Genomic DNA, 125,335 nt, shown 5'->3' on the forward strand with positions numbered 1-125,335 from the left:
GCCAGCTACCTTGCTTACTAGCTGGCAATGTTTGTTTGTGGTTCTTAATTTACCCTAAACAGATAACTGTTGAATATTTTTGACACCTGTATAATGGTACATTATTTAAATAGTGAAAAAACCAACACATGTATTCATTTTATTTGTAAAGTGCAGTGTTTACTGGAGCAACCACAATCATGTCTGGTCACGTAACTTCCATTACGTAGCCAAGATGGCGATTGTTGTGTTGAGTTGAGAAATGTTCCACACTAAACTTTGACCTTTATGAGTGCACCATCTAGGTTATCTTAGTACACTGCATTTTGCCATACTTTGCATACATATAAGTACGCAATTTAAGACCGACCAAAGTTGATTTGAATCATAATTCCTTTGAGATAAACCAGATTAACAGAAAAATTGACAGAACTGAAGCCTTTCTTGCAGAAAATGTAAGGATTTATGGAGCCTCTGTGGCCTTCAGCATCCTTAAAAACACTGAATTCTGGTCAAATATTTGTCTGAGTGAGACCATTACAACATTTGGGATGGGGCACAGGATTCTATTTGGACTCCTTTCAAGGCCGTGCCTTGTGAGGAAATGAATTGGGACTCTCCATGAACGACCGACGCCTTGCAAACGATCTGAATCAGTTCTACTGCAGATTTGAAGACAAAAGCCGCGTTCACACCAAGTACTTTGCCGTACTTAGTGCCCCGGCACTTATTACCCCAGGGCACTTAGTACAGATCGCGTTCACACCGGAATAAGTTCCCTGAGGGAAGATTACGCAAATGAGCCGCTGACGTCACTTCGTCTTCTTCTGCTTTGGGTTTACTGGCAGGCCGCAAACCACTTCACGGCGTATACTGCCACCCGAAGTCCCCGGCCGGAAGTCCCCGGAGTTGGGGACTGGCTTCAGTAGAAGCTGCTGGGACTCCCAGCAGCTTCTACTGAAGCCTTCCGAGTAAATCGCCAGAACGCCGACACCTCCTCATCTCCACTGCTCCCATGTTTTATTTTGTGTTGCCATAAGTTAGTCTCTCTGCGTTTGTGCGCTGGGCGAATGCTAATGCTAATAATGCTAATGCGAGGATAATAAAATGGCGGCTCTACAAAACATTTCAGAGTTGTACGGGGCGTGGTTTGCAATTCGCCCAGCCAATCAGAACTGGGGCACTTTTTTCCCCCAGGAAAGTACCATCTCTCAGCAGGCACTAAAAATGGGGATAAAAGTTCCCGGCACTAAGTACTCTTTTTGGTGTGAACGCGACATAAGGGGTGCTAACGGAACTAAACGAGAAAAGTACGGGGAAAAGTACTCCGGTGTGAACGCGGCTATTGTCTCCCCTTCCACCCTGAAGCTCTGTGCTGATCAGCTGTCTCCTGTGTTTACTGACATCTTTAACACCTCACTGGAGACATGCCACGTCCCAGCATGCTTCAAGTTCCCAAGAAAACAAGGATCACAGGACTAAATTACTACGGACCCGTCGCCCTGACCTCTGTGGTTATGAAGTCCTTTGAGCGCCTTGTCCTGTCCCACCTGAAATCCATCACAGACCCCCTCCTGGACCCCCTGCAGTTCGCCTACAGAGCCAACAGGTCTGTGGACGATGCTGTCAACATGGCCCTTCACTTCCTCCTCCAGCACCTGGACACACCAGGAAATTACGCCAGGATCCTGTTTGTGAACTTCAGCTCCACCTTCAACACCATCATCCCGGCTCTGCTGCAGGACAAGCTCTCCCAGCTGCACGTGCCCGACTCCACCTGCAGGTGGATCACAGACTTCCTGTCTGACAGGAAGCAGCACGTGAGGCTGGGGAAACACGTCTCTGACCCCCGGACCATCAGCACTGGTTCCCCTCAAGGCTGCGTTCTTTCCCCTCTGCTCTTCTCCCTGTACACCAACAGCTGCACCTCCAGTCACCAGTCTGTCAAGCTCCTGAAGTTCAGAGACGACACCACCCTCATCGGACTCATCTCTGGTGGGGACGAGTCTGCCTACAGGTGGGAGATGGACCATCTGGTGACCTGGTGCAGGGACAACCACCTGGAGCTCAACGCCCTAAAAACAGTGGAGATGGTCGTGGACTTCAGGAAGACCGCAGCCCCACCCGCCCCCATCACTCTGTGTGACTCCCCATCACTCTGTGTGACTCCCCATCACTCTGTGTGACTCCCCATCACTCTGTGTGACTCCCCATCACTCTGTATGACTCCCCATCACTCTGTGTGACTCCCCAGTCACTGCTGTGGAGTCTTTCCGCTTCCTGGGCACCATCATCGCCCAGGACCTCAAATGGGAGCAGAACAGCAGCTCTCTCATCAAAAAAGCCCAGCAGAGGATGTTCTTCCTGAGGCAGCTGAAGAAATTCAACCTGCCAAAGACGATGATGGTGAACTTCTACACCTCCATCATGGAGTCCATCCTCACCTCCTCCATCACCATCTGGTACGCTGCAGCCACAGCCAAGGATAAGGGCAGGCTGCAGCGTGTCATCCGCTCTGCAGAGAGGGTGATCGGCTGCAATCTGCCATCCCTCCATGACCTGCATCCCTCCATGACCTGCATGCCTCCAGGACCCTGAGGCGGGCAGGGAAGATAGTGTCCGACCCCTCCCACCCCGGACACGAACTGTTCACCCCCCTCCCCTCTGGCAGGAGGCTGCACTCCATCAGGACCAAAACCTCTCGCCACCTGAACAGTTTCTTCCCCTCCGCTACCGGCCTCTTAAACAAGGCCCGGCCCCCCACTGACACTTTACCTCTGCCACATCATCATAGACTATATGCATTACATTAATGTACACAATGTTCATACTCCTAGATGCACATATTCTTATTTCACATTTCATAGTTTATATTCTAAAATGCATTCATAGCATTCTATTTCCATGTAAATGACTGCTTTATTTAATTTGTATTGCTATTTAACTGTATTTTTATTTTATTACGGTGTAAAAGATTGTGTTTTATATTAGATTTCTTGTTTTTTATATTTTATGTATGCACCATGACATCAAGTCAAATTCCTAGTATGTGCGAACCTACCTGGCAATAAACCTGTTTCTGATTCTGATTTCTGATTCTGATAAAGTTGTTTCCTCTACTAGCTATCATCTGAACTGTTTTGTTGCTCCGTTCTTTCAGTTGGTTCAAAGGTGTTGTATGCGAACAGAAAGTGGTCATAAGGACCCTGCTGAGGATCCATATTACAGTGAAAAGGAACAACCATCCCCGAACCCTCTGCCTGTATACTCACCTCAAACCCCAGTGACACAGAAACCGGTGCCAACCCCTGTCATTGTGGTAAGTACTACAAGTACTGCAGTGGTTTACCACTTGGAAGGTCAACGTGTTGAAGTGTCCTGAACCCCTAACTGCTCCCAAAGGCAATGCTCACTTCTACTGTAAAAGTGCTTTGAGTGTAAGTTATTGATATTGACTCTTTTTGGTCCTCTCTTGTCTTTGAACAGGGGGATCCACCCAAGAAGAACAAAACAGGCTTCTATAGTATAAATCCCTAAGATTCTCTCAGCCATCAAGCAGCAGGTAGACCACTTCATTTCTTATTTCTAAGTACAGTATATTGATGGCTGTCCAGGTACAGTATATGGCCATTACCTTCTGGATTTGAATGATCAGTGACTTTAGCAACTTCAATACAGACACAGTCTTCTGTCTTACTTGCGCATTGAGAAGGGTAGTGAGGGGCGAAAGCTCCAAGAGGGGTACACATTATGTCTGAAGAATTGTGTTTATAATGTGATTTTTGATGAACGTTACCATTTCAATGGTAATCTGATAGTGATAAACAGATGTCGCGAGTCACATCGTTTGCATCGTGAGGCTCCAAAGTTAGTTCTGCTGGGCGGCCAAGGCTGGGTTTCAATTACTGTTTGAACTAACCTACACGCTTTATCAAATTGTAATGTAGGGCTTAATAAATAGGGACATTCTTATATTGTACATGATCATGCAACGTGACAATATTTCATTTGACTATCATTTTACATTGTACGTTGCATGAATGGCTGTGTGCACATGTGTATGTTCCCTATAGTATATGAGATGTGTAATTGTTCATAATGTTCATAATTATGTTTGTCTTCATGAGTATGTAACTATGTTTGTCTATCTTTATAGTCCTTTGATGTTTTGACACAAAGTGTTTTTATCAGTGGTAGAAGAAAAAAAACTGGATCGGACAACATGTCTACTCTTCAGGAACTGGCCTTGACAATTCGTATAATGCCAATAATGCCTTGGCATTTCTGATATCTATCAGTTACAAATAGCAGTCAAAATTCAACTGTGTTTTTTTTATCTTAAAACAATTGCATCTACCAACATGTCGACATGTGACATGTTGCATAATGCCGTAATGCCTTGGTTTGGAGGAACCGCCTCGACCCACCTTACAGGCTTTAACTTCACTGAAAGAGTAAACACAGTAAACATGGAGATTCAGGGCAATTCTTTAACTCAAATGTAAAGCACACCGATTTCAAACCATATGTTTTTTACAGGCATGTATTATAAAAAAAGAAAAGACAACACAAAGTCAATCTATTTTCAAATGTTGACACCTAAAGTATCAAATTGGAGTGACGAAACCGGTTTGTTTTATATTGCAAGACTAGAGCTAAAGAAATACCCTCAATCTGTGTTTACTGTTCTATACTCTTTGAAGCCGAACACTCTGTTATATGGTTCGAGGAAATGTTCCTCAGAAAAGCCAAGGCATTATCGACATTATACGAAATGTCAAGGCAAGTTCCTGAAGAGTTGACATGTTGGTCGATGCAAGCATTTTTATCTATAGCTGAATTATGTATTATTATGTAAATAATATCGCTGAAGTTTGACTGCTGTTTGTAACTGATAGATATCTAATGCCGTGTTGTAAAGCTGCCTCTGACCTCGCCCACTCTCTCAACAGAAGATCTTAATCAGGGCTTACTCATTACAACATTTGTTTGACGCACACTCCAAAGATCTGATGAACTATACAAGGAGGCTGGGCTTTATGTGTATTTTAAACAAAGGCATGCTTTTCTATAAATCCTACTGTACTAACAGAGGATATAAAGCGTAAAGTCAACAAACAACAGGACACAATGTCACCAAGACTCACCTGGCTTAGGAAACACAGGGAGCAGTTATGTCTCATTGAGAGGAGAAAGTTCTTTGTGATATACTTTTGTTCAAGTCATGGTGTGGCTGCTTGAATCATGGTTTAGTTCAGGTATATACAATATGTATTTAATAAAGCTATTTAGTACTGTAATATGTATGAATACTCTCTGTCCACTTTGTGTGTACCGGTGACTTTAATGTAACCAAATGTCCTTCTAAATGATAAATGAAACGGCGCCCTTTTCCTTTGGTATGACCATAGTTCTACTCCAAGAGGTCATTTGAAAGCCTCAACACTTACGCAGTGTCCATCGCTCAAATTATTGCATTTTTATTAACCGGTAATAGTTATGGCAAAACTGGTAAAAAATGTAGTCAAGTGACATTGTAGTGACAAACACATTTCGATGTTGCTGTACAGAGCTTTTTAAATCATTAGAAGGATTGCATTGAAAAGGCAGATTCATATTTTGGATTTATGTTTCATTTTGATTGGATGGTTACAGAGGAGGATTAAGGCCAAATGTGATCATATTTTTGAGATCTGACCCAAAGACATTTTTTTATTTCTGAGATAAAAGTCAGAATTCTGAGATTATAGTCAGTATTTCCTAAGAAGTCTGACTTTTATCTCTGAATTAAAAAAAATTCCGTTGTGTCAGGTCTCAAGAAATGTTCACATTTGGCCCTAATTCTCTTCCATAAAAGGGGGCTGAGTTTACCAGCTTCACACATTTTTCTTTTTCAGGTGACTTTAAAATGAATGTCAAGTTGTTTAGCAGCTTTAAACACACAAAGTTCATTTTAAAACAGCTTAGTTTTTTTTGTGCTATTCATGTGCTATTTGGACAGTAGACAACACACACTGCTCAGCCCGGTTGATCCCCCCACCTAACCCCCCCCCCTGTGCTCTCCTTCACAGGCTGCAGGGAGCCCAGGCATGCTGACCAAACACAACCTCCTTCCACGGTGAAGAACAGCAGGGATTAACAACTATCAAATATGTTATTTATTTCAGTTGGTTTTTTTGTGCCATATTTCAGCTCACATTTCGAAGTTTAATATATATAAATATTGTATATACTGATATAAATAATGGCAACATTACAAACAAACACAGCTTTGAGTGATAGCTGTATATGTATATAATGCAATGCATGATTTTATTAAGTAATTGTTACTTAGGTAACACAATCAATTCATAGGAACTGAATATGTATGCTTTGATTGTAACCATATTTCTTTGAAATATTTGTGATATGTTAATTATTGAAAACAATTAAATCTGTCTCATAATGATTTAAACAAGATGCTGGTGTTTTTGCATGATTGACCCTTTGTATTTCTTCCTTCTAGTTTTACAATTTACTTCAATTCATTTTCCTCTGAACACAGCAACCTATAGCCAGAGATAAGAAAAGCATGCACTCACAAAGACAGATCGCTAAATAGAAAGGAAACAAGTTTCCCATTCAAAGATTTGAATCGATGTGTGGGCTTATTTATTCCAAGGTGTTAAGTAGCCATGTTTAGCCGAAGGATAACTGGAGTCTGGTCTGTTGAGCACTGGCTTTAATTGAGAGGAGAAGTTATCAACTGTGGCAGCTTTTGCAGGTCTTCTTAGAGATGGAATAATATATTTCTTCTTGTTGCATTGCATTTAAATGTTGGACATTTTCCTATGCAAACAATTGATGATCCATTTTCAATGTATTACCACCTTCCTGTCTGGCCTTAAAGAAATATCTCAAGTGCCAATGACTAAGGTTACATGCATTAAATAGCCTGACACTCCTTAACCTGTTAAGCCCTGAGCCTGTTCTTCAGGTCTCAGGCTCGAAAATGACATTCCCAGAACAAATGACCATATCTTCCCTTCTAAAAGGATGCAACATTGGTGAAGGCAGGGAAGAATAAAAGGAGGAAGGCCTAATGGTGGACAGTTAGCCAATTATTGTGAGCCCGATAATTCCACCAGCATCCACAGAACTGATGCAAGCCTATGGGCATAGATATGTCTCATAATTATTTGTGTGAACAGAAAAATAATTTGTGTGTAAATATGTGATTTGTAAATGTAAAACACCATCCACAAATGCATTTAAAAGATTTGCAAACTCACAAATAAATTTGCAAATGTAAAACGGATCTGCAAATAGGCTAAATATTTTCACAAATAAAAAAAATATCTGTGAATATCTCTTTAACATTGACAACTTTCGATCAGGCATTTGTGAATCCATGTTGTATTTGTCAACCAAAAATGCGCTTGCAGATCTCAAATCTCTACTTGTGGATCTCAAATCTCTGCTCGTGGATCTCAAATCTCTGCTTGTGGATCTCAAATCTCTACTTGTGGATCTCAAATTTCTGCTTGTGGATCTCAAATCTCTGCTTGTGGATCTCAAATCTCTGCTTGTGGATCTCAAAGCTCTACTTGCGGATCTCAAATCTCTACTTGTGGATCTCAAATCTCTGCTTGTGGATCTCAAAGCTCTACTTGTGGATCTCAAAGCTCTACTTGCGGATCTCAAATCTCTACTTGTGGATCTCAAATCTCTGTTTGTGGATCGTCTTTTTACACACACGGAATTTTGAGACATACTTTCCGCCGGTCTCGTCAAAAAATCTACTCGTGTCACTCGGTTATTTTCGGAAACCACGTGATGGCCTGCTGATGATGACGACATTTCCGCATGATTTCAAAGTAAGAGCATGATGGTTTGTTTAATACTCTGTTTTTGTATTATAATGAACAGCGGAACGTTAGATGCATTCTTCATCACCATCATCATCATGTTATAGTGATACAGTTAGTTTGTGTTAGTTTATTGGTTCAATACAGCATATATCGAGCACATTCGTATGCATTGATGTTGATCAACATCAATGCGTACTTAAGTACAGGCTATGCCACTTTCGGGTCCCGGGGGAGCAGCTGGCAGCGAAGCAGCCCAGAGGAAACTCTTTCTTCATTGTTTTTTGTGTATTCAGTCAAGTGGGTCAAAGTTACAAAGCACTTCACATCTTATTAATCGGCCTAGTTTTACCTTACCAGTGCAGATAAGGTAATCTGTAAAAAAGCACCGTATTTAGGTTAGCCTTCATACTGTAGTATAGCTACATTACATGTTATAATATTCATTGTGTCCTTTCTACTGTATATGCATATATTCCTGTCTATTGCTTTCATTTGTATTTCATGTTATTATGTTTATACTTGTTTCCACACATTTCACAATTTGGGATGAATGAAGTAGCCTATCTATCTATCTATATGTCTGTCTGTCTGTCTGTCTGTCTGTCTGTCTGTCTGTCTGTCTGTCCGTATGTGAAATTCGTAATTTGAAAAATGATTGATTCGAAAATGATATGCTGCTACAGTACAGTACAAGTAGCCTACTTCTGGGTGTTTCATTCAAGCTCGGCTCCGTGTGTGTCTGTGTGGCACGAGTGAGCGAGCCGCACAGTATGAAAAAGTACATCTGTTTACAGTTCTGTTTCGTCATATACGAAACAGAACTGTAAACAGATGTACTTTTTCTTTATGGATATTTTACTAATCACTCCCCTTTTTAAACTGTATTCTTGTTTTACTGTCATATAGTAGGCTATTTCATACATGTTTTTCATTTATTCTCTTATTGTTTTATAGCCTACCTATAATGATCATATGAAGTGTGCCTCGGAAATACTTGTTTACATAAATGGTAATCAAACTGTTTTGAGACCCACTGAGATAACTTAGACTAAAGTTAACTATCTAAACACTGAGACTCCTTTACCTCACTGAGCTGACGTTATCTGACAGGAGAGGACTTTCCTTTCACTTAGTTGTAGAAGCTTCTAATATCGGTTAGCGCAGCAACAACAATCTCTCTCTCTCTCTCTCTCTCTCGCTCGCTCACTCGTGCCACACAGACACACACGGAGCCGAGCTTGAATGAAACACCCAGAAGTAGGCTACTTGTACTGTACTGTAGCAGCATATCATTTTCGAATCAATCATTTTTCAAATTACGAATTTCACATATATAAAAAAAACGGACAGACAGACAGACATATAGACAGATAGATAGGATACTTCATTCATCCCAAATTGTGAAATGTGTGGAAACAAGTATAAACATAATAACATGAAATACAAATGAAAGCAATAGACAGGAATATATGCATATACAGTAGAAAGGACACAATGAATATTATAACATTTAATGTAGCTATACTACAGTATGAAGGCTAACCTAAATACGGTGCTTTTCTACAGATTACCTTATCTGCACTGGTAAGGTAAAACTAGGCCGATTAATAAAATGTGAAGTGCTTTGTAACTTTGACCCGCTTGACTGAATACACAAAAAACAATGAAGAAAGAGTTTCCTCTGGGCTGTGTTAGAAATTAAAATCAATGTTAAACAGCATAATTCAGTCTAAAACATATCGTCAGTTTAAAGCTGTTTTATTGTGGAAAAGCCCGGAAGTTCTCAGGAAATCAATGCCAAGCTTTTATTTTGAAAAATCCTTTATCCGGTTAGCTTGTGACTAATGTTGCGTTTTCTGAATGTAAAGTGAAAATGACTTGGAGTGTTACACACAAACGTACGGACTTTAACACTACATCGATAGACGTTAAGATATTATTACTGCTGAATATTAAATGAAGGTCTAGTTGATCGTAGTGTTTACAGATACGTGAGAAGCTATGACGTCAGAGGGAATTTCCGTAAAATAAGAACTGTGCCGGAGCGGAACCACTAGGACTTCTAAACTAAGTATTACAGCTGTTTATAAGGTATTAAATAGAAAGTCATGACAGAGATAATGAGGAGAAAATGCTTAAGGAAGTAGGCAGAGAATATCAATGTCGAAATCATCTGTGCTCTCGCGATATCGAACCAGCAAATGAGTAGGGGGCCACCCACTATTTGCACAGCGGGGGACAACGAGACGTGGATAAAAAGGCAGGACGAAAGATAACTCAGGCTCTTCCCTTCGCTGCAGCCTCCCTCAAGACAACACCGGCTTTGTCTCTCCATTCACCAGGCTTGTTCTTTAACCACGTTACTTAATTAAACTACCCATTTGAACCTTTTCAGAGACTCCATTAGTCTCGTTATTTTAAGTTTCTTTCCTGGGAGCGAGAAGATCACAAATTATCAACAGCTGCTTCGCTGCCAGCTGCTCCCCCGGGACCCGAAAGTGGCATAGCCTGTACTTCAACATCAATGCATACGAATGTGCTCGATATATGCTGTATTGAACCAATAAACTAACACAAACTAACTGTATCACTATAACATGATGATGGTGATGAAGAATGCATCTAACGTTCCGCTGTTCATTATAATACAAAAACAGAGTATTAAACAAACCATCATGCTCTTACTTTGAAATCATGCGGAAATGTCGTCATCAGCAGGCCATCACGTGGTTTCCGAAAATAACCGAGTGACACGAGTGGATTTTTTGCCGAGACCGGCGGAAAGTATGTCTCAAAATTCCGTGTGTGTAAAAAGACGATCCACAAGTAGAGATTTGAGATCCACAAGCAGAGATTTGAGATCCACAAGTAGAGATTTGAGATCTGCAAGCGCATTTTTGGTTGACAAATACAACATGGATTCACAAATGCCTGATCGAAAGTTGTCAATGTTAAAGAGATATTCACAGATCTTTTTTTTATTTGTGAAAATATTTAGCCTATTTGCAGATCCGTTTTACATTTGCAAATTTATTTTTGAGTTTGCAAATCTTTTAAATGCATTTGTGGATGGTGTTTTACATTTACAAATCACATATTTACACACAAATTATTTTTCTGTTCACACAAATAATTATGAGACATATCTACGCCCATACAAGCCACACATCACAGAACAAGGAATCATCCAGGATGAATAAAATCAATGGCCAAAGGTAATTGAGGCCGAGGCATGGCACAGGTTGGAGGCGGATCTGACAGTTAGGAGACATTACAGTGATCCAACAAGGAACCTCCAACGAGGAACACCAGGGTTCACTATCATGCCCCCCAAGATCAGAAAAATCAGAGGTGTTGTGGAAGGCGCTATAGGTGCGTTCACACCGGAGTACTTTGGTGTACTTTTCCCACAATAGTTCATCAGAACTACGATATATTTGCGTTCACACCAAAAAGCCCCAGGAACTAAAGTAGCTCAACTTAGTTCTTCAGACCCGCTTTTCAGGCCCTGCTAGGGAGCAGGGCCTGTTGTGGGAGAACGTAGTTCGTACGTCTGATTGGCTGTGCGGAATGCAAACCACGCCCGTTTGACTCAGATTTTTTTGTTGTAAGCGGCCATTGTATTTCCTCGCTTCGCAGCACACCCGAAGAGATTCCTTTTGTGAAAGCAGTTATTATAGCAACACTAAATAAATCAATTGGAGCGGTGGAGCGGTGGAGTGATGAGGATGTGTCTGCGCTTCTGGCGATTTACTCGGAGGACGCGAAGCGCCACATTCAGAAGCTTCTACTGAATGCAGTTTCTGTGGCTCTGCAAAGTTAGCAGACCTGGCAAAGTCATGTCGGGACGACTACCAAGGTAAAATAAAATACATGCACTGCACTGTTTTAATCTGCACAATACTGGTCTTAGATGTACTTTTATTTGCTCAGTAGATCGAGCTAGCCATGCTAGAACTAGCTAACGTTAGGTCCAAGCTGGCTAATAACATCTAGCTAGCTAGCTATTCTCATCCATGCCCGCTATGAACACGTTTTGACTTGTGAATAAGTGTGCAATGTTCTGTAATTTGCTTCACTAACTCATGGCACTAATCGTGTGTTTCAGGCGAGGTGTTTCTCTCAGGATTAGAAACTAGTTTTCCCCTCCGGGATAAAACGATAATATAACGTTAGCAATTAGCATGCTAGCTGGACATAATGCTACCTCTGTGGCTAATGCATAGAGGTAAACAATAGATTGTAGTTGCTATAATTTCAAGTAATTTGCAACATTCATTCTACATGTTAATGGTAAAAGCTTAAACAGTTGATTACCTGCATGCCACAAAGACTGATGTTCTAATATTTTTGCACATTGAAGTAGAAATGTAATTGAAATTCTATTTACTGCCTAAACATTGTTCCTTGTATTATCCTAAATAGTTTGACCTTGTTTCCTCAGAAGGCTTCTCAGACTACATGGAGGATCCCTCAGAGAAACACAGTTTCCACGTTCAGTTCCCCCCCGCTGAGAGTAGGCAGCTCCACACCCTGTGCCCGGTCAGCGGACACCATCAGGACTACTATCTGATCACAGAGGATCCCATCCTGACCGCTGCTGCCATACTGCAGCAAACAGGAGGGAACGGAGGTGAAAACACACTTTATACATTTAGATATGTGGAGCACAAAGAAAAGCATTGCTAAAAAACATTTAGCAGCTAAACTGTGGATAACAAGTAAACCACATTGGTTTGTTATTCAATATTCAAAAGCTTTTTGAATCATTACATGTCACTTGTTAGACGCTTTTATCCAAAGCTTACATACTCAATACTGTGGGCAATCCCCACAGGAGCACTTTGGGGTGAAGTGTCTCAGGGACACAACGACATGCTGACTGCAGAGGGGTTTGAACCTGTGCTCCCCTGATCCGAACACCAATGCACTTACCCACTGCGCCACACGCCTCCCTATCATGTCCTGAGAGCCCTCCATCCCCCAATTGCTAGTGCCTTCACCATTTAAAATGTTAATAGTCAAATCAAAGGTGTTCCCCGTGTTCCTCCTGTTGTGTGCCTGCAGAGACAGATTTGGACAATGTTGTCTCGTTGTTGCGATTAAACTGATCTTGCATATTTCACCTTAGGAAAGTGGGCACGCGATGACAGCTTCCTTGACACCATCATGGCGATGGACCGCCGTGCCATGGTCAGCAAGGAGAATGAGGACCTGCGTGCCAAGGAGATGCACGACGAACGGCTGCTGCATTCACACAAGGCCCAGGAATCGAGGTGGAGCAACAAAATACCTTTCTGGCTGGGCTTCTGGCAGTGCTAAGCGAGCTGATTAAATCCAACAGGCCTTCAATACAAAAATTAAGAAAAACTTGTCGTTGATAAACTGTACAATGACTTGTGGTGCAGTGGTCTGGTGCGTTGGTGTTCGGATCAGGGGAGCACAGGTTCAAACCCCATTGCAGTCAGGATGTCGTTGTGTCCCTGGGCAAGACACTTCACCCCAAATTGCCTACACCTGGGACAGTTAATTTTGTATTATTGTGATTATATATATATGCCACTGTTATTAATAATGACACCTAACTTTGCACTAAGGTGTGTCTGCTGCTGAGCCTACCTATTGTTATTATATATATATATATATATTGCCACTGTTATTATATTGTTTTGATACTACTGACACTTATTGATCTGCTGCTGATAAATAAAAGAGAACCTACATGCACGGCACTAGCATCATGACTGTCTTTGTTTAAACCAGCAGCAGTGCAGCGGTACACAGACTAACCTGTGTGTGTGTAACGTAGTTCTTCAGGTGTGCATGCTTAACATGTATGTTAACATGTATGTATACAAAAGTTTTTAAAGAGCTTTCAACCTCATCCCATTGTCTTTAACACACATTTAACATAATATACTCATTAATATACAAATATACAGTATGAGTACTGTTTTGATACTGACATTTAATCTTTGCACTAAGGTGTGTCTGCACTATTGTAATTGTGTCTGTTGACTGGTAAATAAAAGAGAACCAAATGCACTGTACAAAATATCAGCTTTATTGTCAATTTACAATTTCCATGCTGTTCAGATGCCTCTCCACAACGTTGCTTCCAGGCGAATACAGAGGAGTTGAAAAGAGCCCTTGGACATTCGGAAATCTTCGATCCACTGCACACGTTGGCACCACCTCCCACCAGGCCGACGTTCTATTGTTCACCCAGAGTTCCGTAGTATTCGCATATCTGGAACACATACAAAGACACAAATTAGCCCTACATTAGATAGTATTAATGTGATTTAATGAACGTACCATTGCTGTTCTTTGGGCGTGATAACGGCCATCATCCTCGGCTGTACAACGGCGAAACATGTCCATCGCGTGTGATTTCGTCGTCTAATCCTTTTGTTAAGGCTTCTTAACCGCCTTCGCCTCCGACTCAGCATTTCTATTGCATTTGAATGGTCGATCTGTATTTGTATTTGTGGCTGAGTTATTGGCTTAAATAACTCCGTTACGAAGCTGTATAACACGAGCACCAAAACGTCAACTCCATACCGTGTCTGAGGTCGGAAGGTAAACAGAAGCATACAGCGGAAGCGGAAGTTTTTTTTCTTCTTCTCTCGGTTTTTTGGCGAATTGCAACTTTAAGGTGCATACCGCCACCTACTGTACTCGCCGTGAAGTTGTTTGCGGCCTGCCAGGAAAACCAAAGCAGAAGAAGAAGAAGTGACGTCAGCGGCTCATTTGCCTAATCCACCCCCAGGAACTAATTTTGGTGTGAACGCGATCTGCTTTAGTTCGTCAGAACTAAAAGAACTCTCATGAACTAAAGTTCTCATGAACTACTGTGGGAAAAGTACTTGGTGTGAACGCGCCTATCGTCCTCATCAGCACCAGGCCTCAAAGTACCCTAGAAGCTCTGGAACTCCCCAAAGCTGCTACGGTACCTCATGAGAACTGCCTGGAAAAAGCAACAAGTTCTTGCTAAGTGGCAAAGACCAGTAGTAGTCCTCATGCCCAAGAACGTACTTGGGGATGAATACTCCAAGAAACAATGGACAATTCAGGAGCAGCACCTGCCAAATGTAGAATAATCTTCTCAGTGCTGGCCATAACGCAGCGTCCACACGGCGGAGTGCATTGATGCTTGCCGGCGGGCGTGTCTGAAACTCGACCAACAACCAATCACATGAATCTCCCACCCCAGACACACAAGCAAGCGGTTTGATTGGCTAGAGCTTGTACTGGCATATGATTTGATTGGCTGACGCTTCCGCCGAAGCTTCAAAAGTTGAACATTGCTCAACTTTTGAAGCGAGCAACGCTCCCACAATGCAGTTCGGCAAAGCGTGACGTCACCCCATTCAAAGTGAATGGGCAGAAGCGTTGAAGCTTCAACGCACGCGGCCGTGTGGACGGGCCGTAACAATGACCAACTACCTGCAGACAATGAATATATTGACACCAACTGCCAGAAGGCTGGAATTCCGGGCCTCCCAGGGTGTCTGGAGGCCTCTGCAATGATTTTGGAACAGATCGGAAGGTAGAAAGATCTGCATGTCATCTAGCTACACCTCGCCAGTTCTTTAGGATCAGTCCAAACCAACCGATCCGCTACTCCCTTGAGTTCTTGGAGCTTGGTAGCAAATTACTTTGGACAATGGAGTGTTGTAAATTAATTAAGTCCGACCTGCTTCAATTGAACTACCACATTATATAGGAGATACACGTATCTTACTTCAGCAAAGACCAACTGAAAAGAAAGAAAGATGAATCAAGAACACATAAAGATGTAACTGAAGGGAGCGTGTGTGCTGTGGTGTGTGTGGTTTTGATACATTCATGTGGCCACAGTCACATTGTATTTGGTTACACCCTACATTGTGTTCCCTTTGCACAGTGCCATTGTGTTCTTCTGTTCTGCTGACAATGCGGCGGCTATTAATCTTTCTATTAACAGCTCTGAGTAAATGTTGCTTCGCAAACAAGTACGAAAGAGTGGAGCTATTCATGGAAACTGTATACACAACTCTTGATATTTTATCATTGTGATTCATGCACAGATTAGCGACTGCACTGTCAAAAGAAAAGGTGTCACTACTGTGACCTGCCCAGAAGTGTGTTACCACAGTGCCATTCAAACAATTGTTGCAATTAGACAATCATTTCCTATCAGGTCTTTGTTTGTGTGCTAACGTCACAGCCCTGTATAACCCTGTGAAATGCATCACCATTAAATATTTACATTCTTCCAAGCAGTATGCACTTTTTCACTACACCACTGATTTTTTTCAATGGATATAGTGGAGAGTGATAAATAACCAGGTTCAGTGTAGAAACTCCCTCTGGAGGGAACACAGGGATGTTAGCCTTTGCAGACCTTTGAGGCTTCAGTAGAAGCTGCTGGGAGTCCCAGCAGCTTCTACTGAAGCCAGTCCCCAACTCCGGGGACTTCCGGCCGGGGACTTCGGGTGGCAGTATACACCGTGAAGTGGTTTGCGGCCTGCCAGTAAACCCAAAGCAGAAGAAGACGAAGTGACGTCAGCGGCTCATTTGCGTAATCTTCCCTCAAGGAAAAGTACTCCGGTGTGAACGCGATTGGTACTTAGTGCCCTGGGGTAATAAGTGCCGGGGCACTAAGTGCCGGCACTAAGTACGGCAAAGTACTTGGTGTGAAAGCGGCTATTTAAGCACTGAAGGTTAACATTTTTAAATCGAACCCTTAAATGCGTTCAGTATCCCGGGGAATACACATTTGACAGGCTGTGTCCATGTAAAAATATGGGTGTAATACTGTGTAAAAAGGGTGTAATAACGTTGTATTATAAGTGTAATTATTGGTGTTATATGGGTCATATATGGGTCTATTAATGCGTAGAATAGGTGTAATAACAGTGAAACAAGCGTGTAATGAAGAACATAGCAATCAAATAATTATCCAAACTATTGATATGTGCTTGCCCATTTAAGGGTTAAAGAAAGCCTTTTAGAAACAAAATGCATATGTTTGTGGGTTATGTATTTGTAAATACATGTTCATTACACTTCTTTGTAAGAGTCCTCTTGATAAGCATATGACCGTTATCATTTATTTTTTCTGTGTGTGTTTACAGAGCTCCTAAAGGGACATGGAAAAAAAAAAAAAAAAAAAGAGAGAAAAAAGAAAGTCAGGATAACGGGTTAGTTTCTCGTGCGCGAGAAACTAACCCGTTATCCTGACTTTTTTTTTTTTTTTGTGGTGCGCCAAGGAGGAAGTGGAGTGCACAGGAGACAACCATTTCATTGCAGACTGTTATGTTTACGTGGGGAAATGACAGTGCATACATTATTTGAGATATATTTCGTACTCGGACTTCATTTTAAGGACATTTCGGCCAGGGGTGTTTGGTCACTCCAGGAGGCAGCGGGACGTGTAACTCAGAAAAGAGCAGCACCAGCGCTCAAAGAGCTTTTACGCACCGCATACACTGTGTTTACCTTAATTCAAACAGCTATAAAGAGTGACCGCAGGCTGTTACATTTTAACCACAGACACCTCTACACCAGCGACGTGCAGTCAGTGGAGGCAGGGGAGGCAGAGCCTCACCTGTCATACTCCAATGTAACGGAAAAACAATTAAAGAAAAACTAAATAATAATAATAATAAAATGTCTCCACTGATCTTGTGTAAATGTGATTTCTGTATGATTCCAATCGCATTTTATAGTCAAAATCAGCAAATTTGCCGAGCTCCGCTACGGGAGCGATAAGAAGTGAGGCAAGCACGAGCACTGCCTCACGTAAGCCCACAGTAACTTGCTGGAGCGCGGGCACTAATTTAGCGGGGCCACTTATTTTGTGAGCGCGCTCAAGCCATTTACTGTGGGGTGACGCATTCTGAGGGGAGGCACAGATGAGCTCTGCCTCAATTCAGAATGTGTCACCCCACAGAAACTGGCTGGAAAGCGGGCCCTAAGCGCATGCCTGTTCCCATCTCACTGTAGGTCACCAATGTGATGTTTGTAGATCCCTTTATTACATTTATCCTCGCCATCCATAGTCTCTAAATAACTTATTTCACGTATATATCATATTTAGGCTCGCTGGTCTTATCATACAACGGCAATGAAACAATTACATGGGGAGGCAGCCATAACCTCTGCCGCACTGAAGGGGGCGCACGTGAGCCCACAGGTTCTTGTTGCTACTGTTATTCTACCGCAAACAACAAACAAAACTTTTGAAACTACAGGAAGATACGGAGGACTTTTACAAAAGCATAATAGAGTGGCGAAGTCCCTCCCCTTCCGGTTGAGCCCCATGGGACCTTATTTCGGAAAAGTTATGCATTGAAGTCAATGGAGAGAGAAAGATTATCTTTCGATCCCGTTTGAATTGTGCCACGAATTACACATATGATGTTTGTCAATTTAAAAGATAATTTTGCAAGTCAAAAAAATTAAAATGTGTCGTAAAACTGTGAAGTAACACATTTGTTTGTGTGAAAGGCTCAATGAACTACATCTCTGGTCAACCACACACGTCACCAAGATGGCCGTTACTACTGTCTTGTCAACAAACGATTGACTATCACCACAATGAAACACGTCCTGAAGAATGTCATGCAAAGCTGCCTGCCTGCCTTCCTTTGATTCTCTCTGAACTGCCTGGTCGTTTTAATGTTTAATGTCAACCATTTGTGCAGATAGCATGAAGTAGAAAAGATCGCCGATGCTAACGTTAGCGTTAGCATTTCTCCCCGGAATTAAATGGTGTATTATAGAATGATCACACCGGTGACAGTACTATTCAAAGGGTTCACGAAATATGACTACTACTCTTACTGTTTAACATTTTGGGTTACTTAATGTTACTTCATGTTAAGGCTAATAAAAATGACAAGGCTGTAATGCTAACTAACGTGCTAGCTACTAGCTAGGTAGGTAGCTAACTTGATCAAGCCACTCCTGGTCGTTTCATCAGACGGGAAGCAAAAGAACGAGCAAGACCCATTGCTGGTATAATAACAACCTGGTACTAAGCACACAGGCATCTTGTTAAAGTTATCTTATCTTAGCCAGCGCCATATAGATAGATTATATCTATATTGCGCTGATCTTAGGTATCTGAATGGTGGAGGTAAACAATTGTGACATCACTTACGCGACTCTGGGATTTGTAGTCTTTCTAGTTACGTATTTTTCACAGTCTTATATTTCAACAGTTTTACGACAAACTGTGACTTTTTTGACATGGAAATGATTTTTTAAGATTGACAAACATCATATGTGTAATTCATGGCACAATTCAAACGGGATCGAAAGATAAGTTTTCTCTCCCCATTGACTTCAATGCATAACTTTTCCGGAATAAGGTCCCATACCCCGGAAGTAAGTGGGAGGGACTTCGCCACTCTATAGAGATTGTTGTCCAGAAGGATAGCATGGACTTCATCTTCAAGTCAAGGTAAGACCACAACTGTAATTAAAATGGGATCTTACTTAGAAAGAACAATCCAATATTTAGATTTTGGGTATCCTTTTGTTGATCGGTCTGTTTAAAATTAATCATAGCATCAGACTAAAAAAGCTTTTGAAAATAACAGAATATTTCGATTAAGGTCAAAATAGGCTATAATATTTGTAAATCTGACTGAAAGAGTCAGTGCCTCACCAGCCATGAACCTCACCGCACGTCACTGCTCTACACACATCGGACTGCCCGATTACTCCTGTTGATAAATCGTGATCTTCTCGCTCCCAGGAAAGAAACTTAAAATAATGAGACTAATGGAGTCTCTGAAAAGGTTCAAATGGGTAGTTTAATTAAGTAACGTGGTTAAAGAACAAGCATAGGTAAGGAAGAGACAAAGCCGGTGATGTCTTCAGGTGGCTGCAGCGAAGAAAAGAGAGTGAGTTGTCCTCTGTCATCCCTTTTTATCCTCGTCTCGTTCTCCCCCGCTGTGCAGATAGTGGGACCTCCCTTCTCATCTGCTGGTTCGATATCGCGAGAGAACAGATGATTTCGACATTGGTATTCTCTGCCTACTTCCTTAAGCCTTTTATCCTCCTTATCTCTGTGATGACTTTCTATTTAATACCTTATAAACAGCTGTAATACTTAGTTTAGAAGTTCTAGCAACACCTCTACGGCACAGTTCTCATTTACGGTAACTCCCTCTGACGTCATAGCTACTCACATAATGTGTAAACACTCTATGATCAACTGTACCTTCATTTAATATTCAGCAGTAATAATATCTCAACGTCTATAGATGTAATGTTAAAGTCCGTACGTTTTGGTGTATAACACTCCATGTCATTTTCACTTTACATTCAGAAAACGTAATATTAGCCACATGCTAACTGCTAACCGGATATGAAGGATTTTCAGAATAAAAGCTTGGCATTGATTTCCTGAGAACTTCCGGGTTTTTCCACAATAAAACAGCTTTAAACTGACGATATGTTTTAGACTCAATTATGCTGTTTAACATTGATTTTAATTTCTAACACTCCCCCTTTTATTAGTTTTATGAAGGAGATGTCCGGTCACCAAGGCGCATGATGGGCGGACAGGGACTAAAAATCAGCTCGGGAATCTCACCCAGCCCAGCCCACGTAAACTGTCAACGGGGGGGGGGGCTAGTGAACTGTCAACGGGGGGGGGAGCCTCACTGCGGGGAAACGGTGGACCTAGTGGCCCGATCGGAGTGGGCCGGTACCGAAGTGGCCCGACCGGCCCACTTCGGTACCGGCCCATCGGGATTCGTCCCGATGGCCAGTCCGCCACTGGCTGTGTATGTGTTCTGAGTGTTTGTTTCCCTTTAAAACAGCTGCGGGCAGCAGGTACTCTGAGAGTCACGGACATTAATTCATAGATCAAAGCAGACTGGTTTACAGACTCTCCTGTTTGCCAATCCGGTTCTTAAACAAATAGCTCTACATCCCTGGCCGAAATGTCCATAAAATGAAGTCTGAGTTCGAAATATATCTCAAATAATATATGCACTGTAATTTCCCCACATAAACATAACAGTCTGCAATGAAATGGTTGTCTCCTGTGTGCTCCACCTCCTCCTTGGCACACCGGTAACTTTCTAAAAAAAAAAATAAAAATAAAGTCAGGATAACGGGTTAGCATAAGCTGATACAACCACGGGGGGGCCTGAGCTGACTCTGGCAGACACAGGCCCCTCAGCCGGTTTCTAAGTCTGCACAAAAGGGGCTCGATAGCAATACTGTATAATAGGCCTGAGATAGGGTAGGCCTGAGATAGGGCAGCCCTGCCTGATCCCCCTTTTAACTGGTACAGGTCTGCTCAGCCCTCCCCCCACCTTCACAACACAACATGCATCACTGTACAAACACTTCACCCAGGACAAAAAATGCTCCCCAACACCAAAAGCCTGCAAAGTGGCAGCCAGAAAAGTGTGATCCACACGATCAAACGCCTTCTCCTGGTCAATAGAAATAATGCCAACATTTATGTTATACAGTACAAATTGTCCACAATTGATCTGCCAGGGATGCAATATATCTGATCAGTACCAATAAGAAAGTCAATAAAACACTTCAGTCTGTTAGCTAAAACCTTTGACAGTATATTATAGTCCGTACATAAGAGAGCCACAGGTCTCCAATTCTTCAGCAAGGTTAAATCTCCTTTCTTAGGCAACAGTGAAATCACTGCACGCCTACAGGAAGCCAGCAGAGTCTCCATCAACACGTCCAACAAGTCATGTCCTAGAATACTCCAGAAATGTTTAAAAAAGTCTGCAGGTAAACCGTCTATGCCCGGAGCCTTGCCGGAGGCCATCTGTGTCACCGCAGAGGTCAGTTCCTCCAGAGTAATGTCAGAGCCCAGAAGAAGAAGAAGAAGAAGAAGAAGATACAGTATAGATAGATTTTTGGAAAATCATTCATGCGTCTGAACACTTTCGCCCTCTGGTGACTGATTTCATTCTCCCAACTTTCAAGATAACAGGTCTAAAAATAAAAGAACAAACAATGAATGAACAATAGAGAGTAGAGTTGCTGTCGTCATACTCTTGTATCAATGAATTCTGTAATAGCATCAAGGCCAGTTTGAATGTGCATGAACACACTAAAAAGGTTAAAGGTTAGACAACAACATTTTATTTCAACAGTCAATTATGGCAAGAGCAGTTTGAGATATTTGAAAGGCAAAACAAAGTGCAAGCTTACATATTGAATCGGCCTTCACTGTAACTAACACGCAGTGTGCACAGAGTATCAGTGGAGTGAACATTTCCTCTCCCCCCTCGCTAGCTCAGAATCCTTCTCTGGTTTTATGTCTCTAGATTTGTTCTACTCTCTACTTATTTTAGTGACGATATTATTTGAAGAATAAATGACTAGTAACACTGATCAACATCAGAACCACAACACACTGTAGTGCACTGAACACACTGAAACGTTGACTTTAATTAAATAAATTACGTCAACAGATATTCACATAACTGTATTAGGTTAGTTGAAACCCATAACATTCCATTTGAATCAAAAAGATTAGGTTCAACTTAATATGAATGCTTTCATCTAACCTAATACATTAATGTGAAATATGTTGACATAATACATTTAGTTAAAGTCAACGTTTCAGTTTGTTCAGTTTGTAGGTGTAGCAGTGCTAATACTGAGTGTGTATTCATGTCATGGCAGGAGTGAAAGGGCAGGATGGAAACCTTGGACACCGTGTTGGGACCCCCACATTTAATTTTGACCAATTCTTCTGATGTTTATTACCGTGCACTGCTGTCATCAGCATTTGCTCTCACTTTGATTCATGAGTCATCAATCCTAATCAGAATGTAAACAGTTCTTATTGTTCCGGTCGCCAAGAGGCTGACATCCATATTTACACTCTGACTGACATGACACCACAGGGAGGGAGGGAGGTGTGTGTGTGTGTGTGTGTGTGTGTGTGTGTGTGTGTGTGTGTGTGTGTGTGTGTGTGTGTGTGTGTGTGTGTGTGTGTGTGTGTGTGTGTGTGTGTGTGTGTGTGTGTGTGTGTGTGTGTGTGTGTGTGTGTGTGTGTGTGTGTGTGTGTGTGTGTGTGTGTGTGTGTTGAGTTCAGGGCTCTGAGGTCACATCTTCGATGGGCTCCACCTGGGGTTCAGTGGGGGGGGTGGAGATCTCCTCCACCTGATCTGAATCGGCCTCAGTTACAATGACAGCCACCTGTCGACACAGAAAGCAGATCAAACAGGAACATGAAGTTAATAAGTTAACTGAGGTTTGGGAGCAGGACCCCTCCTCAAGCTCACCTCTCATCACCTGCTAAGTTATTCCAGTAAACACATCTGGCCTTGTTTGTCTTCATCACTCCCCCCCACACCCCCTGGACCATTCATCCCCTCTTTCGGCCTCCCTTTATCTCTTTCTATTTAATCTGGCACATATGTTTGTCTCATTCTGGGTAACGTTTGAGGGGCTTGAATTGATCAGGCAGAAACATGCCAGAGACCCCCCATCCTGAGTGTCCCTCTGCCTGACTGACAGAAGACATCCCTCATCCTTCTCTATCACTCCCCTCACATTCAATACCTCCTGTAAATAAAACCTTTGAACCAACATTGTGTTGTGGTGCTTACTACTGAACAACTTGTTAAACACAGATTGAAGGGACTATACAGGACTCTTATTTCTCCACCATCAGGGTCATGCAAACACTTCCAGAAACCAAACGTATTCATCATTTGGTGATGTACTCTGCCAAAACATTTACACTAATCAGGGACTTGCCTTATTAATCAAATACAAGTACCACCAATAAAAGCACCATGTTGACACAGGTCCTCAGATAGCTTGACGATGAATTGCACAAGAATCTAAGACCATAAACTAACCGTAAAGGAAATGTCCAGTGCAAAGGATAAAATGTATGTCACGCCATGATGGACTGTCTGCTAAATTCTAGGAGAGATTTAAAAATATCTTACAAATATAGTCTTGATAAAACTATTACAGTATAATGGGGTGATGCGCAAACATAGTCTGACTCCTGTGAAGTTACACATGTCTAGAAAATGAATCCATATATAAGATACAGTACAAGTGCAAAAATACGTTTTTATGGAGGAGGATTAAAGCCACAACTTTTGAGATCTGACCAAAAATGAATTTTCTGAATCCTGAGATTAAAGTCAGCATTTTAAAGTATTTTTTCTCAGAATTAAAAGAAAACTGTATTGTACCTATTTAACATTTCTAGCTTACAAAACACAAGTCAATAAACATATTGGTTATTGAACAAATAATATGTCAGTATCAAAGACTGTGTGCTACCTGAGAAGTCTCGTCCACAGCTGGAAACACCTGCACAGCTGGAACAGGGGGGGGGGCGGGTCTGTGGGTAAACAGGCTTCTGTCTGGGAGCCTGCACACACACACACACACACACACACACACACACACACACACACACACACACACACACACACACACACACACACACACACACACACACACACACACACACACACACACCACACACACACACACACACACACACACACACACACACACACACACACACACACACACACACACACACACACACACACACACACACACGTTTTAACTATGTACCCAATATATCAGAATAAGTACTCAGTAATAAGGTCGTGACCTCTGCTGCTCTTACCAGAGGACACGTTTTTAATATTAAATATCTTGGTTTCTTCTTCTTTTTTAAACTGTAGTATGTGCTCATGTGTTTCAGTGTTGGTGTATAGGCTGCTGCCTGAATATGCTTCATGAAAAGTAACTTTTCCTATCAATCAAATCATTTCTGATCCTAAATATCTTGGTTTCTTCTTTTTTAAGGACACATTACATAATCCACATCTTATTGATATTTCTTTCCTCTTTTATTTATTTGCATTGCATTTGATATTGAGGTAATCTACAGTAAGAGAAAGTCATCAGGTTTTTAAAGTCACCCTCTCAACCCTGACACAACTACTCCCCCATATTACTTATTCTAGTTAAGCATGTATCTACGTTTCTTAATGGTACTTCCAGGGGTTCAATTGGGATTTGATATGTGGGGGGGGGGGGCTATACTGTGTGAGGCCCTAAGTAACTGCTCCATTATCTGTATCATATCGGAGCAGAGACACACGTTCACTAAGCCGAAAAACTATATCCGGTCACAGAGATCTGCTATTTTAAAATAAAGTCAACACATATCGACCTTAAATATATCTATTAAGAACGAGAAAAGTTTTAACATATCGTTTTTTGTAAACATATGACAAATGTGCGAGGGTGATGACGTCAGAGCATCATCCTATGTGCCGGGGCTGAGCCCCGGACAGCCCTGGCCCAATTTAACCCCTGGGTACTTCCATCTGAGTCAACTCAACATGCTGCAGTATCAATAGGAGCATACCTGTGCCCCCCCCGCAGCCAGCACACTGAGCCCGAAGAGCATGGCAGTGATGCAGATCAGCAGCTCCAGCACCAGGAAGATCACCAGGGTCACCAGGATCCCGTCGATCAGCAGCTGCAGAGAGAAGCCCCAGAGCAGAGGGGGGGGGGGGGGGGGGGGGGGGGGGTCAGGGGGAGCTGAGTGTCTCTGACCGTGACACTGACTTCAACACAAGTGTTTCATTTCTGTCTTCTCCATGCACTCTACTAAGTACGAGTTATAACAGTAGTCAGTCACTTACTTTACACTTTTGCTCGATCAGCCCGGTGCATTTCCTGAAACAATGTTGCTGCAGTGGACGTAAAGACAGAGAAACATGGAGTCTGCTTTTTCACAACATGTAATGTCAACTATGAAACCATGTGATCCTAAGGGTCAGTGAGGCTCTGTAGCCTGCTCTACGGCATGACAATTTCCATCAAGACTTGATTCATTACGGTTAGTTTGAAACATGTTCACATCTACCTACACACCTATAATGTAGGTTAGCTCTCCTCCTTACAGTTCTTTTTTTTCAAATAACACATATTTTGAAACTTTAACTTAACATTTTAACATTTAATGTATTTCCTCTTTGTGTCTTCTCTGGTTTGACTTCCTGTCTTCTAGTTTTCCTGCCTGTGTGTCTGATTGTGTTCACCTGCTGTCCTGTGTTTCTGCCTCCCTTCTCCAGCTGTGTTTTGTCTACACAAATGTTATGTATTGTGTAATCTTGTGTGTGTGTGTATAGTCCCTACTCCCCTTGGTTCGTCTTCTCTGGTCCTGTCGGTCCTACATGTGTGGTGTATTTCGTCCCTGCCGGTTTCCAAGTGTTCCTTCTCGTTTCTCTGCCACTTGTTTCCCACAGCCAATCTATCCTTGTTCAGTTTTTTGATTTGGTATTTTTGCATGGTTCCCCTTGTTTTTTGTGTGAAATCAGCTTTTTCTTAATTAAAGCTTGATTGTGGTTACGTAAACCTGCCCCCCTCTCTAACTGCGTTTGGGTCCAACCTTAATCCGTGACAAACAGCTGGCAATAAGGGTTTGGCATTTTGATCACCGGTGTTTTGTGTCCCTGACCAATAATTAACATTGTCCAGTGTGACTGCACAGGTGTTGCCTATAAGTCACTGTTGTAACTATGGAAACACCTTCTGAGTTTCATCAAAACAAAGTATGAGAGTATAATCTGAGAGGGATTCTTTTGTTTCTGTCCTGCAGACATTGTTTCAGTCTTGCACCAGGCAAGACTCACATCTCCCAAAGACAGACACACTGAGGCTAGTTTGTATCAATGATCCAAGTTAATGTTGGAGATGTAGTTCAGTCATGTGGATTTAAGTCCTGAGGCTGTAACATAACTTTGTTGTTACATTAGTAGCTATATTCTCTTAGCACAGATTGTTTGATCATCATTAACACCTTCAATCTACATGTAAGTGCTCAGGTTGCAGGTTTGGCGGACATTACCACGGCGTGCAGCTCCAGCCGGTGGCAGTGCTCACAGTGGTACGAGTCCTGGCGGTACGGCAGGTGTTTGGACATCAGACCCAGGGCGGCGGTGGAGAACGCAGCACTGATGAGGTGCAGCACTAGCACAACCTTCACCTGCAGATCAGAAAGTGTCATGTTCAATAATGTCACAAAACACAGTGCTCTCCGATGCTGCATCTGTCTACAGGCAGCACTCTGCAGCAGGCTTCACATTTGGCCTCTATAAGAGCCATCTTTCCACCTTTAAGCTCTGCTCTTTGGTTTTAGCGCCTGGTCGACGCGCTCACACATCACTCAGAGATATATTGTTCGTTTTTGGTACATTTATTTCCATGTTCGTTTTGTTCTTCAAACACAAATGAAGGTATCTTACCAGACGATATTGAAACAGTTTTCTTCACTTAAATAAACAAATCATATCTTCTCTGCAGTGCAATGCAGCGGTCAAAAAACCGTGTGGCTTCACAACCAAAATAGCACCCAGAGTGTAATCAGCAGGACTCTTTTAACCAGCTGAGGCAATCGCAGCACCAATCAGCCGCTCCGCCCAACCGTGGCTGCGGATCCCAATCAAATGACACCAAACAATTATACTCCATTACATACATTAAATGATTAAATAATAGAAATAATAAATCAACGTTTTGGCTCCTACAGCCTCCATTGGCCAGTAATAATGAGAACGCTGTATTTCATTTACTTTGCAATAAAAGACAATGATCCTAGAAAAGGCAAACCTTTGGAGAAAATGAATGAAACAGATAAGGGAACAGGGCTGGTTTTCCATTTGAACATCTTTCATCTTACACCACTATGAAAATCATATTCACAGACAAACACATAATACAGTAACGCATTGTTTAAAACAATGTTTCAATTATGAAATGTTCTATGTTCAAAAGATAACAGATTGTAGAGTTATACAGGAATGTGTACGGAAATGGGTTAACATTTTAGCAGTTCCCACATATCGTGTAAATGTTCTTCCAAAGTGTTTTTGAAATGCCTCAAATAAGGTCTGTAGTTAACAAGCTGAAGAGATTTGCATGTTTTGTACTAAACATAAAATACATCAGTAAATACCCTGCTGGTGAATGTCTGAAGCTTCTGTTTGTCTTAAAAACAGTAGTTGCCAACAAGTGGCTAAAGGGGACCACTAAACATCATCATCCAAAACATTAGCCGCCTTTAGCTTAGCGGTTGTGATGTGCAGCCATGTGACCGTGACTAGCTCTTTGAAAGCCTAACATTAGCTTTTTACTATTGACGATTACGTTTACCTTTCAATAATCATAAAGTGGTGCTAATATGTGGAGATTATCCTGCTGAACAAAATGTCTAATGCTGCGTTCCCACCGGACGCGATGCGATGTTTGGGGGCGGCGCGATTACATGTAAAGTCAATGTAGAGACGCGGACAGACGCAAATTCGCTCGCGCACATGAAGCGGTTGATGCGAATTCCACTACGCGATTGAGGCGATTGAAGGGGGCCGCGACAAACGCTCGAGTTCAATTTTTTCAACTCGAGCGTGAAATTCGCGTGACGCAATCTCGCGGTAGCCAATCAGCGGTGAGGATCTCAGCCTGTGGTTCACTGACGTTGAACCACAACATCAGCTGTTAGCACTCAGAGGACACAGCTCCTCATATCTGTTCAGAAACTAGACAAAAGTTAAACAAGTACAAACCACAGACTGTCTGTGTCATGGAGAATGCAGTCGCTGCTATATTTATGTCTGTAGGCCGTTGTTGTGAGTGTGGACGGACGGAGCATATACTGCGTTAGCTTAGCCTGATCAATCCGATCTTCATTCAGAAAACACACACACACACACACACACACACACACACACACACACACACACACACACACACACACACACACACACACACACACACACACACACCACACACACACACACACACACACACACACACACACACACACACACACACACACACACACACACACACACACACACACACACACACACACACACACACACACACACACACACACACACACACAAACACACACACACACACACACACACACACACACACACACACACACACACACACACACACACACACACACACACACACACACACACACACACACACACACACACAGGGTTGTGTGTTGTACAGTGTGTCGTGTTGTCACTCACCCAGAACAGAGTGGGTCTCCTCCCACTGTGGACCAGCACTGAACCAGACAGGGTCACCTGGGGGGTCACAGTGCACGGCATTTAGAAGAAACATGAGTTTAATAATAATACATGGGATTTTTATAGCGCTTTTCCTAATGCTCAAAGACGCTTTAAATCAAATCAGAACCGAAACAATACAAAGAAAACCAATAAAACATAAACAGTAGTCCTAATCCAAGTACGGAGTAAAAGGGGGGGGGGAGGCAACATCCTCTTGAGAAGGATTCAAGAGTGTTGGCCTTTCGAATGTGACTGGGTAGGGAGTTCCAGAGGGAGGGGGGGCTGCAGCGTGCATATTAATGACATGTTCATGTTCCTAAATTAAATCTAGACGAGAAAGCATGGCAGCATGATGTACCGCTCACTCACCTGTATGACAACCACCAGGAAGAGGGCCACGTCTCCTGTGAAGTGCACCTCGTGGACTTGGAGCACAGAGGCACTCAGACAGAGGATCAGAACCCCGATAACGATCTGGATCGCCTACAGGGGGGGTGATCAGCACTTTGAGTCCAACAGGTGCATTCAGATTATGGCAAAACATCTGAAATGCAGAGCCTTCTATGGAGGAAGTTGCACTGGAGTAGACTTTTAAGTCAGAATCCAAGACCAAGCCATCTCTCATTTCCCTGTGTGAGGTTATCATTTCAGTCTGCTGGTACTTTGTACAGGATGCATGCAGGATTGGGTTACATTCAAAAAGTATCCTGTTACCATTACTAGGTACCTGTACACAATTGTTAATCAGTAAACTAATCTGAAAACAAAATATAAAGGGATGTAACCTGATTACTTTCTGTTACCTCAATATAAAATGCAATGGATACAATAAAATAAAAAAAGTAAATATCAATACGTTTTTTTTTAACTTAAGTGTATTATGTAAGACAACAGAACAATGTGACCTTAGGAAAGAAGAAACCATGATATTTAGGATCAGAAATGATCTTATTGATAGGAAGACCTTCCTTTCACTCAGCAGATTCAGACAGCAGCCTATACACCAACAATGAAACACATGAGCCATCCTACAGTTTACAAAAGCAGAAATAAAACCTGAGCTGACAGAAAATGCTCCGTCTTAGTTTAATACACACAGTTAAGCTCACACACACTATTTTATGAACATATAGGTTCACCTGCTGAATTAAAAACAGAAGAAATGAAGCAAAGAAAGTGAAAACCATAAAGCAGATTCAGGCAGTAGAAGTATTCCCACTTGAAGTATTATCCTACAGAACAGTACAGCTCTAAGAGCAGAGAGAACATCTGATCCTTTACAACAAACACTATGATCTTTTTAGGTTTTGCTAACACTGTAATCCTGATAGTTATCAACTATTTTTAGAAATGTAACAGTAATCTGATTTCATATTTTTCCATATAACTGTAAGGGAATACAGTTACTTGTTCTGTATCCTGACCAAGTAATCCCTTTACAAGTAATCTGTTACTCCCAGCCTGGATGCATGTTGTGTGTTCTGGTGTACAGGACTCACCCCCAGGGTCTTGGGCTCCATCTTGAGGAGGGACTGCAGTTGTCCCGGGGAGAGGGACGCCACTGCAGGCATGGGGTCTTTGTCATTGACAGACATCGTGCTGCTGGTGGACAGAGGACAGAAGAGGGTTCAGTCAGAGACGGAATACAGCTGATCTATAGAGAGGAGCGTTAAAGGTTTGGGAAAATAAAGACAAAAGGATATGGACAGAGACAATGATGTCCCTGTGTTTGACTTAATTCAACTGATATGTTGGTAAAGGCAAGGCAGCTGTGGTGGAAAGGAACTAAATACATTAACTTTTTTGTCATATTGGTACTTTACTTGAGTATTTCCACATATTTCTACTCCGTTACATCTCAGAGGCAAATATTGAACTTTTTTCCACTACATTTATTTTAACACAGTTACTGTGAACAGTTGTTCATATATAAACACTCGATAAGCTGATATGGTGTAATGCAGTACTGTCATACTAAGGGTTAGGCTGCACAGTATTTCTAGTATCTACATTCTGACCATTTTAACAAATACAATACTGAAATGCACCTACAAGTATAAAAACAGGATTAAATAATGACACAAAAATAATATTCATTCTGCATGATGAGTACTTGCTGTTATTACATGAAGTACACTAAAGCTGATAATTCCTCTGTACTTTATATTATTCTGAAATAGGCCCTTGTGAGAATGAGTATGAGATTTCTTATTTAAGTTACATTTTGAAATCAGGACTTTTACTTGAAGTGTAGTTTTTTAAGACCATAGCATTTGTACTTTTACTTAAAGTGGACCTATCATGCTATATTTGAATAATATAGTGTAGGACCATACCTATATAAGGCATATTTATACTTTTTTTTTTTCAAAATACCAAACAGATCATGCATTTTAGCCATGCCTCATTTTGCTCAATTTGCACTTTTTTAGCTCTGTTTTTGCAAGGGCAGATTCAGTGAGAACAGCACCATCTACTGGCCTGGCATATGTACTACATCGTCTCCAGTGCTTTCGAACGGCAATGGCCGTGGCTGTCTCCTCCTGATTGGTGGAGTTGGCCCAATAGCCGTAGCGCCACTGTCCTGACGTCAGGACAGTGTTCAAATCTGGATCAGTTTTTATCAGATCCGTTGCAGACCCTTTTTTAGAGATTTGGTTATGGAGGAAAATAGAGAGGGTTGTGTTTTCTGACACTTGGTGAGTTCCCTGCAACACCGGGGACACATATTCATGTATAAAAGACATATAAAAGTGCATTTTGCATGATAGGTCCCCTTTAAGTATAGGATCTGAGTACTTCTCCTAACACTGGAAGGCAGAAATGTAAAGGAGGATCAACCTGCCAGCTGTGTGTGTGTGTGTGTGTGTGTGTGTGTGTGTGTGTGTGTGTGTGTGTGTGTGTGTGTGTGTGTGTGTGTGTGTGTGTGCCAGGTTTAGAAGACTCTATGCTGACATCCACTGGTGTTAGACAGGAAGTGGAGGGATGATGGTGTTATTTTTACTCAACAACGAAGGGTGGATTTGATTTTGTGCATCTTTGATTTTAGATATCATGGGACTCCACTTCTTAATCCACAGAGGATTTCAAACATGTAAGAAAATATCAGAGAGCATGGGGCTACAACACATTTAATCTTATTTCCATTGTAATCCATAGCATATAGATCCACCTCTTTTTTAGTAATTCCATTTTTCAAGATTCAAGATTCAAAGGTTTATTGTCATAACATATACACAACTACTGTGTAATTAATGTAATGTATGAAAAACTTAGATCGCAGGTTCTTCAACAGTTCTTCTACAAGACATAACGAGGGGTTACGTATGGTAACCCTTGTTATATAAACACAGGCGGAGCCCTCTACTGGACTCTATGGGTACTACCTTATCATGCAAGCATTCACCTACTGAGATTTCTATAGACGTAGCCGGCCCCGGGGCGGGCCTACCTGAATGCGTGCGCATCTCACTTCCGTATAAAAGGCGGCCCCGCCTCCTGACCGTCATCCTACACCTCTCTTCAGCGAGCGGTATAGGACAGACAGTGCCCCGAGTAGAGGGCTCTGCCTGTGTTTATATAACAAGGTTTACCATACGTAACCCCTCGTTATATCTCTCACAGGCTCCGCCCTCTACTGGACTCTATGGGTACAGTGGGCGGAGCCCCGATGTATACACGCACTGTTGTCCAACAACACCGTTCCACCTCACTGTCCCTGACCGGCTTTAGCAGCCGCTGCGCCTCACTCACCTCTCCCTCGGTTGTAACTGTGGAGAAGTCCGGGCTGCGGCCGATAGAGCACACCCTGACGCGCTTACCTCGCAAAAAGTGTGCTCGGAAAACAGTGCTGAGGGCTCCCCCCCGTCCGACCATCGGTCCCCACTGACCCACAGCCCCCCCCCCCCCCCCCCCCCCCCCTCCTCACCAGTCCTGTGTTGCCCCAACCACAGCCCGTGTGGAGTGTGCACAGACCCCTGCGTGGCAGGCTCTCCCTGCCTGTCCGTAGGCATGTGCAATGCACTCGCAGAGCCAGCCTGCCAGGCGTTTCTTGGACAGGGCTTTCCCGGTCACCCCGCCCCCGAAGCACACGAACAGCTGTTCAGTGCGTCTAAGGGCAGCCGTGCGCTCCAAATAACATGCTAGTGCGTGCACTAGCATGTTATTTGGACAGAGGACAGAGGGGCAGAGGAGGGGCAGTTTAGCTTCCCTGGCCCCACTATGAGGTGGAAGACTAAAGCCCCCCAACTGAATAGCCCTCGACCTGAACGCACTCCTTAGGCTCTTGGGCACAAAGGAGGGGTTCGGTCTGAGTGTCGCCCCACTCTGGTCACCCCGGATCAACAAGCAACACGGGTGCACCGACAGAGCGGTTAACTCGGACACTCTCTTGGCTGACGTTAAGGCAAGTAGCAACGCTGTCTTCCACGACAGTGCTTTCAGGGAGGAGAGCTCCAGAGGCTCAAATGGTTCTGTGACCAGAGCCTCGAGCACCAGCGGCAGGTCCCACTGCGGGGCGGAGACGTGCACTACCGGGCGCAGCCTCCTGACCCCCTGTAAAAACCGCAACAGCTGAGAAAAGGCTGACCTGCCGTCGAATCCCTCATGGCAGGACGAGATGGCTGCTGCATACACTTTCACTGTAGAATGAGCAAGCCCTCTGTCCACCAATAACTGTAAGTAGGATCAAATAGAGCCCAACTCAAAAGATAGGGGCTCTATTCCCCGCTCCTCACACCATCGCAGGAATCTCAGCCACTTTGGCCTGTAACAGGCTGTGGTGGATCCCGCTCTAGCTGCCTGGATAGACTGAATAACACTGTCAGACAATCCACCCTGTCTCAGCCTGTCCCTCTCAGGAGCCAAGCCTGGAGAGGTTGGCCGAGCGTGGGTAACGCCCCGATTGCACCTGCCTCTTGAGACATCGCCCCCCAGAACTGGGGGATCGCCCAGGGCTGGCCCACCTTCATCTGTGTCATCTCTGAGTACCACGGTGCCCCGACGCGATCCGGAGCCACTAGGATGACTGCCAGACGTTCTCGCCTCACTCTCCCCAGGAGAGAGAGAATGAGACGCAGCGGTGGAAAGCCGTATAGCAGCTTCCTTGGCCATGGCTCGTGTGCAAACGCGTCCACCCCCAAGGGCGGGTCGTCGAGCAGAGCCATGGAGAACCACAGGGCACAGTGGCTGTTGTGCCGGCTGGCAAACAGATCCACCTCTGCTCTCCCTAACTGGGCCCAGACCTGCTTCACCACCTCCGGGTGAAGCGCCCACTCGCCTGGCAGGGGGCCGCCCCTCGACATGAGGTCGGCCCCTCTGTTCTCCAGACCCAGAATGTGGAAGGCTCTCAGAGATAACACCACCTCTGAAGCCCATAACCACAGTTTCTCCGCTGTGGTCAACAAGGCGGCGGAGCGGACTCCGCCTTGCCTGTTGATGTATGCCACTATGGTGCTGTTGTCGCTCATGACCATTACATGTCTCCCTTGAATTAGGGGCATGAAATGCTGGAGGACCAACACTACTACCCGTAGCTCTAGGAGGTTGCTGTGTCGTGTTTCTGTTATGGGGCATTTCCACCATGGCGCGGAGCGTGGTTTAAGCGTTCCGTGTCGTGCCGGGCCCGTTTTTGGTTGCGCTTCCACTAGGCCTAGTTCCGGCCCGGGGGTACTTTTTCACCTCTTTTCTGGCCCGACAAAATCGTGGTTCTATCGGGGCCAACAAACAGGGCTGAGTATGCTAAACTAGAGAGAGAATCGCTGGCAAGGGGGCTACAACTACAACAAGATGAACATATTTGACCGTGATTTAATTGTAATACACGTTTCAAAATGATGCCGAAGTAACAACATACTGATACCGGTTAGTAAAAACCATGAATTAATGCTTTGACAAGTCTGCAGACAGACGGCAGGCGAAAAACCTTTTAAAATGCGTGTTTTCTAAATGGAGATTGGCTAAGCTAACTCAATATATGCTCTAACGGCCTATACAGACATAAATAAACCAGCGACTGTATTCGCCATGACACAAACAGTCTGTGGTTTGTACTTGTTTAACTTTTGTCTAGTTTCTGAACATATATGGAGGAGCTGTGAGCTCTGAGTGCTAACAGCTAACGGCTGTGTTGTTTTTCTGGGGTTCTCATTGAAGATGACGTCACGGCTCCGCCTACACTGCGTTACTATAGATACTACCCCAGTTCCTAAACTGTAATGGAAGCGCAGCATGAAGTGAGCCGGCCCTAACAAGGCCCAACGCGGCCTAGCAGTACCGAGCGAGGCCGAGGCCGACCGTGTGGTGGGAATGCGCCATTAGAGACCAGCACCCACCTATAGCTCTCTTCAGGCAGGTCCCTCCCCATCCTGTTCTGGACGCGTCCGTGAACACTGTGATGTAGGAGGACACCCGTCCCAGTGGAGACCCCCTCCGGAGGTGATCCGGGGACCCCCAGAACCGGAGGTTGCCCTCCACTGAGGGGGGGATGGTCACCAGACGTCGTTTGTGCCTCTTGGGATCTAAACGCAGGCTGGAGAACCACCTCTGCAGGCGGCGCAGTAACCCGAGCGGGACCACAACGTGAGCAGCCGCCATGAGACCCAGAGTCTGCATGACAGTTAAAGCTGTCACTGTTGCCCCCTGTCGCAGCCTGTGCACCGCCCTGAGAAGGGACGCACGTCTGCTCTCTGACAGGGTGGCACGCAGCGCGCCTGCATCGAGCACCACTCCCAAATACAACGCCTGTTGGTGAGGTATGGGGGTGCTCTTTTTCCAATTGATCAAAGCCCAACTTGGTTAGGTGTAGGATCAATTGCGCTGTGGAAAGCATTGCCTGTTCCCTGCACCTGGCCATGACTATGAGGTCGTCTAGGTTGCACTAACCCCATTAACTGTTTTATAGTTAACATGCGGAATTTTCTGCAGGCAATGTGCGGATTCAGGCCCCGGAGATCTAGAATGGGTCTGAATTCCCCTGTCTTTTTGAGAACCAGGAAATACATGGAATAAAGACCCTTTTTCTCTGTGCTGAGGGTGCACAACAGACACCGCCTGAATCTCTGCTGAGAGGAAACCCATCTCCTCCTGGGATGATAGTTTTACCTCTCGCATGCCTTTGAATGGAGGTGGGATGCTGCGAAACTGGAGTGAATAGCCCCGTTTCAGCGTCCTGTCCATCCACTTTGTTAACACACAGCTGAGTTTCCATTCGCCATAACATTGTGTTAGGGGACAAGCCCTCAGCTGTGGGGCTCCAGCTATGAAGCTGTGATACATTACATTACATTACATTACATTTCATTTCGCTGACGCTTTTATCCAAAGCGACTTACAATGACCAATTACAGGGACATTCTCCCTGGAGTAACTAAGGGCTAAGTGCCTTACTCAAGGGCACACTAGTGGTGGTGTTCCAGGCGGGATTTGAACTCACAACCTTCCGATCTTCAGCCCACCTCACTATCCATTAGACCACCACTACTCCCTGGTGACCCGTTCCGCCGCAAAACTCCCCGTGAAGGGAAGTTCTCCTCATGGAGGGTCGACACAGAAAGGGCCGATTTCTTACTGAGGTCCCTGAACGCACCGCTGCGCGCTCTTGTGTGAGCTCCACCATAATGTCCCCTTTACCACTACGGTAAAGTGCATTAATCTGAGTCTTTACTCTAGGCGTAGTGTGTTCAGTGTGTGACAGTAATACGCCGGCCATAATGCCCCTGTGCCCGCATAGCGCTCTGATAGCACTTCCTGCAGTTTATCACTCTCATCTGCGCATGCCCACTAGCTACCTCCTTTACAGGAGCTACAGCTGGGGCAGCGAGTGGGGAATTTGTACGGTCAACATTGTGTGTGAGTGTAGAATTGTGGAAAAAAATGACACTCAGACTTGGATACAGATCACCCTCATGTTTATTGGATAACGTAGGGATCTGTGCATTATACAGGGAAGAGGCAGGATTCGCCCTGGCGTCCCGGGTGGAGAGATTTTCTCCCCCCGTCGAGACGCTTCCTCCCCCCGCCAGTCAGCTCCGCGAAGACGGAGCACCCCACCCGGCCGTTCTCTGCTGCTGCGGAGCCTGCCGAGGTCGGGCAGCCCGCCCCTGTGAGTGCCGGTACGCCGGTTCCACGGGGTGGGCCGAAGAGGTGGAGGGCGCCGCAGGCACGGGAGCTCCGTGCCGGCGCCTCTCCCTTCGTCTCACCGTCGCGCTGCGCTCCCTCGCCTGCAGGGAAGCCCGTGGAGGAGTGCGCTGCGGCGCCTGAGGAAGAGCCAGCGGTAGCATGCGGCTAAGCTGCACCCTCTCCTCCTCTAGGCGGCTGAAGCACTGGGTGACTGAGGATATCGATCCGAAGAGCCCTTCCGTGGACACGGGGGCTCCAAGGAGATCCTCTCGGTCCTTCTTGGATAGGGCGGTGAGTCCTAGCCACACGTGACACGACGCCACTGTGGCCAAGGACATCATCCGCCCCGCTGAGGCGGCCACTCCATGGATCAGATTATTCATCTGACCAACGCAGCGGTCCGGATAATCGCTCCCGTCCTGAGGCGGGAGGGCGGGGTGTCCGTCTGAGGGGTAAACAGGGAGACACCCAACACACCGAGATTATTCGCCGCAGCCGCCATCTGTGCCCCGAGCCTGAACATTTTATCCAAATATTCTAAGGTGTCTCGGTCCTGCGGCAGCAGGGTCAGAGGTTTCTTTCCCTCCGCCCAACCAGCTGCCTGCGGAAGCAGATGGGCCGCCAGACTCTCGTCGAGGGGGGGCACACCGGGACACGCCGTGTCCGAGCGGCCCTGCACCCTGATGATACCTGCCATGGCTGCTATCGGGGGCTTCGTCCTCAATGGCTGCCGCCACGTCGCCTCCACACACTGCCAGATATCAGGCACTGAGGGCGAGACGAAGGCCGGCTGTGCCGGATGCACCGGGCCGTAAAACCCCTGTCGAAGGCGGTTTAATGGCCTCGGTGGCAGCGGTGGGGGGAGTGGTAAGCCCACACGCTCCGCCGCCAGCGATCAGGCCAGGGCATGTCGGGCAGGGAGTGGTGAGTCCATGCTTTTCTTCTCTTTCTCTATTCACGTCTTTGCTCAGTGTTCACTCCCGCTCGCTGAAGAGAAAGGGATGACGGTCAGGAGGCGAGGCCTCCTTTTATACGGTGAGATGCGCGCGCATTCAGGTAGGCCCGCCCTGGGGCCAGCTACGTCTATAGAAGTCTCAGTAGGTGAATGCTTGCATGATAAGGTAGTACCCATAGAGTCCAGTAGAGGGCGGAGCCTGTGAGAGATATAACCATTTTTATAAAAGAACTATATGGACTTTTCTGGAGATGTCCCGCGACTAATGTCCAGGTACATATTAGTGTTAATATAATGATGCTACAACATTCTCCTCCTAATGTTCCCTGCCACCATGGTGTATAACTAGCTCACTTAGTAATAATAATGTTTTTTAATTAGTCTGAGTTTATGAGACTGTCACATTGATCCTTAAACATTATTTACTGTTTCTGTTCCAGCATTGATCTGAGAGTGAATATAATGTTGGCTGACACAGGATCTGCAGCGGCCTGACACATTTCCTTTAGGGGTAACGTGCTCCAGCTTCAGAATTGATACATATTTAAAAGCACAAAGTCGTAAATACAAACGAAAAAAACATCTACACCAACTTGACAACACATCTGCAGAATATAGAAAAGGTGCTGCAAACACCCTTTCAACAATGTGAAAGCGTGATTCAGAGAATATATCAGATTATTGCAATTTTCCTTGTTGGACGTTACTGTCTCAACTTCATAACTCTTAAAGAGGACATATTCTACAAATGTTCAGATTCAAATGAGTATTTAGTGTCTCTACTGGGACATGTCTCCAGGCTTTCATGTTCAAAAAGCTCTTTATTCTTCTCATACTGCCTGTGCTGCAGCACCTCTTTTCACCCTCTGTCTGAAACCAGAGCCCAGTCTGTTCTGATTGGTTACCTGGCCAGCTCTGTTGTGATTGGTCAACCGCTTAGAGATGTCCCGCCCCTTAGCCTATCAGGTACAATGTGTTGGAGCGCTAGCCAACAGAAGTGTGAGTGTTAGGAGGTGATGTCACGGATGTAAACAGTCCAATGGATTACAGATTACATTACAGATGGCGCCTATTAGATTTATTTCCTTTTTGGTGCATATTATTCATACTGTAAATGCCTTTATCTTTGTAAATAGAATTTCAACAAAGATAAAGGCATTGAAGAAGATTACTCAGCTTTATGTTGTGTGTATTATGTCAGATTAGTTTATTTGACAGGCTAATAATAAGCAAAAGGCGAACATATATGCAATATAATAGGAAATTAAATGAGCCAAAAAACGTAATACTCCTCCCGAACAACACTGACAGATGTCTGACATCAATAACGTCATAATCCACAAACAACAGCCTCTCCCAGCAGAGAGCATCACATGGCGTCCATGCAGGAAGTTGAGGGGTTGAATTCCTCACACAGCCTACTGTACGATGCAGAGCTGTTTCTAGAAGCTGTGCATGTGACGTCAAAGTGATTATTTTGGGTGTCATCAAGCTGCTAAATGTTTTCTTATTGCCTGCCCTGTGTTGTCAAGTTAGTGCAGAGGTTATTTATTTTCCTTTGTGGAAAGTTACTCAGTACATTTACTCAGGTACTCATTTTTGAGGTACTTTACTTGAGTATTTTCATTTTATGCTACTATATACTTCTACTCTAATCAATCTTGGCAGCAAATATTGTACTTTGTTCACTACAATTATTCACAACACAAGTTACACGATACTTTTGCAGTTTTATTATATCAATACAATAATAAAATCAACTAATACTGCATAATTAAAATGATAGACAATAATGCATTACCATTTCAACTCCAGTGATATTATATTATTCCAAAAATGGTAACTTTGGATCAGGAGTAGGCCTACTTTCTGATTTGATATTTTTGGTATTTTTACATAGGAACATTTTGCATGCAGGTTGTAACTGAGTATTTCTACACCGCGGTATTAGTACTTTTACTTAATTATAAGATCTGAGTATTCTTCCCACCTGTGTTCTGAGGCTGCAGCTGATGGAGATGGGTCGGGCCGTGATGCGCGTGCACCTTGTCTAGAATAAAGGTGCTGATCACGGGATGTCCGCAGCGGAGCCTAGCAGCGCTGAGTCAGCAGAACTCAGGACGTCTGATACATGAGGAGAGGGCAGAGAGACACAAACACAGAAACACACCGGAGCATTCTCCCGTTAACCCCAGACAGCAGACTATCCTTAGTTTGTCACGATAACTCAGACAGGATGCTGCTGGGACGCAGTGACACAGATCCAGGAGGATGTTTTGGACAGTGTCCCCACACCTAGGCTATGTCCACACACACTAGTGATGCTGCAGGACAGCAGACTGCAGACTGTTTCGTCCTCCGCGCTGTGTTCAATGACACTTGTCCCTGCCCGGTTATCTGCCGGTCCTCCTGCGGGACAGAGCGCGCTGTGGAGGGGGGTCTTACCTCAGCTGGGGGTCTCCGTGTGCTCCGGCCCTGTACAGTCCGTGTTGTGGGGCTGCTGGTCCGGATGATCGGGTCTGCAGGGTGTGTTCAGGATCTCTGCGGCACTCTGTGTGTGTGTGTGTGTGTGTGTGTGTGTGTGTGTGTGTGTGTTCAGGATCTCTGCAGCAGTGTGTGATGCTGCCAATAGTATGAAGCTGCAGCGTCGGAGACTGCAGTCTGATGCAGTTCACATGCACGCTCACAGCTCCTATTACGTAGACTGCTCCTTCATAAAAAGTACAGCAACACTGAATATGATTTGTTGAGTCTCAGTTGAATTCCTCACGACACATCAGGACAAATGTTCCCTGATGTGTCATGAGGAATTCATAAACGTGCCATTAACAGTGGTGGAATGTAATAAAGTAAATGTAAGTGGTAGATGTAAATGGTTAAAATCCTTCAGAGGGAGTCTCCCCCCACCCCCTCTGAAATGCCATTCAACTCCTTTGTTTACTTCCAGAACATGGTGACATCACTATGTATCGCTTGCGCTTCTATTGGCCAGCACTCCGACACATTGTACTACAGGCTAAGGGGCGGGACATCTCTAAGCGGTTGACCAATCACAACAGAGCCAACTAACCAATCTTTTTTTACACCTGCATTAATGTTAATGCAGGATTTGACACACACACACACACACACACACACACACACACACACACACACACACACACACACACACACACACACACACACACACACACACACACACACACACACACACACACACACACACACACACACACACACACACACACACACACACACACACACACACACACACACACACACACACACACACACACACACACACACACACACACACACACACACACACACACACACACACACACACACACACACACACACACACACACAATTTGCAGCCCTAGGCGAGATTTTAGCTGGCAGCGCCCCCCCCCCAGCCAGAGAATCGTACAATAGAAAAGCTAAAGATCAATAGAGTATCCAAGGAATACGCAATAATGGGGGATGGACGTCACATCCTCTAGGGGGGTCCGGGGGTATGTTCCCCCGGGAAGAAATGTTTGAACATTTTAAAGGAGACATGTCATGCTTTTCTGGTTATGACCCGTCCCCTTGTGTGTTATGAAGGTTTTTATGCATGTAAACGGTGTGCAGAGTCACAAACCCTCAAAGTACACCCTGTAGCGAGTAAAACTCTAACACAGAAAATACCTCCCCAAAACGCCTCGTTGGAGATACGTCATTGTCCATTTGATTCTTCCGGGTACGGCATGATGTCAAGCCGTACCCGGAACAAAATGGACCAATCCGTGGAGCCGTTACGTTACGTCCGCGGAGCCGTTACGTTAAGCCCCCGCTGATTGGTCCAAATTGACCGATCCACGGACTTCCTCACACACACATCTGTGTGCAGGGAGCAGGCAGCTCAGCTGATTTCTCCTCCCTGGCTGCAGGCTGATAACAATTCTCTCTGCAGACCCATTCTCACAGCGTTTATCAACCTTTTTCTTACTCAATATCAAGCCACACTTATTGTTTTTACTTCGGCTGTGACTTTGTGTGTGCTCAGGATGAGTTTGGCTGTGTTTGGCTGTGTATGCTAAACAAGGAAACAACACCTCCACGGAGCTCAGCGCGATTCACAACGTCTCGACCAATCAGAGCACACTGTGCTCACAGGGAGGGTGGGGGCTGGAGCTATTGGAGCTACAACGAGCCGTTAAAGGCAGAGTGAAATTCAGTGAATACACGTAGTTTACAGAGATGCTGTATGAGAAACCAATGTGAGTTTGGAAAAATGCACAATATAAATCTATTCTAGTAGACCTCAACAATGGAATTATGATCAGTGGAAATGGCCATGACATGGGACCTTTAAAGTAAAATGCTTCAATCTGGTGCACTTTGAGCAGAATTACTAGAGACTAGATCTAGGGGGTACAACTCTAAACACCCATATGAAAAAGATCAGTTTACATTTTAATAATCAAATAAGTATGTGAACATAACCAATAACCTACCATAGCCAATAACAAATAAATATAACGTATTTTATTTTTGTTGTTCATTCATATCTTATTTTACCTAGTTAACATTTATTTATGCATTTTTGGTTATCTCTCCAGTTTTAAACGATGTTTTTGGTTTACTGTCCTATAGTATACATTGGAATGATTTCAAACCTGTTTATCCCAATAATTATAAAGGAGTGCCTTGGAAATATGTGTTTACATAAATGGTGACCAAACCGTTTGAGACCCACTGAGATAACTTAGACTAAAGTGAACTATCTGAACACTCAGAGTCCTTTACCTCACTGAGCTGTAGTTATCAGCCTCTCAGTCCAACAGGAGAGCTCTCTCCACCCTGGTTGTAGAAACATCTACTTCTTATATCCGTTAGAGCAGCTAGCACCAAATTCTAATAACAACAGCGCCGGTACCGGTGCGCCCTCTCTCTCTCTCCCTCGCTCACTCGCATTTTGGCTGTGAGCTGCGGGCGCCTGATAAGCCAACATCCCCCACTTTCATCACTTACAGTGCCCATCGTACAGGGCAAATGAAACGTGTAACCGGGGTGAAAAGGGTGTTACCTTTACTTAATTATGAATGTTGTTACATCAAGGCCAAAAATTAGGATGAGCGCCAACGGTCAAAAAAGTTTTTTCCCTCCCAGAGCTACCAGCGCAGCGCCCCCCAGATCTGGCGCCCTAGGCGAACATCTATAACGCCAGTGTTACGGCCACACACACACACACACACACACACACACACACACACACACACACACACACACACACACACACACACACACACACACACACACACACACACACACACACACACACACACACACACACACACACACACACACACCACACACACACACACACACACACACACACACACACACACACACACACACACACACACACACACACACACACACACACACACACACACACACACACACACACACACACACACACACACACACAGAGGGAGAGAGGGAGAGAGGGAGAGAGGGAGAGAGGGAGAAGAGGGAGAAGAGGGAGAAGAGGACAGGCTACATCTGGAAATAGCCAGACCTTAAATAATGAATAGACAATAAAGCCACAGTGAATGGAATTTAGAGTGAGGGGGAGGAACAAGAAAATATTTGAGACCAATGTGACATTACCCCAAAACATGCATACAGTATAATAATAATACAGAATTATGAATACAATTATCCCTAAGAAATTCAAATATATGGAATGATATCTTAAAAATAACCATACAGATTTATATGCCGCTGAGTTTCAGCCTTTAGCATCTCATTCGAAGCAAGGTATTTTAATCAAGCATGCTGAAAATATATGAAATGTATATGCAAAACTCTTTGGAAATGTCTCCCTTTACTTTTAAGTGAAGTGCCTACAGATGCTGAGGGATAAAGACAAAAGTCAAATCTATGAAAACATACAGGAGCTATTAAACGTATATGCTGTGGAACTCTTCTGAGTCCTTCTGAGTTAAAGCTGCAGAGAGAAATGTATCTAAAACAGCATCTCAAACTGTGACCTCACATAGAACACATTACCAGAGGTGTAAAGTAACTAAGTACATTTACTCCAGTACTGTACTTTAGTACAATTTAGAGTACTCCCATTTTTGTGCTACTGTGTACTTCTACTCCTCTACAGTTCAGAGGTAAATGGTGTACTTTTCCTCCACTACATGTATTTAATACCTTTAGTTACTTTACAGATGTGGATGAATGATGTGAAATATAATCAAGTGTTAAATCAGACTTTAGTTCCACCTGGAGTAAATTCACAAGCTACCCTGTAGTATACAAAGTCATTCAAACTAGCTGCACCTTTACCAGCTTTGAGAACACTTTCATGATCAATCATTATAAAACATATCATATATATTATTCTGAAATGGACCAATCTGCTCAATGACTACTTTTACTGTCGCTACTTTAACTATATTTTGATGATGATACTTTTCTACTTTTACTTGAGGAACATTTGCAATGACTTTTACTAGAAAGTAGTATTCCTACACTCTGGTACTTCTACTTTTACTCAAGTACAAGACCTGAGTACTTCTACTTTTACTGAAGTACAAGACCTGAGTACTTCTACTTTTACTGAAGTACAAGACATGAGTACTTCTACTTTTACTGAAGTACAAGACCTGAGTACTTCTCCCACCTCTGCAGATTACCAACGTGACAATACCCCAAAACATTCTTCCCAGAATCTTCCAATGGTAAGATGTGAGGGTGCTGTATTACATACCCCAGCTGTCAGTCTCAGGTAAAGACCAGACAAGTATTCAAGATGACATCACGAGTCCATGAGGTGGCGCCAAAACACCGGCAGGTTTTCTGTGGTTAAACTGCAGGGAGTGTGTAGAGACAGAACAACTTCTCACACTCTGACCTCACATATAACATGTAAACCTTAACACATCCATACTCTCATCTTGAAAAGGGAAACATTTGAACTTCACAACTAAGAACAACTCTACAGGATTTAAGCTCTTTCATTTATTTTACTTTATTAATTCCATCTAGGTGGTTAGTTTCCTAAACACAATTCTAACTAGAAAATGCATTTCCTGCAGAAAATGCGTGTGAATGCTGTAAACTGAACATTTGTGGCTGAATTGAGCTGAAAATGCAGAAAAAGCTGAATATGTTATTAGCTGAATGGTAGCTGCTTTTAGCTACAGAGACCAAGTCAGTGTGTTGCTGAACTTAGCAGAGAAATGCAGAAAAGTGAAATGATTTGAATCAAATTGTTACAGCTCAAATGCATTGCAATGACTTCCATGTTAAAAAAAAGACTTTAAAAAGCTGAATATTTTAAAAAGTATAACATATTTGGAAACATTTGAAAGTTTCCCATCATGTGTTGAAAAGGCTGAATAATTTGATATTTGAATGGTTCCTGCAGCTGGAATTAGGCTGAAGGAGTTAAATAAAGATATTACATGCAAGTCTGTCTGTCTGTCTGTGGGCATGTCTGCTCTGATTAGATGCTGCTTGTAGCTACAAAAACCAAGAATGTGTGTTGCTGAACTTAGCGGAGAAATGCAGAAAAGTGAAATGATTTGAATCAAATTGTTACAGCTCAAATGCATTGCAATGACTTTGTTGAAAACTTGAAAGTGAAATGTTAAACTGGAAGAGTAGGAAAAATAGTGAAGAAGCTTAATATTTAAAAGAAAAGGTTTAATGTATAGCCTCAATGTCCTGAAATAGCTGAATAATGTAATAGTTGAATGGTTTCTGCAGCTGAAAATAGGCTGAAGGAGTTACATATTAGATGTAAGTAGTAGTGAATGAATGTGTATTAAGAAGAGAAAAGAAAGTAAAAAGGCTTGGGAAAGCAGCAGAATATTTTGACTGCAAACTTTTTAACTAAAACCATGTGTCACCAATAATGTAAAAAAGATGTGGAACATGTTGAAGTCAGTATGCAGTCTCCATCAGACAGAAAACAATAGGCTGTTGCACAACATTCACACTAATGATAGCAGAATACAAAAATGTTCTTTTCTTTTTTAAATATGTCTGACACATTTTAGTTACATGAATTTTACATATCATTATAGCATAAAAACTCAACTCACACATGTGTGTTAGTCTGTTACTGTCTGTCTGCTCTTTAAATCACTTTTTAGACCACACTTTTTAAAGAATTGATTTCATGTGATTTGTGTTTCATTATTTTAGTCGGCTCTGATCTCTGTGATTTATTACTTGTTTGGTTGCTGGTTTTTAGTTCATTTCATTTTCTGCATGTATTGCATGTGTTCTGCTCTCCTGTGAAAGCACTGTGGAACTCAGTTTGAAAGGTGCTAATAAAGTTTGTTAATATTGGGATTATTCTTTTATTGCACAAGTATCCTAATGCTAAAATGGGAGCATACGCTAAATCACCAAGCAGCACCTTGATAACTAGTTAGCTATGCTAACATATTATTGTTATTTTGATATTCTGGTATAGTGTGCACCATAGAAAGCTCCGTTTATTTATTGCACTTTGTTCCTGCTGTAAAAAAAGAGGCTTTTTTTGACTCTTTTAGTCCTCATTCAGTCATTTACCAATTTTGGGTTTTCTGGAAATTGTAAAGTAGTCTATGCTTTTGATGAATGTATTAAGCGTGAACAGCATTTGTAAACTAATACTGTTACTACATTTCTTAATATGAAATATATTGGTTTCTTCTTTTCTAAGGTTACATTGTTACATAGAGTAAAGTCCAATTTTTCAAAATTGTTATTTATATGACCTTGTTTGCAAAGTAACGGAAATCAATCAGGTTACTTTTATATGTTGTTACTCTGATAAGGTTAATGATAACATTTCTGACATGTAATTGGTTATTGTAACAGATTACATTTTGAAAGTAACCCTCCAAACCCTGTTAGGAATGTGTCGAATGTGACCTGAGGACACAGGAAGGTCAATCAGTGATCCTGCAGGGAGCTGCTGTCTCACACACTAAGTGAATAAAGCATCTCAATACTTCATCCCTTCATGATGTGTATGTGGAAGCAGTACTCCTAAACACTACACAGCCCTACTCTGAAGATGGTTCTTTTCACATCATCATTTCTAGTGATTACCTCATGTCCTTGTACCTCCTTTAGTAATATTATGCAGCACCCATTCCTCTGAGAAAGAGTTGCTCTGGCCGGGTGACATTGATTACATATTTGTAATGGATCAGTCTGAAAATGTAGGATTTCTCTGCTCCTCATGTTGTCCTAGTTTAGTCTCTTTAAGGACTGCTGTACAGATCACACATTTCTTCTTAGTTTTCTTCTTTCTCCCATTTTCAGCAGCTGTCTGTCAGATGAGTAGGAGAGGGGGGGGGGGGGGGGATGTTTGGTGACTATTTGTTTTCACATGGTACCCTGCCTTTAAAGAGCCAGGATTCCTATGTTTCACAAATGTCCCTCATGGCACATTCCTAAAAGGATAAATAGACAGTGAACAATAAAAGAACACAACAAGTGGTTGAAAGACCTGTTGTCTTTCCTCTCTCTGTTTATCTGCTTTCACATGTCTGAAATGGGAAGGACTTAAGGAGTCTTAAAAGATCTTAAATTCTTTGCCAACAAATAATACATTATTAAAACACTATGTTCTCAGAATTCTGACTTTAATCTCAGAACTAAAACAAAGGAAATGTGGTTTATTGGCTACCCAATGGAAGTTCTTTATGCTTCAGAACATAAATGCGCCGTTGGCTGTCGTTGGACCTCAGGACACATCATTGGGCTTTAAATATGCCAAACTATGCCAGAACACTTGATTATAGATGTTCCGATAATCAAGAGATCTGTTACACACAATATTTGAATAAATGAGAACATATTTCAAATGATCTTTTACTGGCCCCGCCATCACGGAATAATTTCGTATTGTAAGTAAGAAGTCATTTACTGTAATTCACTTTTACAAACTAGAGTAGATTGGATAAGGATAAAATCACCCCATGTCAAATGTGATGCTAAATTGGGAAGGAGTGGTTCATGGCTTCAACAAAAAGGTTGTAGAAAGGAACAGTTTTGTTTATTTTTGTATTTGTTCTAGAAAAAAGCTGTGGGGCCTTCAGGGACCAACTCACCCGCTCCTCCTTCATGATTCTTCTTGACCCTCCTCACTGACTGCAGAGCAGTGTCTGGGAGCCAGGGGACAAAGGCAATCTAAAGCACCTCAGGTTTCTCTGTACCTCAGAAATCAGGTGAAGTCAGAAATCCAGATGTAACTTCTTTATTGGAGTTCATCAAAATCTGAGTGATAGCATATCATAGCTGCATGTTTACTGATGTTGTATCCAAATGGTGTGTATGACGCACAGGAAGTCAGTGTAGAGTGGACCGACAGCTCATCTGTAGCCAAGGCACGTTCACATGATGCGTTACACCATCTCACAAACACACACACACATCAACAAGCTACAGGCCTGACCTCTGTTCTACACAACACATAAAAAGAGTATATGACCCGGACCACGTAGCGATGAAACAATACTGACTCACTGGAGCTAACCCAGGCTCCAAAATGTGTTTGGCAAAGCAAATCAGCTGAGAAGCATGTCCTAATATTCTGTTCATGTGTGTTTTGAATTTATTCTTGAAAATGCAATTAGCCCATAAAAAACATTAGTATCCGTAGTGGTCACTTTCCTTGCATCAAACACTGAGTGGTCCCTAAAACATTTAAAGGGCCAGCAGCACCTTTCTGTGTATGAACACACAGCATATTCCTGTGTAACAGTCTGAAGTACCACAGAGTTTCTGTCATCCTATTGACCCAGATCCAACCTATCAGGATGAGTCGGCAGTATTTGTACCGTGTCATTGGCTGTGCAAACAGATCTGGTACCTGACGCCCCCCCCCCACCTCTGATGTAACACTGCTCAGATGGGGGTGTTGGGCAAATGTCCGTTAGATCCTGTGAGGGCCCCGTTACAAGCGAAGCCACGGCCCTGTCCGTTACGTTTGCTCAGAACCTGGCCCCCCTGGAGGCCCTCCTGCTCCACAGGGGTCCTTCTGTCAGAGTCTCTGCTGGGGGGCCCCGCCTGGGGGGCTGTCCGGCTCCGGCAGCGCTGTCTGAAGACGTACAGCAGCATGGTGATGAGCAGACTCAGGCTCAGCACCAGCAGCACAGACACCACCACCAGCTCCTTCAGGTAGCAGGGGCCCTGCGCCGCCTGCAGGGGGCCCCTGTCCCAGAGCTCCGCCTCTTTAGGCTCCTCCGCCCACAGGGACACGTTCCTGCTGGTGGGTGTCGGCTCAGTCTCTATTCGACTTGTTTCTGTTCTCTCGGGCCCCGCAGAGGGACGCAGCCGGGCCCCTGCCTCTGTGGTGGGGATGGGGGGGTTCTGGGGCCAGCTGTGGCTGCTGGGGGTCTGAGCCACAGGGCCGCTCCCCTGCTTGACGTGGTAGATGACCACAGTCTGCTGGTAGCCGTTCTCCGTGGACAGGCAGAGGTAGGGGCCCAGCGTGGCAGGGGTGGCCACAAAGCTCAGGCTGCCGTCCCCCAGGATCAGGTACAGGTCTGGGGTCAGCCGGCTGTTGGGACGCTCCCACAGCTGCTGGGACAGCAGGGACGCTGCGGGACACTGCAGACGCACCCACCTCGTTCAGAGACACCGACACCAGCTCACCTGAGGACCAGGGGGGGGGGGGGGGGGGGGGCAGAATACTCAGGCTGTTGAAAGGCGGGGCCCTGTTTAATCCTATGTAAGGTGCTCAGTGGCCATGCAGCCAAAATGACCTGAGTGACTCACGTATGTGGCTCCATAGAGCATGTGCACTTGAGTTTCCCTTAAGCCCCGCCTCCGATCCATCGATCTCAGCTCAGCCAAATGAATGGAGGGAATATAAATCTTAAGGTTTGCCTTAGACATTTGTCGTAAAATATCTATTTCTTCTATTTACTAACCAAAATATTTTCTCTAACTCCAAGGTGTTAAGTAATTGTTTCCAATATATATACCTAGCTTATAATATCCATGCTGTTTAGTAGGGGGCTCAGCCTTAGACCAGTTTCTTGTTATTGCTTTCTTGCTTGCATTTACAGCATCTTAGATAAGTATCTATCATTATCAAACACACAATCATTTGTATTTCAAAAGGTATAACATTTTTCAGTCCTTGGGTATTGAATAACCCAGAATGTGTCTGATAGCAGCATGCACATTTTCTCGTTAAGTATTTAGTTTATCACATTCCCAGATAATGTGTGTGTGATTTGCCTCTTTGTTCCCACATAGCCGCCAGCGTTTTACAACTTTTAAGTCCAATTTATTTTAATAAGGGCTATAACAGTGTTCAGGCATTGCATTAGATTTTCCTAAATAAAATGTTGTCTCTTTCCCAATGTAAGTCAATGGGAAACTCTTTTTTGGCCCAGTGACGTCACAAACTGACACGGAAGTTGTAGTACTGCCGTTTGGCCACCCCACAAAAAATAGCTTTAGTCCCCCTTTCCTGGGGGCTTGAGCAAATCCCACAAAACACCAAGACCCTCCATATTCTCTTCACAGCGTCACCAGATATCAATAAACTACCAGCCTTCGTGGGATAATCAGAATAATCTAATGGGAAATGTAGATTTTCTATGAATAATGTTTTATATAGTGTTTAACCTGCCATAGACTCAAACAAGTGACTCACCTGCAGGCAGTTTGTTTGGACTGAACCGGGCTCTGTGTGAGAATGAAACACTGTTGCACGCCTCTTCAACATTCCCTCTGTCTACATCCTGGCCTCTGAGGACGGAGAACAGTCACATGGTCATAGTGGGACAGAGACTGATTTAAACATATTGTTGTTACTAGTGTGTACAATGACATTTAATGCAATATGTAGCCTTAAGACGTTCTTTATTAAAAAGCACAGTATCATAAATCATCATAATCCCCCCCTTCCAACATGACATTGAAAGTATCTTGGCACTCACAGACTGGCCTGGCTGTTGGAGGCCCCCACACAGGCCCTGCTGGCCGGGTCCCAGCCACAGAAGGGGTCCCGGGCCAGGACACACTGAGGACAGGTCCAGTAGAAGGAGCAGTTTGCTGTTGGAACCCTCACCACCCCCTCTGAGGAGCCCACATAGATCATACCCTGCAGAGAGAAGAGAGTCAAGCCGTTACAACAGAACACTCATCCTGAGATGGGCCCAGGCCAGTAAGACTAGCATCAGAGTTTAAGAGTGTAAACAGATGGTTACTTATTAGTCCTAGCCGGCAGTTAGGCTGTAATGATGAGCTTGTGTTTCTGTATTTTAAGAACGAATGAATCAACATTTTTAAATGTATGCACGCCTGGAAGTTCCTTAGTGTCCAAATGTTCAACATCTTCTAACCAGCATTACTGCGTGTACTTTAACCTCAGGAGGACAAGCTTATGATGAGACAATTCACTATCGTTAATAAATCGTTGTGGCACATCTAGATTCCAATGCTATCTTGAAACTTGGATGAGTGTCCCTCAGTGTGTCTCTCAGTGTGTCTCTCAGAGTGTCCCTCAGTGTGTCTCTCAGAGTGTCCCTCAGAGTGTCTCTCAGAGTGTCCCTCAGAGTGTTCCTCAGTGTGTCCCTCAGTGTGTCCCTCAGAGTGTCCCTCAGAGTGTCTCTCAGAGTTTCCCTCAGAGTGTCCCTCAGAGTGTCCCTCAGAGTGTCCCTCAGAGTGTCCCTCAGAGTGTCCCTCAGTGTGTCCCTCAGTGTGTCCCTCAGAGTGTCCCTCAGAGTGTCTCTCAGAGTTTCCCTCAGAGTGTCCCTCAGTGTGTCTCTCAGAGTGTCCCTCAGAGTGTCCCTCAGTGTGTCCCTCAGAGTGTCCCTCAGAGTGTCCCTCAGTGTGTTCCTCAGTGTGTCCCTCAGAGTGTCCCTCAGAGTGTCCCTCAGAGTGTCCCTCAGAGTGTCCCTCAGTGTGTTCCTCAGTGTGTCCCTCAGTGTGTCTCTCAGAGTGTCCCTCAGAGTGTCCCTCAGAGTGTCCCTCAGAGTGTCCCTCAGAGTGTCCCTCAGTGTGTTCCTCAGTGTGTCCCTCAGTGTGTCTCTCAGAGTTTCCCTCAGAGTGTCCCTCAGAGTGTCCCTCAGAGTGTCCCTCAGAGTGTCCCTCAGTATGTCCCTCAGTGTCTCTCTCAGTGTGTCCCTCAGTGTGTCTCTCCGTGTGTCCCTCCGTGTGTCTCTCAGAGTGTCCCTCCGTGTGTCTCTCCGTATGTCCCTCAGTGTGTCCCTCAGTGTGTCCCTCAGTGTGTCTCTCCGTGTGTCTCTCAGAGTGTCCCTCCGTGTGTCTCTCCGTGTGTCCCTCAGTGTGTCCCTCAGTGTGTCCCTCAGTGTGTCTCTCCGTATGTCCCTCCGTGTGTCTCTCAGAGTGTCTCTCAGTGTGTCCCTCAGTGTGTCTCTCCGTATGTCCCTCAGTGTGTCCCTCAGTGTGTCTCTCCGTGTGTCCCTCAGTGTGTCCCTCCGTGTGTCTCTCAGAGTGTCCCTCAGAGTGTCCCTCAGTGTGTCCCTCAGTGTGTCTCTCAGTGTGTCTCTCCGTGTGTCCCTCCGTGTGTCTCTCAGAGTGTCCCTCAGAGTGTCCCTCCGTGTGTCTCTCAGAGTGTCTCTCAGTGTGTCCCTCAGTGTGTCTCTCCGTATGTCCCTCAGTGTGTCCCTCAGTGTGTCTCTCCGTGTGTCCCTCAGTGTGTCCCTCAGTGTGTCTCTCAGTGTGTCTCTCCGTGTGTCCCTCAGTGTGTCTCTCAGTGTGTCTCTCAGTGTGTCCCTCAGTGTCCCTCAGTGTGTCCCTCAGTGTGTCCCTCTCAGTGTGTCCCTCAGTGTGTCCCTCAGAGTGTCCCTCAGTGTGTGCCTCTCAGTATGTCCCTCAGTGTGTCTCTCAGTGTGTCCCTCAGTGTGTCTCTCAGTGTGTCTCTCAGAGTGTCCCTCAGTGTGTCCCTCAGTATGTCCCTCAGTGTGTCCCTCAGTGTGTCTCTCCGTGTGTCCCTCAGTGTGTCTCTCAGTGTGTCCCTCAGTGTGTCTCTCAGAGTGTCCCTCAGTGTGTCTCTCAGTGTGTCCCTCAGCGTGTCCCTCAGCGTGTCCCTCAGTGTGTCCCTCCGTGTGTCTCTCAGTGTCCCTCAGAGTGTGTCCCTCAGTGTGTCCCTCAGAGTGTCCCTCAGTGTCTCTCAGTAGGCTCGTTTGAGATGAGCGAGACCAACGCAGACCTGCGCAATTGCGACCGCCGTCTTGCTAGTGCGTTGCATGATGGTTAGTCATTTTGTCCGACTTGCTCTGGAGGCTCGACTTGCTCTGGAGGCTCGACTTGCTCTGGAGGCTCGACTTGCTCTGGAGGCTCGACTACATGAGACGTTGAAATCTCGCGGGACAAAGACGCCGGCAGCCTGGAGAGCGAGGCGGAGCAGTTTCTCTCCACGAGCTGCAGAAGAGCGAAATGCTTGATGGGAAACGACTCGCTGGTATCTCGAGCTGAGCGCTCATTGGTGGGTTTTACCCCGTGCTGGTGATGAAACTCTCCATTGGCTCGGCAAAAGTGTGTTGTTGTTTTGAGTCAGTTTCACTTCCATTCACATCTTTCATCATTGTTCCACAATGAAATTAATATCTATATATGTTATACTATACTTGCACTGCTTACCGTTTTCATACTTTATATATCTTAGCATATTCATACACACTGCTCATACTGCTCACAGGCTGCTGTGTATATCTAGTGTATTCATACACACTGTTCATACTGTTCATACTGCTCACAGGCTACTGTGTATATCTCGTGTATTCATACACACTGTTCATACTGTTCATACTGCTCACAGGCTGCTGTTTATATCTAGTGTACTCGTACACACTGTTCATACTGTTCATACTGCTCACAGGCTGCTGTGTATATCTAGTGTATTCATACACACTGTTCATACTGTTCATACTGCTCACAGGCTACTGTGTATATCTCGTGTATTCATACACACTGTTCATACTGTTCATACTGCTCACAGGCTGCTGTTTATATCTAGTGTATTCATACACACTGTTCATACTGCTCACAGGCTGCTGTGTATATCTAGTGTATTCATACACACTGTTCATACTGCTCACAGGCTGCTGTGTATATCTAGTGTATTCATACACACTGTTCATACTGCTCACAGGCTGCTGTGTATATCTAGTGTATTCATACACACTGTTCATACTGCTCATAGGCTGCTGTTTATATCTAGTGTACTCGTACACACTGTTCATACTGTTCATACTGATCACAGGCTGCTGTGTATATCTAGTGCAGGGGTCGGCAACCTTTTTGATATGAAGTGCCATTACAAAAAAAAATTGTTATCAGCGTGCCGACGATCGTGAATTATCAACAGGAGGGCGGGGGGAGCCTCGCTGCGGGGAAGCAGTGTGTGGACCTGTCAGCACAACTTACCTGATGCAGAATTTAATAAACAAATTTAAATAATTGGTTTAAACGGCATAATAATAAGGACGATCGTCCGTTCTGTGATTCTCCAGAACACACATGTTATGATATTAGGGTCATGCAGAGTGAGATGAGATCGCTGTCCCTTTAAGAGAGAGAGAGAGGGGTGTGCATGTGCATGTGTGTGTGTGGATGGTAGAGCGAGAGTGAGCGAGCGTGTGTATGTTTCTGGAAGTGAAACGAGGCAGCAGAAAAACAGAGGTCTGTGATGTGTTTTGTGAAACAGAAGAACAGCTAAATAAATGCAACGGCCTCCCAAGAAGAGCTCGCCTCTCTCCAGTCATTTAAGCTAAAGTGGGTTATTGAACCTGAAGCTTGTTGCTTCTGCCCTGGGAGACGACAGAGAGTCATCCCCCCTGTTTCCTCGACTACGGTCTGGGAGCCGACAGGAAAGTTCAACACACAGATGGCCAGTCCGCCCCTTTGTAGCATATTATTTCAATGAGAGATGAGCAGATCGCCACTGGGCTTTCAACTAAAGACACAGCCACGCAAAAACTGCGGCATTTGTAAAGCTCCTTATGGGTACTGCAATTTGTGAAGTGCTTTCCTCTGTGGTGAAACAATCGGAGGAGGAAAGCGGCAGAAAGTCGCCTGGAGTTAAAGAGAGCGGGGCTGCGTTGCGTGCACGGGGAGACGCGCCCTGGCGGCGGTCTCGTTCAGGATCCGAAAATATTTTTTTAATACTTTGCACACTTATTCCACTTATTCCTAGTGTGCCACTGGTTACGGTGGCACGCGTGCCAGGGGTTGCCGACCCCTGATCTAGTGTATTCATACCCCTCACTGTTTATTCATCATTCAATTCATTCTATATTTTATTCTGTACATTGTGTACATTACTTTTCACTTCACTGCTTGTTGCACTCCTGGTTAGAAGCTAAACTGCATTTCGTTGTCTCAGTACCTGTAATCTGTGCAATAACAATAAAGTTGAATCTAATCTTGAGCAGGAACAAATGTATTTACTTAGTACATATCTGACATTAACGATTAAACACATGTGTGCATTCTTTATAAATGCAAACCGGTCAAGACCACTGACGGAAGTAGTTTTGAAAAGTAATAAGTGATTCTGTCTTTTACATGTAGGATTCAACCCCCCTTGTATTGATTTGTTTTAAAATGAACAGACACTTGAGTCATTCATTTGTAGTGATATCATAATTGTGGGATTTCTATTGCATCCACTTCATCTGCAACGAAGAACGCCAACGCAATTTCCGCCTTTGCAAACCGAGTCAAGCCGACTCCGAGTTGTCCGACTTCAGGCGAGCTTTTTGAGACCTCCCCCGGCTGCAATCGGCTATTCTCGTCTACTTTCGAGGCGAGCCGCAGCTCATCTCAAACAAGCCTAGTGTGTCCCTCAGTGTGTCCCTCAGTGTGTCCCTCAAAGTGTCCCTCAGAGTGTCCCTCAGTGTGTGCCTCAGTGTGTGCCTCAGTGTGTCCCTCAAAGTGTCCCTCAGAGTGTCCCTCAAAGTGTCCCTCAGTGTGTGCCTCAGTGTGTCCCTCAGTGTGTTCCTCAGAGTGTCCCTCAGTGTGTGCCTCAGTGTGTGCCTCAGTGTGTCCCTCAGAGTGTCCCTCAGTGTGTTCCTCAGTGTGTCCCTCAGTGTGTTCCTCAGAGTGTCCCTCAGTGTGTGCCTCAGTGTGTCCCTCAGTGTGTGCCTCAGTGTGTGCCTCAGTGTGTGCCTCAGTGTGTCCCTCAGTGTGTGCCTCAGTGTGTGCCTCAGTGTGTCCCTCAGTGTGTTCCTCAGAGTGTCCCTCAGTGTGTGCCTCAGTGTGTGCCTCAAAGTGTCCCTCAGAGTGTCCCTCAAAGTGTCCCTCAGTGTGTGCCTCAGTGTGTCCCTCAGAGTGTCCCTCAGAGTGTCCCTCAGTGTGTCTCTCAGTGTGTCCCTCAGAGTGTCCCTCAAAGTGTCCCTCAGTGTGTGCCTCAGTGTGTCCCTCAGTGTGTCCCTCAGAGTGTCCCTCAGTGTGTCTCTCAGTGTGTCCCTCAGAGTGTCCCTCAGTGTGTCCCTCAGAGTGTCCCTCAAAGTGTCCCTCAAAGTGTCCCTCAGAGTGTCCCTCAGAGTGTCCCTCAGAGTGTCCCTCAGTGTGTCCCTCAGAGTGTCCCTCAGAGTGTCCCTCAGAGTGTCCCTCAGTGTGTCCCTCAGAGTGTCCCTCAGAGTGTCCCTCAGTGTGTCCCTCAGAGTGTCCCTCAGTGTGTCTCTCAGAGTGTCCCTCAGTGTGTCCCTCAGAGTGTCCCTCAGTGTGTCCCTCAGAGTGTCCCTCAGTGTGTCCCTCAGAGTGTCCCTCAGTGTGTCCCTCAGAGTGTCCCTCAGAGTGTCCCTCAGTGTCCCTCAGTGTGTCCCTCAGAGTGTACCTTGGCTGTGGACAGCTTCAGGCTCTTGATTGGCTGAGGCTGCTCAAACACCTGCACCTCCTCTATGACGTGGGCCCCGCCCTGCAGCAGCACCGCTTTGTGAAGGTACCCCGACTCTGAAACAGTGTTAGTGGACACATTTATACATTATACATACATGTTATATTATACATATACAAGTCGACACTTCCCCCACTGAATTCATGCTTACAGAGGTCATCACACAAATATAATATAAAACTTAAATACATCACCAAACCCCGCCCCTCCCGCCGTGGTGGTGGCCTTGCTGTAATCCACAACCAGAACATCCAGATCACAGAACTCACCCTCACCTCAGTATCATCCTTTGAATTCATTGCCTTCAAAGCCCCTCCCTCACTGACAGTCATCCTCATCTACCGGCCTCCTAAACCTCATCCCTCTCTGATTTCACTGAATTCCTCACACTTGCCTCATCCCTCTCTCAACGTCTGTTACTACTTGGTGACCTCAACATTCACATTGACTCACCCACCTGCAAATCCAAATTCACAACCCTACTGGACAATTTCTCTATCACCCAACATGTCACCTTCCTCACCCATGACAAAGGACACATCCTTGATCTCGTCTGCTCTACCAACCTCCCAGTGCTTGACCTCCACCCTTGCCCATTTCCCCTCTCCGACCACAAACTCATACAATTCACCATTGCCTCCCCCACCCGAAACCCCTGCCCACCCAGAAACATCACATTCCGTAATCTACACTCCATTGACCATAACCATCTCTCCGAACTGCTATCGTCTAATCTCCCCCTGGACGCAACCCTCAGCTCACCTGATGATCTGCTCAACCACCTCAACTCCACCCTACTCACCTCCCTCAACACTTTAGCCCCCCTCAAAAATAAAACTGTCACTTTCAAGACCTCCTCACCCTGGTTCACACCCGCACTCCGTAAAATGAAGCAGCGAGGCCGCCAACTTGAACGTCTTTCAAAGAAATCATCCCTCACAGTCCATCACATAAGCTACAAACTCCATCTCAATGCATACAAAGATGCTCTTATTGCCGCTAAATCTGCCTACCTCTCCAACATCTTCACTGACCCCTCCCGTAACCCCAGGACCCTCTTCTCCACAGTTAACAAGCTCTTCAAACCCCGTGCTGATATTTTTTATTTTATTTAACCTTTATTTAACCAGATAAAAACATTGAGATAAAATCTCATTTTCAATGCTGACCTGGCCAAGAAGGCAGCAACGTTACACATAACACATAACACAAACATATAAAATACAGAGAACATAACTAAGAAAACAAAAGACGAAAAAGCAGTCACTACATTGTGCACATTAGGACAGTAAATATATATGATAACCTCCCTACTTCTACTTCCGCTACTTGCAGCTCATTCCTCCAATTTTTTGCAGACAAAATTAACGCCATTAGCCACTCCTTCTCAACTCCATCTGATATACAAGCATCTCCCCCAACCTCCACCACTTCTCCCCCATCTCCCTTGACCTCCTGACTCCGGTTCAACCTGGTTACCCCACTCCATCTGATCGGTTCCTCAAATCCCACAACCTGCTCCCTTGACCCTCTACCCACTCCTCTCCTGAAGTCCTGCCTCCCCGTCCTCTGCCCCTATCTTGCTAACCTTTTCAACTCCTCGCTGTCCCATGGAACCGTCCCCTCTGCCTTCAAAACTGCTGCCTCAAAAAACCCGGACTTGATCCATCCTCCCTCACTAATTACCGCCCCATCTCCAACCTACCATTCCTCTCAAAAACTCTTGAACGCATTGTAGCCAAACAAATTCACTGCCATCTCCAAAGCAACCAGCTTTACGAACCCCTTCAGTCTGGATTTCATCCTCACCACAGTACAGAAACGGCACTCGTCAAAGTCCTCAATGACCTCCTCACCTCTGCTGACACTGGTTCCCTCAATATTCTCATCCTCCTCGACCTGAGTGCAGCCTTCGATACCGTGAGCCACAACATCCTGCTCACCCGACTCAGGGACATTGGTATTGAAGGTATTGCACTCAGATGGCTCCAGTCCTACCTCACTGATCGATCCCACTTCATCTCCCTCCCCAACCACTCCTCTGCCACAGCCTCAGTCACTCAAGGCGTTCCTCAAGGATCAGTACTTGGCCCCCTCCTCTTCATCATTTACATCCTCCCCCTCGGTCAGATACTCCGCCACTTCAACCTAGGGGTGCATACCGGTTCCCGGTATTACCGAAATACCGGTTACTGGTGGCTACGGTATACCGTACCGAAATCAGATCCGGTTTTCGATACTTTTTTTTTTTTTTTTTTTTATAAAAGTGAGGCATAATATCCTTAAACTTGTGCCCAAACCGTCGGAATTACGATGTCAATTTCGCAGTGAAACTCCGCAACCAAGTCACTTAGACTTTAAAAATCTAAAGTGTGGCTGCATATGACTGCCAGTTTGAATGGTGGGGTCTGTAACCCTGCCAGTCTGAATGGTGGGGTCTGTAACCACTGCCAGTCTGAATGGTGGGGTCTGTAACCCTGCCAGTCTGAATGGTCGGGTCTGTAACCACTGCCAGTCTGAATGGTGGGGTCTGTAACCACTGCCAGTCTGAATGGTGGGGTCTGTAACCCTGCCAGTCTGAATGGTCGGGTCTGTAACCACTGCCAGTCTGAATGGTGGGGTCTGTAACCACTGCCAGTCTGAATGGTGGGGTCTGTAACCCTGCCAGTCTGAATGGTCGGGTCTGTAACCACTGCCAGTCTGAATGGTGGGGTCTGTAACCACTGCCAGTCTGAATGGTGGGGTCTGTAACCCTGCCAGTCTGAATGGTCGGGTCTGTAACCCTGCCAGTCTGAATGGTGGGGTCTGTAACCACTGCCAGTCTGAATGGTGGGGTCTGTAACCACTGCCAGTCTGAATGGTGGGGTCTGTAACCACTGCAAGAAGTTTATTTCTGGGAAAGGTGGCAACACATCCAATCTCCAACCAATGCTGTCTCGTATGGCAACCAAGTACCTTTGTGTTCAGGGAAGCAGCGTGCCAAGCGAGAGAGTGTTCAGTTTAGCAGGTGATATCCTACGTTGTGAAAGGGCCCGTTTGGATCCAGAGAGAGCAGATATGCTCATCTTCTTGAAGATGAATGCACAAAACTGAACTGTGATGGGATTTGTTTTCTTTCATCAGGCAAATGTTGATTTTAATGATGCTATTTGTTTTATGTGCAATGCCGAGATCTCATGATCCTTTATGTGTTCTCTGGTCAGTTGAATCTCAGGTTGAATATTGATTATACTGGTGCTATTTTATTTTTCCATTGACAAGATGTGCTATTCCCGCCTGATGGTTGTTATAAATGATATTGCAGAATCAGTTTTCTTCATAGATAACGTGTTATTCATTATTTGTTCAGTACTAAAAGGTCCAAGTCCCACAATTGAATTTAATATTCATTTGACATGTTAACTATATAATAAAGCGCTTCATGGGAGTAATTGCGGGATGATAAAATGTTTCCCTTATGCAACATGAAAGTATCACGATATGTATCGGTTGAGTATCGGTATCGTTCAGTGGTATCGGTATCGGTATCGCAAAAAAGTCAACGATATGCATCCCTACTTCAACCTGGACTTCCACTGCTATGCTGATGACACTCAGATCTACCTCAGCACCAAATCCCTCCATAACCCACCCCTCACCCACATCGATTCCTGTCTGACAGATATTAAAACTTGGATGCAACACAACCTCCTCAAACTGAACAGCAACAAAACAGAACTCCTCCTAATCGGCTCTAAATCCACCCTCAGCAAGGTCACTAACATAACACTCACCATCGATGGCACCACTGTTTCCCCCTCCAATCAGGCACGTAACCTTGGCGTAATCTTTGACCCCACCCTCTCCCTCGAACCTCACATCCACCAAACAGTCAAAACATCATTTTTCCACCTCTGCAATATTGCAAAAATCCGACCCTCTCTCACCCGCCCCGCAGCCGAACGACTAATCCATGCCTTCATTTCCTCCCGCCTTGACTACTGCAACTCACTTCTTTACGGCATCAGCACTATATCCCTCAATGGACTCCAACGGGTTCAAAATGCAGCTGCACGTCTCCTCACGCATACCAAATCATGGCATTAATTTCATTTCATTTCAAACCTTTATTTAACCAGATTGGTCCCATTGAGATCATAGATCTATTTTTCAAGGGAGACCTGCAAGGACTGGGGCATCACATCACCCCAGTCCTCAAAGACCTCCACTGGCTTCCTGTCTCCCATCGCAACAACTACAACATTCTGGTCCTCACCTACAAAGCACTCCACCATCTGGCCCCCCCATATCTCACAAACCTTCTCACCCCCTATAAACCCCCACGGTCCCTCAGATCCACCGCAGCCGGACTCCTATCCATTCCCACATCCACACTCTGTAGCTTTGGGGACAGAGCCTTCTCAGTGGCAGCTCCTAGGCTCTGGGATTCCCTCCCCCAAGATCTCCGTGACTCTGAGTCCCTCACAGTCTTTCAGTCCCACCTCAAAACCAATCTCTTCAACTCTGTCTACCCATAAGCCCCCCTCTCAATGAACTTCCTCTTGACTGCCTTTTCTGTTTTTGTTTGCCTGTCCTTGTTTGTCTACCCTCCCTCATACTGTAAAGCGTCTTTGAGTTGTAGAAAAGCGCTATATAAATAAAATGTATTATTATCACACTGTTCAAATGCGGTCAATCTCCTACCATCAGCATATTTTGGAGTGGTTTTTTATGATTTTACTTTGAGTCACTTTTTACAAGTATATGTTATGTATGTAGGGTTTTTTCCACAAAATATATATATTTTTGAAAGAGCGACAGAGAATAGAAGAAGAAAACGTCCTGTTTTAGGGTCAGTGAAGCGCTTCTTTAAAGTTACACTGTTCTGGACTGGAAAACAAACTCACCATCAATACTCTCCTGTAATGATAATCACTGATGTTCTGGATAATAACCAGTTGACTTTGTTAAACTTATACCAGTACCTCCATTTCTCAACTGCTACACTTCTTCCTCCTTTAGCTTTGTTTTGGTGGCAGCCCTTGTGTTTACCTATGCTAATAATAAAACAACAACAACATTATCAAGTGGATTCATCATTCAGCACACCTGGGTGAGGGCACATTTGAATGGAAGGAGACTGGAGTTGACTTCTCCCAGAAAAATCAAACATTATAATGACAGGGTCCTGCTGGGGGGGCTGACCTGTGAGCAGGAACAGCACGGTGTAGCTCCGGGTGCCGGCGCCCTGCACCCTCTGCACCCTCAGGTGTGTGTAGCTGTGCTCAGCGGACACCACCGTCACACTCCTCCCCACCGGCCGCACGCTGTCGTCTGCCAGGAAGTTATCTTTGACGAAGCGCAGCGCGTTGTCCGAGGCGTTGTGCAGGCCACACTGACACAGGCAGGGAGAGAGAAATACAGATACACACTGGGTCACATCTAATTATAATATGAATGTGAAATGAATATCTTACATGCAGGTCAATTCAACTGCTTAATCCAATTTAATTCAAATGGTTTTTAAGGGATGCACGATTTGAAATAGAAAAACGAATTGAGATTATTTTTTGATTTAACTCAGAAGATAGCATCGCAAGGGCTCCAACGACAAAAAGCAATGGGATCTTTCTGTTGGATTTGATCATTTTGAAGAAAATATGGCAAAATAAGGCAATCTGATGTTTATGGTACTTACACATTTTGTTCAGCAGGATAATCTCCACATATTAACACCCCTTCATCATTTGTGGAGCCTTAATGTAATCTCCAGAATAAAAAGCCAATATAAGGCTGTACACAAACGACAGCAGTCACATGGCTGCGCATCACATTACTTTTATTTGCACTCCTTATCATTTGACTCTTTCCAGCTCTGTATTGAAGCTGCTGCACAACTGTTTCAGTAATAATGTTCCTCTGCATGAGCGAGGTTCTATCCTTGTTCCATATTCATATGATCAGAGAGTGTTTACCTCTCCTGGATTGGCAACCTTCTCTTGAACCCGTGTGCTCCACTGTAGCGTGTCCCTGTTCAGGACTTTGTAGTTCCCAGAGAACACTGATTTGATGTCAGCCAGGCGGAATGAGCACACTGCTGAGCGTGCGGAGTTCACAGACCTAGGTAATGGAGGGAAAAACATGAAAGACTCCGTTAGATAACTGTGACCGAAAGCACCGCTCAACAAGAGTAAGCAAAACCTGACATACACTTTATATTATCTTCAATGCTTCTTTCAACATGCCTGGTTTCTCTCTCTATACACTGAGTTAGTTAGATGTAATACAACAGTTGGTGTTTCCTTAGGTGTATAGCTCTGCCTCAAGCTTTGGAATACCAGGGTTCATACACTTTTTCACCAATGATTTTCCATGACTTTTCCAGGACCTTCATCTCATTTTCCATGATCAAAAGATGACTCTTTCTCAGCGTACCACTGAAAATGGTTTATTTGAACATGGAACAGGAAAATAAGGTCTGCATATGAAACATGTTGTGCCTATCTAAAACAAATCCAATAGGCTTACTAGCTTCTACACGCTAAAGCAACTCAAATCTCTCACCAGCAAAACACCTCGACAGTTAAATGCCATTTTACGTATTTATTATCATTATAGTATTACTATTTCGGCGATTAGATAAAATATAAATTATATTTGATGCAACTTTAGTTACAGTTCCATGACTTTTCCAAAACTTTGGGAAAAATATTGTTTTCCATAACTTTTCCAGGGCCTGGAATTAGCTTTTTTTTGGTGACTTTTCCAGGTTTTTATTGACCGTAAGAACCCTGGAATACACATGTTGCTAAATGCATGAATTTCCCAGTGTTTCTACAACATGTAAGATTCTGTACGATCCCATTTAAATGACACCTCTCCGTGTACTCAAAAAGCACAAATCATTCGAGACTGTCTGTATTTATGATCAGGACTGTGGTGGAACAGTCTTTTATGCTGAGGAATGTTTCTAACTGAGTGAAGTTGGTGGAATTGTCTAAATGCTGAGGAAAGCTACTTCCTTTCGTATCTATCAAAGATAATGCCATCCCATAATTCCGTGTAGCAGCTAAATCTAAAACGACCGCAGACATATTTAAATGCATGCTATGGATCACATTTGAAAAACTTCCATCTCAGGAGGTGTGATTGTGATTAAGAAAGGAATCTTTACTTTAACTGTTCAGCACTAGCTAGCATTGCCAAAGCCACTGTCCCAAAGAGCCGCTGTGAATGTTATCAGGGCATTTGCTAGTGTAGAATCATCTACTGCTGCTATCTGCTCCTACAGGGGTGACTCTGCTGTCTCACACTGCTGTGACACTTCAAGAAACACTCGGTCTTCACCCCACCTAAAGAACGAGTGCAGAACATTTGTCATGGATCAGTTGTGCTTCATCCAATCCAATCCACTTTATTTGTATAGCACATCATAAAAACAGAGGGTTTACCTCAAACATAACATTATAATAAAATATAATATTACAATAATAGATAAAAGGCACACATAAGAAAAGATAAAAGGATAAGAATGAATACACGGTACATAGGCTATGGACAGACAGTAAAAGCATACAAATGGATAAAACAGCTCAGACTGACTCGAAAGCGAGGGAAAAGAGGTGGGTCTTTAGGCGGGACTTCAAAGTTTGAAGGGTGGGCGGCAATTTGACATGGGGGGGGCAGGTCGTTCCAGAGCCTGGGGGCTACCGCTGAGAAGGCTCGGTCTCCCCTGGTCTTTTTCCTGGTTTTAGGGACTACCAGCAGCAGCTGATCAGCCGACCTCAAAGCCCTTGAGGCGGTGTACACCTTTAGGAGGTCGGAGATGTACTGAGGGGCCAGCCCATTAAGAGATTTAAAAACAAACAATAGAATCTTAAAATGAACTCTAAAATGGACAGAAAGACAGAGGAGGGAAGCCAGTGGAGGGAAGCCAGAGGAGGGAAGCCAGAGGAGGGAAGCCAGAGGAGGGAAGCCAGAGGAGGGAAGCCAGAGGAGGGAAGCCAGTGGAGGGAAGCCAGAGGAGGGAAGCCAGAGGAGGGAAGCCAGAGGAGGGAAGCCAGAGGAGGGAAGCCAGAGGAGGGAAGCCAGAGGAGGGAAGCCAGAGGAGGGAAGCCAGAGGAGGGAAGCCAGTGGAGGGAAGCCAGAGGAGGAGGGAAGCCAGAGGAGGGAAGCCAGAGGAGGGAAGCCAGAGGAGGGAAGCCAGTGGAGGGAAGCCAGAGGAGGGAAGCCAGAGGAGGGAAGCCAGAGGAGGGAAGCCAGAGGAGGGAAGCCAGTGGAGGGAAGCCAGAGGAGGGAAGCCAGAGGAGGAGGGAAGCCAGAGGAGGGAAGCCAGAGGAGGGAAGCCAGTGGAGGGAAGCCAGTGGAGGGAAGCCAGAGGAGGGAAGCCAGAGGAGGGAAGCCAGAATAGGTGTGATGTGCTCATGCTTGCGTGTTCCAGTAAGCAGCCGAGCCGCAGCGTTTTGTACCAGCTGCAGGCGTGCCAGCGAGGTCTGGTTTAGGCCGGCATAAAGTGCATTACAGTAATCTAAACGAGTTGAAACAAAGTCATGAATTACACGCTCAAAGTCTAAAAAGGATAAAAACCGGTTTAATTTTGGACAGGAGCCTCAGGTGATAAAAACTGGACTCAACCACAGAGTTTATCGGTTTATCTAGTTTAAAAGCACTGTCGATTTTGACGCCCAGATTAGTGACCATGGGTTTTGCATACAGTTGCAGGGAACCCAGGTCAATGGAAGGGACATCACTATTTGGCCCAAACACAATGACCTCTGTTTTGCTCTCATTTATGTTTAAAAAGTTTAGCGCCATCCAGGCCTGTATGTCATTAAGACAGTGAACCAGGGGCATCAGAGAGCTGGTGTTTTGTTTTAGGGGTTTGGGAGTCGTCCGCATGAAGGTGGTAGGAAACGCCATGTTTTCTAAAAATCAGTCCAAGGGGGAGAAGGTATAAGGAAAAAGAAATGGGCCCCAAAATAGAACCTTGGGGAACTCCACAGGATAGGGGGGCAGAAGACGATGCAAAGTCACCAAGTCTAACAGAGAAGGATCTCTGGGACAAATAGGACCTGAACCACTCTAAGGCAGAGCCCCTGATACCCACACAGTGCTCTAGACCAGAGATAAGGATGGAGTGGTCAATCGTATCAAAGGCAGCTGTGAGGTCTAAGAGCATAAGGATGGCAGAGTCACCAGAGTCTGTAGTGACCAGGAGGTCATTGAATACTCTTAGAAGGGCAGACTCAGTACTGTGAAGCGCTTTAAAACCGGACTGAAAAATATCAAAAATAGTGTGTGCATGTATAAAAGACTGCAGCTGTAGGAGTACGGTGTTCTCCAATATTTTTGAGATAAAAGGAAGCTTCGAGATGGGTCTGTAATTTGAGAAGACAGAAGTGTCCAGATTTTTTTTTTTTTTTTATCAGGGGTGCCACAACCGCTTGTTTGAAATAAACTGGCACAGAACCGGACTCTAGGCTGCTATTTATAATTGTATGGACATTAGATCCAATAGTGTCCCATATCTCTTTAAAAAGTCGAGGAGGGACTGGGTCTGTGGGACAAGATGATGGTTTTAATTTAGCAACAATGTCACAGAGAGATGACAACAACACAGGTCCAAACTGCTGGAAGACAGCCGTGCATGTGATGTCAATGGAGGGGTCAAAAGAGGGTGGTGAGATACTGGCTCTAATAGTGGAGATCTTGTCTATAAAATAGCAGAGAAATGTTTCACACACCTCAGTTCAATACAAGTGGATAAAGGAGAGTTTAACATAGCATCAATGGTTTTAAAAAGAACACAAGGTTTGTTTAAATTACTAGAAATAATATCAGAAAAGTAACTCATCTTTTCAGCCTTTACAATGCTCTGATACTTTCTCCAACTCTCTTTTAAAATGTCAAGACTTACATGAAGCTTGTCCTTCTTCCACCTGCGCTCAGCCTGCCGGCACTCACGCCTGGCAGCACGAGTGACGTCATTGAGCCAGGGTTCAGATTTGGCTCTGGGGCGCATGAGTTTCAGGGGAGCAACAAGGTCAAGAGCTCCAGTGCAGGTAGAGAGAAAGGCTGAGGTTAATTGCTCAGTGTCCAGGGAGTCAGAGGACATGGTACCAGACTGGGCTAGGTTTACAAAGGCAGGGGAGCAACTAGTGGAAGGTTTCATCATACGACCGTGACGGACAGGAGCGCATGATTTAAGACTATGACAGGGCAGAATAAAATCAAATGCACAGGCAGGTGATGCAGCTGATGATAAAGCTGCATCACACACATTGACATTTGAAATGGGCAGACCATGGGATAAGACTAGGTCTAATGTGTGCCCATGCTCTTGCGTGGGGCCAGAGACATGTTGTATGAAGTTAAAAGCATCTAGAACATCAAGAAAGTCTTTAGCTAGTGGTTTAGAGATACAACAGACATGCACGTTAAAATCCCCGACAATTAAAACGCTGTCATAGTTTGTCACGATACCGGCCAATAGTTCAGAGAACTCCTTTATAAAATCTTTGTTGTACTTGGGCGGTCGGTAGACCACAGCACACAGTACAGGATGAATCCGTCCCAGCTCAAACAGGCTCAGTTAAAAGGAGGAGAATGAGATAGACGGCGTGGGTTTGCAGTATAAACTGCTCCTAAAGACAGTCGCTATACCTCCTCCACGACCCGTGGTCCGGGGAGAATTAATGAAACTGCAGTCCGGAGGCAATAGCTCTGTGAAAGCAGCAGACTCACCCGCAGACATCCAGGTTTCAGTTATAAAAAGCCCGTCCACAGCAAGTGACGTGAAGAAGTCCTGGATGATATAAGCATCAAGCATCATTTTGACATAAGCAAAAAGGTATATTAGATCACAACCCTGGAGGGGTGCAAGATCGCTACTAGGTTGCCAAAGTGCCCCCCACAACCCTAGCTACTTGGGGGTCTGACGGGGCAGATTTCATTGTTTATTTTTCATCTTTGACATGTTAAAGAATGCATGATACAAATGTCCCTAATGTAGATTATGTAAAGAAAAGTCAGGTTATGAACATGTGAAAGGACTGTATGGATGTCCAGCCCACTGACCACTGGGAGGTGAAGATGCCGTAAAACAGAGTGTCGTCTGCCGGAGCGCCCTCTGCTGGGGGGAGGCTGTCTATGTCCTGGAGCACGTTGTAGGGCAGCTCGTTGTCAGCCTGGCACAGCAGCTGAGCTTTGGCAAACGTGGTCCAGCGTCTCTGCAGGGTCCGCTGACCCCCCACATCACTCTGCCAGGGGGAGGGGAACACAGCACTCATCACCACCACACAGATACAGACACTGATTCAGACACAGATGCAGACAGAGTCCCCCCCCCTACAGGGACAACTCTGAATAGAATTATTATTATACTTTAAAGAGTCCTCTCCTGCTGATGTTCAGGTGTATATCAGTATGTAGTGTCTCTACTTTAAAGAGTCCTCTCCTGCTGATGTTCAGGTGTATATCAGTATGTAGTGTCTCTACTTTAAAGAGTCCTCTCCTCCTGATGTTCAGGTGTATATCAGTATGTAGTGTCTCTACTTTAAAGAGTCCTCTCCTGCTGATGTTCAGGTGTATATCAGTATGTAGTGTCTCTACTTTAAAGAGTCCTCTCCTGCTGATGTTCAGGTGTATATCAGTATGTAGTGTCTCTACTTTAAAGAGTCCTCTCCTGCTGATGTTCAGGTGTATATCAGTATGTAGTGTCTCTACTTTAAAGAGTCCTCTCCTGCTGATGTTCAGGTGTATATCAGTATGTAGTGTCTCTACTTTAAAGAGTCCTCTCCTGCTGATGTTCAGGTGTATATCAGTATGTAGTGTCTCTACTTTAAAGAGTCCTCTCCTGCTGATGTTCAGGTGTATATCAGTATGTAGTGTCTCTACTTTAAAGAGTCCTCTCCTGATGATGTTCAGGTGTATATCAGTATGTAGTGTCTCTACTTTAAAGAGTCCTCTCCTGCTGATGTTCAGGTGTATATCAGTATGTAGTGTCTCTACTTTAAAGAGTCCTCTCCTGATGATGTTCAGGTGTATATCAGTATGTAGTGTCTCTACTTTAAAGAGTCCTCTCCTGCTGATGTTCAGGTGTATATCAGTATGTAGTGTCTCTACCTTAAAGAGTCCTCTCCTGCTGATGTTCAGGTGTATATCAGTATGTAGTGTCTCTACTTTAAAGAGTCCTCTCCTGCTGATGTTCAGGTGTATATCAGTATGTAGTGTCTCTACTGGGACATGTCTCCATGCTTTAATGTTAAAAAAGCTCTTTATTGTTCTCATACTGCCTGTGCTGCAGCACCTCTTTTCACCCTCTGTCTGAAACCAGAGCCCAGTCTGCTCTGATTGGTTAGCTGGCCGGCTCTGTTGTGATTGGACAACCTCTTAGAGATGTCCTGCTTCTTAGCCTATCACGTACAATATGTTGGAGCGCTAGCCAATAGAAGTTTAGGGTTACATCGCGATGTCCTTATGTGACAAAAGTAAACAAATTTGTCCAATAGATTTTAGCCTCTGCAGACCATTTACATGCACCAAAACCTATATAACACACTATGGGAAAGCTAACAACACAAAAACACAATAGGGCCTCTTTAATGGCCAGTCTGAACAGGAGGAGTCATTGCAGCTAGCAGAACCTGGAAACATATGACTGTTGTTTGAGACAGACTTTAGTCCTTTAAAACATTTCAGACATTGTTTATTTAAGCGTTCTTGTTAAAAAGTGGGCCAAGAGCCTGAAGAGCTATTTTTTTTTTAAAACTCCATCTGCATGAGGCTGTTCATGAGCATAAAGACTTCCACAATGGCAAGCTTCAAGTGGCTGTTGCAAATCAGAGAACAGACTCCAGTGGTCCTGTTAGAGGAGCACTGCCATCACATCGTTACCCAGCCCATAATGATGCTGGGAATGTAGTCCTGTGTGTGATGAGGTCACGGTGGCATTGTACTGCCCTACATTAGATTTGTATAGAAGTGTTTCCGATGTGTTCCCTAGCATAAGGGGGGCAGGATATTGGAAACACCCACCAAAAAAGAGTCATGAAATAAACTAACAATGAGCTCCACGCTAGAACATATCAACTCCTGAACACTACAGGCATCATAATCGTTTTTCAGGATGACATTAGTTTGTAAAGGTGTACCCAATAAAAGAGACACAGTGGTTATTGTTTATTAAATATTAGGGCTGTCAAGTTAACGCGTTAATAACGCGTTAACGCAAAAAAAAATTAACGCCACTAATTATTTTAACGCGATTAACGCATGTGTATTTTTTGCCCTCGGCCGCCGTAGTTTCAGAGCGCATCGAGTGTAAAATACCATCGACAAGCTGATGCTGACAGCCCCGCTCCTGCCGCCCGCTTGTGGCAGACCACACTTCCACGCTCACTGGCAGGCCCGGACTGGCCATCGGGAGGACCGGGAGGGAGTGTGTATGTGTGGCGCGACTCGCGCAAGCGAGGCACACCTTACGTGTTGTTGTTAGCATCTGGTGCTAGCTAGCTGCGCTAACGGATATAAGGAGCTGTTTCAATGACATTTCGCCGACAACTGCGCCGAGCACTTGACTTTATGCAGGTAGCCAGACAGTGTGACATTGTACGAAAAGTCAGCACACTCAGCACGGATAGTACGCGCAACATTATTGCAGCGTCCAGGCAGCTCCCATACGAGCATATATGCCTTGAGCTGCACATAGCTCAACGATCCATCACAGTGTCTCCACACACACACACACACACACACACACACACACACACACACACACACACACACACACACACACACACACACGTAATGTTCAGAGGTTGTTGTGTTTAATATTCATGAGAATATTTGTCATTGTTCAAATGATAATAAACAAACATATAAAGCATATTTGTCCACTCATATGTTGATAAGAGTATTAAAAACTTGAAAGATATCCCTCTAAGGTACATTTAGAACAGATAAAAAATGTGCGATTAATTTGCGATTAATCGCGATTAACTATGGACAATCATGCGATTAATCGCGATTAAATATTTTAATCGACTGACAGCCCTATTAAATATATTCACAGAATGTATGCAGTGTTTCCCCTATATACAAATATCGGCGGTGCAGCGCCGCTGCTGAAATATGCGCGCCGCTGCTAGGGGGCGCCAGCCAGGTACCCAAACATTTGTTGTTGTTGTTGTTTTGTTTTTAAATTCAAATAATAATAAGTGGCGACCCTTTTTCATTTTTGATTGTTTGCCATGTAGATTTGTAATATTTGTGTTACTGTATGTTCAATAAAGGTGTATTTTTGCTAAATCTTGAGACATTGCCACTGTATGTACTAGGCAGGGCCGATTTTTGGCATAGGCGACATAGGCGGTCGCCTAGGGCGCCAGATCTGGGGGGCGCTGCGCTGGTAGCTCTGGGAGGGGAAAAAACTTTTTTGACCGTTGGCGCTCATCCTAATTTTTGGCCTTGATGTAACAACATTCATAATTAAGTAAATGTAACACCCTTTTCACCCCGGTTACACTTTTCATTTGCCCTGTACGACGGGCACTGTAAGTGATGAAAGTGGGGGATGTTGGCTTATCAGGCGCCCGCAGCTCACAGCCAAAGTGCGAGCGTGGGAGCGAGAGAGCGAGCGAGGGAGAGAGAGAGAGGGCGCACCGGTACCGGCGCTGTTGTTATTAGAATCTGGTGCTAGCTGCGCTAACGGATATAAGAAGTAGATGTTTCTACAACCAGGGTGGAGGAGAGCTCTCCTGTCAGACTGAGAGGCTCAGTGAGGTAAAGGACTCTCTGAGTGTTTGGATAGTTAATTTTAGTCTAAGTTATCTCAGTGGGTCTCAAACAAATATGTGTTTACAAATTATGTAAACACATATTTCCAAGGCACTCCTTTATAATTATTAGGATAAATAAAAACAGGTTTGAAATCATTCCAGTGTATACTATAGGCAGTGTTGGGCAAGTTACTTCCAAAATGTAATATATTACATATTACTGTCTTTTTAAAGTAATAAGTTACATTACAATATTACTGTCTCTGAAATGTAATGAGTTACACTACTTTTATATTACTTTTGAGTTACTTTCACCAAAATAACCGCAAAAGAATGGCTAGGTATTTTAAATGCTAAAATGCAGTTTAGTGCAGCTCATTATACATCCAGTGAAGGGCAATGTGGTATAGCATAACAACTGTGTAGGCCATTAAGGCTACTAACAACTTTTATTACACGGCTTAGTTGAATACTGGATTCTGATTGTAAATACTTAACCTGTTAAGCCCTGAGCCTGTTTTTCAGGTCGCAGGCTCGAAAATGACATTCCCAGAACAAATGACCATATCTTCCCTTCTAAAAGGGTTAAATTAATAATCTTTTTTCTCAAAGTAATGATAAACCTGTGAGTTGGATGTAGAATAGTCAAAATCAATATAGATGTTTTTTATTTTAAAGAAAATTCAGATTTTACATAGTAAAAAAACTGTAAATTATAGTGTCCGTCCAAAAATTCTTTTTTACTTATAGTGAAAACCACCCTTGGATGATGGGTTAGTAGACTAAAAGCTTTAGGAATCCAAAGTACAACATATAATAAGTACCCTGTATCAAGATTGATGCAAAACAAGTGACATTTGACCTTTTTAGAGAGATTTAGCAAAAAGAAACCACTTCTGGGGTCATTTGGGTGGATTTTCCATATATCTGGCTTCCCTTGCTTGATTTTGATGGTTGACACCTCTTTCTGACCGTTAGAGCCAATAGAATCGAAGGGGGAGTCCCCCACACACACTCATTGTGAAACAAAACGGTGGGGGCTTTGCGCATGTAATATTGCATCAGAGTGAACCTATCTCTAGCTTTGACATCTGGAAACGGAAAAGCAGTTTTAATGCTTATGGATTATCAGAAATAATTTCAAAGGGACACAGACACATTGGATTAACCTATGGATTAACTTCAGCAGCGTTTTTATCGTTTTAATGCAATTGAAGACCACTTAGAGACTACAGAGCCAAGGTAAAAATGTTAGCATTTTTAGCTACCTAGCGTCACCTGTTTTGATGTCCGTTTTTGCTTATAACGTCGCCATTTCGTATAATTCAGTGATAATGTGGGTGTCCATCGATTCTGTGTCACCTCACGATGTGAAACGATGTCATGGATGTAAAGAAGAGATAAATAATAAGGTTTTGTGAGTGATTTTTGGTGCAGTAAGGTGTTAGCATTTTTCGCTCGTTGCTAATTCAGAGGCTCAGTGTTAGCATTGTGGGTTTTCTTTTGAAAAAAAAAAAAAAAATGATCAGTTAGATGAATTTCTTCCCGTTACATGAATATAAAACATTCATAGTTTTATTAAATGAACATGCCCTCAGACACTGTTTCCTGCAAGATGTTGCGGCAGTGCCCCGGTACCTGGGTCTCTCGGGCTTAACAGGTTAAAGGACACCTATCATGCTATATTTGAACAATATATTGTAGGGCCATACCTATATAAAGTATATAAATATAGTTTCAAAATACCAAACAGATCCTGCATTTTAGCCATGCCTCATTTCGCTCCATTTGCTCTTTCCAGCAGAAGTATGAAGAAGACCTTTGACCGGCACTTTTCTAATTTTGTCCGGAAGATTTCAACTTTAACGGACATCTTTCCCGGCGAAAAAAAACCTAACTGAAACTCTGCCGCACGGTCCCCTCGTTCCTTGGAAGAGGCGGAGAGGTGGGTGTTTGTCATCTGCTGGTGGACTAACCGGAGAGAATTACAGTGCTTGCCTCGACGGGGAGGGATTGCATTGAATTAAAGCAGCGGGAGCAAACGCTTGCCTCGGGGAGGGAGAAAAAGAGCCACAGCGGAGAATAAACATAAGGGTAACCATGGTAACCATGCGCGGGAAGTCTTCTTCGCTGCTTTTGTGGCAGACTACAGCGCCACTTACAGGCCTGGCATATGTACTACAGCGTCTCCAGCGCTTTCGAGCGGCAATGGCCGGCCGTGGCCCAACCCCACATTCCCCTGATAGGTGGAGAGTTGGCCCAATAGCCGTAGCGCCACCGTCCTGACGTCAGGACAGTGTTCAAATCTGGATCAGTCTGTATCAGATCCGTTGCAGCCTCGTTTTTAGAGATTTGGGTATGGAGGAAAATAGAGAGGGTTGTGTTTTCTGACACTTGGTGAGTTCCCTGGAACACCGGGGACACATATTCATGTATAAAAGACGTACAAAAGTGCATTTTGCATGATAGGTCCCCTTTAACATGTGACACGTTGTTAATACAGTAGTACAGACCACTGTCAAGGACTATAATGATGGTTGCTAAGGAGGATCAAGAAAGAGAAAGGAAAAGAGGTTAAAAGACGGAGCGCTGGACGTCAGATAAATCACCAGAAGAAGGCAGAGAGGAAGTAAACAATAACAGGAACACGGAATGGGCTCTGTATTTTGTTTAGTATATGGCCATGTACAGGCCCGGTTCCAAAACAAAATGACTTGGGGTGCATCTGAGATTACAGGGGGCGCAGCAGTAGTAGGTTTACATGAGCAATAGTGGCCGGCAACAGCAATGAAAAATAGCATTGATGTTATGGTCCCCAATGAACAGATTATGGCATTTGTTATGTTTTGAAACCAAGCAAGTGAGAACATTTCAAGTGTGTTAAAAGTGCAATCCTGAAATATTTCATATAGTCCAAAGTGGACTATGGCAAGGAAAAGCACAAAAGCTTCAAAACTGTACTGATAAAACAAATGAGAACATATTGTAAATCAAGGCAAATATTATTTGAACAAGCTCATGGTTTGAAATGGCAAACATTGAAAAGCAAAAGTATTATTAAAACCATGTACTACATCATCACCTTGGTCCCATCATATACTCTGGGAAGAGAATATTTACTGTGCTTGAAAACTGGTATCACATCATCATGTGAGGTTGACTTTGTGACCTGGAGAACATTTCAGCTGCAACATTAGCTTGTTGATAAGCTTGGGATATGAGATCTTTTTGTAGCCATTCGTGGTGAAAGCATCTGTGCTATTGTATGCATTATTTTTGACCCAACATTTCTACAGGCATGGCAGAATATGGCACTATTTTCACATGAATATTCTAGCCATTGTCTATTTTTATACCACGAGCTGCAAAATGACCGCCTTACCCCACTGTACAGGCGGGTACTTGTTTAGATATACCTGGGCAGGCTCTGTTTTGACGTGGTATCCTGGCACCTACGGGCCACAGAGGGGCGGCGTAGTTTCGGGCGACGAAAACTGCTGCTCCGGGGGCGAGGGCGGCGAGTCAGGCGGGAGTAAGCTAGTGTCCACAACGGAGGGTAACGTGATGTCCCCATCTGACCTGTTGCTATTGTCTGCAGTAGATGCAGTGTTGCTGGCGTTTAGTTATGTTGCTTTAACCATTTTCGTATACATGATTATCCACAGATGTGTTAGCACTTTGGAAATGATGCACGTGCAGCGGAGCAGGTCACGCGCACCTGACACAATTTGTTGTTTGTATTTTTCTCTCCCTTCTCTTTTTTGAATAGAGGGTGCATAACATTCAACTGGGGGTGCAATGCATGCCTATGCACCCCCGAAGATCCCGACGTGAAGCCTGAAGGGTAAACACCAGGTTTACTAATCTACCCGCACAATTTTTCTCTGGTGTCGGAATGTCTCGCGATGTTGGTACATTCTTAAAAAACAAAACACCATTTCATTTCGGGTTAAAATGTGCTGTAACTGCGTTACTGAGAATTGTAACGGGTAATATATTACCCATATTTCATTAGTAATGCGTTACATTACTTTGTTACAGCAAAAAGTAATATATTACTGTAACTCGCGTTACACCCAACACTGACTATAGGACAGTAAACCAAAAATATCGTTTAAAGTTGGAGAGATACAAAAATATGCATAAATAAATAAATGTTAACTAGGTAAAATAAGAACAACAAAAATAAAAAAATAATTTATAAAAAATAAAATAAGTTACATTTATTTGTTATTGGCTATGGTAGGTTAATGGTTATGTTCACATACTTATTTGATTATTAAAATGTAAACTGATCTTTTTCATATGGGTGTTTAATGGCGCGTTTCCACTACAGCGCGCAGCCCGGTTTAAGAGGGCTGTGACGTCAGCGGCCCGTCTTTGGTTGCGTTTCCACTTGGCCTAGTACCGGCCGGCGGGTCCTAATTCACAGTTTTTCTGGCCTCATAAAATCGTGGGTCCAGGGCCAGAGGCAACGAGGCTGAGTCGGGCTGAGTATGCTAAACTAGAGAGAGCATCGCTGGCAAGGGGACTACAACTACAACAAGATGGACATATTTGACCGTGATTTAATTGTAATACACGTTTCAAAATGATGCCGAAGTAACAACATACTGATACCGGTTAGTAAAAACCATGAATTAATGCTTTGTCAAGTCTGCAGACAGACGGCAGGGGAAAAACCTTTTAAAATGCTTGTTTTCTAAATGGAGATTGGCTAAGCTAACGCAGTATATGCTCCGACCGTCCACACTCACAACAACGGCCTATACAGACATAAATAAAGCAGCGACTGTATTCACCATGACACAGGCAGTCTGTGGTTTGTACTTGTTTAACTTTTGTCTAGTTTCTGAACATATATGAGGAGCTGTGAGCTCTGAGCGCTAACAGCTAACGGCTGTGTTGTTTTTCTGGGGTCCTCTGAAGATCACGTCACGGCTCCGCCTACACTGCGTTACTATAGATACTGCCCCAGTTCCTAAACTGTAATGGAGATGCGCCATAAAGTGAGCCAGTCCTAACGAGGCCCAGCCATACCGAGCGGGGCCGAGCGAGGCCGTGTAGTGGAAACGCGCCATTAGAGTTGTACCCCCTAGATCAGGTCTCTAGTAATTGTGTGCTCAAAGTGCACCAGATTGAAGCATTTTACTTTAAAATGTTCAAAAAAAATCTTCCCGGGGGGACGTACCCCCGGACCCCCCTAGAGGATGTGACGTCCACCCCCCAATTCAAACATGTTCATACAATACTGAATACATTTGCCTCAAGAGCCTTTCTTGTGCTGGCAGACACATAGAAACAAATTGGCGGGGCGCACTTCGCACGCACTAAAAAATTCCACGCGCTCCGCGCTCACATTATGCTGGGCCCACGTGCCTTAGCACCGCTGCTATGACTCCATCCTAGGGGAAACACTGGTATGTATATAAGAATACTAACGTATGACTGTGTGAATGAAGTAGATATGTATGACTATAAAAATGTGTGCTAGTGCAAGAGTGAAAATAACAACATCAGATTGCAGGGTCCTTACCATGCAGATCTGAGACACGCGAGAAACGATGAACTTGTCGATGAAGTCGTACTCTCTGCCCACCTCACTGAAGAAGAAGTAGATCTTCTCCTCTTCAGGGATGAAGCTGGAGCTGATGAAGGTCGGGTCTACAACAGAGGGCAACGTTTGTGGGGATATGTCAACATCTTTTCTGTTTGTTGTTTTTCTCTGTTCTCTGTTTAGTTTCAGTAGTTCACATATCCTCAAGTATGGTACTTAAGTACCATTTTAAAGTACCTGTACTTTAACTAGTATGAGTACAAGTACAAGTATTTGAGTTTATGTTTCAGGGTGACCCTCACCCTCCAGCCAGCCCAGCGTGTCGTCCAGCTTCAGGTCCACCCTCCGGCCCTCACTCAGGTGTCTGGAGATGAGGGGCCGGTTCCCCCTGTAGTCTGCCACGGTGCCGGTGTACAGCTCTCCGTCTGAGGGGCACAGCACAATCCTGAGGAGCCTTCAAACTGAACACTGTTTCAACACGACAGCTAGAACCTATGTATGACATCATCATCAAAGGAACTCTAAAATGTACTAAACTGAAATGTTAGCTACTGCTAGACAGGACATTCCCCTGATACACTGAACAATCAGTTTGCTTCATGTTTTTGTGTTACTATTTTGTTCATCATTACCTTGTCTGTATATTTTTCATTTTGACAGCTTTATCACCCTGCCAGGCAGTTTAATATAGGTATAATACATATTTAATATAGTGTTCTTTGCAGACAAACCTTAGGTTAAAGGAAGGAAGTTGTTGCCTGATAATTATCCTGTGTTCCTCAAATCACATTTGAGTTTTTCTGAAGATAATCAGAAATATTAGTTATTGAGACAACAATTTGTTTTACACGTGACATTCTTTAAGCCAATTTCCAGCTTACTTGACATGGTGCCTGAAATTATTTTTAGTCAATATATGGTGTAAATAAAGAAACAGAAAGCCTGTGGGGTCCAGGTCTCATTTACAGCTCTCAAGGACTCAGTCATGTGCGGGCAGAAACCACAGTTAACACGGTCTTTGTTGTAATGCACTTTAAAGGAGACATGTCATGGCCATTTCCACTGATCATAATTCCATTGTTGAGGTCTACTAGAATAGATTTATATTGTGCATTTTTCCAAACTCACATTGGTTTCTCATACAGCATCTCTGTAAACTACGTGTATTCACTGAATTTCACTCTGCCTTTAACGGCTCGTTGTAGCTCCAATAGCTCCAGCCCCCACCCTCCCTGTGAGCACAGTGTGCTCTGATTGGTCGGGACGTTGTGAATCGCGCTGAGCTCCGTGGAGGTGTTGTTTCCTTGTTTAGCATACACAGCGAAACACAGCCAAACTCATCCTGAGCACACACAAAGTCACAGCCGAAGTAAAAACAATAAGTGTGGCTTGATATTGAGTAAGAAAAAGGTTGATAAACGCTGTGAGAATGGGTCTGCAGAGAGAATTTGGCCGCGATCCCAACTGTCTGTTATCAGCCTGCAGCCAGGGAGGAGAAATCAGCTGAGCTGCCTGCTCCCTGCACACAGATGTGTGTGTGAGGAAGTCCGTGGATTGGTCAATTTGGACCAATCAGCGGGGGCTTAACGTAACGACTCCGCAGACGTAACGCAACGGCTCCACGGATTGGTCCATTTCGTTCCGGGTACGGGATTACATCATCCCGTACCCGGAAGAATCAAATGGACAATGACGTATCTCCAACGAGGCGTTTTGGGGAGGTATTTTCTGTGTTAGAGTTTTACTTGCTACAGGGTGTACTTTGAGGGTTTGTGACTCTGCACACCGTTTACATGCATAAAAACCTTCATAACACACAAGGGGACGGGTCATAACCGGAAAAGCATGACATGTCTCCTTTAAAATGCTCTGAGTGGACGCAGAATAACAGCACTCTATATGAAGTCCATTTAGAACTGTTGTGCTTTTGTTCAGAAGGATAATCTCTGCATATTAACACCACTCCATGAATTTTGAAGAGTAAATGCAATCTCCAGTAATAAAAACCTAATGTTAGGCAACAAACTACAGCAGGGTCACATGACTTCATCTCAACACGGCTAAGCTAAAGGAGGCTTAGGAGTGAAGATGGTTAGTAGTGTGATTTAGTCACTTGTTAGCAACCGTTGTTTTTCTGATACATTGAAGTTTTAGACTTTCACCAATGGGGTATTTACTGACATATTTTATGTTTAGAACAAAACATTAAATTATCTTCAGTTTGTGTTAACCACAGACCTTACTTCAGGTTTCTAACCGCAAACATGTAAAAGAAAAAAGTCGACTAGGAGGCAATGGAGCCCTAAATGCTAAAATGCTAATAATGAAAACGTATTTCTGGGTTTAGGACTTATTCCTGCACCACTTTATATGTAGGTATGTTGGAGAAATGTCACATATAGTCTATAGATAATCTGTTAACTTAAAACATGTCGAAGTGTTGAATCACAGCTAATAAGTTGTTAAAGAGGGAACAGATTCTATAGAAAGGATTGCTGGGCCACCAACAGCTATAGAGTGATCATTGGTGGTGACATCATGGCCGCACTGACCTACGATGATGGCGGTGTTGCGTTGGTAGGGATCGTAGGGGCAGCGACCCCGGCCTTCATCGGGCTTCATGCTCATCATCAACGTCTCAGAGGTCTGGACAGAAAATATAGAAAGATATAGAATTAAATAGAGATCAACAGAGAAATCAAATGTGGCTGTTAAAGTAAACCTGGTTATATTGCTTGAAATCCATAAACATTTTATACCGTCAAAAAGTAAAACCAACCAATCAGTTGAACGTCTGTGTAAACTCACAATGTAGGAGCAGCGGGGGCTGTAGGCAAAGGTTCCGCAGGCGTATATGTGAGTAGCGTTCAAGAACTGCAGCACACGGATGAAATTAGGACAGTCGGTCTAGAGAAAGACAAAAGACATCAAGTTAGAAGTCCACCAAGATGTACAGCGAGCAGCGTGTGCCTCCTGATTCCTAAGGGACGTTAGGATATCTTGGCAAAGCACGCTCTCAAACTAACAATTCACAATGAAAGACTACACACCACTCTACACGGTGCTCTTTAACATTAACAGCCAGATGTGAAAGTTGTATGTTATGAAAAGTGGTTTTGTTTTATTAGTAATTCAACCAAAAATCGTTTTAAAAATGTGCTATATAAATAAAACTTCATTTGATTTGATTTGAGTACTAAAGGTCAGGAGGAGACATTTTTAATTGACTTTGATTTTCCTACTTATCTAAATACAGTGATCAAACTCTCAAACTTGCCATTTCCTTTCCTTTCATGGAACACTGTTCCAGGTCTTTGTCTGAAGGGCTCCAGTCCAGCTGGAAGAAGAGGAGAGGAGCTGAATGCATCATACACACAAACTGCAGATCAACCATGAAACACTCATTACATCTTCCATTACAAAGATGGAGTATTATGCAGGGGTGGGGGGGTCCATTCACATGACAATAGCTGCTAATGTAACAGGTCTTGATTTTGTTCATCTATTTGTTCAAATGGTGAATCCTATTGAAGCAATTCTACCCGTTTTATCTTTGTAACACTGTGACAGGATCACTTGATCACATGATTCTCATACAAGCAGAAGAGTCATTGGAAATGTTAGAGCCAGTTTATTTCAGTTTGTTTTGTGTAAAAAGGTTAAACCGTTTGGTCTCCTAGTGGCGTCCTCTGTAGACAGGAAATATAAAAGACTACAATTCCTACAGCGCCAGACTTTAAGAGACACAGATATGGGCATCTAATTTGCTAACCCTTTTATTTGAGATGTGCCTCTTTTGGTTTTGATTTGTTAGACTATTGCACACATTGACTATTTTCATTTTTGAATGCCAGGAAAGTCAACTGTGGGTACCAATAATAAATAGAAAGATACCGGGTCGTCTGTTTAGGCGTCTGAATGGCTTTGAGCAGGGGTGTCAAACAAGCCAGATTATTGGCACCATACTAACATAAAGCAGCATTAAACATATGATAAACTTGTGATATTCTTTGAGAGCTCTCGCTCCATGAATGTAACATATAAGGAAAGTGATGAGTAACTGCAGTAGTGTGACTGTTATCAGTGGTGGTGTCTCACCTGACTCCTCAGTGTGATAGCGTCCTCGTGGCTAACGTCCAGAGCTAACACAGCGTCCCGGGCCCCCACATACAGCATGTCTTCGTCCTCACTGAGCAGCAGGGTGCTGGTGTTGCTGACCTCAGGGCTGCTGAAGCGGGTCACATGTCTCCCAGGACTCCCTGTTGGTTCACAGCAGGTAACACTGGGATTAGGAAACTTCACACATTTACTAAGGACAATTAGAAACATCCAGATGTTCACAGGCTGCAATCTGCTCATTTGCAAAGAGCATTTATGTAAACACATCCCTGGCCTGAATACATCACATAAGCATTTACTGTCCATATGCTCTAGTAATCATTATCAACTATCTCTTAGCTAGCCAATTCAACTACTGTAATAAATCTGTAAATAACCGGGGCAATATATACTTCCACCTTTAATACTATCACTTCTTTATAAATGCTAAACTCATTGGAAATACTACAAGTGGTACTTTTTGTTGTCCACCTGGATGTGTATTTTTGTAAATTGTAAATGTAAAAAGGAACCAATAAGTCGCTGAGAGGCTGAGGTCGGCCTGGTCGCTTTGAATAATGATTTGCTGAGATCCAAAAATTGTTTGAATAAAATCTTAATTCAATGAAAACGGTTGGTTTATGATATGGACAAGCATATAGTCTGTGTAATCCAGTTGTCAAAAGTTGCAGTCAACAGAAAACACAGCGACCCTCTCACCCTCTCTTCCACACACACCTCAAACAGGTGGACAGGTATTTATATTTACTATGAGTGCCGCCAATATCCAATCAGAGCCAACTGATCCATTCCATAATTGATCACAAAATAATAATATTAATATAAACAAAGACCAATACCAACGTTTATCCAACCAAAAACCCTTATTAAATCTACAACACAAACAACCTCTTCAGCCTTTCATGGCTGACAGCTCATCAGCTAAATCTGTTGTATAAAACGTGATGCACCATAGGAAGGGCAGGTCTGAGACTTCAGGACAGTTATAGGGCTTTCACACCAACGCGATTCCCGGAATCCGGTTTGTTTCAAGCACCAAAGAATTGTCGGTCTAGAAGCAAGAACCGGGGGCTGAAAAGAAAAACCGGTTCCAAACCAGAAAAGCTCTAGCGGGAATTGCGTTGGTGTGAAAGCCCTATTAGAGGAAAAAACGGTACTTTTCAGGCTCTAGCTCCGAACCGGCCCTGGAACTGCGTTGGTGTGAAAGCCCCATTAGTGGACCAGTTAGGACAGGTTGTAGTAGAGTTCAGTGAGCTTTACTCCCACACATCAAACCATCCCAAGATAATGACCTAGTACCATGGAAAGCAGTGGAAACCAACGCTAATTAGCTCAACTGTCATCGGCTGATACACTCTATTGAATCTGTGCGATAGATTTTTTTAATGGTGGGGTTGGGATTGTGTTAGAACAGAAGCTATAGGTCCCTTACTTTAATATTGAAAGTTTGAAGTGATTTTTTAAAGTAAACTAGGGTTGTGCAACAGGGAACTATGCTATCTGTATGCTAACAATCTTCTAACATTATACTAAGTAGTTAAGTCCATATTTAGCCCTAGTACTGGAGTGCAGCATTGGCTCATCAGTGTGTATCTTTGATATTGGGACATGTGAACATGGCAGCATCATGTTTGTTGTCTTTCTAAACTCTGAGCATTAATCAGCTGCTCAGACTCTTCTGATGTCAGGCTTTCCACCAGATGTGAGAACCTAGCAGCAGGGATTTGATCCCTTTCAGTCACAATATGCTGTCTTTAGTCTGCTCTGCCCCGGGACCCTGTCAAAATAGACAATTGGCCCACAGCTCTCTTCGGCCCACATTAACTGATTCCCCGCAACGGGCCTTAAAACTCTTCTGGCCGCAAATCCTTCCTTCATAGGTGTGGTAACTGCTGAGCTGTGTTGGAACGGCTACACCAACATAGCATAAAGATATTGTCTTAACAAAACACAATGCACGGTTTACTTCATAAAACATTGGCACAGTCTTGTAATGACATACAATGTGAACAACAGCTTAGACCAGGGGTACTCAAATACAAATGTTAAAGGTCAAAAAAAAAAAAATCAATAAGACAAAGGTCCGTTTATTACGGTCATTCAAACTTTTAAACAATTGCAACAAGATTCTTAACACGAGGTTGCAAAAACAAAAATAATCTGTATGCAGCAGTTTTCATTGTTATTGTGTCTGTGCTTGATCCCTCAGAGTCGCAGTGTGAGAGCTGCACAGTTATGAATAAAGGCAGCTGCTCTCTCTCTCTCTCTAGGTCGTCCTCAGACGAGCCCTCCATCGTCGCTTCCAGTCATCCCGGTTCTCCATACATCTAGCCAGTTCATTGGTACTTTGTGCTCCTGCGTCATTCTTGAGTACGTCCACGTATGTTAGTGTGCGACGTCCTCGTGACCGATGCCCGTGTGTTGGTTCCCACAGCACCAATTTGCTGGCTGGCAGCTCTTGATGCCTTTGGCAATGTCCTGCTAGTCTCATTCTCCTGGCTGAAATTTTCTCGCTCACCCTTGGTATTCCCTCGTACAGGATCTTGTTGGTTACATGTACACTCTTGCTGATGTTAAGTACTGCTCACAACATTCTGGTGTAGCATCCGTCTAGAGACTTTTGCAGGGTTGGCTTCAGGGTCCAGCATTCACTGCCATAGAGGAGAACAGACTCTACCGTTGCATAGAAGAAGCTGGTTTTTGATTTGTCGGGGGAGGTTGGAGTTCCATACACTGGTCATGCCGTTCAGTGCCCGCCATGCAAGTGCCTTCCTCACCTTAAGATCTTGCTCGGTTGAGTTGACCCATGAGCCAGAGGTGGGACCAAGTCATTGTTTTGCAAGTCCGAGTCAAGTCTCAAGTCTTTGCGCTCAAGTCCAAGTCAAGTCTCAAGTCTTTGCGCTCAAGTCCAAGTCAAGTCTCAAGTCCGAGTTAAGTCTCAAGTCTTTGCGCTCAAGTCCGAGTCAAGTCTCAAGTCTTTGCGCTCAAGTCCAAGTCAAGTCTCAAGTCAGGATGGGAAAGTTGAAGTCAAGTCCAAGTCCTAAACTTTGACAAAACGAGTCTTAAACAAGTTCTTATGTGCTTTTCAACAAATGTAATGACATCGATCAACAGAATAATACTTAATAATCAAACTGCTCTTTATTAGTCACATTAATCATTTAATAATCCATTTTCTCTCTGCTGGTAAAGTAACGTGTTTTTCTTCTATTGTAAGAGGGATCAGTAAGGTAAGGCTACCGTGACGGTTTGATTCAGAAGGAGTTTAATGTATAAGATCCCTGATGTTAGGGTATCCAGAATGTTTATTTCCACTGTGTACAACATGTTATAAGGGACCCACGATCTATCTTTATGCAAGGGATAATGTGCAGCGAGGCGTCTCTATGGGGAAAAGAACACCTGAATCTAGATCCCTCTGCAGGTGGTACTTTAAGTATATTTTGATGCTAATACTTTTGTACTTTTACTTGTAACATTTTGAATGCAGGATCTTTTATTGCAACCGAGTATTCCTACACTCTGGTACTTTTACTCAAGTACAAGATCTGGGGCCTCATTTATAAAGGGATATACGCTCAAAAAATGGCGTACACCAGTTTCTACGCAATGTTTGCGATTTATAAAATACTAACTTGACTGGAAAATGTGCAGTCCTCCACGCAAACTCTAACCCATGCGTACGCACTAAGCACACAAACGGGAGAGACGAGAAACTGCGACACCGTTGGCAGAAGGAAGAATGGAGAGAAATATGTGGAAATAATACCATAAATAAAATGTTACCTCTCATTTATCAAATATGAAGAATTCATTTTCAAACATTGATTAAAGCCAATCTTAAAATGATTAAACAAACGCCTGTTTGAGACTCCTCAGTGCACACTAAAACATAACTTGGAGAAATAAATAAATACGGAAATGTTATTTAAAACCACCTCGAATATGTTGTGTTAATGTTATGAAATGTTTTCTCATAAATGATGCGGTAAGCAGGAGGACAGAATTACGTCTAAACTGACGCCGTTTTGCTTTTCTATAGGTTGTAGATACGAGCATAGTTTTATATACTATCACGTTTAATCGTGTTTTATGCCGTTTGCCAAGACTTGATAAGTCGCTCGTAAAACACAGGAGGTATGGAAACTAAGAACACCATATGTGGTCAATTGTTCAGCTAATATAACACAACACATTAGTTGTATTTCCTTTAACTGGTGGATTATGGATATATAGTTGCTGATCGACAGCTGGAACACAAACCACCAAATACAACAAAATAATTCAGATCCAGTCGTCATGACTCCACTCCGGAGGGATTCCCCCATCATTTCTTACAGTTTCTCATCAAGGGGGGTGTCTCCTGTCCCCGGGACAAACACACTGCCTGAGGAAGGTTATGTGTATTTTTTTTGTCATTAACTTTTTTCGGACCACTTATTTATTTATTTTGGTGACGATCCGACCTCCATGCTGCTACTCTGGTTCAAACTGCATCCACCAAACAATATGATTTATCTCGACATCCCCAAAATAACCAAAATCTGACACGGTGTGAGAGATGTCTTTTTTAGCTGTTCTGTCCTCATTTCCTGCGATCTTCTTCATGCAGTCAGTCAAAATGAATGAATGAATGGGCGTTTCTTTGACTATTTATAGGCAAATATGGGCGTTACGTGAAGCCTGCAAAAGCTGCGCCGCATTTCGAGTCGATTGTGATTTATAAAAGGGAAACAGGCGTAGGAAGTGCCGGTACGCACTTCCCTCGCCGGTACGCAATGTTTTGTGAATCGGAAAATGTCGGAAAATGTCTGTACCTATTTTTTTGCTTTGTACTACGTAAGCAACCTTCTCACGTCAATCCTACGCAAGGCGTTATAAATGAGGCCCCTGAACTTCTCCCACCTCTGACAATAAATCCTGAGTGGTTACCAAAAAAAAAAAACCCTGCTCTGAAGGTTATTTTCATTTTACAAATCCTGCACTCAGCTCTGCTTTCTCCAATATCATTGAAATGCAGCCAGATGCTGCTTCTTTTTTCGGTTTTCGCAAATTTCTTGACTTTTTCCAATGCGCTTGCATTTAAATCCGGCTCCCCGTCTCCCCGTCGCTCTGTGTAGCTGGCCTGTACCACTACACCTGCTGTCTTTGGAGCGTCTGCCCCCCACCCTTCTTTCACATAATGGTATGATCCTAGTGTGTCCTCGCATATGATTGGCCGCATGGTGGCTCAGCAAAATAAAGTCCCGCCCCTGCTTGCATGGATTCTCAGCAAGAGTTGCAGCGGCTGAAGATTCTGCTCTCCCCGACGGGAGTCTGCTCTTCTTGCGATTGGCGTGTTGGAGACCCCTGAATTAAATGATCAAGTCACCTCAAGTCAGAAGGCTCAAGTCCAAGTCAAGTCCCGAGTCATTGGTGTTCAAGTCCAAGTCGAGTCGCAAGTGTTTTGTGATTTTGTCAAGTCGAGTCCAAAGTCATCAAATTGGTGACTCGAGTCTGACTCGAGTCCAAGTCATGTGACTCGAGTCCACACCTCTGCCATGAGCCCAGGTACTTGAAGTCCTTGACTTCCTTGAGGCAGCTGCACCCTCTTTCATTCAGCATTCCCATTATTGCTTTATAAATGTCTTGCCCCCTTGTGTGTCCACTGAGGTTCGTCAGGCCCAACACATCTTCAACAAACTCCCCCTTTGCCTCATCATAAAAACTCACAAACACCAGCAACTGAGCATTGTCAGTGGTGTCAGTGGACTCATCCACAGCTAAGGAAATGCACTGTGCATTTTCTATTCCATCACAAAGCTGATTAATCAAATCACCAGCCAGTATTTATGTTCTTCTGGTTGCTGTGGAATCTGAGAGGGGGATTTGCTTGATTTGACCTGTTATTTCCTCTTTTTGTTTGCCTTCAAACATGGTCTCCATCACTTCAGTCATGCATTCTTTTATACTTCAGTTATTATCCAGTGGAAAGTCCTTACCTACTGGCCTAGTTCAATCAAAGTGGTTACTTTGTTTTGGCTGGGCAGTGTAGTTTTACACACCGTCTTATTTTACTTTCTCAGAATTTAAAACTGTTTTTTGGGGGCAGACCCCCACAAAGAAAAAATATATATTTACACACGTAAGGTCATCATCTTCAATTCAATTCAAAACCTTTATTTATCCAGGTGAAATCCCATTGAGATCATTGATCTCTTTTTCAAGGGAGACCTGCAGCAGCAGGTTCCACACGAAGACATAAAAACATAAACAACAGAACAACCAAAGGACATCATACAGCAACAATTACAGGGATTACAATTTACATATCTATCCACATGTACAGGTACCAACAGCTTCTGATTGTGTAGCATCCAACCAAGCTTTAAAAACATGTAGTGGTACCAGATTGGTAATTTTCCATTATTTGTGCAGACTGTTCCAAGTTAGTGGAGCTGCACATCTAAAAGCTTTCTTCCCTAAGACAGTCCTAGCACTTGGCACATTTAATAAAACCACAGCATGCGATCTCAGGCAATAACTACTTTCAATTCGCCGAGAGATCAGGGAGCAGATATAAGATGGTAGTTTATCCAACATGGCTTTGTAAATGAACATGTACCAGTGACTGAGCCTCCGTACAGTAAGTGATGGCAAAACCGCCTTGGTATACAGCGTAAGTGCTTTACAATTTGTCAGAAATCTCAGTGCACTGTGATACGCAGCATCTAACTTGCTCAGGTAATTAGCAGGTGCATTCATATAAATCAGATCACCATAGTCCAGCACAGGTAAAAAGGTCACAGAGCCTTTTCCTGGCCTCAAGCGAGAAACAGGACTTATTTCTGTAAAAGAAACCTAGCCTAACCCTTAGCTTTTTAAGCAGATTATTTACATGAAATTTAAAAATCTTCACAATTTTGTATGCTCATCCGTGTTTTGTATGCTCATCCGTGAGCAGAGCATCAAGTTGACATGTCTATTACAGCTGAATGCGGCGATTACCATCTTGTTCAGCAAAACGCCTCACAAAATTAGTAAGATCAACAGCTTTAGTGCGTTTTGATTCAATGCTGAGTACAGCCAAACTTGACAGTCTCTTCTCTGTCATTGTAGACCGCAAATACCTCATTCCTTCAGTACTTGGGTCCGAATGCTTCTAGTTTTGCGCCGTACAGTTCAAATGAAATCGCCGCCAATCATATTTCCACGCTCGCGCCAGGGCCGGGGGAGGGGTTACAAGACGTGCGTCTTGTGCTGCATTCACTTGCACTCGGACATTAGAGACTTTCTCTCATAAATGTCCGATGAGCCACAACTAGGGATGTCCCGATCACCTTTTTTTGCTCCCGATCCGATTCCGATCATTTGATTTTGACAATCTGCCGATACCGATTTTTCCCGATCCGATCTTTATGCAATGCATTAAGAGAAAAAAAAGGTAACAGATAATGGCTGGTCATCCAACGCGATGAATTCAGCTATCTTGGCTGTTATTTTGTTGGCCTTTTCACTGTTCTGGGGCAGTTTCTCTTTCCTTTTAAAAGTCTCTGAAAGTGTTGGTTGTTTCAGTGCCGTTACCTGAGTGGCCGCTGTGTACTCGTCGTGTTGTTGTTGGCGTTTGTATTAGATTGGTCGTGTTGAACGTAGCTCGGCGGAACCTCCGCCGTTACACTGCCTTCGCTTTCAATTTTATAATACTTCCAAACTCCTGACATTTTCTCTGTCCCGACTCCCGAGGCACCAGCTGAACGTAGCCTCTTGTTAGCTTACTGCTACTATTAGACACTGCGCCCTGCCCACTCTGTTGCCAGATTTGAGAGAAATAAGCAACCAGGTCTATGAAAACAAGCCCAAAAGAAGCAACACATACATGATGTTGTGTCATTTTAAACCAAAACTAAGGCCTCAGGATGACTTCAAGACGTGAACATGGTCATTTTTGTTTTGTAACATTAAATAAAATAATAAAAATATTTTATAAAAGAAAAAATAATAAAAAAAAAAAAATCTCGATCCCCGATTTTTTTCTCTCGCTCTAACTTTTTTTTTTTTAAACACACACGCATTTTTCCCACCCGCATTCCGCGAAGACCCGCCCTACTGTGCCTCTGATTCGCAGACTGTTGGTGGGGGAAAAAAACGCTGACGGGATGCTGAATGTGATTGGACCAAAGCGTTGACAGACACACACAGACAGTGGAACAGTCGGACATGCAGAGCGCTGTTTGCAGTGGACATAGCGGAGAATTTTGACTCGTTGTGTTGTGGCGATGTCTCGCAGATAATACAGATAATACATATGAAAAGTATAATTTGCTCAGAGTCCAGAGACAGTTGTGGTTCGGTCCGGATCCGGACCGGAGTCCGGACTTTGAGGATGCCTGGCTTAGACCCTCATCTTTAACTGTTAGGCCCCAAGCCTGTTTTTCAGGTCTCAGGCTCGAAAATGACATTTCCAGAACAAATGACCATAACTACACTTCTAAAAGGGGAAAATTAATAATCTTTTTTCTCAAAGTAATGATAAACCTGTGAGTTGGATGTAGAAAAGTCAGAATCAATATAGATGTTTTTTATTTTAAAGAAAATTCAGATTGAACATAGTAAAAAAACGTCCGTCCAAATATTCTTTTTTACTTATAGTGAAAACCACCCTTGAATGATGGGATGGTAGACTAAAAGCTTTAGGAATCCAAAGTACAACATATAATAAGTACCCTGTATCAAGATTGATGCAAAACAAATGACATTTGACCTTTTTAGAGAGGTTTAGCAAAAAAAAACTCCACCTCTGGGGTGATTTTGGTGGAAATGGGCGTTCTTGCCGTTTCTCTGGAACCCATTGGTCGATTTTGGTGATTGACATCTCTTTTTAACCGTTAGAGCCAATAGAATCGAAGGGGAATTTTCACATACACACCAACGTTAACAAAAAAAAGTGGGGGCTTCGCGCATGCAGTTTTGGCCAGAGCAAACCTATCTCTCGCTCTGACATCTGAAAACGGGAAAGTCGGTTTATTGCTTATGGATTATCAGAAATCATTTCAAAGGGACACAGACACATTGGATTAACCTATGGATTAACCTTCAGCAGCGTTTTTATCGTTTTAATGCCATTGAAGACCACTTTTGACCAGACAACGACAAAGGTACGCCATTTTGCCGTTTTAGCTACCTAGCGCCACATGTTTTGATGTCTGTTTTTGTTTATAAAGTCGCGAGTTCTTATCATGGAGTGATAATGTAGGTACCGATCGATTCTGTGTCTTCTCACGATGCTAATCGATGGGTTGGACGTGCAGCTACGATAAGTAATAAGGGTGTTATGAGTGAGTTTCTGTGCAGTAATGCGTTAGCATTTCTTCGCTCGTGGCTTTCGCTAGAGGCTGAGCGTTAGCTTTGTGGGTTTAAAAAAAAAAAAAAAAAAAAAAGATCAGTTAGCTGAGTTTCTTCTTGTTACATGGATATAAAACATTCATAGTTTATTAAATATTAAGAAGCCCTCAGACACTGTTGCTTGCAGATGTTGTGGTTTCGGCCCCTTCGGCGGGTCCGTGGGGCTAAACAGGTTAAAGAGGCTTTTGGGGGTTTCCCTCTCCTGTAGTGTGTTCTATAGGTTTTTGTGTAAATGGTCTGCAAAGGCTGAAATCCCTGTGTTACCTCCAAAGGGAGTTTTTCTCCATCACCCCGCTTAATAACTACCTCATTGCAATCTGTTAGTATCTTTAAGTTCGCCCGCAGGAAAAGGGAACCATCACTCACCCATATGGAAGGAGACCCTGGGAGTCAGTGCCGTCAGACAGGGGCTCAGGAAGCTCAGCAGGGCCACAGAGAGGGACAGCAGGCTGCGGTTCTCCATATCAGCAGTCTGAGCTGTATTACATCTGATGTTCATCCAGAGGGTCAGAGACGTGTTAGAGCTGGAGACACACTCCGCCTTCTGCAGCACTCCATCACTGCATCTGAGGGGCAAACACAGGTGCTCAAAGTGTGTTCACAACAAAGACATCCAATCATCCTAATCATAAAATATTAGATATGTGGATGAAACTATAATGAGTCCGGGGGATAAGTCATTTTAGCTGTCCAGAATATTTACAACAGGGCCAAAATGTACGGAAAGACTGAAAATAATGCAACAGATATACAGTACGTGCTACATGTGCTTTCGGGGGCGGCAGTGGCTTAATCCGTAGAGGCTTGGGCCACTGATGGCCACTGATTCAAGTCCTCGTGGACCCAAAAATAAATGTAGTGTGGGCTGTAGCTGGAGCGGTGCCAGTTCACCTCCTGGGCCCTGAACATGTTCTACACTGTAATGTGTACACAACAACAGAGAGAAACTGAATCTACCCTCAGGGATTCATGTCTCCTACTTCTTCTTTTCTTGTGATTCATTGTTCCTGATCCTACTGCTCTGTGTTGCTCAAGTGATCTGTGTGAAGCTCAGCATTCTGCAGAGGCCTGAACTGTCCATGCAAATCAATGAGAGACGGACAAAGTCCAAGTGTTGCTACCACACAACAATTCAGAAGTAAATGGTGTACTTTTTTTTAGTGTGGTGTAGACTACATGTATTGAATACCTTTAGTTACTTTACAGATGTGGATGAATGATGTGAAATATAACCAAGTCTTAAATCAGACTTTAGTTCCACCTGGAGTCAATTCACAAGCTACCCTGCAGTATACAAAGTCATTCAAACTAGCTGCACCTTTACCAGCTTTGAGAACACTTTAATGATCAATCATTATAAAACATATCATATATATTATTCTGAAATGGACCAGTCTGCACAATGAATACTTTTGGTACTTGAAGTAGATTTTGATGCTAACACTTTTCTACTTTTACTTGAGTAACATTTTGAATGCAGGACTTTTGGAGTAAAAGTACACCATTTACATCTGAATTGATGTGGGGTAGAAGTACAAGCATACTTAGGTAACAAGTATAATATTTCTAATAGTTTAAAAAGGCCCATGAGCTATCCTGACCTTAAAGGTGGGGTAGGTAATTTTGGAGAAGCCAGCTCGAGTGCGCTAGAATTTGAAAATACACAGCCGGAAAAGATCTGCCACTTCCTTACAGAGCCCCTCCTCCAACACACACGAACGCGCACATGACCAATGAGGGCACGAGATAAGTTTGTGCACAGATGGAAGGCTGACAGGCAGGGTAGAGGAAATACAGCCAATGCGAGTGGTCATTTGCTCTGACTCCAGTGCAGCTCTGGAGAGTATAAACAACTTCTCTTCAGAATGTCGTCAGGATATTTTACATGAAATTTTACACATCATGTTTAGGTTAGTTCATCTGGGAATTGTTGTTCAATTTGTGTGGGTTCCAGCGCATGTGGGTATTAGAGGGAATGAAGTAGTGGATCAACTGGCAAAATGTGGTTTGAAAGCAAACCAGATTGATATTATGGTACCCATCAGTAGAGCAGAAGTTAAATCTGTTACAAAATGCAACAATGGCAAAAACTATGGGACAGTAACACTAAAGGAAGACATGTATACCAGATACAAAGGGAAGTAGGAACGGGAAGCACTTGGGGGAGTAGTAGAAGAGAACAGAACATTATCAGCAGGATAAAATTGGGTCACTCTGGATTAAACTCATCACTGCATCTGATTGGAAAACATCCAAATGGCAATTGTGATGGTTGCCAACAACCAGAGACAATACATCATGTATTTTTTAGCTGCCCGGATTATAACAGACAAAGACTCATTATGAAAACTGCACTGGAACAACTCAACGTCAAGGATTTCAAGTCAATATACGAAAGTAAATCAAGAAATGAAGCAAACAAGCTGATCTTCATATTCCTCAAAAGCACTGGTCTGAGTACAAGGATTTAATATAAACATTTAATAAATCAACAGTAGGTGGCGATATATGCTCCAAGTGGAAGCGATTCGCCATCAAAGAAGAAGAAGAAGAAGAAGAAGAAGAAGAAGAAGAAGAAGAAGACTGACAGGCAGGTAGGCCATCCAGTTATTTTAGCCGGGCCGGCTCAGATGATTGGTCGTGCTTTTTACAGCGCTACGGCTTTCCACAGATGCATTTTTTAAATGTATTTATTGTCAAAGCACTTAAGATATTCATTGCTATCGGGATGTTAAGAGCATTCCATGGAATATAACAAAAAGTGTATCTCGAGCCGGTTTCTCAAACTTACCTACCCCACCTTTAAGTCAATTTAAAGGGGACCTATCATGCAAAATGCACTTGTGTACGTTTTTTATACATGAATACGTGTCCCCGGTGTTCCAGGGAACTCACTCATGCCCCTTTCACACCGACGCTTTTTCAGCTCCGGCTCGGAGCTGGAGCCTGAAAAGTACCGTTTTTTCCTGTTCACACCGCAGCGGTGCCGCCTCATAGCTACGGAATGCGGTTCACTTCCAGCTCCAAAAAATTGTCGGCCTAGAGGCAAGAGCTTCGGAGCTAGAGGCGGCGTCGCTTACGTCTCTCTTACGTCGAGACGTGCAGGAAACTAAACCCACCTCCCCTGAACATGGGTCGACTGAAGAGTCTCGTCATGCCTGCCTACAAGCAGTAGCGCTGAGCAAAGTGACTAGAAGGCAACCACACACTTATAAAAAAAAACACACTTTATAAAGTCAGGCAACACTAACCAGGCTTCGTGTGATTCTGTTTATTTGTACCTTACTTTGACCATCCGTTCGCTGTTATTGATCATTGTGGAGAGCAGGCAGACGTTTTGTTTGTTATTATAGCAGCTATCGGATGGAATCAATACATGGGCTGCATAGGTTGTCATGTCCGACTATCACAAGTAGAATCATAATGAAAAATACGCCGGTAAAATGTGCCTGTAGAAAACGGCTTAGCAAGTAGTCAGTTTAGCTTCGGTTGCTATGCTAACATCACCCATGTTATACCAGAGAAACTTTCATAACAGCGTTGTGATGCCAAACAGCGTGAATTCAGACTGACACACATTCACTTAAGGGGAACTGGGGATATGTATCAGCTGCTTGTGTGACAGTCAGACAGTGAATACTTTAGAGCCGTGTGAGCTAACCCGGAGCTAACGGGAGAATAAACTCCCGTGGAAGAGCAGCCAGCACTGCAGCGGTCGGTAAATGCCACTGAAACACATTAATAAACAATGAACCACGGCACTCTGGAGAAAAGTATAAGGTTGGAGAAGTCGTTATTTAATTTAATCTGGCTTCGTATGATTAAAAGCAACACGATCATCGACCCGACGCAGTCCCCGGCCCGTTGTTGTGAGCTCCGTTGGGGAGAAAATCAGCGATGTAAACGGTGACGTCATGACGCAGCAGCGGCAGCTCTGGGCGGTGTGAACAGAGCGGGAGCTGAAAAGGGAAGCCGGAGCTGAACCAGAAAAGCTCTAGCTAGGAGCTAGAAAGGGAAAAGCGCTGGTGTGAAAGCCGCACAAGTGTCAGAAAACACAACCCTCTCTATTTTCCTCCATACCCAAATCTCTAAAAAAGGGGCTGCAACGGATCTGATAAAAACTGATCCAGATTTGAACACTATCCTGACGTCAGGACAGTGGCGCTACGGCTATTGGGCCAACTCCACCAATCAGGAGGAGACAACCACGGCATTGCCGTTCGAAAGCGCTGGAGACGGTGTAGTACATATGCCAGGCCTCTAGATGGTGCTGTTCTCACAGAATCAACCCTTGCTAAAAACAGATCTAAAAAAATTCAAATTGAGCAAAATGAGGCATGGCTAAAATGCATGATCTGTTTGGTATTTTGAAAAAGAAAAAGTATAAATATGCCTTATATAGGTATAAAAGAGAAAAATGGATGAGCCATTGTTAAATAGTGTGCAGCTGCTGATCTGATAAACAACATGTGAGCATCATGTGCCACACATCAACAACACATGCATGCTCATAGGCAGCATGTCACTGTGTGTGTGTGTGTGTGTGTGTGTGTGTGTGTGTATGTATGTATGTATGTATGTGTGTGTGTGTGTGTGTGTGTTCCACATCTTAGCTTTAGATGTAGCTCATTCCCGTGCTCAGACTGCACATGTAGCAGAAATGAGCTAAAATGTATCAGAGAGTTATCAAAACACGTGGTGTGAGTTGGCTCCACAGTGAGGCTCACATCCTGCTGCTGCTAACACTAACACAACACTAACACAACCCTTACGCAACACATTCCCGTCCATTGTGTGATGTTTAAGAGCTGTACGGTACCGTTCCGGTCGCTTCGCCCTGCTGGGGTTCGACTCTTTTCTCTTATCTGTGCAACAGGATGCCGTAAACTGAAGCTGTTCAAACCTGAGAGACAAACACAACTGAATAAATGTGGCCGAGGTACCTTACATGTGTCCGGTATGTCTCTTGAGGAACAGTCCCCGCACCGTGCAGCACCGTGCCCCGGAGAAAGCGCTGACCGGTGGAGCCTTTACTATCACAACAAAGCCCCGGAGCCCCCTCCCCTCCGCGGCTCCAGAGCACACACACAGCCGTTAGACCTGGACCAGCGCCCCCTCTGGTGAGTTCAGGTATGGCAGCCTGCGTGTTCCAGTACAATTCCATATGATTTAAAAAAGATGACATTTAGTTTGACAAACAGCACCACAGGAGAGCCTTCAGTTCATCTTTATGTGGACACACAATGGTGACATTTGTTCTTGATCAGAAGTGTTTCGGTATTTTGGATATCCACCTCCAATTAATAACTTTTTCCCTAAACCCTAACCCTAACCTTACCCTAATTTGTTCTCAACCTAACCCTAACTTGAGCAGAAATCTTCCTGACACACATATGAGCTGTTAAAGACAAGTCCAGGGGTTTATAAAATATGTACCACTTAGGTGAAAGAGTGCCGCATGTACAAAAGAGGATGACCGAGCTCATGACTAAGCCAGGGTTGCCAACTTTGGGTACCTGGCTGGAGTGAGATTTTGATATCATGGGTTTAATTCGGTTTAATTACACATACTGTATGCGCACGAACTGACTGCTATCGTGTCAGCAGCGGGACCTTAGCATATATATAGGATATATATACAATATATACAAATACACAATAATGGACACAGACTATAAAGGGCACAGTTTCATTCACTAATGAAAGTCAAACATGTTTGTTTCCACTGTTTTATTGTGTGCCTGTCGCGATAAGCAATTTAATTGACTTATCGTACGATAAATAAAAATGAACTCGATAACTTTTCTGACCTCGATAAATTGCCATTTACATGAGGATGTGACTAGCAGTTTGAAAGGATGTACTTTAATTATTATTATATATTATCATTATGTCAGTGGTCTAAAATGGTCATACAACGGTGCCGACAATATTATCGTTCATCGCAATAATTTCCGGGAAAATGTATCCAACAAAATTAATTATCGTGAGAGGCCTATACATGAAACACACACACACAAACAAATCTACAGACTTACTCCAAACTGCCAAATATATTAATTAACACACTCTCACTCTCATATACTCTTTGACTCTATTTTGGCCTAGTAGAACAATAAGCAGCAGACTTTTACTTTTTTATCATTTCTACTGGATCTTAGATCTGCGCATGCGCTCTAGAGTATTTTTGTTGGGTAATCTATGGTAGGGCTAACCCATACAGTGGTGGGGCTCAAGTCAGTATTTGCAATGTAATTACATACACGCTCCCCCCGACAGTGAAACGCCACGCGTGAGGTTTAGATTATTTCCCTGTCTCAATCCAAATTGAACTGTATGAAATAAAAAGGCACATTTGTCTTGTAGTAAATAAAAAGGGCGACCTGGAGCCAATCCTGCAATTTCCCCACAGGTGAAAGAGTTGACCTGCTGAAAACCCAACCCCTGCAGGGGGGTCTGGGGGATTTTTCCCCAGGAGATTTTTTGAAATACTAACATAAAATACACATTCTGGTACTCTCTTGAGAAGAAAAATAAATAAATCTATTACTACACATTTAAAAAAATGAATGCCATATTAGTTTTTTGTTACTTTGTTCTGAAAGCTGAACCTGCTGCAGCAGTGCTGCTCCTTTCACACCAACGCAACTCCGGTTCAAGCTCCGTGCTAGAGCTTTTCAGGTTCGGAACCGGTACTTCGGTTTAACTCCGGCTCTTTTCACACCGCTCAGACCGACTGGTGCTGCCGCTGCTGCGTCATGACGTCACAGTTTACGTCGCTGATTTTCTCCCCAACGGAGCTCACCTCACAACAACAACGGGCCGGGGACTGCGTTGCTTTTAATCATACGAAGCCAGATTAAATTAAATAACGACTTCTCCAACCTTATACTTTTCTCCAGAGTGCCGTGGTTCATTGTTTATTAATGTGTTTCAGCGGCATTTACCGACCGCTGCAGTGCTGGCCGGCTGCTCTTCCACGAGTGTATTCTCCCGTTAGCTCCGGGTTAGCTCTCACGGCTCTAAAGTATTCACTGTCTGACTGTCACACAAGCAGCTGATACATATCCCCAGTTCCCCTTAAGTGAATGTTTGTCAGTCTGAATTGACGCTGTTTGGTGTCAGTCTGAATTGACGCTGTTTGGCATCACAACGCTGTTATGAAAGTTTCTCTGGTATAACATGGGTGATGTTAGCATAGCAACCGAAGCTAAACTGACTACTTGCTAAGCCGTTTAAACAGGCACTTTTTACCAGCGTATTTTTCATTATGATTCTACTTGTGATAGTCGGACATGACAACCTGTGCAGCCCATGTATTGATTCCATCCGATAGCTGCTATAATAACAAACAAAACGTCTGCCTGCTCTCCACAATGATCAATAACAGCGAACGGATGGTCAAAGTAAGGTACAAATAAACAGAATCACACGAAGCCTGGTTAGTGTTGCCTAACTTTATAAAGCGTGTTTTTTTTTTACAAGTGTGTGGTTGCGTTCTAGTCACTTTGCTCAGCACTACTGCTGGTTACAACTTTTATTTGCCGTACTCGCCTTAACTGTTATCTCAGGTTAATCTCGCCCCCCTCCGACGTAAGCGGTTCTTGCTTCTACACGGACAACTTTTTGGTGCTCGAAACGAACCGGATTCCGGAGCTTAGAGGCTGCTCCGCTGCGGTGTGAACAGGAAAACCCGGTGCTTTTCAAGCACCAGCACCGAACCGGCCCCGAAACACCGTTGGTGTGAATGGGGTAGAAGAGGGAAGAGGCTGTGTGAATTACTTTACATTGTGGATAAGGGTGGATAGCCCCCATTGTTCTGTGTGTCAAAATGAAAGACAGCCCACACACCTATCAATCATCAAACCGTGGGGTCTTATTTCATTACGTGTTGATTTCTATCAACACGTAATGTTGTATCGATGTATAGAGATGTACTACCGCAAAAGTATTCTCCGTCGGGACTTCCTGCAACAACACCACGCCGTTATCGTGATTCTGATTGGCCAGAAGACATTATCAAAGATGTTCTATTGAGAAGACGATCACTACGTGACAAAAGTTTTCAAAACCGTTTCTAGTCTTCGTATTCTTGTTTTTGGCGTGAGAATAGTTTGGGCAGTGTGAGAGCGTGAGATTGAGAGTGAAAGCGTGTGTCACACGCCAGATGCGTGAGAGTTGGCAACCCTGACTAAGCAGGAGGAACGTTTGAGAGAAATGTAATCTTCAGGACAGCCATATTTTGAATGCCATACAATGCCTGGAAGCCTAAAAAGCATAATATTATTTTTACATTTGGAATTTCTTTACATAATTAAAGAGATTACCACTTTAAATTTGTGCACTTAAAGTCACCAGATTGCGATGTTAGACTATTCAAAATTCCTCAATAAATGCAGTTTATAAAAGAGGGAATATGGTGGTGCAGGGGCGACGTATTTTTGTTGGCTTACCCAGAAGACAACATCACAAGGTTTCCCTCCAAAAAAAGCAAAAGGATTTTTCATTGGGACTTTGGAATGTTCCAGAAAATACAAAAAAACACACCTTTATGATACTTTATTCAGCAAGATTATCTTCACATATTAACACCACGTTATGATATGAAGTGTTAAAGCAATCACCAGAAGTAAAAAGATATTTTAGTCATGAAAGGAACTACATCAGGGTCACATGACTTCACATCACCACTGCCAGGGGCGGACTGGCCATCGGGACGTTCGGGACGAATCCCGATGGGCCGGTACTGAAGCGAGAGCGGGGAATGGAGAGCAGGCCCGTGGGGCGGATCTACCGGGGTGGCAACTGCCACCCTAAAAAATAGCCCTGCCACCCCAGTTGGCAGCTTTGTTTTGAAAGAAAAGTTGTGGCTCATCGGACATTTATGAGAGAAAATCTCTAATGTCCGAGTGCAAGTGAATGCAGCACAAGACGTGAGCCTTGTAACCCCTCCCCCGGCCCTGGCGCGAGTGTGGAAATATGATTGGCGGCGATTTCATTTGAACAGGACGGCGCAAAACGAGAAGCATTCGAACAAGGAATGAGGTATTTGCGGTCTACAATGACAGAGAAGAGACTGTCAAGTTTGGCTGTACTCAGCATTGAATCAAAACGCACTAAAGCTTTGGATCTTACTCAGTTTCTGAGGCGTTTTGCTGAACAAGATGGTAATCGCCGCATTCAGCTGTTATAGGCATGCCAACTTGATGTTCTGCTCACGGATGATCATAAAAAACTTATGTGTGTATATATTTTTTTTCTTTGTTGGGGTCTGCCCACAAAAAACAGTTTTAAGTCCTGAGAAAGTCAAATAAGACGGTGTGTAAAACTACACTGCCCAGCCAAAAAAGTAACCACTTTGATTTAACTAGGCCAGTAAATAAGGACTTTCCACTGGATAATAACTGCAGCGATGTATATGTTTTAGGTGAATACACGTTTTTTAACCCTAACTGATGTAAAGTCAAGGTTGTAACTGTTTGCAATAAAGTCGTGGGGCGCTGAACTGTTCTTTTGAATCTTTTGAATTTTGATATATGATAGTAATTACTTGTCTTTCAAATTTGAAGGAGGGTGAGCAAGCATCTTGAGGAACATTCATCATTAACTCCTCCAAAAAAAAATATATATATATTCAATAATAAAATGAATATGTGAATCATAACAGTGATTGACAGCTGATAGGAATAATATGATTGTTAATATTATCATATTCATACAGACAAACATCGATGAGACAGTTAATTCATGTACTTATTGCAGCAGTCTGGATATATTTGGTACCCCTGCTGGTCTAAGAGTGAAACAAACTCATTCAGTTAAAATTCATTAAATTATGTCTGCCACCTTATATATTTATATTTAAGGCTTTGCTGATGTGCCACAATAATGTCACCTAATGTTATTGAGTTAAAATATCAATATTGTGGCTTTCCAAGTTAACATTGATTGATATGACTACGATTAAATCAGCATATACTTCTGCCAGGGGATGCCACCCCTCAAAATCTCCTGCCACCCTCTTGCCACCCCATGAATATTTGTCTAGATCCGCCCCTGCCCGTGTCGGAGGACCGCAGACTCCGAGAAGGGGTGTAGGGATGGAGGAGGTCCGATAAGTACTGGGGGGCGAGGGCATGGAGAGACTTCTAAGTGAGGAGGAGTGTTTTGTATTGAATCCGGGACTTGACCGGCAGCCAGTGAAGGTGGATGAGGGTGGGGGTGACGTGTTGCCAGGGCTTGGTGCGGGTGAGAAGCCTGGCGGCAGAGTTCTGGACGTATTGGAGCCTCTCCAGGGCTTTGCTGGAAACCCCGGACAGGACTCCATTGCAATAGTCGAGGTGGGAGGTGATGAAAGCGTGTATTAGCGTTTCTGCCACAGAGTCAGAGAGTGAAGGCCGGAGTCTGGAAATGTTTTTGAGGTGGTAGAAAGCCGATTTGGTGACAGATTTGATGTGCGCCTGGAAGGAGAGGGTGGTGTCCAGGATGACTCCCAGGTTGCGGACTTCAGTGGACGGAGAGATGGATCAGCCGTCAATGGAGAGGAGCAGATCTCCAACCTTCCGGAGCTGCGCCTTGGGAGCCACAATCATGAGCTCTGTTTTATTGCTGTTTAGTTTGAGCAGGTTTGATGACATCCAGTTTTTTATGTCCTGTAGGCAGTTGACAAGGGATTGAGGGGGGAGCTCAGTGGACGGTTTGGTGCAGAGATAGAGCTGTGTGTCATCAGCGTATGAGTGAAAGCTGAGACCATGGTGGCGGATGATTTGACCAAGTGGGAGCATGTAAATGGTGAAGAGGAGGGGTCCAAGCACAGAGCCTTGAGGTAGACTTTGGTTGACTGGGGCCAATGGGGAACTGCAGTCACTGATCGTGACAAAGTGTTTCCGGTTCGAGAGGTAGGACTCGAACCAGGCAAGAGCTGTGTCCCTGAGGCCAAGGTGGTCAGACAGGCGGCTGAGGAGGATAGTGTGGGATATGGTATCGAAGGCTGCAGAGAGGTCCAGGAGGATGAGAATGCTGATGAGGCCGGAATCAGAAGCAATGAGGAGGTCATTCGTGATTTTAATGAGGGCAGTCTCTGTGCTGTGGTGGGGTCTGAAGCCAGACTGAAGGGGTTCATAGAGCTCATGGTTGGACATGTGGTGTTGGAGTTGTGCGGCAACTGCTCTTTCCAGGATGTTGCTGACGAAAGGAAGGTTGGAGATCGGCCGGTGGTTGTTCAGGTCCTCCTGGTCCAAGCCAGGCTTTTTGAGGATAGGAGTGACTGAGGCAGTTTTGAGGCAGGGTGGGACTATGCCAGATGACAAGTTACTATGTCTACTATGATGGGGCAGATGGTGGGTAGGGCTGCCTTGACCAAGGCTGTGGGCATGGGGTCGAGAGAGCAGGTTGATGTATTGGCCTTTGTGACCAGCTTGGTTACTAGGAGGGCATCCACTGGGGGGAAGGTGGAGAGGCTGCACCTAGATGGGCGTGTAGCACCTTGCGGCTGATTTGTGGTTTGAATTGGGGGGGCAGCCACCAGAAGCTGCTGGTGGATGGAATCCACTTTGGCCTGGAAGAAGTCCAGGAACTTCGAGCAGAGGCCGAGAGCACCTGGGGTCGAGGGGGCGGAGAAGCCGTTTTATGGTGGAGAACAGCATTCTCGGTTGGTTATGTTGGTTGCCAACATAATCGAGGGTGGAGTAGTATGAAGACCTAGTCCGGGAGAGAGCTTCTCTTGCCCCTTTCACACCGGCGCTTTTCCAGCTCCTGCTCGGAGCTGGAGCTGGAAAAGCGCCGGTTTTTCCTGTTCACACCGCAGCGGCGGCGCGTCATAGCTCCGGAATGCCGTTCACTTCCAGCTCCAAAAAATTGTCGGTCCAGAGGCAAGAGCTTCGGAGCTATGACGCGGCGTCTCTTACGTCGAGGCGTGCAGGAAACCTTACTTTGACCATCCGTTCGCTGTTATTGATCATTGTGGAGAGCAGGCAGACGTTTTGTTTGTTATTATAGCAGCTATCGGATGGAATCAATACATGGGCTGCACAGGTTGTCATGTCCGACTATCACAAGTAGAATCATAATGAAAAATACGCCGGTAAAATGTGCCTGTAGAAAACGGCTTAGCAAGTAGTCAGTTTAGCTTCGGTTGCTATGCTAACATCACCCATGTTATACCAGAGAAACTTTCATAACAGCGTTGTGATGCCAAACAGCGTCAATTCAGACTGACACACATTCACTTAAGGGGAACTGGGGATATGTATCAGCTGCTTGTGTGACAGTCAGACAGTGAATACTTTAGAGCCGTGTGAGCTAACCCGGAGCTAACGGGAGAATAAACTACCGTGGAAGTGCAGCCAGCACTGCAGCGGTCGGTAAATGCCAGCTGAAACACATTAATAAACAATGAACCACGGCACTCTGGAGAAAAGTATAAGGTTGGAGAAGTCGTTATTTAATTTAATCTGGCTTCGTATGATTAAAAGCAACACGATCATCGACCCGACGCAGTCCCCGGCCCGTTGTTGTTGTGGGAGAAAATCAGCGACGTAAACTGTGACGTCATGACGCAGCAGCGGCAGCTCTGGGCGGTGTGAACAGAGCGGGAGCTGAAAAGGGAAACCGGAGCTGAACCAGAAAAGCTCTCGCTAGGAGCTAGAAAGGGAAAAGCGCTGGTGTGAAAGCCGCATTTGTAGGACTTCACATGGTCCTGATAGGCTTCACGGTGGACGGTGAGGCCAGTTCTTTTTTGGAGTCTCTCTAGCCGACGACCAGAAGCCTTCAGGGTGCGGAGTTCAGTGGTGAACCAAGGGGCAGACCGGGTAAAGGAGACAGTCCGGGTTTTGAGGGGGGCTAGAGAGTCAAGGCTGAGGGATAGAGCTGTGTTCGGAAGACCCTGATTTGCATGTAGCATTTGTGATGCTGACAAAACACCATTTGACCAGTTTGTGACAAAGATATCTGTGGCTCAGAGAGTTAATGGGGACTCAATAACTTTTAAAGTACTGTGGATGTTCACAGGGAGTCACAAGAGGCTTGGCCAAATGCCTAGCTCATTAAGGCCAGAATGAGACTGTGGAGCTCGTGCAGACCACCGTTAGCCTTTGGTGCAGTGAGGATTTCAATAGCCGCGTTGTGTGGTGTTCATATTTTTGTTACTCAGCGTTCGTGGGTCTCAATCAATAGGATACGGCTGTAATAGGCCTAAGGCCTTTTAGTCGCTCATAAATAAGTAGATCACTGTTCTTTATATACTATGGATGCTGGCAACAGTCATATAGTCCAAAGTGAAGGTGATGTTTGACCAGTAATGTTCGAGGCGGGACTTGAGACAGTTAACCGTCTTGGATGTGACAACGCTTTCTGGCAGATCATTCCACAAGTCAACCACACGCAGGCTGAAAAAGTTGCGGCGGATAGCCAGTCTTGAGTACTGTTTCTTCAACTTGAGGCAGTGTCCACGAGTCCTGGTGTTATAATCCCGTTGTAGTGGGCATGATGTTTTGTAGATGTTGTGGAGATATTTGAAAACTTCGATCATATCTCCCCTCGCCCTTCTATAATACATACTCGGGATCTTAAGACTTTGCAGTCATTCTTGATATGGTAGGTCCTTTAGTTCTGGAACCAGCTTCGTTGCCCTTCTCTGTATTTTCTCGATCAGCTCAGCAGCCTTTTTGTACATGGGGGACCAAGCGACATTCCCATACTCGAGGAGTGGCCGTACAAGAGAGATGTATAAACTACGTACTACGTCAGAGTCCAAATAAGTGTATGATCTGCGGATCATTGCTAGGATACCATTCGCTTTGTTACTTGCCCGACGGATATGGTCACTAAATGTCAGGATATTATCAACATTCACACCAAGGTCCTTTTCATTCTGGTGGACCCGCTGCCTTTTTGGGCTTCAATTCAACACAATCAAACTATTTTATGTTAAAATACTCAACAGATGTTTACTTCATCTCAATTACAAGCAATATAAACAGCATATATGGTGAATATTTGCCCTTTTACATTTGTTAGATCACATTAATGAATAAAAGTGCTACTCGTTGTTTTGCCTGCTGACCGGCTGGTCCTGTGGCTCTCCTTTTTTTGTAACTAGCTGATGCTCAATCTCATCCTCTTCTTCAAAGTCACTGGCTGTTTCGCAATCGCGAGGATATTGGTTTCCAAGCCAATATTTCAAGGATGCTACGCTATCTGTGGCGGAAAATGTAAGGCAGGGCCTCTCATATGACGCACACCTGCACACTTGCTAGCCTGTTCCACTCTTCGTTTTCCGAATGCCAGGAAGGATTCTTGCCTAGCTTCTGAAGGAAGTGACTCGGAAGACATGTGCTACCAAGCAAGCGTACTCGCGATTGAGAAACACCCACTGTCAGACTCAGAATTCTCAGAAATGTGATCCTCACATTCTGAAACCTCTTCCTCTTCCTCTACATCATCATCAAATGGTTCTCTCTCTTCCAGAATCATTTGCAAAGCCCTCTGAGCAGAGAATCTTTTGGCCATCTTGATCAGCTGTGGGACCCAATCTGGCGAAGCTTTATTTATCATTTGCAGCTTGGATAGAGTGTGAAAAAAATAAAGATTGGAACCAGCAAGACATAATGCGGGAATGTGAGAGCACACACACACACACACACACACACACACACACACACACACACACACACACACACACACACACACACACACACACACACACACACACACACACACACACACACACACACACACACACACACACACACACACACACACACACACACACACACACACACACACACACACACACACACACACACACACAGAGAAAGCCCAGACAGGTGCACAGGACCTACGATTTCCGCACTCTTGTTAGCCCCGGGTCCCGAACACCCTGTATGTAATGTAAATGTGTAGGGGGGTACAATGGGTGGTCATTGAAAATGTGTTCTGATATATGTTCTTCACAGAAAATGAGCCAAGGCCATTAAGTGTGGGTTTGAAAAAATAATTTATCATATCATTTTTCTTTAGCTCAATAATGAAAACGGGTCCCACAGACCCGAATACCATACAAGGGTTAAGACAATTTCAATCCTAAAGTACAGAATCCGGACCAGGGAATGTTTGCAGCTGGCGTTATAGATCCAGCCAGGTTAAAAGAGCCACCTTTGTGACACAGAAAACTGCTAACCCACTGATCTGACATCAGGCTACAGCCCTCACATCCTGTCTGCCTGTTCCAATCCCTGCTCCATGTTCACTGCATCGGGAAGCAAAGATGCTATCCAATTATGTATTGCCTTTTTTACCTGATACCTGTTACTTCTGCTGTAACAATGTAAATGTATAGGAATATAGGAATTCTGATTCCGATGCTGATTGCATTATGGGTGTACATTGTTTTGGAGATTTATCCACACCAGGTACTAAAGGTCTGTCAGTCCCTCAATGTCTCACCCTGATGCACAGATCCTGACCATTTTACTACTAAATCAGTTTTATGTGTTTTGCACATCCACAAAGTGCACTTCACGTTTCAGGAGTAGTCCTTTAAGAATCATACATTAAAGCTAATAAAGATCTATACATCTTATCTTGTGTATCTCATCAATACCACTGTCTCAATAATAGTCCTTATTACACATTCATTTTGAGTGGACACAAACTCAACTTTAAGACATGTCAAATATCATTGGAACAGCACATCTAAAAATGTTCACTCACAGAAAATCATTGTCACAGGGTATTTGCTCAATACATGTATCACATGGAAGGTAAAGTGTTTTGAAAGACATAAAGTTAGTCGGATATATGATCTCCACTGATATGACATGTGTTTGTACCTGTTGCTTCTCTTGATTCCCGTCTTGATATATTCCTGAAGAGTCTTCTCGTCTTCAGGTTATCTCATCTGCTCATTGAGATGAAACAAGCTGCTGCAGCAGAGTCAGGCCATGACAAAAACAAAGGCTTTATGCACGCTCAGGATTTCCCTCATCAGACGCTCCACTCTTGACTCTTCTTAAAGCGCTCTCCACCCAGTTTCCAGTTCCTCTTTTGATCTAAATGTCTGTTTTACCTGTCTTGACACACCATTACAGATCAGCTGCAATTCCAGAAACAAATTAAGGTTCAAACTATGGTGTGTTAAATTAGATTTGAACAGAATTATTCATAGACAGGCGTCATTGTGCGCGCAGCAGGGAAAGGAGAAGGTAAGATGGCTAATGAGGAGAAAAGAAGATTAGAGGGGATTAGCGGTGACCTGGAAACAGACGTGTGGTAACAGGCTGAAGCCACAACGTCAAACATGAGGCTGCGCACACAGGTGATGTCATCATGTGACGCTCACTGTTGTCACTCACATTTCATTTAGCTGATTCAACTGATTCAGCTGATTCACATTATTTGTTGGTTGTTTCTGTAACTGTTAATACATGTTTATTCTTATTTTATTTTTTACTTTTATTCGTATTATTCCCATGTATATTCCATGTGTAGCCTACTATCTGCAGTGGCGTCGCCTGGCCTGGGCATTCGGGCTTTAGCCCCGAATGTTTTGTCTGTAGCCCCGGACAATTCTCCCTCAATAATATAATCAGGGGTGCACATAACTGGTACGCAGGTATGCATGATGCGCGGCACAAATCTGAATTGCGTAACGTCATTTGTGTCACTAAGCGCCTTTGCGTACCTCAAAACATCAAAACAAAACACATATTTCATCTACACGTGTTTCTTGTCAACACTCAATGGAGTAAACTACGAGACATGTCAAAAAAAACAAATACATTAAGCAGCTACTTTGGCGTTTTGCTCCCTGCAAAAAATCTTCAGACTTTCTATGACTGATTGTACTGGGTGCTGGGCGAGCCGCGCAGGACATAACCGACGGACCTGTGAAGCTTTACAGGAGGCAGAGGCTTAGATCACTAGACGGCAGAGTTGTTCACCGTGTGCACAGACAGGGCTAACGTCGGTGTGTACAACAGAATTGTGCCAAAACTCCGCCAACTGGCTGCAGTGGGAGACTCCCCTGTGCACACTCTGTGCCCCGCGCACACACTGGAGAACTGCGCAAAATCAGCTGATCACAACGTTCACGCTCTGTGGTCAAGCTGCTGCAGTTTTATTTACAACAAACGTACTCAGGTTGTTAATGGAAGAGTTTGAAATCAGACAGAGGTGGACGAAGTACTCAGATCTTGTGTAGGAATACTCTGTTACAGTAAAAGTCCTGCATTCAAAATGTTACTCAAGTAAAATTAGAAAAGTATTGTCAAAATATAGTTAAAGTACCAAAAGTAAAAGTAACATCAACGTCAAGTAAAGTACAAATATCTCAAAATTGTACTTGAATAAGTGTACTTAGTAAGTTCCCACATCTGAAATCAGATATGACTTCAAGTCATGTGATAATTTCTTAGTATTTGATCCTTCAACTTGGCCTCAGGAAATGCAAGGACTTCACAGTTTTGGCAACAAGTTTTGGAGAAAGCAAATCGGAGGCTTAAAAAGAGACAGGGAGGTGCATCTTCATCATCTTCATCATCTAGCATGCAAGAAGTGTAAATAGAGGACAGTGAAGGAGACACTGAGGAGGACCACACTTCGTGTGGGGTGAGTACCAAACGCTGTCTCCTAGTAGCCTACTCATCTGAGTAACTCACTAAAAATGAAATACTATATGACAGTAAAACAAGAATAAAGTTTAAAAGAGGAGTGATTTGTAAAATATCCATAAAGAAAAATAAAATCTGTTTACAGTTCTGTTTCAAGTGGATGTTGAGAGATGTATCCACAGATCTCTTCATTTTGCTCTCAAAGTGCACCAGATTGATGCTTTTAACTTCAATATTAAAAAGAAAATCTTCCCGGGGGAGCATGCCCCCGGACCCCCCTAGAGGAGGTGAGGTCCACTCCCCACTTATAAAAGTAGCACTTTACCCCTGCTTACACCTATATGCTGTGAGCTGATTATCGAGCTTTCATTGTAAAGGCCCGGACACACCAAGCCGATTTTGGCCGTCGATGAGCGTCGACACGCCCTACTCAGATTGGTGTGTCCCACACCGTCGTATCTTTTCAGCCGTGCCGACACCTTTTCGGCCGAAAACCCACCGATTCAACATCGATGTTTGGGCCGGTACCAAAGTGGGCCGGTCGGATAAGTCACTAGCACCCCCCCCCCCCCCAATGTACTAGCGGTACTGAAGTGGGCCGGTCGAGGTGCCCGGGCTGATTTTTAGTCCCAGTCCGCCCCTGATCGTGCCATGTACATAAGTTTAATGTACCAACATCTTGCTCCATGGAGGCTGAACAACACCATTGACATTGATTGTATGTGTGTGTGTGTGTGTACGTACGTACACACGTACGTGTGTGTGTGTTCATTTAGTTAATCCATACATTGTCATGGTACATCTTCACTGTCTAATGAAATTACCACATGCTAATTGCCACACAGGAGATCTGGTCCATTTTCAGAACAGCAGTGGTTGCTTTCTGAAGCAGCACGGTATATAAAGACATTACTGTGCCTGCCTGTAAGAAGCTGTGCACAACGCAGCGTCCCTGTGCACGACAAAAGTGACATCAGTGTGCTGTTGCATTGAGTGTGAAGGCTTCGAAAGTGATCATCCCTACATGACATTAGTACAAATCAATAAATGCATAATTAAATGAATGAATAAATATAGGAATAAATTAAAAAATACGGAAATAAATACAGGCATAATTAAATGAAAAATTAAATAAATGTGGAAATAAATACACAAATCAATAAATACAAGAATAAATACAAAAATAAATAAATATATGTATAAATAAATACAAGAATAAAACAGAACACACATTTTTATATATCTTCAATGTATTTCTACATTTATTTTCACTTCCACAGTGAATAAACAGCTTCCACATGTATTTAATTCTGTGTTTATTTATTCTTTTATTTATTTATTCCTGTATTTATTTCTGTATTTATTCATACATTTATTTATGCATTTATTTATTCACTTATTTAAACTTATGTCATGTTCTGTCCTCCATTCATCTCAAGATGTTTAAAGGCTTTTTATTTTCTCACCTAATTACAAACGTTCAAACAGTCGTCAGGAGAACACAGAATGAACTCATTACAACTGAGAACATGATGGCTACTACAAATACTATTCAAAGCAAATAACTGAAATTAAAGTACATTTTTACTTTTGTTTCTTGACAAAAATGTCAATACCGTAGACACCTACTGTGCTTAAGCAATTTCTGTGGAAGCATCTTGCCAAAAGAAACATGTTGACTGAAGGGCCTGGGGGTTAAACCTCTGACCCTGTGATTGGTTAATGCCCATTTACCCTTTGATTGGTCGCCCCAGTTTATTCTGCAATGTTTCAGAAACAGGAAAATAACTTAAAAATCTAAATTTGATTAAATATTACCATATTGGACAATGTGAACGTGTACGAGAGACGATAAACACTTATTATTTATTTGAATTATCCGGACTGTCCGGTAAATACGGGCTAACAGTAACACTGGTATTCGCTCAACTGCGCGCTGAGCAAATGGCCTATCATGTGAATGCAGCTTCTTGTGTTCTGATATGAAACTGCAATAAAGTGTTCCTGATAGTTTGCTGGCAAAGCCTCAGGTTTGATTGTTGCTAGAGTAGTGGGCATTCTTCTAATGTGCTAAATTTAAGTATTTACATAAGATTACTATATCAGATATTTCACATTTTCTAAAAGGGTTGTTATGTCAGAATCCTCATTACAGCGTATTTCTGGCTTATTCATTAAGGTCACATGATAAGCTATACAAATCTGTTATTGAGTTGGGTCACACAGTTAGAGAGACAATGGTTGTTTTGAATTATCAATAAATGTATTCATTTAAAGTGAGCTGATGCATAGGTCAGAGAGGTCCCATCTTCTTGTTATGTCAGTCTTATGCCTAGTCACATGGTTAGTTAAGACAAATGTATATTTGAGTTAAAGGTGGGGTAGGTAATTTCGGAGAAACCAGCTCGAGTGCGCTAGAATTTGAAAATACACAACCGGAGAAAATCTGCCACTTCCTTACAGAGCCCCTCCTCCAACACACACGAACGCGCACATGACCAATGAGGGCACGAGATAAGTTTGTGCACAGATGGAAGGCTGACAGGCAGGTAGGCCATCCAGTTATTTTAGCCGGGCCCGCTAAAATGATTGGTCGTACTTTTTACAGTATTACGGCTTCCACACATGACATTTTTTTATGGATTTTTTGTCAAAGCACTTAAAGGGCCCATGTCATGGCCATTTCCACTGATCATAATTACATTGTTGAGGTATACTAAAATAGATTTATACTGTGCAATTTTCCAAACTCACATTGGTTTCGCATACAGCATCTCTATAAAGTATGTGTATTCAGCAGTATTCACTCTCTCCACTAAACGACTCGTTGGAGCTCTTGCCCCCCCCTCCCTGTGAGCCTAGTGTGCTCCGATTGGTCAGCTCGGCCACTCTGTTCTGATTAGTCAACCACCAGAGAGGCTCCGCCCGCTTTTTTCGGCTCGCTCTCAGCTCGCTCTGAAGTAAAAAGATATGATTCTACACTGTATTGAAGTAAACATGTATTGTTTGAACTATTTTAGGTAATCACAAACGGGTTTTGATAAGTCACTTAGAATAGGAATGTTATTCTTACTTTCAAACTCACTGATCCAGAGATTCTGTGTTTCAACACACCAACATCCTTCTTATCATTCCTAAAAGCCAGATGCGGTCATTAAGTCGTTAAAAGACATCGTTAAATAAGTGAAGAAGAGTTTAAATGTCTGAAGGAGGATAGTTTAGGTGAAAAATATCCCCTGGGAAAGGAATGTAGAGTAAGATAAGGTAAAGATAAACATTGACTTTTGACCTGGTGTGGTTTGGGATCTCACTCTGTTCGGAACTCTGATTGACCTCGGCCAGAAGCGAATCCAGCCAGTCAGGGCACTTGGGGGAGGTGGTCAGTTTAAACAGCTCCTCCCCAGGGGCTCTCTGATTCGCTTGGGAGTAAAGTGGGAAGGAAGAGATGACCCATCTCCGCCCCAAGGACAGATATGAATACTGATGTTGGTGTGTGTAAAAATGCTTTTGGGTTTGGTGAGTTTGTAGGTCCTGATAACTGTGTCCGTATCGCATCACAAACCTGAAGTCCAATTTCTTTTTGGTTTGATGAGTTGGCGGGTCCCGACGCATTTATCCGCATCGCATCACAAATCTGAAAGTCCGGAGTACTCGAGTACTCTGTATAACTTGTATATGTGTTTGGTTTCCTACTAGAAGTAAATTCAGATAATTTGTTATAACTTTGATTCCGGTGTTTTCAATTCCTTTCTTAATTTAATAGAGATCCAGCCTCATCCAACGAACGGCGCGTAGCAGAAGTGTTCTGCTCCAACAGCTCTCAGCGGAACATCAGTCTTATAATGGCGTCGGTACAGCCGTATATTTTATACGCTAACTAACCGAACTGTACCTACAACTGTTGTTATAGAAGAGTGTGACGGCCCCAGGGCCTTTGTGCAGGTGTGTTGCAGGTCTTACGATGGGGTGGAGCTGAAGAGGCTAATCAGCGCGATCACGGACACCTCCGGAGCCGAGGTGCTATTAAGCCCAGCTGCCCGGAGTCACACGGCGGCCCGTCTCTCTCCAAAGCGGCTCGGCGATCCTCTCCCCTCGACCACCTATCTATCTGCATTTACCACAATAAATGTGCCGTGGTTTTGTAAACTCGTGTATGTATCCTTGTCTTTCCGTTGTGGCCTACGAGCCGGTCATAACAAAGAGTAAGTTATTTTGACCTGTAATAAACTACTACTGTTTGATGAGAAATCAAATCATGGTTTGCTATATATGAATGATATGTTATAGGAGCAAATAATTCAGGGAAGAAAGGATAGGCCTATATATACTAAGTATTTCCATTAAACTTTATTTTTAGAAATGTACAAAATGAACATAAATATACATATATACACGGTATATCATCCATTCCTCCCCGCATCTTGCCTGGGCGCAGCCGGTGCTTTTTAGGACGAGGCCTCAGTGTGGTAGTCCCGTCCCCATCATGTATTGTCCGCCAGGATCTGGCTGGACGAAATCAAATGCAAATCACAAAATATTAGAGAAGTAGTTGTTTTAGATTCGTTAGTAGTAGTTGTGGTAGGAGTGTGGATCTATCTAATCCATCTAATGAACAGCTTGCCAGCTAATATGCTAACCTAGCTTTCTTGTTTACTTTGGTAGCTAACACGATATGAACGCTAGCTCGGAGGAACGGCAACTATAATGTAGTGTAATAAAACTACTATGAACAAAAGCTAGTGGTTCATATTAGGCTAGCAATAACGTGTTTATAATTGCAATCTTATACGGGTATTCTGCTACGTTCGGTCATACATTGTAACTTGCATGAATACATTGTTTTGCGCTAGCATGTATAGCTAGCCTCGTTAGCTATACATGCAGTATGTACATGTACTGTCACAATGTACGGTAAATCACCCGGAGTATACTGTATGAGTATTCCGTGTGTGTGACTGCAGACATTCTCCTGCCATGACAAACATGTAAGGCCATCTGCTGACATTGTAGTTGATATATTTAAACGCTAGCAACGTAGCATAACAAAAATGTTTTTCCGACCCAGGTCTAGCTCCGTCGGTTAGATCGGTAGCATACACGCTACGCCAGCTATAATGTAATTACGTTTCGCGACTGACCGCACGGCAAATCACACGGAGTATACTGTCAATAGGTATTTTGTGTGTGAATGCAGACATTCTCCTGCTATGAGATACATGTATGCAAGGCCATCTGCTGATATTAGAGTTGATATATGGAAACGCTAGCAACTTAGTTAGCACAGTTAGCACTGTGTCAATGGCTTAGCAGTCCAACACAGTTTACACATTTAAACAGTCTTGTTTGATAAATACACAAATAACAATGCAAACTTACAGGTTGTGTACCCGAATCTTCCCCTGCTCCAAACGGTCCAAACAAGCTGTGCATATCCGGCCTCAAACTGGGCAATGTTTTGGAAGCTTTCGTCTGTGAAATGCCGGTTCTTCGAACCTCTGAAGGAACAGTGTTAAAAAGACATTTCAACCACTGACTTCGTCGTGGTTCTTCCGTCGGTAGGACAAACAGCTCAGATTTCTCCTCACATTTCAGGAAACATATATATATAGATTAGGGCTGTCAAGTTAACGCGTTAATAACACGTTAACGCAAAAAAAAATTAACGGCACTAATTATTTTAACGCGATTAACGCATGTGTATTTTTTGTCCTCGGCCGCCGTAGTTTCAGAGCGCATCGAGTGTAAAATACCATCTACAAGCTGATGCTGACAGCCCCGCTCCTGCCGCCCGCTTGTGGCAGACCACACTCCCACGCTCACCGGCAGGCCCGGACAGGCCATCGGGAGGACCAGGAGGGAGTGTGTATGTGTCGCGACTCGCGCGAGCGAGGCACACCTTACGTGTTGTTGTTGTTGTTAGCATCTGGTGCTAGCTAGCTGCGCTAACGGATATAAGGAGCTGTTTCAATGACATTTCGCCGACAACTGCGCCGAGCACTTGACTTTATGCAGGTAGCCAGACAGTGGGACATTGTACGAAAAGTCAGCACTATTGATGTGTGCTGATTCTCTCGCGTCCAGGAAGAAGTTTAAAGATTAAGAGACAAATGAGTTTCTGAAAGGGTTCAAATTGGTTACTTTAATTTAAGCAGCGTGGTAGTGAAACAAATAAAGGGTAGTTGGGGGACCAAAGCAGATGTTGTCCCGCAGCTGGTACCAAGGCAAGAGAGCGAGCACACGTTGATTCTCCCGCCTGCATCTCTCCTTCGCTCCTCCTCTCTGGGGGCTGTGACGTAGGGGGCCGCCCACCTCAATCTTCAATCGCGCATAACAGAGGATTTCGATATTTTGTATTCATTGCTCACTTCCACACGCCTTTTCTCCTCCTACTCTCTTTCATTACTTTTTATTTAATGCATTATAACGGCTGTAATCGTTACTCTAGTAATACCGGAAATGGTCATTATTTAACGGCTGAGACCGTTAGTACTGTAGCACAGGAAGTCGTCATTGTTGTCAACGTCTTTAGATACAGCTTTTAAAAATAAACTTTACTCTGAACTGTTTTCAGAATAAAACAGTTTTTAAAGCTTACTATGTGTTTACGCTAAATTTCATCATTGAATATTGATTTTAATTTCTAAAAGCACACTCAGCACGGATAGTACGCGCAACATGATTGCAGCGTCCAGGCAGCTCCCGTTTGAGCATATATGCCTTGAGCTGTGTCACAGTGTCCACACACACACACACACACACACACACACACACACACACACACACACACACACACACACACACACACACACACACACACACACACACACACACACACACACACACACACACACACACACACACACACACACACACACACACACACACACACACACACACACACACACACACACACACACACACACACTGTATTATTAGGTGCGTTCACACCGGAGTACTTTGGTGTACTTTTCCCACAATAGTTCATCAGAACTACGAAATATTTGCGTTCACACCAAAAAGCCCCAGGAACTAAAGTAGCTCAAAAGAGTTCGTCCGACCCGCTTTTCAGCCCCTGGGGGGTCTGTTGTGGGAGAAAACAGTTCGTACGTCTGATTGGCTGTGCTGAATGCAAACCACGCCCGTTTGACTCTGATTTTTTTTTTGGAAGCGGCCATTGTATTTGCTCGTTTACCCGAAGAGATTACTTTTGTGAAAGCAGTTATTATAGCAACACTAAATAAATCATCGGAGCGGTGGAATTGATGAGGATGTCTCGGCGCTTCTGGCGATTTACTCGAAGGACGCGAAGTGCGACATTCAGAAGCTTCTACTGCATGCAGTTTCAGTGGATCAGCAAAGTTAGCAGACCTGGCAAAGTCATGTCGTGACGACTACGAAGGTAAAATAAAATACATGCACTGCACTGTTTTAATCTGCACAATACTGGTCTTAGATGTACTTTTATTTGCTCAGTAGATCGAGCTAGCCATGCTAGAACTTGCTAACGTTAGGTCCAAGCTGGCTAACAACATCTAGCTAGCTAGCTATTCTCAGCCGTGCCCGCTATAAACACGTATTGACTTGTGAATAAGTGTGCAATGTTCTGTAATTTGCTTCACTAACTCATGGCACTAATCGTGTGTTTCAGGCGAGGTGTTTCTCTCAGGATTAGAAACTAGTTTTCCCCTCCGGGATAAAACGATAATATAACGTTAGCAATTAGCATGCTAGCTGGACCTCTGTGGCTACACTGAGGTAAACAATAGATTGTAGTTGCTATAATTTCAAGTAATTTGCAACATTCATTCTACATGTTAATGGTAAAAGCTTAAACAGTTGATTACCTGCATGCCACAAAGACTGATGTTCTAATATTTTTGCACATTTAAGTAGAAATGTAATTGAAATTCTATTTACTGCCTAAACATTGTTCCTTGTATTATCTTAAATAGTTTGACCTTGTTTCCTCAGAAGGCTTCTCAGACTACATGGAGGATCCCTCAGAGAAACACAGTTTCCACGTTCAGTTCCCCCCCGCTGAGAGTAGGCAGCTCCACACCCTCAGGACTACCATCCTGACCGCTGCTGCCATACTGCAGCAAACAGGAGGGAACGGAGGTGAAAACACACTTTATACATTTAGATATGTGGAGCACAAAGAAAAGCATTGCTAAAAAACATTTAGCAGCTAAACTGTGGATAACAAGTAAACCACATTGGTTTGTTATTCAATATTCAAAAGCTTTTTGAATCATTACATGTCACTTGTTAGACGCTTTTATCCAAAGCTTACATACTCAATACTGTGGGCAATCCCCACAGGAGCACTTTGGGGTGAAGTGTCTCAGGGACACAACGACATGCTGACTGCAGTGGGGTTTGAACCTGTGCTCCCCTGATCCGAACACCAATGCACTTATCCACTGCGCCACACACCTCCATCCTTTACTCAAGTAGAAGTACAGATACTCGTGTTTGAAATACTCTGGTAAAACTTCTTAAGTAAAAGTAAAGTGGGCTTTGAAATGTACTTAAGTAAAAAGTACCCATAACTACCAGCTGTTTTAAAGAGTACCTGACCTCCCTTTATATTAATAGAACAATAATGTCATTGTTAGCTAATGAATGTTTCCATGCTGAACAACGGCAACATGACAACGTTTTCATTGGTCCCTCTTCTTTAGAGAAGACCAGGAAATGATGGATACACGGATCGTGTTCAAATCAATAGGCACGCAATGACTCTAAATAATAATGATCACGCCACCAAACACACATTCAAACTAAAGGAACCAGCCTGTTTGGGAAATGTAAGAAGTAGAAAGTACAGGTATTTGTGTTCAAAATGTAAGAAGTAGAAAGTACAGGTATTTGTGTTCAAAATGTAAGAAGTAGAAGTAAAAAGTGATCAGAAAAATAAGTAGTGGAATGTACTTAAGTACAGTAACGAGGTATTTGTACTCCGCTACTTCCTACCTCTGACCAACGTGTATCTCTATATTCAGAGCACCCAGTATAAGACGGTGGAGCGGGTGGTGCAGACTCTGAAGAACCTGTGCTGTGCTCTGGACGAGACGGAGACCCAGGCCATCACTGAGGCCGTCAAAAGGCTGAAACACTCCGTCAACTTACCCCAGACACGCTCCCCCAAGGTGGGCTAACACTCTGCTTCACACGTTCATACAGAGCGTTGTTTACATGTTAGGAAGTGTTTGTAAGATCAACTTGTTTTGCTTTGCAGATGGGGTCCACATCGTCTGGTCAATCGTCAAATGGTACGTACACACAGTCACACTCCACCTCCACTTATTTAATTTAAATGTGATTGTTGCAGCTTATCATGTCAATGTGGTGCAAAGGTGCATTACAGACAGAAATAACTTTTAAATAAAGTCACTGTCAAGTGTCTAAGGCTATTTAAAGACTATGTGGCTTAAATAACTCCGTTACGAAGCTGTATAACACGACAATCAAAATGTCAACTCCATACCGTGTCTGAGGTCGGAAGGTAAACAGAAGCATCCAACGGAAGCGGAAGTTTTTTTTCTTCTTCTCTCGGTTTTTTGGCGGATTGCAACTTTAAGGTGCATACCGCCACCTACTGTACTCGCCGTGAAGTTGTTTGCAGCCTGCCAGGAAAACCTGAGCAGAAGAAGAAGAAGTGACGTCAGCGGCTCATTTGCCTAATCCACCCCCAGGAACTCATTTTGGTGTGAACGCGATCTGCTTTAGTTCGTCAGAACTAAAAGAACTCTCATGAACTAAAGTTCTCAGGAACTACTGTGGGAAAAGTACTTGGTGTGAACACGCCTATTGTATGAGAGAGGTTCCAGGTTGAATTGAGGCGAATATTTGTAATGTTCAGAGGTTGTTGTGTTTAATATTCATGAGAATATTTGTCATTGTTCAAATGATAATAAACAAACATATAAAGCATATTTGTCCACTCATATGTTGATAAGAGTATTACAAACTTGAAAAATATCCCTCTAAGGTACATTTAGAACAGATAAAAAATGTGCGATTAATTTGCGATTAATCGCGATTAACTATGGACAATCATGCGATTAATCGCGATTAAATATTTTAATCGACTGACAGCCCTAATTTAAACGCTAGCAACGTAGCATAACACAAATGTTTTTCCGAGCAAACCCATGTCTAGCTCCGTTGGTTAGATCGGTAGCATACACACTACGCCAGCTATAATGTAATTACGTTTCGCGACTGACCGCACGGCAAATCACCGGGAGTATACTGTCAATAGGTATTTTGTGTGTGAATGCAGACATTCTCCTGCTATGAGATACATGTATGCAAGGCCATCTGCTGATATTAGAGTTGATATATGGAAACGCTAGCAACTTAGTTAGCACAGTTAGCACTGTGTCAATGGCTTAGCAGTCCCACACAGTTTACACATTTAAACAGTCTTGTTTGATAAATACACAAATAACAATGCAAACTTACAGGTTGTGTACCCGAATCTTCCCCTGCTCCAAACGGTCCAAACAAACTAGGAATAGCATCGTCCTTCAGTTTCAAATGCTGTGCATATCCGGCCTCAAACTGGGCAATGTTTTTGAAGCTTTCGTCTGTGAAATGCCGGTTCTTCGAACCTCTGAAGGAACAGTGTTAAAAAGAAATTTCAACCACTGACTTCGTCGTGGTTCTTCCGTCGGTAGGACAAACAGCTCAGATTTCTCCTCACATTTCAGGAAACAGGTCCTTGGCAGTGGCATGACTGGATCGATTGTGAACTGAACCAGAGCTTCCAACAGTAAATGTTCAACCCAGTCTCACGGCATTTCGTGTTATTAGTCACGAAATTAATTTAATCTATTGATTCGTGTTCACCAACACGATTTTCACCTTTTTTTCGTGTCACAGAACGATTTTAAATGCAATGTATTTCTATTGGTAGTATGTTTCGTGCCTGCAACACGTCTTTTTGTCCGGTCGGGTCTTGGAAGACCAGAAGCTGTGTGGTTCATAAAAACATGTTCTTACTCAATATCTTACCCTAAGCCTAACCCTATCCCTTTTATTTTAAATTGTATAATGTCTGAGTTTTTTTGCCGTCAGTGAGGAAAAGAAATGGGGCTCAGAGACTCAGAATACTGAAATCTGTATTTTATGTCATCTTTTTTTCCTTCTAATTTGTTATTATTTACATTGCTTTTAAAATCGTTCTGTGTGACACGAAAAAAATGGCGAAATCGTGTTGGTGAACACGAATCAATAGATTAATTTCGTGACTATAACACGAAATGCCGTGAGACTGTGTTGAAATGTTAGGCTGGCAGAGGGTGCGGCCAGCGCCGCTGGGTGTGGCCATAGCTCTTCGGGATTGGTCCATTTCGTTCCGGGTACCGCATGACATCATGCGGTACCCGGAAGAATCAAATGGGCAGTGACTGAAGTAAAAAGATATGATTCTACACTGTATTGAAGTAAACATGTATTATTTTGAATTGTATTTTAGTGAACATGTATTGTTTGAACTGTTTTATGTAATCACAACGGTTTTGGGTAATTATATATAGAATAGGAATGTTATTCTTACTTTCAAACTCACTGATCCAGAGATTCTGTGTTCCAACACACCAACCTTGTCTGTTTTACCCCTAAAAACAGATGTCGTCATTAAGGTCGTTAAAGACAACATTACATCGCTTCTTATCATCCCTAAAAGCCAGATGCTGTTTTTAATTCGTTAAAGACATCGTTAAATAGGTGAAGAACGCATGGGAAGGGAATGTGGTGTAGATAAGGTGGAGATAAACGTTGACTTTTGACCTGGTGAAATTTAGGATCTCACTCTCTGTTCGGAACTCTGATTGACCTCGACCAGAAGTGAATCCAGCCAATCAGGACACTTGGGGGAGGTGAGCAGTTTAAACAGCTCCTCCCCAGGGGTTCTCTAATTCGCTTGGGAGGAAAAGGGGAAGGAAGAGTCGACAAATCTCCGCCCCAAAGATAGATATGAATACTGATGTTTTTGTATGTAAAAATGCTTCTGGTCTGTTGAAAGCTGGTGCTAGAAGACGGTAAACCGCATCACAAACCTGGAGTCCATACTTCTCGTTTTCTGAAAGCTGGTCTGTCTACCTGTAAAACCGCGTCACAAACCTGAAGCCCGGAGTGCTCGAGTACTCTGTATAACTTGTATATGTGTTTGGTTTCCTACTAGAAGTAAACTCAGATAATTTGTTATAACTTTGATTCCGGTGTTTTCAATTCCTTTCTTAATTTAATAGAGATCCAGCCTCATCCAACGAACGGCGCGTAGCAGAGGTGTTCTGCTCCAACATGACGTATCTCCAACGAGGCGTTTTGGGGAGGTATTTTCTGTGTTCGAGTTTTACTCGCTACAGGGTGTACTTTGAGGGTTTTGACTCTGCACACCGTTTACATGCATAAAAACCTTCATAACACACAAGGGGACGGGTAATAACCGGAAAAGCATGACACAAACTCAGCGACGTAAAACGATGTGTGGGTCATAAGAAGGCACGTCAACGGTTACGTCATGACGCAAACGATGATGCAATAATTCACCTTTGAACCTAATTCACCTTTGAACCTGCATCTGTAACTCAGGTTATTGTTGCAAACACTGTTGGATGGTGGCTCACAGCCCCCCTCCGCTACGCGCCGTTCGTTAGATGAGGCTGGTTACATTTAATAAAGAAAGGGATTCAAAACACCGGAATAAAGGTTATAACAATAATCTGATTTTACTGGTAAGAAACAAAACACGTATACAAGTTTTACAGAGTACTCCGGACTTCAGGTTTCTACTGCTGTGCGATACAGGTATCGGGACCAGCCAGTCAGCAAACAGGAAGCATTTTACATGCATAAACAACAGTATTCATATTCATATTTTGGGGCGGAGATGTGTTGACTTCTTCCTTCCCATTTTACTCCGAAGCGAATCAGAGAGTCCGTGGGGAGGAGCTGTGTGAGCTGCTCACTCCCCCAGGTGTTTTTACTGGTTGGATTCACTTCTGGTCGGGTCCAATACAGCGAATCAGAGTTCTGAGAAAAAGTATGTTTTCTTCTGAGATTCGGAAGTTCACAAGGGCAGAGTCAATCTTATCTCTGCACCGATATTCACTCCCTTACTTTCCCAAGGAATATTTCACACAAACTATTCTTTCCCAGACAACCAAACATTGTACACAGATATATTGATGCCCAGAAAGAACCTTGAAAAGAATATGTGTGTGTGCTGGTGGGAGGAGGTGTATGTGTGTGTAACAGGATCTCTGGGTCAGTGAGTTGTAAGTGAGAATACAATATGTATATATGTGATTACTTAAAACAGTTCAAACAATACATGTTCACTAAAATACAATTCAAAATAATACATGTTTACTTCAATACAGTTTAGAACCATATCTGTTTACTTTAAGGCCCAATCCCAAACCGCCCCCTACACCCTACCCCTACACACTACCCCTCCGTTTGCGCGTTCGCGCGGAGGGTCCGCCACATTAAGTGCTGTTCCAAACCAACGAGTGTGGAGCGGTGTGGAGGGGGAGTGGGTTATCAAGCCCTCAAACAGCGAGTCTGCAGCGGTGCTGACCAATATGGTCTAGCTGCAGCCGCAGCAAGTAGTACACGACACGCCCCCTACACGACACACCCCCTACACGACACGCCCACCTGACACGACACTACGGTGGCTGAGAGACATTGATAGGCCGTGTCTCAATTCAGGGGCTGCACCCTTCGGAGTACACAGCCTACGCGGTCCACGGAGCACCCAGCCCACGTAGAGCGGGTAGGCTGGAGCGAGAGGCCTGCGAAATGAGACGGTCTAGTCTACGTCTTGACGTCACCAGCAGTTCCCGCCCCTACGTTTTGCCGCCTCTGTTGCCTAGCAACCACTTCCTTTGAAGACAGAATTCCTTTGAAGTTCTTCTGAAGAAAGAATTGACAAAGATGGAGAACGAACTTGCCACCGAAGTGACGTTGCTACTCTTAATAATGCTAATGGTAAATGTGGTTCCAAGACCTAAGAACAGGCGAGTCCTGTAATGCATTATTCAGTTACAAATATGTGATATATCTGAACAACAAAGTGGTCAAAAATTATTTTATTCATTTATTGGAAACATTTTCATGATCGCTTTTTCGTTTTACATTTTCATTTATTGTCATTTCCATTCAGTCAGTCATTAATGCTCACACCGCCCAGAGCTGCCGCTGCTGCGTCATGACGTCACCGTTTACATCGCTGATTTTCTCCCCAACGGAGCTCACAACAACAACGGGGGGGGACTGCGTCGGGTCGATGATCGTGTTGCTTTTAATCATACGAAGCCAGATTAAATTAAATAACAACTTCTCCAACCTTATACTTTTCTCCAGAGTGCCGTGGTTCATTGTTTATTAATGTGTTTCAGTGGCATTTACCGACCGCTGCAGTGCTGGCTGCTCTTCCACGGGAGTTTATTCTCCCGTTAGCTCCGGGTTAGCTCACACGGCTCTAAAGTATTCACTGTCTGACTGTCACACAAGCAGCTGATACATATCCCCAGTTCCCCTTAAGTGAATGTGTGTCAGTCTGAATTGACGCTGTTTGGCATCACAACGCTGTTATGAAAGTTTCTCTGGTATAACATGGGTGATGTTAGCATAGCAACCGAAGCTAAACTGACTACTTGCTAAGCCGTTTTCTACAGGCACATTTTACCGGCGTATTTTTCATTATGATTCTACTTGTGATAGTCGGACATGACAACCTGTGCAGCCCATGTATTGATTCCATCCGATAGCTGCTATAATAACAAACAAAACGTCTGCCTGCTCTCCACAATGATCAATAACAGCGAACGGATGGTCAAAGTAAGGTACAAATAAACAGAATCACACGAAGCCTGGTTAGTGTTGCCTGACTTTATAAAGTGTGTGGTTGCCTTCTAGTCACTTTGCTCAGCGCTACTGCTTGTAGGCAGGCATGACGAGACTCTTCAGTCGACCCATGTTCAGGGGAGGTGGGTTTAGTTTCCTGCACGCCTCGACGTAAGAGAGACGTAAGCGACGCCGCCTCTAGCTCCGAAGCTCTTGCCTCTAGACCGACAATTTTTTGGAGCTGGAAGTGAACCGCATTCCGGAGCTATGAGGCGGCACCGCTGCGGTGTGAACAGGAAAAACCGGTACTTTTCAGGCTCCAGCTCCGAGCCGGAGCTGAAAAAGCGCCGGTGTGAAAGGGGCATTAGTGCTATTTAACATGTTAATGTGCTACATATCCACACAAACAAAGTGTGCAATCCAATGAATGTTAATCTAACTGGGTTTTGATAGATAACATATCTCTTTTTCTTCTCTGAATTATTTTATTTCTATTGTGCACTCTAATCAATATTAATCCAACTATTATTCGTTTATACATTTTAAGAATGGCGTTTATCTTTTTTGAGAATGAGTTCTTATTTTATTTAATGTATTTGGATCTACAACAGATGATACAAATGTTTGTGTCAGTAAATGTGTACTAAACATAGGGTACTAACAGAGGCGGGGGTGTTTGTGAAAATAACGGGGACAGAGCTGCTGTCAGACGAACAGCTGTGCGGCGTCATCACAAACAGACGTCGCTTCACGTGACGCTCCGGAGGAAAGGACGTCCCATTGCTCTTAAAACTCATTTCCCTGCTTCTCGTGGTTTCCTTCCGTCTCTCCATGCTTCCCTGGTGGGAGGGACTAAACGCAGGGAAACGACGCAAGTGAGGGACGCAAGGATTCCATTTAATCGACCTGAGAAGGACCCTGTGTATTTTCAAATTCTAGCGATCTCGAGCTGGTTTCTCCAAAATTACCTACCCCACCTTTAATTTAAATGTTTTGTCTAAGAGATGCTGATTTGAAACCGTTGTTACATACAGTTACGGCATTTTCTGTTTCTGCCGGAGAGAGGGAAGGCCGTCCCAATGCGGTGCGCTGTATTTATACCCTTAACCCTTAATGGAGGGAACTTCATTCAGCTGCGAGTGTGGCTACAGACGGAGTTCACTCCGTCACGGAGGGGTAGGGTCGAGGGAGTGGTTTGGGATTGGGCCTGAGTGCCGAGTGTTTAATGAGGAGTGGACAGCTAAATATTTTTTCACCGATCTGCTACTGGCCTGGCCCGCCTGTCAATTTTTAAAACTCATAGTGGCCCCCGAGCACAAAAGTTTGCCCACCCCTGCAGTAGAATGTTTAAAGGCATTTCACTTTAGTTAAACATTTTCAAAATAAAAATAAACATAAAGAGTAAATATCAACAGTAGAAAATGTTATATTGAGTATCGATATAAAACTATAAAGAATACACTGTAATAGACCAACTACTTTCAAAATAAATAAAAATAAATGTGCCATTTAATCATTTATTTAAGTCTTCTTTATGGTGCTGATGTTACATTTTCTATATCACATAATGTATGTTAATTTACAAAAAAATTATATTTCATACTCTACCTGTTATTTAATAATGTATGCTATATATTTAGCAACTTTAGGTTCATTGCACTATTTTATGTGTTATTTCAATTTTGTATGTTGCATTGTTGAAGGAGCCTGGGACTTCAGACTTCCATTGCTAACCACTATGCTATTACTACCATATGAAAAATAAAGCATTTGAATCGTTGCAGCCTTAGATTGAACAAATGTACCCGGTAAATACTTAACTCAGTTTGTGCTGTTCTGCAAGGAGCTTAATCTGTCATTGAAGAAGATTGAAGAGGATTCAACTTATTGTCATTACGTAGTACAGGTAATATGAAACGGTTTCTCTGCATTTGACCCATCCTAGTGTTAGGAGCAGTGGGCTGCCATTATGTAGGCGCCAGAGGAGCAGTGTAGGGAACGGTGCCTTGCTCAGGGACACCTCGGTGGCACTTGGTCTTTCCGGGATTTGAACTGGTGACCTTCCAGTTGCCAAGCCAAGTCCCTTCGCCACCACCGCCCGTCATTGTATTATTGACACACCTTCA

The 125,335-nt window shown here is 43.8% G+C and overlaps 2 protein-coding genes across 4 annotated transcripts; both read right to left on the reverse strand.

Moving 5' to 3' along the window:
- Window positions 1-22,871: 22,871 nt before the first annotated feature.
- si:dkey-81h8.1 (uncharacterized protein LOC100034657 homolog) lies at window positions 22,872-40,598 on the reverse strand. Of its 3 annotated transcripts, none has more exons than XM_034126245.1 (10): window positions 40,482-40,598; window positions 40,027-40,160; window positions 30,463-30,562; window positions 29,333-29,446; window positions 28,922-28,978; window positions 26,725-26,862; window positions 25,517-25,564; window positions 25,237-25,350; window positions 24,129-24,219; window positions 22,872-23,021 (listed from the first exon to the last, which is right to left on the reverse strand). In XM_034126245.1, the coding sequence occupies exons 3-10, from the start codon at window positions 30,556-30,558 to the stop codon at window positions 23,002-23,004; spliced, it is 678 nt and encodes a 225-aa protein (XP_033982136.1). In that variant the 5' UTR covers window positions 30,559-30,562; window positions 40,027-40,160; window positions 40,482-40,598; the 3' UTR covers window positions 22,872-23,001. The 3 variants fall into 3 exon arrangements, with proteins under 3 accessions (XP_033982136.1, XP_033982135.1, XP_033982137.1); XM_034126244.1 differs by having other exon boundaries at window positions 30,463-30,565; XM_034126246.1 differs by lacking the exon at window positions 25,517-25,564 and having other exon boundaries at window positions 30,463-30,565.
- A 7,683-nt stretch (window positions 40,599-48,281) lies between these two features.
- Window positions 48,282-95,819, reverse strand: sema4ab (sema domain, immunoglobulin domain (Ig), transmembrane domain (TM) and short cytoplasmic domain, (semaphorin) 4Ab). The gene is given in 16 exon segments (XM_034126252.1): window positions 48,282-49,664; window positions 49,666-49,697; window positions 50,710-50,804; window positions 50,996-51,159; window positions 56,863-56,978; window positions 62,107-62,296; window positions 62,877-63,021; window positions 67,978-68,159; window positions 77,215-77,342; window positions 77,538-77,660; window positions 79,788-79,881; window positions 80,044-80,142; window positions 80,513-80,572; window positions 81,334-81,494; window positions 91,102-91,301; window positions 95,679-95,819. Coding segments are annotated over 15 exon segments (2,439 nt in total). The 5' UTR covers window positions 91,235-91,301; window positions 95,679-95,819; the 3' UTR covers window positions 48,282-48,947.
- Window positions 95,820-125,335: the final 29,516 nt, after the last annotated feature.

Source organism: Trematomus bernacchii, unplaced genomic scaffold (assembly GCF_902827165.1).
Source record: "Trematomus bernacchii unplaced genomic scaffold, fTreBer1.1, whole genome shotgun sequence".
NCBI classification, from domain to species: domain Eukaryota; kingdom Metazoa; phylum Chordata; class Actinopteri; order Perciformes; family Nototheniidae; genus Trematomus; species Trematomus bernacchii.

Bases quoted from the DNA above. Each gene is read 5' to 3' on its own strand.
- si:dkey-81h8.1 (XM_034126245.1), bottom strand. From the start codon at position 30,558: ATGTCTGTCAATGACAAAGACCCCATGCCTGCAGTGGCGTCCCTCTCC. The intron at 25,351-25,516 runs GTAAGTGACTGA...TTCTCTCTGCAG, and splicing joins TGATCGAGCAAAAGTGTAAA to CTGCTGATCGACGGGATCCT. The intron at 23,022-24,128 runs GTAGCACACAGT...CTGTGTCGACAG, and splicing joins CTGTGGACGAGACTTCTCAG to GTGGCTGTCATTGTAACTGA.